The 109509-nt window shown below is 45.7% G+C and overlaps 1 protein-coding gene across 1 annotated transcript; it reads right to left on the reverse strand.

The window, feature by feature from the left end:
• Positions 1 to 2772: 2772 nt before the first annotated feature.
• On the reverse strand, positions 2773 to 73783 carry KPNA6 (karyopherin subunit alpha 6). The gene is made up of 14 exons (XM_082246241.1): positions 73686 to 73783; positions 62630 to 62763; positions 52951 to 53049; positions 52758 to 52857; positions 52521 to 52615; positions 52299 to 52430; positions 52098 to 52186; positions 39450 to 39549; positions 39201 to 39364; positions 18477 to 18555; positions 6577 to 6702; positions 6361 to 6488; positions 4749 to 4930; positions 2773 to 3525 (listed from the first exon to the last, which is right to left on the reverse strand). Exons 1-14 carry the CDS (start codon positions 73687 to 73689, stop codon positions 3338 to 3340), a joined length of 1620 nt encoding a protein of 539 aa, XP_082102367.1. The 5' UTR covers positions 73690 to 73783; the 3' UTR covers positions 2773 to 3337.
• Positions 73784 to 109509: the final 35726 nt, after the last annotated feature.

Here is a 109509-nt window from a genome sequence, read left to right on the forward strand (position 1 = left end):
TTTTATAAGCCCCCCTTACTCTATCCAAAAAAGAAAAAAAAAAAAAAAAGTTTTGCCTTTAGTTCTACTTTAAACTACACACAGCCAAGAGCATAAGATCACTCCACTAAGTGAACAGCCAGCTCTCCCAGGCTCCACCTAACATGTTTCAATCAATCATGTTGTGTCCCTATGTTAGAATCCATGATGGTAAGGTCTTCGTTTAGCTTATTGTACGGGTTTATGTAACCATCTTCTCCCTGTTTTGCCTCTTGCTCCCTAAGTCGCATGATATTTTCCAGACAATTTAGGTCAACTTGCACTATTTTAGAATCCATGACAGAAAGGTCTTCTCTTCAATTGCAGTCTTCAGTTAGCGCACAATATGGGTTTATGCCACAATCTCCTTACAGTTTTGCCTCTTGCGCCCCAAGTTGCAGGATACTTTCCAGGGCAACTTGCACTATTTTAGAATCCATGAGAGTAAGGAAGTCACAGAGTGACTTAATGCAGCCCAGCTTTACCAGGTACCTAGAAAAAAGGTAAACAGAATTCAGAATTTTTTAGTTTAATACATAGTATCTTATCTAATCTGTTCTGCAGTGCCTCCAGATGTGGCATTTGAGATAGCCCATATGGCTTAAGAGCTTATCTACTGTAAAATGTCAATCAATGCAGGAAATCTATTGACATTTGTAACACTGCAAGAAAAAAAAAAACCCCTGTACGACTTAAAAAATGTACATAAAAATGATCTGCTCATATAAAGTTTTAAATGTGCAATATGCACAAATTACCTGCATTTGGGTTCTGTTTCCATCTGTGATGTTAGAAGTTGTCCAGAAGTTTAAGAAAACCTTATGAGAACTAAAGTTCTCTGTATTAAAAAGGAAACTAGGGAGCCCAACATGTTTTGTCAATTGTGCCATGTCCCTGAAGACCTTACGATCGACAAAACATTTTCGGCAGAGCCTGGCAGTCAGAGAGAGCTGGCTGTTTACTGAGTGGAGATATCTTTCCTCTTGGATGTGAGTGGCTGACTTTCTGTACAGAGAGATTTTAAATGAAACACTAGTGAGTGCATTTTAGTTCCTATTGAATAAATAGCAAACAGGGAACACTATGGTAAGTTTTAACTTTATTTTGAGAGCATAATTGTGGGATCCAATTAATCATGCCTGTGTTAGAGAGAATTGTTTATGCTTCAGCAGTAGATAGTTTCATTGGGTTGAAGACCTCTGCTGCCAGAAGGAATCTAGTTGCCATCTGGTACATTTACACGGCCGTAAAAAGACAAACACATATACAAGTGTTTTTTAATTATGGATCTGAAGGCATGTTCATTGTTTTTACTGGAGTCATTCACACAGGTGCATAAACATGAGCTGCTTTCAGATCCGTAACAGAATCCAAAAATCTGCTAACATGCACTTACACATAAAAACGCACATATATACATTTGTGGGCACATTACGTCTAAGCAAAGGCGGAAAACAAATTATGTATGCATCCATACACAAGTAATTTATTGACCATTACGCAGAAAATTTTCTCCTAGAAAACACGTTCAGCATCAGTAAAATTGTTATGGCTGTGTGAACAAGGCCAAAAAGCGTTATTATGCACTGTTAACCTTTTTGAGAAGGATCAACTATTAGGATGAGCGGAGGTCCTTTTTGTTCGGGAGAATATACTTTTCCTTGCATGTACTGGAAGCATTACAATTGGATGGATGGATGATCACAGATCGACATAAGAAAAAAAAATAAAAAGTACAAAAAACCTGTGGCAGGGAAATTCCTATTTACACTATATGAGCTTCCATCAACCCAGGTGGAAAAAAAAAAAATATCCCTGAATGTCAATTTTGCACACTGAGGCAGAATTGTACAAGAGAGGAAGATATAATCCTGCAAAGTTTGAGTCTTAAAAACCAGTTTTCCGATTTAGTCGAAAAAGCTTACACTTGATCTTACTGAAGCCAGTTGAGGTAAAATAGCTAAAACTGGTGAAGGTCGCACAGTGAAATATGTTACTCAGCATAATAGCCAATATGGGAGGATGGAAAAAAGCTTTGCCAAGCACTGGCCCATTCTCCTACAAGACCCTCATCTGAGGCTACCATTACTGAGTATCAAGAACAAAAGTGAAAGAAAGTTACCAATTGTCTTTTATCCATTACAGATTTCCAATACTACACTTAGTCTGGTGCCCTCTGGTGTTCCCTTGGTTTGCAAAGATTTCTTCAGTCTTTTAGAGATGCTGCAGCCATGTGGGTCAGGATGGGACTGGAATTAACATTTTACGGACTATGATGGACATTAGGAGTTTTAATTCTGCATCCGGTTTTACTCATTTTATTTATGTTCCGTTTTTTTTCTTTGCACTAAATTTATTTTTGCACCATTTCCCAGTTTTCTACATTGATTTACAGGTTAACAGCCTTCCAAAATGGACTGGTTCATGCCATAAATTGTCCTTTTCAGTATGTAAATCAGAGGCACAGTTTAAAAGGAGTTTCAGGTAGAGCCTTGTTGAGAACACTACTAGTAGCCATAAAACGGTTGTGGCAAACAAACTGAAACACAAAAAATCTTTGCAATGGGAGGAAGATCATGAGAAACAAATACGAGAAAACTCTGCCACTGAAGGCAGATAATGATAAGGCACACAGGAGGTTGCGTTGCCAATAAGCACCCAGCCCAATATAAAGCCAAGTACAGCATGGGACCACTGGCAAATAAACTCCTGATGAAATGACTGCTGAAACAATACCTAAAGCCATGTTCAGTGACTATCAGTTACCACTTGTGAGGGTATCCAATTTACGGCTTCATTTTGATCAGAACAGCCCATCGCTGTTTAGACATTTTCCTTATTTATTCCTTTTTTTTTTTTTCTTTAAATACCGCTATCTTTCTCACAAAAAAAGAAAAAAATGTACAATTCCTTTTGCTCCATGTGCTTTAGCACAAAAGAATGCTCAACACATTTCATTCTAATGCGTTATAAATTCTGAAAGTTCTCTTTGAAACCAACCAAAAAGGGAAGGAAAAAAAAAATTACAGGACCTTTTGAAACAGAGAAAGTTCAGCGCTGGAGGAAAGTATGGATTTTACATACAAACCTCACAAAAAGCAGCATTAAGGTTGAGCTCATGGAGTTTAAACTGAGGCATTCACATAGCCATTAGAATCACAGCTTTCTCTGCACATACAAAGCGCAAGAATAAGAGGAAGGGGATAGAATCTCTTCTAATAAACCATGTTTAACTTTACTCCGATGTGAAGTGCTGCTTTCCAAGCTTCCCACTGAATGGAACCTGTGGTAATAGAGTGGCAGGACTGTCCTATTCGGATTATAGTTGGAATCCCTCCATAGGGGCCTCTGTTTGCTGAAAGATGAACTGTTGCTGAGCTTCATCCACAGATGGAACCAACTGAGGATCATCATCTTCTACACCAAAGTAATGTTCTATCAACTCAAAAGCTTTCTGGTAAATTTCCTGATTTTCATGGCTTTGCAGAAACTCTATTTTATCCAAACCTAAGGGAGAAAAAAATATATATAATAAATGTATATCTATCTATAGCTAGCATTTCCTATCTACATTTTATGAACCTCTAAAACACATCTAGGAGCAAAGAAGAACCAACCAGTTTTCCTCATGTCCTCTGAGAAAACTGTTAATAAATCCTATGTTGACAACTGTAGGCTGCCATTCTAGGTCATTGTATACCACTGCCATTTACTCCTGTCTTTACACTGAATTTATAAAGAAAAAAAAAAAAAAGAAGAAGAATCACACTAGTTTGACAAAGTTACTCTAGTAGTGAAATAAGTTTTCCAAACTTCCTAGCAGTAGTGCAATATGCCTTAATTAGTAACATTTCAAAAAGAGAAGACTTAAAAAGTACTGTAAAAGTCTGTTGGAATGTAAATTTGACACTGCCCTTGGGGCTCTGAAAGTGTTTGATGAACTAGGTGAATAGTTCTTCTAAACAAAGAAATTAGTTCTCAGGGTTCGGACACCGACAGACCACACCGCTCCTAGATGAGCTATGGGAATATGTTCCCCCCGAGACAAAGTAGTTCTCACCGATTACGGACACCGACATGAACAACAATTTTTCTCCTGAAAATGCTCTCACAAAATGGAGTCATTTTACGAATTATGTGCAAGAAAATTAAAAAACAAAGAATTTTTGCTTGCCCATGATTGGATGATGGAAATCTGCAGAGCTTCACCTAATTCATTAAGCTCTAGAGAAAAACTTTCCTTTCACAAGTGGAGTAGATGCCCTTACTGGTACAAACCAGACCCCCAGCCAGCGATCAAATACCCTGGGTCCCTTTCTAAGGTGGAACATAGTCCTAGAAAAGACATCCGGGTGGGCTCAAGCACTTATGTTTCACATGTACGTTTTTCACAAATTTCTTTTATATGCGTTTTTGAAAAATTTGTTTTTCAAGAAATTGTATTCATACTTAGGCAGATTTTTGCAAAAAACACTGCTTTGCAAAGACACTTAAATGGATGTGCATTGGCTGAAAATACATAAATGCAAATCATGCTATAGTGTAATGAAATATCGCATGTGCAACTGCTTGAGCTAGGCTTAGCTATAAGCCAATCTCCTGTTTAACCATAAAAATATTTAGACCTTCCTTGGTTGGTTCCTTGGTATTGCAAGACAGATTTTCAAAACACTGTTCTAATACAAATGAGACCCATGGACTTTATTCCTTGCCAAATCCTGCTTACTCACCATATGCTTCTTCAATTAGCCCACAATAGGGGTTTATGCCACTATCTCCTCCCTGTTTTGCCTCTTGCTCCCCAAGTCGTAGAATATTTTCCAAACCATTTAGGGCAACTTGCACGATTTTAGAATCCATGACAGTAAGGAGGTCACAGAGTGGCTTAATGCAGCCCAGGTTTACCAGGTACCTAAATTAAAAAAGTAAACATTAATACAGAATTACCAAAGGTAAATTACCCACTTGCTAACCAGGCCAGGTTTTCTGGAACTTTTTGTTTACAAGTTTAAATTAGCATTTTATTTAGTTGCAATATTTTATGTCACACTGTATTTGCGCAGCGGCCTTTCAAAAGCAATTTGTTTGGAAAAAATTTACTTTAATGAATAAAAACAAAAACACACTAAGTTTAGTCATTTTTATTTTTTTAGAATGTGAAAGATGATGTTATGCTGAGTGAATAGATACCCAATATGTCCTGCTTCAAAGTTGCGTCCGCTCATGCAGTGGCGACAAAATACGATACTGAAAAATCGCCATAGGTAACGCTTTCAAATTTTTAACCTGTTTAGAATTACAGAGAAGGTCTAGGGCTAGAATTATTGCTATCACTCTAAGGATCGCGGTGATACCGCACATGTGGTTTGCACACCATTTACATATGTGGGCACGACTTGCGTAAGCGTTCTCTTCTGCGCGCGAGCACAGAGCGCTTTATTTTCTAGAAATTATATCATTTTTTTTTTTTTTTTTTTTTAAGTTATTTTAATTTTTAACTGTCCCTTTATTTTTTTGGATCGCTTTTATTCCTATTACATGGAATGTAAACATCCCTTATAATAGAAATAAGCATGACAGGTCCTCTTTGTTGAGAGATCTGGGGTCAAAGAGACCCCAGATCTCTCATTTAACCTATAAAAAAAAAAAAAAAGACCCCTTTAGTCCTGAGAGGCAGAAGTGACTTCAGACATCTCTCCAGTCCTCCAAGGGCATAGAGTCGAGTGGGGCTATCCTGCCCTCACTCGACTTCCTGCCCAGGCGTCAGAGGGATCAGATCGGCTCTGGGCTTACGGAAGGCTCTGGTAAGCTCGGAGACGACCAAAAGGTGGCCGTTGGGGGAAGAGGTGCGCACCACTCCCACCGCCTCCAAAGGTGATTCTGTGGCAAATCTGCCGCTGAGACCAATTTTAACTTTTAGAGAATCGCCCACAGTACAAAATGATACCAGATTATGGCAGGTAGCTGCTGCCATAACAGTATTCAACGGCAAAGTATTGATGGAAATGTACTGTGGTCTGTCAGCAAGTGGTTAGGACAGTCTGTCTGCATTGAACTGCAGACTGGCAGCTCATACAGGCACAGCGATCTGCCTGTACGTGGCTCCCTACTTCTAGGTTCAGGGGGTGCACGAGTTGTGATTAAATACCACCAAAAGAAAGCTCTGTGTGTGAAAAAAAATAAACAAAGATATAAAATTTTGTTTGGGTACAGTATTGAATGATGGCACAATTACCAGTTAAAGTAGCGCAGTGCTAACAATTGCAACAAAAAAAAATGCCTGGTCATGAAGGGATAAAACCTTCCAGGAGCTCAAGTGGTTAATACACACTAGTATCTTACCTAATCTGTTCTGCAGTGCCTCCAGATGTGGCATTTGTGATAGCCCATGCAGCTTCTTTACGGGTTCGAAACTCTGCCTTTTGTAAAATTTCAATTAACACTGGAAATATATTGGCATCTGCAACAGCCTAAGAAAAAAAAAAAATAGAATGGGTACGGCATTAAACCTTGCATAAAAATGAGCTGCTCATAAAATTTTAAATATGTACACATTACCTGTATTTGGGCTCGGTTTCCAGCCGTGATATTAGAAATGGTCCAGCAGGCCTCTTTACGAATAGATTCCTTAGGACTACTTAGTAGATGCAGGAGACAAGGCAGGGCAGAGCAGTTTAAGATAACCTTATGAGAAATAAAGAAGTTCTCTGCATTAACTGGAAACTAGGGGACCTACGTGATAATAATCTACATAGAGCCATAACTGTGCTTTTCAATGGCTGATCAGTATAAACTGCTTTTGTTTACTAGATATGCTGCAAGGAAAGTGCACTGCATTCTGAACGGTGTTTAGTCTAAAATAAACAAGGTTCTGCACAAGCTCAGAGCCCTAATGCTATGTACAAAGTCTACTACAGACTTTGCCTACAGAAATAGCATGTCATTTTTAAAAGTTCAGTATTACACAGACGCATAAATATATAGGTGAATCACACTAAAAACAGCACTATGTAAAGAAATGTCTGAAATGGCAGCTGAACTGTACAGGAGGAAGAGGCACTGAAGATTGATCAAGGAAGGGCTGTAGACTGCAGCTGCAGACAACTGGAAAGCCAAAGGCTACAGAAAGAAAAGATCCAAATCAGCAGACAACAGTGGTTGGAGCCAAGCAGTCTAAGTGCTAAGGGTTTGGGGGAACAGGAATCTAGAATCCTGCACTATATAGAAGAGATCAGAGCTATGTATTGTAGCAACAGGGAGAAGCACTCTGTGTGTGCTGGTGGGCAGAACGTCCATTACAGACAATGATAGTAACTATGCCCATGGAGATCCTATGGTGTACCTGGGAAGCCACGATATATTTTTCTGTTCCTATGTATAAGTTTACTTACAAACTGGGGATGTCCATGTAAATCTGATTATAAAAAAAAAAGAAAAAAAGTGTGGCTTTCTAGGACGTCCAGTTAGTTGGATTAACGTTTGTGAATTACTCCCTTCTGTACTCTTGCCTTTACATCATTAGATTGCATTTTGGAGGGGCCCCTTCCTTTAACATGCAGTCTGCTTTTATAGAGTGTATACTTTTTACATTTATCGCGTCACCGCACCCAAAATAACTGTATCAAGCTATTCCTCACCTTTTGCCTTCTTCATAATCTCCTTTAATTCCCAATACTCCCCAGTTGTATGATAAGACCTATACATTTGGTATGCTCCAAGAGGATGCTGCACAGTCACAGGTAGATTGCATAGTAAGGTTCACAAAGTGAGTGGAAAAGATTTGCTTTATATACAGTAGCAAGAAAAACTATGAGAACCCTTTGGAATTAACTTTTTCTGCAGTAATTTGCTATAAAATGTGATCTGATCATTATCCAAGTCACACATTAGGCAAACACCATGTGGATGGATGGATGCAGTATTGATCAGATGCTGCATCTATCCCCTGCAGGCTCTAGGACTGAGAAGCAAGAGGTCAATGACCACAGATCACTTGGTTCTCAGACTTCAGTAAGCAGAGAGCTGTAGCTGTAAGTCACCATCTCTTAGCTCTGCTTGTTCAGTGCTCACTGGAGCGCTGGGCTCAGGCTCTCAGTGGTTCGCTGAGAGGCTGAGCAAGCTGCCGGTCAAGGCAACTAGGTGGATCGGCGTGACATCAGCTGACAGCAGAGTTTTGCCAGGTGTCGGACGAGACTGGGTCACAGGAGTGCAGAACAATCTGCAGTCCTGTGATCACCAGAAGTACAACCAAAATTGCTTTGGCTATACTTCTCCTTTAAGCGGATAAACAATTCTAATTTCTCGTGTCTTTATTGAACACACCAATAAAAACGTAAGGCCCCTTTCACACATATACGGTCCCTTTGTCCGTTTTCCATCCATCCGTTGACGGATGAAAAATGGACATCAATGCACCTCTATGTAAAAACGGATGATCATCCGTTAACGTCCGTTTTCATCCGCTTCCGTCAATGTCCTTTTTTTGAACAGACGAATGTCCTATTTTTCATCCGTCAAAAAAACGGACTGGACGAAAAACGGATGTAAACGGACAAACTGTCGGTTTTTTATCCGTTTTTGCATTGGTAGTAGATGTGAAAAAAAACAGACGACAGACGGATGAAAAACTGAAACATTTTGATGTGACTGAACTGAACGGACCGTATGTGTGAAAGGGGCCTTAAAAGTGCTGGATGAAAATGTGAGTGAACCCACAGACCAATTACTTTAAATGAAAGCTAATTGGGAGTAGTTTGCACATCTGGAGTCCAATTAATGAAATGAGTTATAGGTTTGGTTTAGAGCTGCTTTGAGAAGAGACACCTAAAATATTTTAGGATTGCTGTTCATAAGCAGCATCAGCTGTGAACCGTGCCTCCCAAAAAAGCTTTTTGAAGACATATGATCAAGAGTAGTACATCTGCATAAGGATGGAAAGGGATACAAAAGCAGTATCACAAAAGCAGTATCAACGTATTTAGGCATCCATCAGTTAGACAAACTGCCCATAAATGGAAACAGTTTAATACTGTGGCTACTCTTCCTAGAAGTGGGCGCAAAGCCAAGATGGCTGCCAAGGCACAATGCAGAATCCTCAATAAGATAAAGAACCTGCAAGTAACAGCCAAAGGCTTAAAGACAACACTGGAACTGGCAAACATCCCTGTTTAGGACTCTGCCATACATACATTTTTTTTTTTTTACAGGCATGGGGTCCATGGTAGACCGCCACAGAGGAAGCCACTGCTCTCCAAAAACATTGCTGTTTGCCTTGGAAACTGCAATGCCACTGGGAAAAGGTTTTGTGGACTGATGAAACAAGAGTTGAATTGTTTGGGAAGAATACTCAGTATGTATGCTGTAAGAAGGACATAGCTTACAAACATCAAATCATCATCTCAATAGTGAAGTATGGAGGAGGGAACATTATGATTTAGGCCTGCTTTGCTGCCTCAGGGCCTAGACCACTTGCCATCAAAGGGAAAATTCCCAAGTTTACCAAAATATCCTATAGGATAATGTCAGCTTGGCTGTCTGCCAGCTGAAGCCTAGTAGAAGTTAGGTGATGCAGCAGGACAATGACCCTAAGCATTAAAGTAAATACACTACAGACTGGCTTAGGAAAAAGAAAGTGTGCCTTATGTAGTGGCCCAGTCAGAGCCCAGACCTAAACCGCATAGAAATGCTGTGGAATGACCTCAAGAAAGCCGAAGACTAAGTGAATTAACTATGCACAAAAACACTAACTGGGGTGCAGAGAAATGGAGCAGGTGCGTCTGGGACTGACGATTGAAAATTTGACATATATTTGGCTGTAGCAGAAGGCAGTTTGTTTGCCAAAGGGCTGGAGAGCAGAGCAATATTGAGGTTCTGCAGGCAGTAATAAAGCATGGTGGTGGTTCCTTTCAAGTTTTGGCCTGCAATTCTGCAAATGGAATTAAGAGATTTGGCCAGAATCAATGCTATCCTCAGTGCTGAGGAATACAGGAAGATATTTCTACATCATGGCGTACCATCGTATTCTGCAGTAGGAAAAAAAAACAAACATATAGCCAGATTTACTATCTTCAGTGTAAATAAGAACAAGGAGTCCTGGAAGTGATGGTTTAGCCCACACAGACCCCCGAGCAGGCATTTCTAGCGAGGGGAAATTAAGCCCTAGCCGTCCTCTCCCTAGAATAATGCCGACTACTATAGCAGCGGCAGCGAACCTCCACTGTAGCTGCTATTGTAACATGTACACGAAGGCCTTGAAGCGTATGTGCATGAAGGGCTCGGCTGGACCCAGCCGTGCCTGCGCAATAGAGACAGAGCTTCCAGCCAACAAAGTTCACCGCAGCTACTAGAACAACTTCACACGGCACTGGGACAATTTATATTAGCCACCAAAACAAAATTATTATTCCCCAAAATACATACAATATCGTTGATAAAATACTAAATTAAACTAAAGTATATTATAAAAAAAACAGGGATATTTTAAATGCTGTCTCCCATTTCCGCCAAACATTCAGCCCTGCGGCAGTCCTCAGCCTTCTAGTCACTTAGTCACTCACCCCAGTCCTGCTCCACTCTCCCCACCCCTGCCAATAAACTCTCATGAGAGGGGAAAGAAAAAAAAAAAAAAAAAAGCACTGCTGGGAAATCACTCTCATCTCCTGGGAGTCAGTGCAAGAAACTACTTCACTAGCCTAGGTGATATACAAGCAGGAAAAGAGAACGTACAGAAAAAAAGTTTTTTACTTTAGCCGAATTACAATTGATTCTTAATGACTGAACAGCAAGGGCTGAAGTTTAATTGAATAAAAGCGTAAAAAAAAAAAAAAAAAAAAAAAAAAAAATGACTGAAGGTCCGCTTTAACCACTTCGTACCAGGGCTTATTCTGACACTTCACTCCTACATGTAAAAGATCTACTTTTTTTTTGCTAGAAAATTACTTTGAAACCCCCAAACATTTATAAAAATTGCGTTCGAGAAACTGCTGCGCAAATCTAGTGTTGCATTAAAAAAATTGCAAACTCCATCTTTTTATTCTATAGGGCCTCTGCTAAAAAAAAAAAATAAAAAAATAAAAATTATAATATATATATATATATATATATTTTAATAATATATATTTTTATTTTTTATTTTTAGCAGAGGCCCTATAGAATAAAATGATGGGTGTTGCAATTTTTTTTGACTTTCAAAACGCAGTTTATTGAAAAGTATTAAACAGCTTAACACAGTGAATCAAAATACAAAGCATGAGAAGTCATTGTATACAGGAAAATAAAATGAAAGGCAATTTGCTTCGGCTGTTTAGGCCAGGGACACAGTGCAAACACAATGGCTTCATTCTAATGAAAATCAGAGACAACCTTTGGAAGGAACGACAGACAGGGGTGAAGAACCACCTTATCCCTGTGAATCCAGATAAGGCTAACGACAGGATAACACCGCCATTTCTGACACCCTGCATGCAGAGGTGATAGCCACCAAAAAAGGCTACCTTCTGGGACAGCATAAGCAGGGGAATCTCCTGAACATTTTCAAAGGGAGGTTTCTGAAAGCACCAAATTGAGATCCCAAGGCAGCAACGGAGCCCGCACTGGAGGGACCAAATGTCGGACACCCTGAAGAAAGGTACACACCAGGGAGTCTGTGGCCAAAGGTCGTTGGAAGAAGACCGCCAAAGCTGACACCTGGCCATTGATGGTACTAAAGGCCAATTTCTGTTCAACCCCCCCATTGAAGGAAAGTCAAGATCCGAGTCATCGAGAAGGAGCAAACATGAACATCAAGAGACTTGCCCCACGCAATGTACGTCTTTCATGTACAAAGAGATCTTCCTAGAAGTAGGTTTCCTAGCTTTAATAGTGTAGGAATCACCAATTCAGATAAACCCCTATCCCCTTCAGCACCTGGCGTTCAGCAAAGCTGTCAAAGCCAGCGAATGTAAAGCAGGGTGGAAGATGGGTCCTTGGGAGGGCAGATGCTCCCTAAGAGGAAGCTTTCAAGGAACGTCGGAGATCAGCCACACCAGATCAGCTTACCAAGCCGGAAGAGGCCAGTAAGATGACCAGAATCCCTTCTGCCTCGATCCTGTGTAGAAGTATTGGCAGAAGCTTGAGAGGAGAGAAGGCTTAAAATAGCCGATACTGAACCCACGTGGCCACCAGCGCATCCGTGGCATCTGCCAGAGGATCCGGTGACGGAGCGAAAAACCTCTCCACCTTTCTGTTGAGCCGAGAGGCCAACAGATCCACCTTGGGGGTGCTCAACTGGAGACAGCTGATGAAACTCCTACTGATGAAGGGACCACTCTCCTTGGTCCAAAACCTGCCGACTGAGGTAATCGGCCTGCCAATTTTCCAGCCCAGGAATGTGCCCACCTTAGAAGAATGCCGGCTACCTCCAGAGCCACCAGGACACTTCTTGTTCCCCCTTGGTGATTGACGTAAGCCACAGCCGTGGCATTGTCCAATTGAATGCGCACTGGACAACCCTGAAGATGATCCGTCCAATGATCCAGACACAGTCTGATCGCTCAGGGTTCCAAGACATTTAACTGCAGTCTGGACTCTTCCAGCGTCCAGATCCCCTGAGCAGAACGCTTGCAGAGGATGCCTCCACAGCCTGATAGGCTGGCATCCTTGGTGACCACTGTCCAAGGGGAGCAAGGATTTTCCCAGCCGGAGAATGAAGCCACCATATTAGGGACTCCCTCGTTCCCAGACTTAACCGGATCGGATTGTCCAGAGACTGCGGAGTCTTGTCCTATTTGGACAGAATCTTCCTTTGTGGGGACCTCATATGGAACTGTGCAAAACGGAAACGTCTCGAAGGTAGACACCAGCAGGCTAGGCACCCGCATGCAAGTCCGGAGGGACGATCATCTGTTGGACAGCAGAAGGCAAATTGCAGCCTGCAATTTCTGGAGTTTGTTCATAGGAAGGAGCACTCTGGCTAAGGCCGAGTCTAGAGTCAGGCCCAGATAGTCCAACTTTGTGGGATGGAGCCAGAGCAGACTTCTGAAAATTCAGGATCCAGCCGAACTCCCACAGAGTTCGTATTGTGATCTCCAGGTTTTCCACCAGAGCAGAGGGAGAATCCGCTTGCAGAAGGAGATCCGCCAAGTAGCCCAGTACCGCAATCCCCCATTGGCGTAGCAAAGCTAGCACCAGGGCTAACACTTTTGTGAAGACCCGAGGAGCGGAGGCGAGACCAAAGTGTAATGCCACAAACTGATAATGCTCCTCTCCCACAACGAAGAGGAGAAAACGCTGGTGACTGGCACATACTGGAATGTGAAAGTAGGCATCCTTTACTAGCGATAGAGGCGAGGAAATCTCCCTGATGCAGGGATGTCACCACCATTCGAGTGGATTCCATTTTGAACTTCTGTACCCGCACAAAGCAGTTGAGCGCCTTGAGGTCCAGGATTGGATGCACTTTGCCTTCCTTCCTGGGGACTGAACAGGTTTGAGTAAAAATCCTGAAAACTTTCCGAAGTCGGAACCGGGACAATCAACCCTTGAAGGAACAGGTCTTGTACCACCCCAAACAGGCCCTGTAAGCTGTCTGGGGACAGGCGCAAGTTGGAAGGAAAAAACCTTGCCGGGTGACAAGAGTGAAACTCGATCTTGTGGCGGGACCGAATGACTTAGTGGACCCACTTGTCTTGCACGAGGGAAGTCCAGGGATCCAGAAACCAGCGAAGACATCCCCCCCACCTGCGATACAGGTGGGGGTGCACCTTCATGCTGAAGGAGCCTTGTCCACTGGTCTGGAGCAGCTGGATCTTGGCTTGCCAGACCAGGTTCATTTGAATCCTCCCGGAGAGGCCCTGAAAGGCTTCAAGCCTTTGTCAGTCGATCCTGAGGGAAGTAAAAAAGAAAAAAACAAAAAACAAAAAAACATATGAGCTGAGAAGGAGGGTTCACATCTACAACGAGGTTCCTTGCTCTTATTAGCCTGCGGAGGAAAGGTACTCTTTCTCCTGTGAGACCTTAAATGACGTCATCCAGGGTAGCTCCAAGCAGAAGATCTCCTTGGAAAGGAGGATCTGTCAAGGCCTTTTTTGAAGTCTGAGCCACAGACCAGCACTTGAGCCAAAAGACACGCAGCCAAAAAACAGAGAGGCGAGCCACCAGGGGGGACGCATCCAAAAGAGGCATCACAGAAACTGCAGCCCCTGGACCAGCTAGTCTGCCAGCTCAGCAAAGGCAGGGGGGCTGTTCCCCCTCCAGGTCATGGCGTAAGCGCTTAGCCTACTCAGAGTTTGCGACACTAGGACAATGGTGAATACTAGCCTCATTGCCAAAACAGACAGAGTGTACGTACTGCGGGCCACAGCTTCCACCTTCCTGTCAGCTGGATCCTTAAAGGCCGGGGACTCAAATGGAATCATGGTTGCCTTGTTTAATCTTGAAACCGGAGGGTCCACCACCGGTGGCACAGTCCACTTCTTAAGAATGGGACTCCTCATAGGGGTAACGCCTGGTAAAGCGATTAGGAACCCCACGGTGACGCTTTGGTCGTCCCCACTCTTTAGCGCCAATTCTGTCAATAGGCAGGGAAAGGTTAACACCTTTGCTGCTCTGGATGGCTTGTGAGTGCCAAAGGGTACCTGCGTCCTCTATCTTCAGGGTCTTACGCACAAATACAATCAGTGCATTCCTCAGCGCCTATTTGTGTGTGGCCGAAGATGTGGAGGAATCAGCCTCACTATCAGAGGATTCCAGGCACGTGGTTGCAGACCCAGCAGGGTGACCCACGTCCGCGGTGGCCAAATCAGATGAGGCAGGGGGAAGGCGGGGGGTGCTCGGATGAACCCACAGCCTCAGAGAGAGGATCGGGGGGGGGGGGGGGGATGTGCTCCAAAGACTCCACGAGTCACCAGGGGGACCCCACAAAAAGCGTAAAACACTGCTAAGGGACAACCCCCACCGCATTGGCAGCACCACCCGGTCACCAGGCACAAAGCACCAAGCGATCCTCAGAGAGGATGAGGACCCCACCAGACTCACCACCCACAGAAACAGGCACCTGCAGCCACCAGGAGAATCTGCACTACACGTGTGGCGAACAGGAAGTAAAATGATCCAGGAGTCAGCACCAGGGGATGAGGAGAGGCTCCCACCGCCAAAATCACCGCCCAAAGGGTTCCACTGTCATGGACCCCGCCATTTTTAATGGCAAACCACAGCAAAACGGCCAAACTACACAGACATGGCCACATGTATAGAAATACACAGGCTACAACAAATTGGCGGCAACACAAGTTATACAGGGACCCAGGATTCAAAGACCGATCTAGGCCGGATGGGGGGCCCTGGCAGGAGCCCCCACCAGGACCAACCCCCCCCCCCGCACAGTCGATCGTCCGGTCTCCGGTGGCGCACCCCCCCAGACACCATCACTAGTGAGCGCCCTGCCCCCACCCCAAGAGCAGTGGCCAGAACACCAAACAGTCCCAGCTTATGTGGAGGGAAGGGGGGGGGGGGCAGGTGAGGGAATCAGCAAGGGGGAAGAGGTGATGCCTGTGGGAGGGAGGTGAAACCTGGGGGTCCGACTGTCCCAAGGAGGGGCCCATGTACACCCCAAAAACCTCCAGGGGAGGAGGGGAGACAGCTACTCGCCATACCAGGAATCTGGCGGGCACTGATCCAGACAGAACCCCTCTCCATACAGATGGGGGGGGGGCTGTCTGTCAAGAGGAATGCTGCGACTTGGGCCAAGACCTGGTAGTATGCGACCTCACAAGGCGTTTACCTCGCGGGCCAGCCCCCGTCCAGAGGGGCTATGTCGCGGCCGACCTAGCATGGGCCAGACTGGGATGACCACTGGATCTAGATTATCCAGCGCCCAGCCTGGCAGTTGATTGTAAATCTCACAGGAAAAATCCAGGAAAAACAGAAAAAAAAGTTTGCCTGGACCAAAGATCTCAGCAAGGAACTAGGTCCTTACTTCAGACTAGGCAGAAAAAAAAATGAATGGCTATAGCAGAGAGTGGAAGCATACACCCTGGGACTGCCCATGGGTGTAGACAGAATTCTTTTGCTGCCTAGTGTCCTACTCCTGTAGGGGGCAGTATAACCCAATGGTTATGAATACCAGGAGCTGTGTCCGTCAATGAACAAAAGAGAAAACTGCGTTTTGAAGATGAATGTGCTTCCCCGCCTATTGTAACTCTTCTCATTGGTATTCCCCCAGACATTTTTTTACCAGGTTAGAAGGGAATTTGTACAATTTTCTTTGGGCTGAATGCCCCCCCCAAAGAATTTAGACAGACACATTCATTCTACCTAAACATTCAGGAGGACTTGGTTTTCCAGATCCTATCAGATATTACCAAGCCACATACCTGGCAAGAATATTTGGTTGGTGCAAACACATCACCTCAAAAAGCTGGGTGTTGTTGGAACAGACCATCCCCCAGAGAGCCATTCCTTGGCTGGGAACCACCTGCCCTTCATCAATACGTGATCACCTTGTTATGGGCACCACTTACGAAATTACTGGCAAGATCTCCCCGGCAGTTTCTTAACTCAGGCCCAAACTCCACGATGTCACTGGTCTTAGGGAACCCCAACTTCCCCACCAGGGCACTCCAATAACAAATTTCTCCAATTTGTCTCAATTAAGCATTTTAAACTATTAGACTTTTTGTCCAATGGGTGTTGGAAGTTGGTCTCTTCTATACAATTGATGCTTTCTCCCCACCTCCCATTCTAGCAGGCCTACCAACTTCGACACTACCTACTTTCCATGCCACGCCCAATGGCTGTAACCCCACCACTAACCTCTTTTGAGCTAGAGTGCATCTCTGCCACTCCTACTAGGTACAGGCTTTCCGTGATCTATGCAGAGTGGAAAAAGACTTGGACCTACGGCTGACACCAGAGCAAAGGGACTCACTTCTCTTCGTCACACATACAGCCCCCATTTTCTTCACAGCCACAGGAAGCCAGCTACAATCTCCTAGTTCATTGGTATAGAGTCCCAGCTAGACTCCACTGCATAGTCCTGAATGTCAGCCCTGGCTGCTGGAGATGTAGAGGAGAAAGAGGGACGTTATATCACATTTTGTAGACGTGCCTGCGGATTCAACCTTTGATGGGACATATGCACCCTGATCCACAACTTGATTGACGTCTATAGAGCAGAACCCAGCTGCCTGTCTTCTACATCTCAGCTACTGTTCCAAACAGAAGTTGCTCCTTAGTGTGGCACCTTATCAATGCAGCCTAGGCATGCATTCCAGAGCTATGGAAATCCCCATCCTTGCCCACTGTGCAACAGTGGATAAAGTCAGTAAACATAATGCATAAGGAGGACCTCGCTCCATCCTCGAGGAAACAAGAAGCCTGCTTATGCATGACATGGTGCTATTGGACCCAGTTCAACTTCTCTGAGAAATACAATAAAATCCTTGCATCCAGCTCTGAGCATCCTGCTACATGATAAGCTTGAGGTAGAACTGTCAGCTACTCATGTCCCCAAATCACCAATTCCATCCTCTACACCTGCCCCCCCCACCCTTATCTTCTCTTCCGCTTACATTTTCCTGCTCTTTCTTCCATCCCTAAAACTTGTATGAATTTTGTTTGACAGAAAGAGGGACTCCCCTTCCTGCTGGCGAACAAAGAACCATAGGCAATCTCTTAGACTGAAGCAATTTGGGTAGTCCTGCCTAAAGTGAATTCTCTGATAGGGTGTTTACACATTTTATTACTGCATCTATCCCTGCAGGTATAACACTTTGCTTATCATGCTACTAGTCTTCTTTAGGGAGATTTAATACACAATTACCAGGTTACTAAAAACTTTGCCTTCCTAACCGTTCACATCTTATGCCTCACGTATATTTCAGACCTCATTCAAAAATAACTGTCGTCATCGTGCCTCCAATGGCCTACTAATGTTCTCCTCACTCAACCTCATGCAAAAGGTATGTATGAAAAACTTCAAAATTTCTCTTGGACTGCCCTCATCTGAAGTTCAGATTCTCAACTCTATTAATTTATTGGTCAGCACACGTTGACAGCTAATAAATGAAGGATAATTATAATAAGTGTGCAGTGATTATGTTGTTGGGGGTGGTGTCTGGTGCTACATGATGCTGTACATGACATACTGATTTTCATAGCCATGGCTCTTTGCCTCCTTTGCAATGCTGAGAATGAGAAAGAAAAAATTATTTTTTTTTGCAAAACCGAGGCTTTCCATGAATATTATTGCAAGAATTCACTTGCTTTTTCAAAGAAAATCAATACTGGGAACAGGCCAAATTATTAGCTTTCAATATAGTAAACTATTTGCAATTTACCTGGTATTCCAGTATTCATGCAATTATCGTGTGTGCTTTTAACAGAATTCAGCAGGAAAAATACAATTTGCAACAGCTAATTATACATATCCCTAAAAAAAAAAAAAAAAAAAAGTCATAATTTAGTTACATACTGGCTCTCACCTGTGTCTGGATGTCATCTCCTGTAACAATATTTCCTACGGCTCTCAGTGCAGGTGATGCCACCTTGTAATCATTGTGCCTGAGAGGAGAAGCAAGATAGATTTATGTTACAGCTCAGGCCTCAGAGACAATTAAGCATTTATTCTGCACTGCCATCAATATTTAATGTATTGTATCCACATTACTGAATTGCTATAAAACATGCGTTATGCTCTAATCCCAGAGAAGGACCTTCAATCAAAGTTAATACAGAAAGCTAAAAGTTGAGCAAATTCCTATGTGGGGCACTGGCTGGAATAGGTCAGAGAGTTGAGGCACTCCCCTCCCTCTCCCTGCCCCGGCACGTCCTATTTCCTTAGTCTATCAGGCATACAATTGTAATACTTTCACATATTTATCCCGTCCCTAGTCTCCGCCCCCCCCCCACCGCCCCCCAAGGGAGCGGAGGGAGGAGGGGGGAGAGAAGAGGGGGCAGAGGGGCTAGATCTTCTTCCAAAAAAAAAAAAAAGGGGGAAAAAACCTGAATGGAAAAAGAGGTTTTGCCGAACCTATCCCCCGTATCTGCCCTTTCTCAGCAATATCTCCTAGCATTATTGCTCCAGAACATCTCTATTTTACTTATAAACATATTATCTAGAGGGTGGCATTGGTACATAGTATTCCCTCTCTGCTTCGTCTCAAGAAAAAAAAAAAAAAAAAAAAGGAAAAAATATTTCCCCTTTCTTTCTCTTTCCCTACCCCCTCCCTCTCTCCAGCACTCCGCTTACTGGCATCATTCACATGTGATAGTTAATGCCGGTAGTATTGTTAGTGTATTCCCCTAAAAAAAAAAAAAAAAAAAAAAGGGAGAGGGGGAGCCACGGAAACATATATGGTCTTCATCCAGAAGAAAAAAAAAAAAAAAAGGGGCCATGCTGTTCTTTGCCCCCTGAACCTATATTCTTGGCAAAAAAAAAAAAAAGGGGGGAGGGGAGTCCCTTCGTCTTCACCTTAACCTCACCCTCTTTAAGGACCAAAAATTATGGCCTTAGTGTGTGCAATCATAAAAAAAACAAAGTGATATCGACACTATTCCTAGGGTCGTGATTTTAAACTGTGAAATTACTTCCCTTTCACTACCTCACTACCTCATTTCTCCTCCCACTTTCTTCATGTGTATATTATCTAATCATTGTGTAAAAAGAAAAAAAATAAATATATAAAAAAAAAAAAAAAAAAACCACCCGAACAACAAAAAAAAAGGGGGAAAAAGCCCCACATATAATCAGAAAAAAGATGGTGTCACCAAAAAAAAAAAGAAAAAAAACCACTTCATTCGTGTTTGTGTCTGTGAGAAAAAATAAATAAATAAATAAATAAATAAATAAAATAAAAAGGTTTTTCCAGGAGGGATCAGTAAGGGAGATTGAGGGACCCCCATCGCCAACTCCATTCTATACCCACTACGGAGGTATATACCTCCTTCTAAAAAAAAAAAAAAGGGGAAAAAAAAAAAATAGGGGGGGGGGGGGGGGGTTACACAGAATATTCTTCCATAAACGTTTCCCATTTCATACATGTATACATATTTACCAAATTTCCCCTTCCTCCCTCCCCCTCAACTGTCCTATAGATATAGAGGAAATAAAGGAAAAGAGGGAAAAACGATTCATACCCCTTCCCCCTTAACAAAGAAGCGCCCTCCAAAGTCTTATCCCTCCCTCTCTCCCCCCCAGACTCTTATACATCAGTGCTTTTCACATTTAGGACTCTTTATCTTCTTCCATTGGGTTTATCCCGCGGTCTCCCATAGGACTGTCCCATTGTCCTAGGGGAAATTGTTAGCCAGTTCTCCACCTGTACTGTTTCCACTCTCAGAAACTCAAATAGATCAGGCAGGTCTGCTGGGGTTCGGAGCATAAATGATTCTTTTTCTTTGAAAAAAGTTACTGCTAGTGGGTATCCCCATCTGTATTTGAATCCTTGCTGCTTCGCTCTTTCTAACACCGGACGCAGTAATGCTCTTCTGTAAAGTGTAGTTCTAGACAGGTCTGGGAGAATTTTGATTTTAGCGCCCTCACATTCAATTGAGCCTAAATCCCAGGCTTTACGGAGAATCTCCTCTTTTTGCGCATAATAATGTACTTTACATATGATGTCCCGTGGTTTGCTAGGGTCCACAAATCTGGGCCCTGCCACTCTATGGACTCTGTCTATTTCTATGTGCGCCATTGTCTGTGCTTGTGAGACCGGGGCTAATACTTTGAGAAAAATATCCCTCACCTTCTCCTGTAGGTCCTCACCCTCTGTCTCTGGTAGCCCCCTCAGCTTCAGGTTTCCCCTGCGACTTCTGTCTTCTAGGTCTTCAATATGTAACTGCATATTGATCAGTGTATCTGAAAGTGTCTCTGTGGTTTTCCTGACCTCTGTCACTTGGTCTTTCACTGTTGTAACTTCCATTGCTTTTGCACTGACCTTACTGGAGAGCTGGGTCATATCAGCACGAAGTTCCTGCATGTCCCGTCGGTGTGTCTCTTCGATCCGCATGATCAGTGCTTCTATCTCCGATTTCGTAGGTAATGCTTTCAGTAGCTCCTTAATTTCTGGGCTTTCTAATCTCTGATGGTTTTCAGTCGATTCCCTGCTCTCTTCAGCAATTACCGCTGGCGCCTGTATGTCTCTGTCCGTCATTTTTCCGGTATTATCTGCAGCCTGTACAACCTGTACAACCTGTGTACTCTGAAGACTCTGTTTGGTCTGAGTTCCGCCACGTGCAGCCGCCATCTTAGGGTCGGAGGTCCCAGCTATCTGCTGTGGAAAGTATTGCTGGATGTCTCCCGATCTCCTCTGCACCTGGCGGCGTTCTACCGCAGAGCGTTCACTGGCTGAGCGGGTCACCGGGCGCGTCCTTGCCCAGTTGCTTGTTTGCATGCCGGTTTAATTCTTGTACCATGCCGGTCTAGGAGAGGGACATGCGGGAGCTCTTCAGACACACGTCCTCACATCTCCGCCTCTCCGAGCCACAGGGAATAGAATCCCCAAAGAAACAATACATGCACATATATCGGTAATCCCTAAGGAGGGGAAAGATCCCACCTCATGCAAAAGCTACAGACCGATTTCGCTATTGAACATAGACTTTAAGATCTTCACGAAGATCTTAGCCACAAGATTACAGAAATATTTGAAGAGGTTGATCCATCTGGACCAGGTTGGATTTGTGCCAACTCGAGAAGCGAGGGACAACACGACTAAACTGTTGAATCTACTACATATAATACATCAAAATAAAACACAGAGTATCCTACTTAATACCGACGCGGAAAAAGCGTTCGACAGGGTTAAATGGGAGTATATGTTTGTTGTGCTCCGACACATAGGGATAGGAGAGAAAATGCTCAAATGGATAACCCAGAGCTACTCAATGCCTACGGCAAAAGTAAGGGTAAATGGAATACTATCAACGGAATTCCCCATTACAAACGGAACGAGGCAGGGGTGTCCCTTATCCCCTCTTCTATTCGTATTATCCTTAGAACCCTTCCTGTGTAGAATTCGAGCGAACTCGGACATTTCAGGCATTAAAGTGGGCAAAGAACAACATAAATTATCAACATACGCAGACGATGTAATGTTCTCGATTACGAACCCAGTCATATCACTCCCCAATCTGTTACATGAATTAGAAATATACGGAACCCAATCTAATATGAGGATAAACCTCTCTAAATCCGAAACAATGGGCGTAGAGATTCCAGAGATACTTCAACAACAATTAAGTTCAAACTTTAAATTGAACTGGACAAAGACGGCTCTAAAATATTTGGGAACACTGATCACACCCAGAATCTCCCAATTATTCACACAGAACTTTATACCTTTAATTAAAACAGTAGATTTATTGCTACAGAAATGGAAAGGAGGAATGCATTCCTGGATTGGAAGGTGTAATATAGTTAAAATGAGTATATTGCCAAAGTTTCTGTATATTTTCCAGGCACTCCCTATATATATATTCCACCCCAGTACTTTAGGCAAATTGAAACCCTGATAATGAATTTTATATGGAAATCTAAACGCCCGAGAATAGGGAAAAAATATCTAACTAAATCTAGAGTAGAGGGTGGTTTAGCTGTTCCAAATATGAAGAGATACTACCAAGCTATACAATTGGGTAGAGTGATAGACTGGTGCAGACATGGAGAACAAAAGATATGGCCAAACTTAGAACAATTACAATGTGAAATCCCGCTTAAAAGAGCTCCATGGTGTTATAAAATAATACCAGCCTCGATCAAGAAACACCCGATTATAGGAAACACGGTTAAAGTATGTGCAAAAATATTTGAACAGGAGAAGCTGATACGGGAAAGGTCCCTGCTGTATCCAGTACTGGGGAACCCCCATTTTGTTACAGGATACCAAGATGGGAAGTTTAAAACCCTGCTGGAAAAGGGAATTTTTCAGATATCTGACTTTATTTTGGAGTTAAGATGGGTAACAGTAAGTGAGTTAATGGACCCCTTGGGCCCTTTCGGCCTAGATTTATGGAGGGCCTTTCAATTACGCCATTTTCTGAGATCTTTACAACTCCCCACTCAAGGAGACAAAGATTTAACAGCTTACGAAAAAATGTGTAATCAGCAGGGAATGTTAGACCATGCTATATCTAAACTGTACGCTTTATTAATGACATCAACAGAACGATGTAAACTACCGTTTTTGAGGGAATGGGAAAAAGAAATGGACATTACTTTCTCGGTAGAACGAGAAAAGCAAATAATCAAATCAGTATTTTCAACCTCAAGATGTTTCAGAATACAAGAATTAAATTACAAAATACTAGTCAGATGGTATTATACCCCAGTAAAAATGAACAAGATCTCTAGGACAAACACAGATCGGTGCTGGAGGTGTGGGACGGGAAGAGGGACAATGTTCCATATATTTTGGTCATGTCCCGGAGTAGAAATATTCTGGGAACAGATCTGGAAGACGATACAGGAAATTATGAACTGTCAAATCTCAAAAGAACCGGCTCTCTTTCTGTTCCATACACCCAGCACACCCATTCAGGGATATAAACAATCTATTATGCCACATTTTATAAACGCAGCTAAAATATGTATCCCTCTTAAATGGAGGGAGACTGACCCCCCTAATATAAAAATGTGGATAAAGAAGGTTGAGGAAATAAGTAAATTAGAGAATCTGGTAATGTCTGCCTGCCAACAATCAGATAAATATGAGAACAAATGGAAACAATGGAAAGAGTATGTTAAATCAGAGGAATGTCAATCATTAATGATAGAATAAGAACTGGCTGATTAGAAATAGATAAAAAATGGCGAGCGGAATACTGATAGTCTTGAGATCTCCATGAAAGGCCAATTGGGAAGAGAGGGGAGAGAAACTTATATTTTTCCTTTCTCCTTTTTTTTTTTTTTGGGGGGGAAGAAGAAGGGAAGGAGGGAAGGGACTGGGTAGAAAAGGTTTTTTTTTGAGAATGGCTATGATATAATATGTCAGTCACGATGTTTTTGGAAGTTAAAGATGTAAGGAATGACATGTATATGTTTATGAATTGGAATAAATAAAAGAAAAATAAAATTTGAAAAAGAAAAAAAAGAAAGCTAAAAGTTAGACTGCTAACACGGGCTGTCAGTCACACATCCCAAATGCTCCACACCCCTCAGGCTTTCACTAAAAATGCAGGAGATTACTAAAAAGACTGCTTTGCTAACTATTAAACCACTAAATACTTGGGCTCCTGTACACAATATGGCTAAAGAAGTGTTTGGACATCATTCCAAATAAATGAATTTAGGAGGTTTTAGTGAAGGGGAATGTTGGTGCTACAGCCTACCATACAAAAACATTTAGAAAACTGTGCAAATCCAACCTTGTGTCAAAATTTTGAGAAAGACCCTTTTCTATTCCACTAGGATGGCGCACATCAGCACAAAGCCAGGTCCCTTGAGGACATGAATAGCAAGCTCAGTGTGGACAAACTCAAGGGGCCTGCACAGAAAAACTGAATTTTTGTAAAATCTTACCGTAAAATTCCTTTCTCTGAGTCCTCCGACAGTCGCCGCCCCCTCCAAGTCCTCACCAATGGGTATTGACCTTTGCTCCGTAGGAGTAGCTAGGCAACAAGAATTGTTAATACAAAAGCTTTTAGCATAGACACACCCCTAGGGGCTGTCCCCTCAGTCAATACCTCCCTGCACCAGCATTCCCAACTCAGTTTGGTAGCATAGCAGTAAGAGTACATAAAAACCCCCAAAAGAAGGGCGGGGGGCGGCGACTGTCGGAGGACTCAGAGAAAGGAATTTTACGGTAAGATTTTACAAAAATTCCGTTTTCTCTTACGTCCTCCGACAGTCGCCGCCCCCTCCAAGTCCTCACCAATGGGACGTCCCAAAGCAGTGTAGACATGAGGGGTGGGAGACGCAACCGTAGAAAAAGGCAACGCAGTACCCACATCAGAGAAAGGAACCTTACCACAGTAAGAGAACCAACTGGGCAACAGGAAAAACGTGCTCAACAGGAGCAACAGCCCAGGAAAACAAGTAACCCAGGGGTAAAACACCCCAATAACCAAGGGCCCACAAAAAACAAGGGTCCCTAAGAAACTGCCGCACTGAGAACTTTACGGCCAAAGGAGGCATCAGCCGATGCCTGAACATCCACCTTATAGAATTTGGAGAAGGTGTGAACGGACGACCAAGTCGCCGCCTTACACACCTGGGCCACAGAAGCCTGATGACGGTAAGCCCAAGACGTACTCAAAGACCTGGTAGAGTGCGCCTTCACAGGGAAAGGAGGAACCTTCCCCTTCAAGGCATAGGCTTGCTCAATGATCTGTCTGATCCATTTGGCGATGGTCGCAGCCGACGCCGCCATGCCCTTCCGAGGTCCTTCAGGAAGGACAAAGAGGGAATCCGACTTGCGAAAGGATTTAGTGGACGACAGGTAAACCCTGATCGCCCGGACAACATCCAAGGAATGTAAGGCAACCTCCTTCGGATGCTTAGGCTTCGTGCAGAGCGAAGGCAAGACAATGTCTTCATTAAGGTGAAAATCCGAGATCCTTTTCGGAAGAAAGGATGGGTTAGGTCGCAGGACCACCTTATCCTTGTGAATCACCAGGTAGGGAGAGCTGCAGGACAAAGCCGCCAGCTCCGACACCCTGCGAGCCGAAGTGATCGCCACCAAAAAAGCAACCTTCTTGGACAACAGAGACAACGAGATCTCCCTGATCTTTTCAAAAGGAGCCTGTTGTAACACGGACAGAACCAAAGTTCAAGTCCCACGGAGGCAAAGGTTCCCTCCTAGGAGGGGCCAAATGTCGCACCCCCTGAACAAAGGGGCTAACCAATGAATTAGACGCCACAGGGCGTTGAAAGAACGGCCAGCGCAGAAATCTGACCCTTAATCGTGGCCAACGCCAAACGCTGGTCCACTCCAGTTTGGAGGAAAGCCAACACTCTTGACACCGAGTATGAGCGAGGGGAATACCCCCTGGACTCACACCAGGCAAAATACGCTTTCCAAGTACGGTAGTAAATTTTCCCCGAAGAGGCTTTTCTAGCCTTGATCAAAGTGGGAATGACCTCAGGGGAGAGACCCCTATCCTTCAGGACCTGGCTTTCAACAGCCAGGCCGTTAAAGCCAGCGACTGTAAAGCAGGATGGAATATCGGTCCTTGAGACAGAAGGTCTTCCCGAAGCGGCAGACGCCACGGAGCGTCGACTGCCAGATTTACGAGGTCTGCGTACCATGACCGGCGAGGCCAGTCCGGTGCCACCAGAATCACCGTGTGCGGTTCCGAGGCTAACCTGCGAAGGAGCCTGGACAGCAGCTGAATCGGTGGAAAGGCATACATCAGACGATACTGATGCCAGGGCGCCACTAACGCGTATGAGGCGTCTGCCCGAGGATCGCGCGTCCTTTCCACCTTGTTGTTCAGACGAGACGCGAACAGGTCCACATCTGGGGAACCCCACTTCTCGCACAACATCTGGAAGACATCCGGGTGAAGGGACCATTCTCCCTGGTCCAAGGTCTGGCGACTCAGATAGTCCGCCTGCCAGTTCTCCACCCACGGAATGTGGACTGCCGCTATCGCCGGGACGTGCGTCTCGGCCCAAGACAGAATGTCGGCTACTTCCCGAGCCGCTCGGGCACTCCTGGTGCCCCCTTGATGGTTGACGTAGGCCACCGCGGTGGCATTGTCCGTCTGAACCCGAACTGGACGGCCCCGAAGCCATCGTCCATCGTAGAAGGCAAAGCTTTATCGCCCTCAATTCCAGAACGTTGATCGGAAGGGAGGACTCCTCCTCCGACCAAGTTCCCTGGGCGGACAAAACGCCCAGAACACCACCCCAGCCCGACAGGCTGGCATCCGTGGTGAGCACCGTCCACAATAACGGACGAAAAGACTTGCCCCCCGACACTGCCGGGGACTGGAGCCACCACAGAAGATCCCTTCTGGTGCAGTGGCTCAACGAGATCCGCAGATCCAGGGATTGCGGCCGCCCGTCCCACTCGGCAAGAATCTCCGCTTGGAGACCTCGCGTGTGAAACTGGGCAAAGGGGATCGCCTCGAAGGCCGAGACCATCAACCCTAGACATCTCATGCATGTCCGGAGAGACGAGTGCCGGTTGTCCCCGAGTGACCTGACCTCGTCCTGAAGAGTCCGAAGCTAGGGAAGACGAACCGAAGGACGCAGAGTCGACTTCGGAATGTTTATAGTCCAACCGAACTCCTGCAGAGTCCGCATCGTGGTGGACAGGTCGGTCACCAGGCTATGACTGGCGTTTGACCGTATCAGGATATCGTCCAGATACCCCAAGACAGCAATGCCCTGTGCACGCAACAGGGCCAGAACCGGCGCCAGCACCTTGGTAAAAACCTGCGGAGCCGAAGCGAGACCGAAAGGCAACGCCACGAATTGGTAATGATCCTCCGCAATGGTGAATCGAAGGTACCTCTGGTGACCCTCAAAAATGGGGGTGTGCAGGTACGCATCCTTCAGATCGATGGAGGCCATGAAGTCCCCCGGACTCAGGGCAGCCACCACTGAGCGCAGAGATTCCATGAGGAACTTGCGAACCCGCACAAAGCGGTTCAGAGCTTTCAAGTCCAGAATCAGACGCACCTTGCCCTCCTTTCTGGGCACAGTGAACAGATTGGAGTAAAATCCCCGAAATCTGTCCCGATGAGGCACCGGAACCACCACCCCCTGGGCCCGCAGGTCCCGCACCGCCAGGTGCAGATCCTGCAAGCGTTTCGGAGACAGCTGAAGATTCGAGGGAAAAAATCTGCCCGCCGGCCGAGAGAGAAATTCGATCTTGTAACCAGATCGAACGATTTCCTGAACCCAACTGTCCCGAATGCGGGTCAGCCAAGGTTGTAGGAAACCGCGCAGACGTCCCCCCACCCCAGAAACGGGTGAGGGCGCCCCTTCAGGCGGAAGTGGTATGGGAAGTTGACCCAGACTGGCCGGACTTCTGCTTCCCTCCCCACGGCTTCTTCTGGGAGCCTTGGCCTTTGAAGGGCTTGCCCTTGGATTGTGACCGAAAGGCACGAAAGGACCCCTGAGAGGGCCTAGACGAGGAATTCCGTTTACCACGGAAAGACTTATGCTTGTGAGACTGGAGCAGGAGAGTACTCTTGCCCCCCGTAACCCCTTTTATCAGAGTATCCAAAGCCTCGCCAAAAAGGCGAGATCCCGCATAGGGAAAATCCGCCAGCGTCTTGCGAGAAGATTGGTCGACCGACCAATTCTTCAGCCAAATCAGACGACGGTTCAGTATCGCCACGCTGGACAGGCGCGCAGCCAAGGGAGCTAAATTCAAGTCCGCATCGCACAGGTACATGACACCCTGATGGATCTGGTCCACCATAGCCAACGTGGCAGGCGAAGCTGAATCAGCCACCAAGGTGCGCCTGAGCATCTTAGTCCAATCTGCAACAGCCTGCGCCGCCATAATGGAAGCAAAAATAGGCTTCAGCATAGAACCAGCAACCATAAAGGGATGACGGGCAAGAGACTCCTTTCTCCTGTCCGTAGGGTCCCGGAAAACCGGGGTATCCTCAGAAGGCACCGCATTAGCCTTGTTCAAAATGGCCACCGCGTGATCCACCTGAGGCGCCACACACCAACGCTCGTCGGTGGAGGGCGCAAACGGATAAAGCAGTTTAAACTTATTTGGCACAGTAAAGGGCTTCTTTAAATTGCGCCACTGTTCATTAACCGTATGGTGAAATTCAGCAGGACAGGGAAAAACCTGCGCTGATTTGCGAGTCCTCTGCGTTCCAAAAGAGGACACCCTAGCAGGAGGAGTAGGCTCCTCCTCCAGGTGCAAGGTATCTTTTATGGAAGCAATCAGCTCATTCATGAGTGCAAGCTCTTCAGGCGAGCCAGGGGGAGAAACATCAACCCCCTCTGCCTCCCCCTCGGACCCCAGAAGGTCCAAAGATGAGCGGGACCCCGAGAAGGGTACGCCAGCCACATCGCCCTCTGAATCAGAGGAAAACGGACACCCTGGCCCTTTTTGCGGATCGTTCAGCCATCAGCATCTGCACCTGATACACTAAGGAAGCCACTACAGCGGTCAGATCGGCCCCCTCGGGGGTGCAGCAGCCCCCTGGTCCCCCACCAGGGCAGGGGGAAACTTGCTATCCTGAGAATCCATGCCCCAGCACAGAAAAGTAATAAAGGTACTGGCCCTTTAATACCACGGCGAGCGCAGCCCACCGCACACTACTGTATGCACCGACCCCACAGGGATAGATAACACAGAGCAAGGAATGACAGGACAAGAAGGTAAAAACCTGGAGAAAGCACAACAGACTGCTGCCACCGATCGCTGTTCCCAGAGAAAGAGGAAGTGATGCAATGCTGGCTGACTGATATAGCCTATGAAGGCTCCGGCAAAATGGCCGCTCGGCAGGGGGAGAAGGCTACAGGAAAATGGTGCCGACATGTGCTCGGACGAGCACCGCGCGCCAAAATGGCGGCGAATGGCGCCAAAACACGGCGCTGCACAGGGACAGGGCCGGTCACAGCATTCAGGCAAAGCAAATGGCGGATCGCCGCAGCGACCGCCGCACAAACACGTCTGCACACAAAACTGCACCCAGAGCATAATTCACAGCAGAGCAGGATGGCCCCCCCTCGCAGCCCACAGGCAGTGCAGCCACACAGGGATCTGACAGGGAGCCCGCAGTTACACAGACATGGGGGGGTACTACACAGCCACAGACTGACACCCACACAGAAGGTGCTTACCGTACCAGATGGCGTGGGGAGCCGTCTCCAGCGGCAAACCGCTATCAAGGCAGACAGGGAGTGCCGCAGCCAAGACGCTGGTGAACTGCAGCCATAGACCGCAGTATGGCGTCCAGTGAGGTAGCCACCTCACAGGCAGCATCCCTGCAGCGAACAGGGATGGGTCGTTCAATGTGCCAGGGCAAACCTAAGCTGAACGCTCGATGGCAGGCTGGGGATCCATCTGGCTCTCAGCCCTGGGATCCAGGGCGGCCAGTCCGAGACCCAGCTCCGCATGACGATTCTTCATCCAAAGATCCCTAAAACTAAAGCGGACAAAATAACAGTTAGTAAAGAAAAGAAAAAATACTTGAAATAAAATCAAAAAAGGGTAGAAGGCTGAGACTGAGCCCCAGCAGAGGAAAGCCAGCTACTACTAAGCTAGGCAAGATCAAACTGAGTTGGGAATGCTGGTGCAGGGAGGTATTGACTGAGGGGACAGCCCCTAAGGGTGTGTCTATGCTAAAAGCTTTTGTATTAACAATTCTTGTTGCCTAGCTACTCCTACTGAGCAAAGGTCAATACCCATTGGTGAGGACTTGGAGGGGGCGGCGACTGTCGGAGGACGTAAGAGAAATTGGATTTTTTGACTTGCCGTAAAATTCTTTGCTCTTAGGTTCATTGACGGACGCAGTCTCTGATGTATATCATTAGGGTAATACCGCCCCCTACAGGAGGAGGACACTAGGCAGGAACTGGCCCCAGGGGGCCACCAGCACGTCTGCAGCATCTGCCAGAGGGCCCCAGGCCACAAACCTCTGTACCTTCCTGTTGATTCGAGACACCAACAGATCCACATGCGGAGTGCCCCAGCGAAGGCACAACTGCTGAAAAGCCTTCGGATGCAGGGACCACTCCAATTTTCCACCCCCGGAATGTGGACCGCGGAGAGAGCCAGAACATGGCGCTCCACCCAACGTAGAATGTCCGCCTCTTCCAGGGCCGCAAGGACACTCTTGGTGCCCCCTTGGTGATTGACGTAAGCCACGGCCGTGGCATTGTCCAAATGAACGCTCATAAGACAGGACAACCCGTCAGACGGTCGGTCCAGTGCATCAGGCAAAGCCGGATCGCTCTCAGCTCCAGGACATTGATCAGCAATTGAAATTCCTCCAGGGACCAGTGCCTGATTGAGGACTCCCCACCGCCCCCCCCCCCCCCCACATGGACAGACTCGCATCCGTGGTGACAACTGTCCAGTATATAGGGAGAAAGGATTTTCCCGACCGAAGCATCGGGGACCGAAGCCACCAGACCAGGGACTCTCTGGTCCTGTGGCTTAACCGAATCCGAGAATCCAGAGAATTCGGGTGTTTATTCCACTTAAGAATCTCCCTTTGAAGAACCCTCGTGTGGAACTGAGCAAAGGGGACCACCTCGAAGGAGGACACCATCAGTCCCAGGACTCTCATACAGGTCCGAAGGGATGGCGGGTCGTTGAACATAAACAAACGAACCGCTGACTGGATCTTCTGGAGTTTTTCCAGAGGAAGAAACACACTGGCAGAGAATGAGTCCAAGGTCAGACCCAGATAGACCAGTCCCATGGAAGGGGTCAGAGACGACTTTTGAAGGTTCACGATCCAACCGAACTCCTCCAGAGTAAGCATGGTGACCCCCAAGTTTTCCGAAAGCAACGCGGGGGACTCCACACAGAGAATCAGATCGTCCAGGTAGCCCAGGACCGATATCTCCTGCTGTCACAACAGTGCCATGAACGGGGCCCAACACCTCTGTGAAGACCCAAGGAGCGGAGGCGAGACCAAAGGGTAACGCCACAAATTAATAGTGATCTTCTCCCACGGCAAAACGGAGAAACCGTTGGTGAGCAGCACAGATCAGAATGTGAAGGTAGGCATCCTAGATGTCTATCGAGGCCAGGAAGTCCCCCTGATGTAGGGAAGCCACCACTGTGTGAATGGTTTCCATCTTGAACTTTTGAGCACACACGAACACATTCAGTGCCTTTAGGTCCAGGCTCGGCCGCACACCTTGCCCTCCTTCTTGGGAACCGTGAACAGGTTGGAATAAAACCCACGAAAGCGTTCCACGTGCGGAACAGACACTATCACTCCTTGCTGTAGCAAGTCCTGCACCGCCCCATAGAGCGCTCGCAAGCGATCCGGAGATAGGCGGACATTGGAAGGGAAAAACCTGACCGGAGGAATGGATCAAAACTCGATCTTGTATCTGGACCGCACAACCTCCCGGACCCATTTGTCTGGGATGCGGGTCAGCCACACGTCCGAGGCAAAGTCGTCCCCCCACCTCAGACACGGGTGAGGGCGCACCATCAGGCCGACGGGGCCTTGTCCGCAGATCTGGCGGAACTGGACTTCTGTTTCCCAGCCCAGAGACGCTTGGGAGCACCCGAGGGAGCCTTGAAGGGCTTTGCCTTATCGGCTGCCCCTGAAGGACGGGAATACTTCCTGTGAGCCAAAAAGAACGGACCCCCCCGATGGCGAGAGTCCCTACTCCTGGAAGCCTGCGGGAGAAAGGTACTCTTAACCCCCCGTAACACCTTTAATAAGGTCATCCAGGGTAGCCCCAAACAGACGGTCCCCCTGAAAGGGGAGTTCCGTCAAGGCCTTAGAAGCCTGAACCGCAGACCAACACTTCAGCCAGAGCATACGCCTCATGACCACCGCTGAAAACTACAGACGACCCAAAAGGGAAGCAATGTCCAGCGCAGCATCGCAAGCATACTGCAGCACCTGCACTAGGGCTGCAACTAACGATTATTTTGTCTGTCGACTAATCTAGCGATTATTTTTCCGATTATTCGACTAATCTAACGATTATTTATTTTTTTTTGCTTAAATCTTTTTTGATTAGCTAATTAATCCTTTGAATAACTTTACAAAAAATAATACGTACAACTTCTAATATAATATTTCAACTTTTGTTAATTTTTTTCCAAAAAATACTTAAATGTGGTTTAAGTTTTTACAGTATACAAAAATGAAGTGGCAAAAGTAAAAATGTAAAAAAGGGAACAATTTCTGGCCCCCCATTATACAGGATTTATTAATCATATCCCAGCAGACTAGTCTGCATTTTACAGTGTGGGAGAGGGGGTAACATTCCATTCCTCAGGGCGGTGTTAGATGTTGGTAACTGCTCGACTTTTTCTTTATGGGGGGGGGGGGGGGGGGGAGAGATGGTAGCTGCTGAACTTTTCCATTATTCCATTACGGGGGGGGGGGGGGGCATGATGGTAACCGCTCAGCTTGTCCCTCATGTATAGAAAGCTGCGGGAGCATGCAAAAACTTATGGTGCCGAAGGCAACCCGCGCCCCAGGAGTGACTACAGCCGCATCCTCCAACTTCAGGGTTTCGCGCACCGAAACAACCAGTGCGTCCACCCGCGCCTTATCCTGCGCAGCAGAAGAGGCAGAAAGCTCATCCTCACTATCAGAGGAGGCACCTCGTGGGGTACCCGTGTCTGCGGTGGCTGGGTCAGACTCAGAGTCCGAAACTTCAGAGGAGACGGGTGTGGGGGGGGTGGGGTCGTTTCTGCGCACCCCGCCCTCTAAAGGCCACCTCCCACCTGGGACACAAAAGCTTCCAGGACCGCAGAAATCGCATTAGTGGACAGTTGCAACCAGGCGGGCCCTGCGGCCTCCGTGAGGGGATCAGGGGGGGACACATGGTCTGAGAGGTCCATGTTGCAATAATAGGAACCGCCAGCAAAATTGGAAAAAAAATGACAGAAATTTTTTTTTTTTTTTTTTAAAAGGAACATCCCAACAGCACTCCCCCGAGGTCAGGCCCGCGCTACGGACCCCCGAAGAGAGAGAGAATAAGCCCCCAGCAACTCACTGTCCCTGGATCAGCAATCTTCTGGAGGTCTGCATGTGTCAGCAGTGGCTCAGAAAAGGAAACCTGAGCCAGAAGCTTCCCGGGCTGAAGAGAGGTGCTCCTCCACCGAAAAAACGCCTCCAGGCACACCCATGGGCCTTCCCAGCAAAAATCCACTGCAAAATGGCCAAACCCCCCCCCCCCCCCCAAGATGTCCGCCTCCATAACTGCAGACTGTAACGGAACAGGGCACCCCTGACCGGGTACCTCCGTTGACCGATGCTCCTAGTGCTTCCCGAGGGGCTCCAAGCACTCCACCAGACACCGTAACCACTTCAGACCCAACGAACCGCCGCAGCCTGGTTAGGGTCTCACAATCTCCTACCCACCCTGGACCTACGACAAGACTCCAGGTTCCTGTGGGTGAACCTCTCTTTCCCCAGAGAGTGCAGCAGAACAAGCTCTTACAAGAGCTTAGTGATTCTCTAAGGGAGTATGGAGGACCATAGCAATCCCTTGCAGCAGATTCCCCCAATAAGAGACACGACTCTAGATTGAGGGTGAAGAACTAACTCTAGAACTCCTTTATTGAACAGACTTCTATACAGTTTTCACCCACAAGGTTACCGCCTAGGTGGACCTTGTTGAAGACTGGACATAATATTCACAATCCAATAGGAACAGAGTTTTACACTCTCATACAGTGTACACAAAAATATACAATGTGGGACAATCCCCCCTCCACCTTGGCATCCAATCCACATTTCTATACGTTTCTCTTAAGGTAGACAGACAGAACAATGGGAGGTATTTAACAATGGAACAGACAGGTAAACTTTAACACAATACACATTCCCTTCCAATACACAAACAATAGGGAAGTCTGCGAATTACAGTCTTTATGTCTCTCACAGCCAAGCATGGAATACACTGTGTAAGGTGGTATCAAATCTTCATATTTCTATGATGATTTTGCTGACAAATATTTAAGCAATCCAAACCATTACTTATCTGTCTTTCACTCATAGTGACGGTTAGTACCGTCACAGACAGAAAGGCTACAACAAAATGGCAGCCCCGCACGGCAATCAGACCCCCCCCCCACGGAGACCCTCGGCCAGCCCTACCACGTCACCCCAGCCCTGGAGGGCCCAACCGAGGGCACCAGCGATCGATCGCCGCGATCGGTGCACCCCGGCCCCCCATGCGGCCTGCACACCAGGCACCAGCCTCAGGTAGGCCCAGAACTGTCCCCCACGCGGGAGGGAGGGGGGTCAAAGGACAGAGGGAAACCCAGGAGTGTGAGGGTCCGACCATCCCAGAGAGAGGGCCCGCGTCCGCCCCAAAACCTGCCTGGGGAGGGGGATGTGTACTCACCATGCCAGGAACACAGGCGGGCGCCATCTCATGACAGGACCCCACGCCACCAGAGTAGGGGAGCTGTCGGCCAAATAGAAACGCTGCGACATAAGCCCAGACCCTGTCGTGTGCGTCCTGGCGAGACGTTTAACTCACAGGGCCAGTCCCCGTCCAGTGGGACTATGTCGCGGTCGACCCAGCGGGGAGCTAAGGACTGCACATGCTCGATGGCCAGACTAGGGTGACCACTGGATATGGGGGTCCAGTCTGTCGCCCAGCCCGGCATAATTGTTTGAAGATCTCACAGGAAAAAAATTAGAGAAAAAAAAAATACATAAAAAAAAGTACTCCCCTGCCAGGACCAAAGATCCCAGCAAGGAACTAGGTCCTCACTCCTGACTAAGCAGATCAAAACTGACATCCTATGCAGGAAGAAAGAGGGTATACCCCCAGGGACTGCCCATAGGCGTAGCCAGAAATCTTTTTCTGCCTTGTGTCCTACTCCTGTAGGGAGCGGTATTACCCTACTGATATACATCAGAGGACTGCGTCCGTCAATGAACGATAGAGAAATCTATTGTAAACCCTACTGCTTTGGGATAAATTGGGATGAAGACTGCAAGCCAGGTCCTTGTGTCCAACATAAGTACCTGACCTCAAAAATGTCTACATACACTTTACAAAATGTTTTGGATATCCTTCCCAGGAGGGTGGAGACTGTTGTTACATAGTCAAAAAGGTGGCCAATTCCAAATCAATGGCCATGGCTTTGGAATTTGACAAGCTCATATTAGGTGTGATGGCCAGTTATTTTGCCATCGGATTGAAGAAGTGACACACCAGCACTTAAACCCCCCCCCCCCAACCCCCCTTCTTGTAGGAAAAAAAAAAAAAAAGGGAAGGACTAACTAGGCAACAAGTTTCTAACAAGCTGAAAAATCACCATTAGCAACAGGCACTTTCAATGTCGGAAGCACTCATTATGGCCTCCTCAATGTACCCTAATCCTTGCCCTTATAATACATTGGACCATTTGTGGCCTGCTGTAGGGATCAAGTACAGGGAGGTTTGTTTGCCTCAGAGTTGCTTTTCTTCCCCATACAGGTCAAGAAGAATAGAATATTCCAAAAAGAAAAAACAAAGCATCTATTATACCCAAACACCCAAAGACTACCTCCTTAACCACTTCCCGCAAACTGATGTACCTGTGTGTCGGTTTGCAGAAATGGTTGTACCAGGATGATGCCTGCAGCAGATTTCGGCATTTTGAATACTTTGAAGTGCAGTGGAGGGGTCTGGAGTCTTTAAGACCCTCAAACCCTCCATAAAGAGTACCTGTCACTGCCTATTACTGTCACAAGGGATGTTTACATTCCTTGTGACAGCAATAAAAAAGTGATTAGAATATCATTTTTTTTTTTTTTAAAACAGTGCTAAAAATCAAAACATTTTAAAGCCCCTACGTAAGCTTCCACACAAAAGAAAATGCATACGCAAGTCGCACCCGCAAATGAAAACCACACATGTAAAGGTATCGCCACGATAGCCAGAGCGAGAGCAATAATTGTAGAAAAAGACCTCCTCCAATTCTAAATCTGGTAACCGTTGAAAATTTTTAAAGCGTCGCCTATGGAGATTTTTTTTAAGTACGGTAGTTTGTCACCACGAGTGTGCGCCATTTTAAACAGTAACATGTTGTTAGGCATCTATTTACTCGGTATGACATCTTTCGCAATATACAAAAAAATTGGACTAACTTAACGGTTTATTTTTTTTTTTAAATGCAGTGAAATGTATTTTTCCCAAAAAACTGCGTTTGAAAGACCGCTGCGCAAATACCGAGTGACAGAAAATATTGCAACGACCACCATTTTATTCTCCAGAGTCTTTGCTAAAAAAAATATATATAAAATGTTTGGGGGTTCCAAGTAATTTTTACTATCAAAAAAATATTGATTTTAACTTGTAAACAACACGTGTCAGAAATAGGCTTGGTCAGGATTATTTTATTAAAACTATCGCCAGAGGAGAGGAGTTGCCATGGGAGCCGCTTGTGCCCCCTCTTAGGATTGTCTACATTTGGGATTGGCGGGAGAGGGAGGAGGTTCAGATTCATCCAGCCTTTGAGAAACATGTTGCCCTGTGGGTTCTTTATGTAGATGATGATTTAGCTTTGTGTTTGGGAGAGTCAGGATAGGTGGGGGATGCAATCTGCAATGCTGTATACAATTTAATTAAATTAAAATAAACTTAGGGAGGTAGCCTTTGGGTGTGTAGACTTTTTTTTTCCTTTTTGGAATATTTCTATTATTTTGACCACACCTTCCCTGTACGAGGGGCGCACCTCCTCTATTTTACTACTGCAGGTTCCTAGGGCCACCAACCTTTTTGAAATCTAAGAATATAACAATAAATTTGAATTAATCATCCTTCAGCAGCTTGGAGGCACATTTAAAAACTATAAAGAACTGGGCTTCTGTGTCTGATACCCAAATATGTTATCTTCTGGTTTGCATTTTCCCCTGCATTAGACATTTGTATTATAGTTACACACCGACATGGCTACTGTCTACTCTACACATGGTGTGTTTCTCCTAGCTGTGTTTGGGCTTATCTAAATCCAAACATACACATTTTTAATATCTTGCAGTTCGGGAGTCCCTAGATAAGGTAGACTGTATTAGTTATATTTTTGTGGCACTTATTTTCTCCTGATCCTGTAAAATAAATTCCCTGTCCATGGTGGCTACAATCACTCCTCCACAGTATCTACTGAGGGAGCCATGGTCCCCACTCATGATGCATAGTTAGCAGCACTGATCGATTAGGAAAAACCTGACCGGGTGGTTGTACAGAAGTTGATTGGTAGATCGAATTCTGTAAAACTAGCTTGCACATACATGGATCAAAATTCAGCTGGTCCCTGCTGAACCAGCCAAATTTCGATCCATGTATGGCAGCCAGTTTAAGGTGATTAGCAACAAACAGGTACAGTTTGGACTATCCTTAAAAAAACCTCACAGCACTCAAACCAGCTAAGGGTACCCAATAAAAAAACTAAATTCTAACAGCAAACCTTTCCGCACACACTCACACACAGTATATGGAATTTACATTGACTAAACACTGGGAAATCTAAGACATCCACACTCATAGGACAGATTACAACCTTGTGTGCATGTGTACACCAAACAAAGACAATTGGAGGGGAGAGAGAATTAAAATATGATCCTACAATGATTTTAACCTCAGACATTATAATGGCAGACATTACACATTTATTTTTGACAAATGGGATAGGTAGTCAGGAAATTAGATGCGTAATTTTTGCCACTAGTAAGCCTGAAGGTGCTCCTGTGTGGCTAGGCTGTGAAAAGGTCTCACACGTGGTATTCTCCATACTCGGTAGGAGTAACAGAATGCATCTTGGGGTGTACATCCAAGTATGCCTAAGATGTGTGAGAAAAATAAAGCGGAGTTCCAGTCGTTTTTGTGTTTATTAAAAAAGTCAGCAGCTACAAAAAGTGTAGTAGCGGGAGGGGGGTGGGCACCTCTCCTGCTGCCCATAAAAGCAATACCGTGAATCAGCAGCTGGGACCACTTTTATGTTAAAGCGGACCACCTGACGTGTAAAAAAATACAGGAGTTATGGCAGCTAACTTTAATGTCAAAGTAGCGACATAAATAAACGTTGGGCGGTCTGGAAGTGGTTAAAGCTATACCATCTACTTTATACTTTGATTATTAGAAAAACTTCCTTTCTGTGTAAAAAAAAATTAGATCTTTATTATTTTTTTGCACAGTTTTTTTTGTGTAAACATGGTAAATTTTCTGTGAGCCTTGAAACGCCTTGCACACTTTGACGAACATCCCCCCCCCCCCCCCATGCAAAACGTATTGTTATGGCACATAAACGGCTAAATGACTGTGCAAACAGATACTGGCACATTTTTCTCTGTGTACCAATCTCCCACCACTAATGAAAGTCACTCAGTTTACCAGTAGCAAAGAAAAATGCACATGGGTCAGACAGTAATCACAACAAAGGATCAAAAAAAAAAAAAAAAAAAAAAAAAAAAAAACCCACACACAACTAGGGCACAGAGGCAATAATTACCAAAAAAAAAAAAAAAAAACACACAGCAATATAAGCTTGTTCATGCAAACCAAGCTATTAATCAGCTTTTACACTCTTAGAAATGAAAGCATATACAAACTTTACTAAGTGTAGTTAAATCACACTCACATTAAAAGTTCTACAAGCCTGCGGCAGACTCCCGAGTCAATGACTGCCTGGATCTTCTCATTGGGACCATCAGAAAGATAGGAAAGTGCCCAGCAAGCATCTGCCAACAGGTCAGAGTCACTACTGAACAGGAGACGGGAGAGCACAGGAAGACACTGAGAAACCTAAAAGGATTACAAATATATTGTAAGATTTGGGGAAACAGCATTGTAAACCACCATTTTTATGGAAAATTTATTGAAAGACGACCTTATCAAAATCTGGAGGTGGGTTCTTCCCTCTGCATAGGTTAGACAATGCCCAGACAGCATTTCTTGTCATGGTAAGGCGAGTTGACTTAGTCAGCAAACTGCAAGAAAAAATAAATAAATAAATAAAATACAGTATATAAAATGTTTTTTTGTACTTTAAAGTAAAACCTCTCTTGTAGTTTATTGAAGTACATGGTAGTTTATTGAAGTACATGGTAATTCAATGACTGTTGGGTTATACTGTTCGCTACAGGAGTATCTGGACACTAACAAAAAAAAAATCATGCTGGTCTAAAATAACATCTTATTTCCAGCATGTCTCAGTTTTGTGGAAAGGCAGTACCAGGAGCATGATCAAGTCACAGAGATGTGGGACCTGTATACCTCAATGAACTCCAAGAAATAGATTTTACAGGAAGTACAAAACGACAAATTTTCTTGAGCAACTAGAGCAACCAATGCTTCTGCAAGGGGCTCTCTGCATCTGGGGACAAATCGGTCCAGTTAGTTGCTGAATCAGGAGGCCACATCTGGCAACCCCCACCTGTCACACAAACACCTCTCCCCCAGGTCCAGGTACTGCTGGTTTAAGAAGCATGCATGCCAACTGTCCATGTTTGGGATAAACTGAACAAGCCTGGGACATGAAGTTCCTACCCAGGACAGAATTTCTTCTAGTTTGCTTGCCATGCCAAGATCTTTGGTTCTTCCCTAATGATTGATGTATGCCATGGTTGTGGCGTGGTCTGACTGACTCTGGTTTGGATGACCCTCCAGATGAGTTGTTCAGCACTGCAGGGGCAACAAAATCAACTGAAACTCTAGAATGTTGATTTGGAAATTAAATTTCTCCAGCACCCAAGTCCCCTGCACTGAAAGTCTCTAGGACCTCCCCTGCCATATAAGGCTGGTGTCCATCATGAGGTTCAAACATTGACAAGATGTTGAGTTGTAAGGTTTGGACAGGAACCGGGCAGCTAGGACTGCCTCAAAGGTTACCATCAGTAAAACTCTTATGAAGCTAGCTCTGTGTGGTTCAAGCCACATAGGTCAAAACATTTGCTGACCACTTCCTTCATAGGAGATCAGCCAGGTATACTGCAATGGGGATATACTGTTAATTACTTACTGCAACTGCATCTGAGCACCACAAACCAAAAAGGCAGTTTAATTCATTTTTAACATTCAAAGCAAACTTACCCATCCATCCATGTTTTACTTTACCGAAACATCACTTTGAAAAACACCCCCCTAGCATTTCAAGCTGGAGCCATCTTGAGTAAGGGCAGATAATTCATGTAGCATTTACTTCCCGGAATCTCTCTGCCCTACTCTGGCATGCAGGCAGGAGGGTGTGATTAGCTGAGAAAACCCCTCCTCCCCTCCTGAGGACTCCTGGGACTTATGACATAATTTGCCTAGTCCTGGAAACCAAGAAGTAACTGAAGAAATGTATATTAAAAAAAAATACAACAAGTAAATATAATACACTTTCCTATTTACTAATGCTGGCAGCATAAGGGTTACAATAGTCAATGTTGATTGAGAGTGTGAAGTTCCACTTTAAGGCTCACAGCGAACCGAAGGAACTGCTGATGCGTAGGAGAATGGGGATATGTGGGTACACATCCTTGATGTCCAGAAAATCTCCCTTGGTAAAGCGAGGTTATAACGGATCAGATTTATTCCATGTGAAAATTTCAGGCCCAAAAAAAAAAAAAAAAAAAAACTTCAGGGCTTTAAAATCCAAACTGGGGCAGATGCCCGTTTTCGGTTTTGAGACAGTGAACAGGCTGGGGTACAGCCCCAAAATCTAGTCTGCTACCAGTACTGGGGTGATCTCTTGATCCAGAAGTCTTGTAAGGGCTGCATGAAGATCTGCCAAGTTGTGTGATGACATAGGAGTAGGTAGATAGTTGAATTTGATCTTGCAGCCCCAGAGACTACCTCCCGAAATCAGGTATCAGAGATGCCGACAGTCCAGATGATTACAAAGGCTAAAATACATGTCCCCCACTTTCAAGTGGAGTGTCCCTTCATGCCAGAGTTGTATAAAGTACTCGAAACCCATACCTGAGTAAAAGTACAAGTGCTCAATCAAAAAGTGACTTCAGTAGAAGTGCTCGATCAAAAAGGGACTTGAGTAGAAGTACTAAAGTATTCAACATTTTTTGTACTTAAGTATTGCAAGTAGTTTTTTTTTTTTATTTTGCTACTCAAGTACTGAAAGTAAAGTACAAGTACTGTGTTATGTAGTTATTAAAGAAAGAAGTCAAAAGTACACATGACATTATACACATTTTTTTGAGCTTCATGAAACCTGCCATATACTGTTCTGGCAGTGGTAATTTTTATAATTGTAACGAGTAACTATGCAGCACAAAAAAAAATATATCGGAGTAGAAGTATTGAAATCATCGAAAAAAAGGTAGTGAAGTAAAAGTGGAAGTAGGAGAAAAAAATTCTACTCTAGGAAAGTACAGATACCGCCTTTCGGTACTTAAAGCGGAGTTCCGGGCACAAAAACGAGATTTTTTTTTTGTGCCCCTCCGCTAGGTATGCCTCACCTGAAAAGGAATTGGGTAGTTTTTTTTTTTGTTTACTTACCTTGCAATTGAAGATCAAAGATACTCACCTCAGAGTACTTCCTCCCTCGGAGCCGCGGCTCACCCCGTCACTTCCTGCCTCGCTATGATTCCTGGGAGCTGAACGTCACAGCTCCCAGGAATCAATGCGACGGCACCGGCCCCGCTCGTCATTTCCGGGCGACGCGCCGGAAGCGGAGGAATGCGGCGTCGCGCCGGAAGTGACGAGAGGGGCCGGTGCGGCGCATTCTGGGACAAGAAGACGTGGAAGAAGACACAGAAGAGGACCACGCCGGCTTCAGCTGCCCACAACAGAGATGGAAACGCTGTGGAAGAAATTTTATAAGTAAGTATTTCTTCTAAAAGGTAAGTGCGAACCGGGACAGATCAGAGGCTAGCCATTGTGGAATGTGCTAGCCCTGACTGTCCCGGGGGTATGTTCATTAAAAAATGACTTCTGTGCCCGAAACTCCGCTTTAAGTACAGTAGTGAAGTAGTTTTACTTAGTTACTATTCATCTCTGCTTCATGCAGAAGAGGAGGGTTTATCTGCAAGTCTGGGAGACTTGCAAGCACAAGGTTTGCATTGAACTTGATGCCTGGCTTGAGTTTGGAAGTTAAAGCTGATCACCAGCTTTTAACCACTTGCCGACTGCCTAACGCCGATCTACGTCGGCAGTCAGCCCCTCACAGGCAAAGTGACGTAGGGCTACGTCACTAGCTTGTGAGGGTCTAGGGAGCGAGCGCGCGCTCCCGCGTGGTCACGAACCCCCCCGCGCGTGTGACCGGCGGACCCGATGTCCGCCGATCACTCGGCGATTGGCAGGGGAGAGGGAGAAAGTCAGGCGGCTTGTGTAAACAAGCCACCTGTCATTCTCCTCGGTGTAAAAACACGGATCTACTATGTAGATCCGTTGATCAGTGTCCTTACAGCTCAAGCCACAGCCAATCACAGTAGAAAGCACGCCCCTAGGGACACACACCGCCCCTCCCTCCCAAATAAAGTTAACCCCTTCACTACCAGTGTATTTTTACAGTAACAGTGCATATGTATAGCACGGATTACTGTAGAAATGTCACTGGTAACCCCAAAAGTGTCAAAAATGTCCGCCCCAATGTCGCAAAAAAAAAAAAAAAAAAAAAATCGCAGATCGCCGCCATTACGCGTTAAAAAAAAAAAAAAAAAAAAACAACAAAAATCTTTCCCTTTGTTAGTAAACGCGATAACTTTTGCGCAAACCAATCAAAATACGCTTTTTGCGATTTTTTTTACCAAACATAGGTAGCATAAAACAAATTGGCCGAAAATGTTAAAAAATTTTGATTTTTACATTTTTTTTTTGGGGGGGGGGGGGAATTTCATATAAAAAACAAATGTGAAAAATATTGCTATTTTTTGCAAAATTGACGCTCTTTGTTTATAGCGCGTGATTAAAAAAAAAAAAAAAAAAAAAAAAAAAAAAAATCGCACAGGTGATCAAATACCACCAAAAGAAAGCTCTGTTTGTGGGGAAAAAAAGGACCCCAAATTTGTTTAGGTACAGCGTCGCACGACCGCGCAATTGTCCGTTAAAGTCACGCAGTGCCGAATCGCAAAATACCCCCTGGTCGGAATGGGGGTAAAATCTTCCGGGGCTTAAGTGGTTAATGAAGTTTTTAGTTTGTTTGGACCAAGCTGGTCCAAACAAACTATTACCTTCACCAACAGATACAGGAACTGGGGATGTTGTATACGTTGTCGTTCTCTGGTAATGGGATGGGAATTTCCCGTCTCACTCCTGGGAGCAAAACAAAGTCAGGTTGAGTACTGCTCATCTATTCACAGGGAGCTTTGTATCCTATAAATGAATACAAAACCTCAGAGGCATAGAGAAGTGCGAACATCATGAGCTCCAACTCATTCATGGAATACAAAGCTCCCTGTGAATGGCTTAGCAACACTCACCCTGACTGGACTTAGTCCTGAGAGTGGGACATGAAGATAACTGTTTGTTTGGACCAGCTGTGCGAGGCATAGAGAAGAAATCTCTGGGACTTCACCGACTGTTCACACCAGGCAAAATAAGATTTCCAGGTATGACAAATCCTTCGGGAAGAGGCTTTTCTTGCTTTAAGCAAGGTAGGAATCAGACTCAGAAATTCCTCTATACTTTAAGACCAGGGTTTCAACAGCCATGCTGTCAAAGCCATAAACTGGAGAAGCAGGATGAAACACAGGACCTTGAGATAGCAGATATGGCTTTTTGGGAAGAGAACAGGGGTTTCTGCTCAAAGTCTTAGTATGTCCATGTGCCAGGTTCTTCAGGGCTTGTTTGGTGTATTTAGAATCATTGCCACTCTCTGTTTTGTGCAGCAGGCGAAGCAGAATGCATACTGAATGAAGGGAAGGCATAAAATTATGCCTGAACTGAGACCAGTGGAGTATTAGGGCATTTGAGGGCAGGGCTAGAGGATGCCTGACTGACCACAAAGGTAGATTGTTATGGACATCTTAGCCTCCAGATTCAATATCTGGAATTCCCCATCTTTGCCATATCAAATTAAACCCATCTGAGTGAGACCATTCCCCTTGGTCCAAGTGGTGACAGCCAAACGTCCACCCCTGGGATGTGGATTGCTGGACAGAGTTTCTGTGTTCCCTTCAAGGCAGCCAGGCTCCTTGTGCCTTTTTGATGGCCGATACACTGTATGCGTAGTGTTGGCATTGTCCGACTGTGCGCAGATTGGATGTCTCTTAAATGGGAACTTTACTCACCTAGAATCCGCTAACATCTTTATGGGGCCAGCTTCCAGGTCTTGATTGCTGGTTGCTGTCATTGGCTGGACTAAGGACGTTTCTGCCATGCATGTGCGCGAGATCCGTCAGGTTAAGTATTGCTGAATTTGTGCAGTGAGCTGCGCTTGCACAGCTTACTTTACAAGGGCCAACAGGCTGGTAAGAAGCTATAATGCAGAAGAGACAAAGCAGGTCTCTTCTGTATCTAAAATCTCACCTATCTGCCTGCCTATTTGCATTGAAGGAAGGTAGGTCCAGTACTACTGGAGGTCCAGGATGTTGACAGGGAGCTTGCTTTTCTCACTTGACCATGTTCCTTCAACTGTCAAGGTTTGGAACAATCTAACCCAGCCTTAAAGATTTGTTCCTGTTGTAAGGGCCTTCCAGTGGCAATGGAGGAAGGGCTTCCCCACTGTTCGGGTGGGATTTGTGAATGGAATTGGGTTTCTTGAATGGAGTTGGGTGAAAGACACTATTTGGCCTTAAAAACTCACTCAGGGAATCTCACTGAAGGACTTTTCTTGAATTTCAGTTTTCAAGCATGAGCTCTCTAAAGAAAAAAAAAAAAAAAAAATGTATTTTCTGGAGGAAACACTTTTGCTTCAGGATGTGCCCAGGACAACAGTCAAATATTCCAGACAAAGAAGGTTGAAGAGCAGTTTTTTTTTTTCCTTTAAATTGATCACCCAGCCAAAAGCAGCTGAATTGTCCTGTAGACATTTTCTGAAAACTGACCGGGAGATAAGTCCTTCAGAAGAAGATGGTTTAGCTAGCCCATGACTTGAATGCCCTTGGTTCTCAGCAGGGCCAGCAGAGGTGCTAAGACCTTTGTGACCACTGGGAGCAGATGACAGGCTGCTGGGAGCAGATGACAGGCTGAAGGACAGTGCAACAACTTGGAAATTATTTTCTTCTACTGCGAAGTACAGAAAGTGCTGATGAAGTGGCAAAAACGGGAATATGCAGATAGGAATCTTGGCAATCCACAGATGAATATCCAGTGATGTCTCAGAGAGCCTTAAAGATTTCTAGTGGAATTATGGGAAAAGGAAGAGGGATTTTAGGTCCAAAATAGAATATCCCCACTAGGCTTTGGTACCGTGAAGGGGTTTGAACAGAAACCTTTGAACCGGTCTTGTGGAGGCACTGGCAAAACTCCTCCTTGTGACAAGACGTGGTTCATGGTCTTTGCAAATCCAACGGTCTTTAGGGAGTCTTTGGTTGATTTGAAATAAGAAAGTGAATAGAGGACAAAGTTTTGAACTCTTTTGTACCCCCATGAAACCACAGACTGAACCCACCAGACTGTAACCCAGAAAGGCAAACTAACACACATCCCGCCTCTTAAGAGCGAAGGCACCCCTTGATTAAGAAGTGGGCTTTGAGGAATGTTTTGTGGCTTTTCTAAGCAGACCTGTGCCGAAAAGGTGGGCTAAAGGTTTTTGAAATTTTCCTTTGCAGAAGTAAAAGCTTTCCTCCAGTGACCTCTTTGATAAATTGGTCAAGTGCTTAACCAAACCAGTATCTTCCTTGGAAGGGTCCAGGTCCGACTCAGGCTGCCAAAAAAAAAAAAAAAAAAAAGGAGGAGGAGGAGGAGAAGAGGTTTTCTCGCTTGCAAATCTGTTCAAGGAATTGCAACATGGATGCAGAAATAAGTTACATTAATGGTTCATTTACTGGAAAGTCTCTTCTTACATCCAAGATTAAAGCTCTAAACCACTGGTGAACATCACAATCTATTTAGTTGCACTGAGAGCCCCAAGCTCTGTTCTGATTGTCCAAACTGTTTTTTTTACCACTTCTCTGTATGTGTGACAGCAGCCTGGGAAAACTCCTCAATTTTTTAAACCACATGTACCTTTGGGACTCTGGCTTTAGAGCTTGGAATACGAAATACGAGTGTGTTTCTGTTCACTGGTATAATGGAACACCTGGCCAGGCACCTAAGACTGAGCTCTGAGTGGTTTAAATGTTAGCACAAAGTTTGCACTAAGTGAATACATTCCTAACATAGCCGTATTTTGACAGTAACAGATACAGGATGACCCTGTCTTCCCTATCCGCGACACTGGACTGTCTACAACGTTCAGGCTTCACTGTCATGGTGGGCATACCCACCAAAAGGCGCCCTTCATGGACTGGGTTTAATAGTGATGGACCATGGCCCTGGACCTGTATAGCAGCCTGCGGCTGACTCAACACGCATTGCACCAAGGTAAGTGCCTATGCAGGGTCCAGCACCCAGAGCAAACAAGAGAGAGATCTAGAGAGGCACTCCTCCCACCACATCAATATAAGACTGAGGTAAACCCCAGACCCGTAGGCAGGTAAAAACAAATCCTCCATCATCTAAAAAAAAAAAAAATAGAGGCGGGAACTAGAGGCTTAGGAGAGAGGACAATCTAGAAATACCCATTTGGGGGGCAGAACCACTGCTTGAAGCACTGTCCTCCCAAACAGTGCTTGTTGATCGGCAGTCCAGTCTGCCGATCAACATCCTGGAAATTCGAGCGATCATGATTTCTTCCATGGAGGCTCCGAACAAGTAGTCCCCTACAAAGGGGAGATCTGTCAGCACCTTTTTGGAGGCCTGGTCCACAGACCAACATTTCAACCAGAACATTCGCCGTAAGGTCACAGTGTGGACCCTCTTTCAAATCCTGGTGCAAAATCTTCGCCCACTGCATCAAGGTCTGAGAGACCAAGGGTATGGCAAACACCGGCCTCAGGATTGAACCTGCCAAAGTAAAAAGATGGCGGACCAAGGATTCAGCCTATCCGCAGGATCCTTAAAGGACGGAGCATCCGCCACTGGTAGCAACGTGACTATTTAGCCTAGAAACCTGGGAGTCCACCACCGGTGGCACTGTCAGTTTCTTCAAAGGGGAATCTTTAAAAGGATATCTCCTAGTGAAACTAGGTATCCCAGCCATGCGTTTTGGGTACCCCCACTGACTAGCGACAATCTCATCGAAATAGTAAGGGAAGGGAAACACTTTAGTCACTCGATGGCCTACGGGTGCCAAATTGCACCGAAACAGCCGACGCAGCATCCGCTACTTCCTCCATTTTTAACGTTTCTCGCACTGACACAATTAGGGACTCTACAAGCGCTTTTTCTTGCGCAGAGGTGGTGGAAGAGGAATCATCCTTGTCACTTTCAGAGCACTAGAAGTGCGTGGACGTGGACCCCATGAGGTGGTTTGTGTCCGGGCGGCCAAATCAGCCTCAGAATCTGAGGAGGCAGAGGAAACCGATGAAGGAAGGCAGAGGGTGCTTTTTGCCAGCCCTTTTTTTGTAAAATCAGGCCCACTTTAGATACCAGAGACTGCAGGACCGCAATCATGGTCACCATAGCAGAGTGGGAACCCGAGGATTCCCCCCCCAGAAAGCGGGTCTGGTGGGGAGACATGTTCAGCAAGCTCCATGGTACCCTGGGTCTGAAGAAAAAAAAAAAAAACCCCCCCCAGTAAAAATTTGCAAAAGGCTGTGAAAATAACCCCAAGCGCCGATACCCGTGGGACCATAGGTCCCAGGAACACTGCAATAGAAGAACAGGCAGGGAGATACCGCCCCAGGTCTCACTACCAAATGTGTCTCAGCAAGGAGCAGGGAGAGAGAGGAAAGAGCTGGCACTACAGGCCGCCTGCCGGGTGCCGCGCCATGCGGATACAACAAAAGGGCTGCTGCATCTACTATAGGGAAGAAAAAAAAAACACCAAAACATGGCCGCTGACTCCGGGAAAATGGCCGTTGAATAATCGTACCTGCAGCCACAAGAAGAAAATGGCGGCGTGTGAATAGCATGAGGCATGTACACGGCCAGGGGGGCTTGCAGTGACCCCCCTCAGTAGGCAACACCCCAAAGGCAGGCTTCCAGCCACTCAGCAACTCGTAGCGAACCAGAGGAGACTCGATGTTCCCACTTAATGGGCACAACTCACATCTCACTGAGGTGACAGATTACCACTAAAAAACTGTTAAAGTCACTGGTACACCACACGGGAGTAGGGGAGGGAGAGCCCATGCGGGGGGAACCCAGTTAGTGAAGGGGGGGGGGACATGGGTGGGAAGGACACCTGGGAGACCTATCGACCCAGGGAGGGCCCCGCGTTCACCCCAAATTTCCCAAGGGAAAGACTGACACTTATAAAACTCTTTGCTCCAGCAAAAGACATCATAGCCTCAGCTTTGACTAAAAATCCTTGAAAGGGAAGTAGAAAAAAAAAAAAAAATTTTTTTCAGCTAATCTCTCCGGTAACCCTCCCGAAACAGGTAGACATTGAAAAGCAATGCTTGTACCCATCTTCCATTGGGTGAGGAAGGCCCCAGTCTCCTGCCCAATTCCCCCCCCCCCCTTCCCATGGGGAGTCCTTTTTGACTTTTCCTTGGGCTGGGAGGGCTTAAAACAGCAACTCCCCTTCCTCTTTCCCTTTACTATAGTGCCAGCTATTCTTTTGTTCCTGGCTCCCTGATTCTTTTTGTTGCTGTCTCTTGAAGGGAAGAAATTCTATCTTGACCTGCTGCCTCTTAGGAATTGGGAAGCCTTTCTATCCGCCAATCTCTCTAATCCAGACTTGAGTAATGCCCCTAAAAAAAGCTCTCCTAAAAAAAAAAAGAAAGGCACATAGCTTAGACTTTAAAGTGGAGTCCCTGAACCAAGCTTTTAACCAAATTGCTCTCCTAACTTCAATGATCAAAGCCATAGATATAGCAGTGAATCTAAGAAACTCTGTTGAAGCATCAGCTTTGCAAGCAACCACTTTGTTTGGAACTGGTAGCGACTCCAATAATTATTCTTTTGGGGTGTTCCCTTCTAAATGGGAGCATAATTAGAACGTAGTAACCAAGGCTGGTTTAAAAACAGACAACACACCCCTCTACTTTCCTGTTCAAGGTGTCCTTGAAAGTTCAGGTGTCTTCAAAAGACAAGTCTGATTTTTTTGGACGCCTTAGATAAAGAAACGCCAACTTCGTTCACTTATCCCAGAAGTTGGCATCCTCCACTTTAAAGGAAACCTTCTCAGATTCTTGGAGGGGGGGGGGGGGGATACTTTTTCACGTTCTTTCCATTCTTGGAGGATGGTCTCTTTCAAAGCAGGATGTACTGGAAAGGTTTTAGCTTTTCTGACTGCAAACCCGTGTACATGCGGTTATGAATTGACATACAATTATTTTCCTCTTCCTCCAGGCCCAATGTGTCGTGAATTCATTTTAGCAAGTCCTCCGTCATGTCCGAAAAGGGAATAAACCCTTTGTAATCTGCAATCCTTTTTACCCTTTAGCTCCCTCTCCTCTGAACTTGGGGGGGGGTATTTGGACTGTCTTCCAATTTTTCTATTGATGCTTATCACGCGTGTCCTGTTCTAGGTGGGAGGAGCACCTCTCTCACAAGTTGTCCTGGAAGAGGACTTAGGGAAATCTGCTTCACTAGTTTTATCTTCCTGAGGAGAAGAGCTCCATCAGCTTCAGGCTCTAGCACAAAACTGAGGATTTAGAGTGGGATAGGGTTATAGGGCAGGTGCCAAGGGGGGGGGGGGTTTACGCATGTTCTGTACTGTACGAATAGAATAGTATGCTTCTGGCCACAGCAATCAAGACTCTAAACCCAGCATGACAGATTAAATCCTCCTTGGAGAGAACCAAGGAGGGGACCATGTTCAAAGAAACACTCCAAGGACAGCAGGAATTCAAGCAGAGAACTAAATTCCAGGCTGCTAGTGTCAGGCCATTCAGCAGATCCATTGCAGACAGCGTTGGAATCAATAACTGACCATAAAGGCAGCAGGGGCCCCTTCAACCACTTCAGTGAAAAAAATCAGGCACAAAGTGAAAAAAACAAAATACCCCAAAATAAATCTTACCTAATTAGATTTAATTGGGCTATATTTTTCCTGGCCTACAGGTGCCTAAAAAAGGTAATAGACTGAAGTGGTGCCTTGAAATACTTTGTTAAGCTGGCCCCAGGCATTTAAGGATACAGTAAAACCTTGGATTGGGAGCATAATTTGTTCCGGAAACCTTCTTGTAATCCAAAGCACTTGTACATCAAAGCGAATTTCCCCATAAGTAAAAACTCAGATGATTCATTACACAACCATTTATTCATTCGGTCCTACAGTTTATAGTTCATATAAAAAGATTATAGCAATGTGATAGGTTGTGGAACCATAAAATGTCCATCCACAAATGGCAGCCTCCACAAGGGGATTAGAAGCAAAATCCAGCAGGAGTTACATAAAATAAAAGAGAAGAGAGGAGCCTTCAAGTGTAGCAATGTGGTTACATTTAATGAAGGTACAACAACTTTTAGCAACTCACATGGTTGATGATTAAAAGAGGCACATCTAAGTATGCAAGCATCCGGGCTAAAGCTGTCCACAGACTATCCTTCGCACCACCGTCAGTCTGCAATCGTGACTGAGAAGACTACCCTGCTGTAGAGCGATCTGAAAGCGAGGCTTGAAGTGCTCGTGGAGCACAGCGTGGAAGGGATAACGTTGATAGTGGTGCAGAGGATAGTCTGTGCACAAAGCTTTACCCCAGATGGCTGCATACTTGATGTGCCTGTTTTAAACATCAACCATGTGAGTTGCTAAATGTTGTACCCTTATTAAAAAGGTAACCATATTGCTACACTTAGAGGCGCCTCTCTTCTCTTTTACACTCAGTTGCGACATGACACTACTTGTATATCAAGACATTGCTTGTTTATCAAGTCAAAGTTTATTAAAAAAAAAAAAAAAAAAAAAAAATGTTGCTTGTCTTGCAAAACACTCTCAAACCAAGTTACTCTCAATCCAATGTTGTACTGTAATTGGCTTCCATGCATGATCTGCCAGTCTCACATATCACTTTTACAAGAGTGTTCTAGGTACAAAGGCACTTCCAATTACAATAAACTACATTAACCTTCAAAACTGATACTTGAGAAGTACCTCACCTCCACGAAGCCCTTACCAAGCAACTGTAAAAACCTCAGTGTATAGTAGAGGCTGTGGCATATGACTAACATCAACAGGGCTTAGTAACAGAAGGGGGAGCAGCTTACTCTAGAGAATCCAAGGCTCTGTGTATAGATTAGGCCTGGAATAAAAAGGGGCTCAACACAAATACTTGCAGGCAAACTTCAGCACCATTATCTAAAGTAATTTCTAGGCCAGGTTTAGTTAACCGTAACCTATAAACAAAGTTCTTGCCAAAGCTCAATTGCAACAGGTTGTATTTTTTTCTTCTCTCTTTAAATAGGGAGACCTATTTTGCTCTATTCATTAAGTTGTACTCACTTAAGTAGAGGAGGAAGGATGTCGCAGCTAAGCACATAGTCTCGACACACAGAACTGTCACCTGCAATGTTCCCTAGTGCCCACACAGCCTAAAGGAATCCACAGGAAAACAGGTAAGGAGAAGAAAAGACAATAGCATACAATGAATGAAAATTTTAAGGAATGCATGAATAGGCAATAAAACATTTATAGTGTTCCAACCTGTTCCTGCACATCTTCGTAATCAGAGTTTAGCAGCTGGATAAAGATTGGCACGGCTCCCGCTTCTATCACTATCTTGGTTTGTTGTGAAGTGCCAGATGCAATGTTTGTCAGGGCCCAGGCAGCTTCAAACTATAAATATAAGAAACTCAGTGTTATACTTCCTGTATATACCAAAACGTAAATCCTCTCCACAAGCTACCTCCAGAGCAAGACACTCACCTGTAGTGTGTAGTTGTCACTTCTTTTAAGGAAATCTACAAACCGCTCGACGACTCCAGGAGCATTGATCACTTCATCTATTGGGGGGTTTGGCTCTGAAATGAAAAGCAATCAAGTATTTGGGATAGTGCTAACGTGACTTACTTTAGAGGCATGACTTTAGTCTACCATTTAACATTCAACGTACAACGTATCAGATGCCTGCTCAATGGCATATATACTCACAAGATTTCATACCTTTAGATAGCAGCTTTCGGAATTTTTGTGTTGTGGCCAACTGCAGATCAGGGTCATCAGAAAGCAGCAACCCAACCATCTCACCAGTAATAACTCCATCCTGTAAAAGCACATACCATTTAAAACAAACATATTGTATCTATAGGTTATCATGCTTTTAGGAAGACTCATATGTCCTCTCTACTGAACTTACCCCGACATTGGTTGAACTAACATAGGGATCCATTAATGGACCATCAAACATGGATGTGTCGTCTTCAGAAAACATTTCCACATTGCGGCGCTTAAAGAGCTGAAAGAGGAAAAAAAATAAATAAAAAAGTGAGGAATAATTGATTTTAAACCTCTTCAAAAACCATTTGATCATATAAAGAATCACATTTAGCTGCAGATCTGGTAATTACTTAGCTCTCCTAAATTGCCTTGCTGGTCCTTTTGTTTTAACATTTGGAATTTAATGACCAAAAAGTACATGTATAAGGAATTCTAACTTTTCTCCAACTTTCCCACCCTACCTACAGACATGTTCTGGGTCAGTGTTTGAAAATATTAGCTAGTGGGTTAGCCTAACAGCTATTTTCTTACCAGTGTGTGTTTCACACCAGATGTTGTGGGGCTGCAATTTCCAGCCTGTCACAATGCATAAACAAAGCAAAATGGTCCGTTTCTAATGGTGTCAGTTCACACCACAGTTCTAACATGGTGTGTGCTGAAAAATAAAGTACTGGATGCAGTATATTTTTTAGTGCTGGGGGATGCAACGCAAACCATTGCATTGCAATGCCGATGTGAACAGAACTGTATTGGAATGCTACATCTACTGTGACAGCGCAGAACAGTGTCGGTGCTTTCAGTGCAGCTCGCTGGTGTAAACAGGCACTTAAGATATCTTCAAACGTTGCCCCCCATTTATCTCAAGACAGATTTACTTGGCAGAATTAATGGCACTGCCCCGTGCCTGCAAAGAGAATGCGTTTTTTTTGTGCATCGTTGAATGCATGCACAACCTAGTCTTAGTCCAACGACCAAGTATATGGGAAAGATCATTTGTGACATTTTGCAACAGCACTCAAGAGAAGATCACCACACCTTGCTAGATGTGAAGAACATGCAGCATCTAAGTGATGTTCAAAAGGAGTCCAACACAAGGAACCAACCCACTGTGAGATTCATTGATGGGAAGGAGACAGTTTGGGAAAAACTCTGGGAATAAGGAAACCCCATCAAGTGGGCACAGATTAACCCATTTTGATTGAACACACCAGGGACTTCCTGTCCATAAAGACCATTAAACGTTTTTCCTCAAGACTGGACCCCCCCCTCCCCCACAACAAAGAGAGGCCAAAAAGGTCCCACAACTAATGAGAGAAGGGGACACCATGTTACGTTTATGGCTAACATCCTATAGCACTCTGATGGGAAACAAGGGAGAAATTCCCCAACAAGGGATTCACAAGGTGGAGGCCAGATCGAGAGAGATATCTAGATTTCGAGAGAGAGAAGCTGTAAGTACCAACTGCCAAAGTAGATGAAGCAGAAGAATGGAATTCCACTGACCTGAACGACAGATTGCAAAAAAGATAGGACAAACCCCAAAACATTCTTCAAATATAATAATAGTAAAAAAGGTTAGGTCTAAGCATGTAGGCCCCTTACAAAAAAAACTGGAGTGGGTGACTGGGGACAAAGAAGGCTGAATACTTTCTTCTGCTCTGTGTATACAAAGGAGCATGGGGAGCTCAAGTCCATAATGGGGATAATATTGACACAGCCTCAAAATGATACACAACGGCTCAAAAGTGATACAGTCCAGAAATATTTATAAAAGAATAAAAAAGGTAGATAAAGCACCTGGTGGTATGCACTCACGAATCCAAAAGAATTGAGCTCTGTCATTTCAAAGACTCAATGATTGGAATGGTACCATTGGATTGGTGTAGGGCCAATGTGGTGCCCACATTTAAAAAGGGATCAAGGATTTTACCAAATAATTATAGACCTGTTTGTTTAAACTTCTAGAGTCGGGAAGCTACTGGACAGTTTAATAAAAGACCACAAAGATGAGTTTTCGCTGGAAAAAAATTTAAAGCAACAGACAGCATTGATTCATGAAAAACAGAAGTTGTCAAACAAACCTATTTTTTTTTTTTATTAAGAGGGAAGTAAAAAACTGTGGACATAGTATACTTTGGTTTTGCAAAACCTTTGACACAGTTCCCCACACTCAGCTAATGTGTAAGGTAAAGTCTACAGGCCTTGAAAGATCGGTTTGTAAATGGATAGAAAACTGGCTAAAAGATTGAATTCAGAGAGTAGTTAATGATTCTTACTCTGAATGGTTTAAAGGTGATTAGTGGTATACCACAAGGTTCGGTGTTGGGACCCTTATTTTTTAATAGCTTTATGAATGATATAGGGTCTGGATTAAAACCATTTTAGTGTTTGCAGATGACACCAAGCTATGCAGTGGAATACTGTCCTTACAGGATGTCCCCAATTTACAAGCCGATATCAATGCACTGTCCAACTGGCAAATGAAAAAGCAAAGTGGAGAGCCTAGGCACTGACCAAAAATCAGGTTTTTATAGATGGAGAGTAGATAAGTGTGATATGATATGGACTAGCAGCCAATTTTCTGCAGTGTCACCACAACATAGAAAAATCTGAATGGAATAAATAATTGGCGCTAATCTATCACATATGTGAATCTCCTATGATTGCAATTATAACTCTATTGGGAGATAGAGGAGTGCAAATGAATAAAGCAAAGGAGATATAATAATCAAATCCACAGTAGATAATAAATCACAAAATAACATTCACCCAAAAATGAGAAACTACAAACAGATGACTAGAAAGTGGGGATAGCAGTTAAAGGGTGAATGTGAATCTTAAAGTGCACTGTGCTGAGATGATCAAAATAAATATGTTCATCAAACAGAGAAATATATCATCACAAAATAAATATTTGTCACAAAAATTGCTGAAGCGTAGGTGTAGCAGTTAGAGGGTGAATGTGAAACTTTAAAGTGCACTGGCGCTATGATAAGAATAAATTTGCCAAAATTAATAATAAAACATGAATGGTAAACGGTGCTTCTTAATCCTAAGAGCCGGTTCACACTACCACGACCAGAAAGTCGCCCCGTGACTTGGAAGAGACTTGGAAGAGAGACTTGTGCACTACTTTGAAGAGACAGGCGACTTTGTCTGTGGGGAATGCCTGGCTAATCTCTTTCTTCTTCCTGGAAAGTCTGATAACAAGTCGTGTCAATTAAGATAAGGAGGCGACTCCCATTGAAGTATATGGGACAGTTGGATCACAGGTCGCCTCAAAGTAGTACAGGACCCTTTTCTGAAGTCGGAGCGACTTCAGTAGTGCCAATTAAGACGGCAATGATTGATTAACATTGCTTTTGTTATGTCAAGCGACCTGGGGCTACACAAGTCGCCTCACAAGTCATGCTAGTGTGAATGGGCTCTAAAAAGAAGAAGAGGGGGAGTAGAAATAAATAAATAAATAAATACAAAGTGTCCTTTGTGCATATAAATAAATGCATAAAAGTTCATGTGCTCCAAAAAGTGAAATCTATTAGAGGTAGGTGACGGTGTCTTCACAAGTTGCCAGTGGTGGGAAGAGGTATATCACCAGGGCATGATCATTTATCCACAAATAAGTTTAATGGCCGCTCACCTCCAAACACTCAAAAAGAGCAATTTTTTGTATAGATATCCCGGTAAACTATGCTGTAGGTACTTCCTCCACATCAGGGGTCTGGATAGTGGGGTCCCTATTCGTTTTCTCCTTATCTCCTAGGAAGGTAATGATCCTCCAGTGGATTGGTAGTACTTTAAGAGGGGGGTGGATCCTGGTGGGGTTTGAACTCAAACCGTGGATAAAAGAAGGGACTTCATAGTGTAGTACTTACCATAACATGTATTAACAAAAAAAAAAAAAAACTAACAAACATAGTAAAACTCACACTTAAGTAGACAGAAAACAGCATAGCAGGTTAGTAGCCGCACACAGCGGTGTACTCCAATTACTTCCGGTCTCGGACGTAGACTGGAAGTGACGTCAAACGGCTTCTCCCAACCCGTGGCAAATGAGGTTTAATGTTGATAAATGTAGAAGTTATGCACTTGGGGCTAAGAATATGCATACATCATACATACTGGGGGTGTAGTAAAACTGAGGAAATCCACAGTGGAGAAGGATATGGGGGGTTTGGGTAGATCATAAGCTTAATAGCATGCACTTGCCAAGCTGCAGTTTCCAAAGCGAGCAAAGTCCTTTCCTGCATTGAGAGGTATGAACTCCAGAAATACATAATTTTGCATATGCAGTTCATATTTGGGCACCAGTTCTCAAAAAGGATATCGAGGAACTGGAGAAACTGATGAGACACGGAGAAGCTCAGCTATTAGGAAAGAGTAGAGGAACTGAATGTATTCTCTTTTGGGAAGAGGAGATTAAGGGCTCTTTCACACGGGCGGTCCGATCAGATCCGCCTGTCAGTTTTTTAGGCGGATCTGATCGGATCCTCCATGCAGCTCTATGGGGCAGCGGGTGTCAGCGGAGGTCACCTCCGCTTACACCCGCTGCCATCCGCATCCGATCCTGTGCTGAAATCTGGACGGATGGAAACCCTATTTTTCCATCCGTTCAGTAATCGGAGCGGAGCGGATCTGATGAGAGCGGACAAGCGGTCCACTCTCCTCCGATCCCCCATAGAGGGCAGCGGGTGCTGAGACACCTCCCTCTCCGCTCTGCAAGCGGAGACAGAGCTGTCATCCGCCCGGCTCAGCGGGGGTCGCGGATCGATCCCCGCTGAGCAACACGGATCCCGCCTGCGGAGGCGGACCGTGTGAAAGAAGCCTAAGGGGGGATATGATCATCATGTACAAATACATAAGCCATCCATATAGTGAACTTGGTGTTGAGTTATTCACTTTAAGGTCATCACAGAGGATAAGAGGACAAGTGGGCACTATTTACGGCTACAGGAAAAAAAAATCATCACCAAATACAGAAAGCTCTCTTTACAGTATAGTAAGAGCTGTGAAAATGTTGAATAGACTTCCTCTAGGAAGTGGTTCTGTCCAGCTCAGTAGACTGCTTTAAATTTAGGAAAGAAGCAAGCTCTTTTTTTTTTTTTTAAATGATATAACTGGGTACTAACATTTATAGGTAAAGGGAAAATCTGATTGCCTCTCAGGGGATCAGAAAGGACATTTTTCCCCCGCTGTAGCAAATTGGATCATGCTTTGCTCTGGTTTTTTTGCCTTCCTCTGGATCAACTGTGGGTATAGGATTGTATGATTTTTTTTTTTTTTTTTATTGGTTGAACTAGATGGGAACATGTCTTTTTTCAACCTTACTATGCAACTATGACCTTTACATTGATTCTACTGTGTTGAGGCAGAAACACAAACACACTCTGGACAGCCATGGTGTCAAGAACAGGTCCGAAGAGAGGATGTCCCTCAAAAGTTAACTGCATCAGGTACTTCTTGGATACAACCTCTCAACTAGCCAGCCAGAGTGCTCAACACATCTGTAGAGTTTCCCTTGCGAGAAAAGTTTTGATGTTTTAACAAGTACAGCTAAAGCACACATTTGCTCTAACTGCTCCTTAAAACAAGGACCTACCCTAGCAGTGGGAGAGCCATCTTAACCACCTCCCATCCGCGCTGTAGCCGAAGCACTGATGGTGCTGCCCATCAGTGCTCATCAGTGCCGCCCATCAGTGCCGCCCGCGCCCATCAGTGTCGCCCAGCAGTGCCACCTCTGTGCCCAGCAGTGCCACCTCTGTGCCGCCTATCAGTGCTCATCAGTGCAGCATATTAGTACCTCCTCATCAGTGCCACCTCATCAGTGCCCATAAGTGCCACCTCATCAGTGCCCATTAGTGCAGCCTATCAGTGCCCATCAGTGCCGCCTCATCAGCGCACATCAGTGAAGGAGAAAAATCTATTTATTTTCGAAATTTACGCGCAGAAAATAAGAAAAACTTTTTTTTTTTCTAAATTTTCTGTCTTTTATTTTGTAAAAAATAAAAAACCCAGAGGTGATTAAATACCACCAAAAGAAAGCTCTATTTGTGTGAAAAAAATGATAAAAATGTCATATGGGTACAGTGTAGCATGACCGCGCAATTGTCATTCAAAGTGTGAGAGCACTGAAAGCTAAAAATTGGTCTGGATAGGAAGGGGGTTTAGGTGCACAGAAGGCAAGTGGTTAAGGAAATCTATTTTGACACCATTTGACATACAGGTCCCTCTCAAAAAATTAGCATATTGTGATAAAGTTCATTATTTTCTGTAATGTACTGATAAACATTAGACTTTCATATATTTTAGATTCATTACACACAACTGAAGTAGTGCAAGCCTTTTATTGTTTTAATATTGATGATTTTGGCATACAGCTCATGAAAAACCAAAATTCCTATCTAAAAAAATTAGCATATCATGAAAAGGTTCTCTAAACGAGCCATTAACCTAATCATCTGAATCAACTAATTAACTCTAAACACCTGCAAAAGATTCCTGAGGCTTCTAAAAACCGCAATCATGGGTAAGACTGCCGACCTGACTGCTGTTCAGAAGGCCATCATTGACACCCTCAAGCAAGAGGGTAAGACACAGAAAGAAATTTCTGAACGAATAGGCTGTTCCCAGAGTGCTGTATCAAGGCACCTCAGTGGGAAGTCTGTGGGAAGGAAAAAGTGTGGCAGAAAACGCTGCACAACGAGAAGAGGTGACCGGACCATAAGGAAGATTGTGGAGAAGGACCGATTCCAGACCTTGGGGGACCTGCGGAAGCAGTGGACTGAGTCTGGAGTAGAAACATCTAGAGCCACCGTGTACAGGCGTGTGCAGGAAATGGGCTACAGGTGCCGCATTCCCCAGGTCAAGCCACTTTTGAACCAGAAACAGCGGCAGAAGCACCTGACCTAGGCTACAGAGAAGCAGCACTGGACTGTTGCTCAGTGGTCCAAAGTACTTTTTTTGGATGAAAGCAAATTTTGCATGTCATTTGGAAATCAAGGTGCCAGAGTCTGGAGGAAGACTGGGGAGAGGGAAATGCCAAAATGCCTGAAGTCCAGTGTCAAGTACCCACAGTCAGTGATGGTCTGGGGTGCCATGTCAGCTGCTGGTGTTGGTCCACTGTGTTTTTATCAAGGGCAGGGTCAATGCAGCTAGCTATCAGGAGATTTTGGAGCACTTCATGCTTCTATCTGCTGAAAAGCTTTGTGGAGATGACGATTTCATTTTTCAGCACAACCTGGCACCTGCTCACAGTGCCAAAACCACTGGTAAATGGTTTACTGACCATGGTATTACTGTGCTCAATTGGCCTGCCAACTCTCCTGACCTGAACTCCATAGAGAATCTGTGGGATGTTGTGAAGAGAAATTTGAGAGACGGAAGACCCAACACTCTGGATGAGCTCAAGGCCGCTATCGAAGCATCCTGGGCCTCCATAACACCTCAGCAGTGCCACAGGCTGATTGCCTCCATGCCACGCCGCATTGAAGCAGTCATTTCTGAAAAAGGATTCCCGACCAAGTATTGAGTGCATGACTGAACATAATTATTTGAAGGTTGACTTTTTTTTGTATTAAAAACACTTTTTTTTTTATTGGTCGGATGAAATATGCTAATTTTTTGAGATAGGAATTTTGGGTTTTCATGAGCTGTATGCCAAAATCATCAATATTAAAAAATAAAAGGCTTGCACTACTTCAGTTGTGTGTAATGAATCTAAAATATATGAAAGTCTAAAGTTTATCAGTACATTACAGAAAATAATGAACTTTATCACAATATGCTAATTTTTTGAGAGGGACCTGTATTAAAAGTAGTTGTAAAACCGCACATATACCTTGTGATACACAGAGATGATACAAATACTTCTACATGCATAACTTGTATATCTGCAGTCTTCTCTACAGCCCTTCAGTCTAGCTGCAGTCTTCTCTACATCTGTTCAAAGTGCTGAATTTATAAGCTTGTCTGAGAATTTGGGAAAAAAGGGGACAGAGAGCTGAAGTTACACTGTGCAGAGGTTAGTGAGGAGAGCTCTAAAATCTGATTGGAGGGAAGGGACACACCCCCATTCACACAGGTCACAGGAACAGAGTAGGCTGTCAATATGCTGGAGGCCTCTCCCCTCTCACCTTTCTTTTGGGGTCAGGAAAATTTGCCAGAAACAATTCATGCTGATAGCAGAGGAACATAGCAGCAAACAGAAATTACATTTAGTGCTTTTAATTGAGATAAGTACACACTACAGAGGGATAAGCTTTGCTCTTATTTCATGGTCTGAGGTTTTCAACCACTTTAAGGTTACCACCAACAGGGGACAGAGGGCCAGAGCAGCCAATTTAAAATGACATTTAAGAAGGGTCTATAGCTGCATGTCAGTAGATTTCAGAAAGGTAAGCACACCCTCAACCAGTTTAGTGGTATTGCTAATAAAGTGGGTTACTGGTGTGTCTACAATGGGAACAGACCATTTAATTTACAAGATGCCTCTCAAAGGGGAAGGGGAGTTCAACAGATTTAAGGTGGGGCCCAGGACACTTTAATATCTTTTCAAATAGCATAGAGCAGTGGTCTCCCAAGTGCTACTCACGGGGTGGCCCTTTAGGCACTATTCCTTCTACTGATACAAGACAATATTCCATCGACGGACACCAACGACAGGGCAGGACACTATTACACCCAATGAAACCAATAACGGGGCACTCTTTCTTCCACAGACACTAAGAATGGGGCACCATTCCTCACACTAACAAAAATGTGGCACTATTTCTCTAACCAATACCAATGATGGGGCACGATTCCTCCTACTAACCACAGGTGTGTTTACATTTTTTTTAACCTCCGATTGCTGAGCCTGGGTCATTTACTCCATTTTTTTTTTTTTTTTTTAATTCCCACTGGCCAGATCTCGACCCCCCCTAACATCTGAAGTACAGTAAACTGGCCCTTTGTTTAGAAAGTTTGAAGACCCCTAGCACAGAGGAATAAATCAAATAGCAGGCCTAGTGGAAAGGTCTTTGCAGCTGTAGGGGCTCTAAAAGACCCAAGGCCTAGAGCATCAGCCTGATCCTCCAGATGCAGAGTATTATGAACTGCATCAATAAGGTTTGAAACAACCCCATATAAATCTGAGTCAATAGTCAATGGCATGAGACTGCAGTTGGAACTCAATCTGAATCAGACAGTAACTGGAGCGAAAGGTCCGGTTTAATTTAGGAGCCAAGAAAGGTCACAGAGACTCTGAAAGGCATTCCACAAGAGGGCAGAGTATAGTGTATCTGCAAGTGTAATACCCCAGTAGATGAAAACTAACAGCTAGGAAGTCATAGGTGGACATAGAGAAGGCCCCAGCCTCAACCAATTGGGTTGAGAGAGACATTCAGGTGGCGTTTCAGGAGCAGGAACAGCAGCAGGATGGCGCTTCAACCAGGATGAATGTCTGGTGAAAAGAGCATGGAATGCGTGCGGAACCCCACTCAACGCAAGGGTAGGTTCACACACATGCAAAAGAACATTTCTTTCTAATGTGACTGTTCACATATGTACGGAGCAGCCGGAGCGCCGATTCTGTTTGAATTGAAAAAGAGTCCTGTCAGTTTTCTGAGCAATATTATCTGGCTCGGGTTCAAATTTAGGCCAATTGACCTCTATGGGAACGCTTCTGAATCGCACGTCATTCAGTTCCAAACAGCAGAAAAACCTGATCTGATTTTTATTTTTTTTTTAAACAAATATTTGATTAAAAAACTATTGAAAGGAAAACCTTTACAATCAGGCTGTTTTGCGCTACATAACCTTTTAAATCCAGATTTACTGACCTGTTGTTCACGTTTCTGCTTGCGGAGTTGAATTCCCTCTTCCTCACGCCTTCTGCGCATCTCTTCTGGGTTTAGAGCTTTATTTTTGTAGCTCTTCATGCGACTGTTGTCCTTCCTGGGGCTCGCTATGGAATCTGGTGGGGAATGAACAGAATTTTACTTGTGAGGCATGACTACTGTAATACTAGGAACAATTCTTAACTGGATTCAGAACACCATAAGTTTGGGAACAAAAGAGTGTGTTAAATATGTTTCAAGTATTTTTAAAAGAATCTGGAATGCAGGGTTTAAATGAAGGCCTTATAAACCAAAGCTATTGCTGCTCTTAATAGGTTTGCTTTTATGTAATCGAACAAAAGAAAGCCAAGGCCAGAATGGACAAAGTTGTAAATATTACAAAAAAAAAAAAAAAAGGGAGGACAAAAGCCTGACTGATCTCAACCTCAAATTGTACACACTGTGTGCTATATCTATAAAAAGGTGTAGCAAAACCCAGTAATCTGATACATGTATAGAAAATCAGCTTTATTAAAACACAAAACATCTAAAATAGTACAAAACCCACTATCTCCTAAAACCATAATTGGCCAATTTAAAAATATACATAACCATGACAGCTGCAGGGAGGATGAATTAATATCCTCTCCCAAAAGGAGGAAAAAAAAAAAAAAAGAATAACAAAATTAGCACATATTCATGAATGTATGTGCTCCAGTATGGGGTACAATTTGTGTCAACTAAATCAAAAATTGTGTGATATTGCCTCCTCCATATTATAAAATTATGATACAGGGGGTACGGAAAGTATTCAGACCCCCCTTAAATTTTTCACTCTGTTATATTGCAGCCATTTGCTAAAATCATTTAGGTTAATTCTTCTTCCTCATGAATGTACACACAGCACCCCATACTGACAGAAAAACACAGAATTGTTGACATTGTTGCAGATTTATTAAAAAAGAAAAACTGAAATATCACATGGTCCTAAGTATTCAGACCCTTTGCTGTGACACTCATATTTAACTCAGGTGCTTTCCATTTCTTCTGATCATCCTTGAGATGGTTCTACACCTTCATTTGAGTCCAGCTGTGTTTGATTATACTGATTGGACTTGATTAGGAAAGCCACACACCTGTCTATATAAGACCTTCCAGATCACAATGCATGTCAGAGCAAATGAGAATCATGAGGTCAAAGGAACTGCCTGAAGAGCTCAGAGACAGAATTGTGGCAAGGCACAGATCTGGCCAAGGTTACAAAAAGATTTCTGCTGCACTTAAGGTTACTAAGAGCACAGTGGCCTCCATAATCCTCAAATGGAAGACGTTTGGGACGACCAGAACCCTTCCTAGAGCTGGCCGTCCGGCCAAACTGAGCTATCGGGGGAGAAGAGCCTTGGTGAGAGAGGTAAAGAAGAACCCAAAGATCACTGTGGCTGAGCTCCAGAGATGCAGTCAGGAGATGGGAGAAAGTTGTAGAAAGTCAACCATCACTGCAGCCCTCCACCAGTCGGGGCTTTATGGCAGAGTGGCCCGACGGAAGCCTCTCCTCAGTGTAAGACACATGAAAGCTCGCATGGAGTTTGCTAAAAAACACCTGAAGGACTCCAAGATGGTGAGAAATAAGATTCTCTGGTCTGATGAGACCAAAATAGAACTTTTTGGCCTTAATTCTAAGCGGTATGTGTGGAGAAAACCAGGCACTGCTCATCACCTGTCCAATACAGTCCCAACAGTGAAGCATGGTGGTGGCAGCATCATGCTGTGGGGGTGTTTTTCAGCTGCAGGGACAGGACGACTGGTTGCAATCGAGGGAAAGATGAATGCGGCCAAGTACAGGGATATCCTGGACAAAAACCTTCTCCAGAGTGCTCTGGACCTCAGACTGGGCCGAAGGTTTACCTTCCAACAAGACAATGACCCTAAGCACACAGCTGAAATAACGAAGGAGTGGCTTCACAACAACTCTGTGACTGTTCTTGAATGGCCCAGCCAGAGCCCTGACTTAAACCCAATTGAGCATCTCTGGAGAGACCTAAAAATGGCTGTCCACCAACGTTTACCATCCAACCTGACAGAACTGGAGAGGATCTGCAAGGAGGAATGGCAGAGGATCCCCAAATCCAGGTATGAAAGACTTGTTGCATCTTTCCCAAAAAGACTCCTGGCTGTATTAGATCAAAAGGGGGCTTCTACTAAATACTGAGCAAAGGGTCTGAATACTTAGGACCATGTGATATTTCAGTTTTTCTTTTTTAATAAATCAGCAACAATGTCAACAATTCTGTGTTTTTCTGTCAGTATGGGGAGCTATGTGTACATTCATGAGGAAGAAGAATGAACTTAAATGATTTTAGCAAATGGCTGCAATATAACAAAGAGTGAAAAATTTAAGGGGGTCTGAATACTTTCCGTACCCACTGTATATAGCTCAATGGCTGACTGTTGCTGAAGGTTCCTTGAAGAGGAATCCTATGGTGAAATATGTTCCAGAGCTAAATTTAAAGTTGAATGAAGGTGTATGAGCCAGTGCTGCCTCCAGTGCAAAAATTCTTCCAATATATAAATTATGTATGTATATTTGTGTGATTTATGTGAATACGAAAGTGCTGGGTGCAAAAAAGTGCTAAAGCGCACGTGAACAAATCAGTAAATCAATGAATGTCCTCCAATTATAAAATCCAACAAAGGTCCTTCAGTTAGTGCACACAATTTCTAAAGTGATTGCGCTGAAAAGGTGCTCCACTCTTGTAACACAGGGGTGGTGCTTCCCCTTAGGTATCCCTACTCACTGGAACTCTATGTGTCTAAAGCCTTGTACACAGATGCTGTAAACTGATGATCCAACGCTGTATCTGAATCTCACTGTAGGGGCTGCTAAACATATGCCGCTGGCTGCATAAAAATGGAATTAAAACAGGCTCTGTATCGGTGTGGTCCAGTGGATGCTGCTCCCGCAGCATGCGTTCCACCGACAGGAAGTACCAGTAGCCGGAAATTACGTCGTACGGTTTCTACCTTGCTAGACTGGACAGGTTCCCCCTCGTAGCTTCTCCTACCTTTTACTTCTCTCTTTACCCAATGTTATACAGAGTCCATTAACCACTTAAGCCCCGGAGGTTTTGGCTGCTGAAAGACCAGGGGGTATTTTGCGATTCGGCACTGCGTGACTTTGACAATTGCGTGGTTGTGCGACGCTGTACCTAAACGAATTTGACATCCTTTTTTTCCAACAAACAGAGCTTTCTTTTGGTGGTATTTGATCACCTGTGCGATTTTTTGATCATGCGCTATAAACAAAAAAAGAGCGTCAATTTTGCAAAAATAACAATATTTTTCACATTTTTCTATATGAAATTCCCCCCCAAAAAAATGTAAAAAACAAAATTTAACATTTTCGGCCAATTTGTTTTATGCTACATATGTTTGGTAAAAAAAAAAAAAAAATCGCAAAAAGCGTATTTTGATTGGTTTGCGCAAAAGTTATCGCGTTTACTAACAAAGGGAAAGATTTTTGTCATTTTTGTTGTTTTTTCTTTTTAACGCGTAATGGCGGCGATCTGCGATTTTTTTTTGCGGTACTGCGACATTGGGGCGGACAGATCGGTCCCTTGACTGACATTTTTGGGGTTACCAGTGACATTTCTACAGTAATCAGTGCTATATATATGCACTGTTACTGTAAAATTACACTGGCAGTGAAGGGGTTAACTTTATTTGAGAGGGAGGGGCTGTGTGTGTCCCTAGGGGCGGGATTCTAACTGTGATTGGCTGTGGCTTTAGCTGTAGGAACAATGATCAACAGTCCTACAAAGTAGAACCGTATGATCATTGTTTCTACACAGGGGAGAATGACAGGCGGCTTGTTTACATTAGCCGCCTGACTTTCTCCCTCTCCCCCGACGATCGCTGAGTGACCGGCGGACATCGGGGCCGCCGGTCACACGCGCGGGGGGGGGGGGGTTTCCGTGAGCTCCCCAGAGCCTCACAGGCTAGTGACGTACCGATACATCACTCTGCCTGTGAGGGGCTGACCGCCACAGTATATGTACTTGCGGCGGTCGGCAAGTGGTTAAGGGATCTCAATATCACCCATGTGACCAACTGAGTGATACAGTGGGCCACTGCATGTGGTTAAAGTGATTGTAAAGTCTCATTTCAACTCTATGCAGTTGGTTTTGCACAGAGTGGCCAGGATCCTCCTTTCAGGTCCCTGGTTGCTGCTCTTGGCCCCTCCCTCCCGTCGAGTGCCCCCGCAGCAAGCAGCTTACTATGGGGGAACCTGAGCCGAGCTGCAGCGTCCTGTGTCCATTCCAATATGGAGCTGCCATTCTGCAGCACCCCCTCTCTCTCCTGATTGGCTAACTGACTTTGATTGATAGCCACAGCAGTCAATGGTGCTGTGGCTGTCTCAGCCAAATCAGGAGGGAGAGTCCCGGACAGCTGAGGGACTTGTGGACATCGCTGGATAGAGATGGGGTTCAGGTATTAGGGGGTGCTAGGGAGGCCGCTACACACCTATCCTGCAGAGAGAAACCCAGGAGACTTGGGAACTGGGGGCAGCTCACCCTCCAGGTTTGAACGATAGCCTATCCTTTTGTTCCTTTCTACATCCAAGGTCCCTCCTGTGCAAATAATTTAGGGTGAGTGGTCCATGAAACAGCTCTTTGCTTTGGTTTTTGCTTTGAATTCATACCATTACATATTTTGCATTATTTTTGGCAGTTCTGGAATTGGGAGAAGTTTGTTTTGCCTCCTGGATGTTGTAGGTGCCGCCACACTTACTGCACATGCACGGCGACATCATGGTGGGTGCACCATGAGGTTTTTGCATCATGACGTATATTTACGTCCCGTGCGATGAAGTCACAGCGTATATTTACGTCATGGCATTTTTTGCCATTTTGGCACCAAAAGCGTCCATTTCAGATGTATTTAGACATCCCTCACATGAAAAGGTGGCAGCTGACTCTGAAGCAGCCGGCGTCTCTGGCGAAACTGGTCAGGCTTCCAGCTTGGTCCCATGCAGCCAGCCTTTGGAATACCTCTGTTCCTACCTCCTCCACTATTCTTTTTGGAACTGTCATTATTCTGGATATAGACTGATAGACCTCTATTGCCACAAACACAGCTTGGACTTTTCAAGATCCACATGGATGGCTAAGTACATTTGCTTTACTTGAGTGTTAAATGGCTTTTTGTTTCTCTTCAAAAATTACACTGATGGCTCCCATGCTTGGCTATGACAAACCATAGATTACTCTTAACAGGGTGATTGACACCATCTTAGCCAGCAGGAAACCGGTGACTAGAGCCATTTATGAAAAAGCCAGGGAAATGTTTGTCTTCTGGTACAAGAACAGGGGTGACCCGGACAATGGGAGCTATCCAGACAATCTTCGATTTTTTTTTTTTTTACAGGAAGGAGCGGACAAGGGCATTTCCCATAATACTTTGAAGGTTCAGATAACAGCCCTATCCTCCCACCTAGATGTTAGGCTGGCAGAAGACATGCTCATAAGAAGATTCCTTCTCTCATTAAAAAAGGCAACACCTATGAAGTTCAGCAAAACTCTGACATGGGACCTCTCCACTGTACTCAAAGGATTCCTCTCAGCACCCTTTAAACCACTGGAGGAATGTTCGGATAAATACTTTACACTAAAAACAGTACTCCTGGTGGGGCTGGTATTAGCAAGAAGAGTCAGTGAAATTCAGGCTCTATCCATGATAGAACCATACTGTTAAATTCTGACAGATAAGATTATCCTCACAGATGACCCAGCCCTCCTACCAAAAGTCTCCAACTTTTCACAGAACTCAAGAGGTGGTTATTCCCTCCCTCCCAAGCTCAATGGATAGCAGGAAGAGAGTCACTTACAACAAGCTGGATGTAAGAAAGATTCTGATAGCTTACCTCGAGAGAACTAAAGATTAGCGGAAAACAACCACTATTCATCCTCCATGCAGGAGTGAACAAAGGGAAGTCGGCTTAATAAAAGTACGATAGCCAGATGGAAAAAGCTTGCTATTCAGACAGCCTACCAAGCACTAAACCTTGCCCCGCCGATCGGAGTCACGGCCCACTCAACCAGAGCTTGGGCATCATCAAGTGCAGAAAGGGTCGGGGCAACACCACAGCAAATCTGCAAGGCAGCGACATGGTTGAGCTTCAATACATTTGCAAGGCATTACCGCATCAACCAGCTGTCCAGTCAGGACCAGATATTTGGTCACAAGGTGCTCCAGACTTTTTTCCCTCCCTAGTAAGTATTGCTTGGTACATCCTCTCAGGTGCTGCCCTGGAAGACAATTTTAGAGAAAACAGAGTTAGGTACCTGGTAACTCTTTTCCTAAGAAGGCTTCCAGGGCAGCATCTGTTCCCGCCCTAAACAACACTATAAAAGGGGTTTTACAGATTCAAAAGTTTACTGAGGGTTCCTTCAGTGCTTTGATACTACTGAGGCAGAAGGTACGAATGGCATTTTTTATAATGGTGGACTATTGTGTTTCCGGTTTCGGGCAGGAGGATCCTATCTCTTAGGTGCTGCCCTGGAAAACTTTAAAAAAAAAATAAAATTAAAAAAAATAAAAAGTTACCTTACCAGGTACCCAACTGTTTTTTTTTTTTTTTTTATATAAACGGACAAAGCTGTCAAAATATAACATATTTCTAACACATAACATGTATAGCAAAAAAAAAAAAAAAATAAAGGGCCCCCCAAATTACATTCTGCTACTCCTCCAGAGTATGGCGTTACCACATGCGTGAGACTTTTACACAGCCTGGCCACATACAAAGGCCCGACATGCAGGAAGCACCGTCAGGTGCTTTAGGGACATAAAATTACAAATTGAATTTCCCGACTACCCATTATACTTTTGTGAGGCACTAATAGGCACCGTAGTGGCACAGATGAGCACTCATGTGGCATGGATGTGACACTGATTGGCATGGATGGGGCATGGGTGAGGCATGATTGAGGCATGGATCAGGCAGGGGTGAGAGCAGTACTGCAGCCTCTCTCTCCTCATGCTGTACTGATGCGTACAAGAAGAGGGAACGGAATCGGACATGCACCGATTTGTTGACAATTGACAGAGCAATCACGTGGTAAAGGGTCACTGTCATTGGCCTTTTACCACGATCCGTGATGCATCGGGTCCACACGGAAACTTCTGGGTGCGCGCCCCAGGGGGGACACCCTCCCAGAACTTGTGGATCGGTGCATCCCTAATTTTTAGGCCTGTGTTTACCGAACATTAACTTTATCCAAAATTAAAAGCGTTTTTCTTTTAGTGAGACTTTCGTTTCTGAAGTCTCTCCTGATAGGTTTTTTATCAAACCTTTCGCCGTTTTTATTGTGGGGATCAGCGACTGGTTCTCTTAGCAATACCTTCAAATAAGTTGCCCAACCATATTTTGTCTAGAGAAATGTTCATCTGGTTTTCCTTAACCAGTTGCTGACTGGCCTACACTATCATAGCTCGGCCAGGCAGGATTTTATATAAAATAAATAAATATATATCGATATTGGAAAAAAAAAAGTACAATGCGATATTTGCTTTTCAACGATATATATCGCAATATTTCTCTGGGTGGAAAGCAGAAGACACTGACAGTGTGGATTATGCAGAGTCGGGACTCACAGTGGTGGTAGGAGGTAGAAGAACACAGCCCGACATGAGTGGAGCAGCCACAGCTCCTCACTGTTGTCCTGTCTGGAGCTCAGGATCAGATGGTGACCCGTCAGGCACAGGGTCCCACCCACTGGCGGGTGGAAGGGTTGGTACAGGACCACCTTGTCCACCCGGGGGGTTTTGATCAGCTCTGCAAACTCCATAGCGGACACCGGAGGATACCCGTCACAGTCCTCTCATCACCGGTGTTGAGTCGATATCGGTTTCCCCAAAGAAACGAGTTTGCCCTTGCTTTCGGCTGTGATCGGAACTCCGCCCCTCCAGCCCGATGCAATCCAGCCCTCCCAGCTCTGCCTCTAGTCTCCAGCCGACCATTACTCCGCCCTGCTCCGCCCATTGAATCTATTTACAACACATTACAGCCTGATCCCGCCCCCGATGCAGCCAGGAGAGACAATGGGCGGAGTAATGGTCGGCTGGAGACTAGAGGCAGAGCTGGGAGGGCTGGATTGCATCGGGCTGGAGGGGCGGAGTTCCGATCACAGCCGAAAGCAAGGGGAAACTCATTTGTGTCAGCTGCCAGCACTGCGAGTCCTCCTCCCCCCCCCCCCCCCCCCCCCCCCCCGAGTCCCGACTTCTCCCTGCCTAATGCTAAATATCGTGTCTTTGGCGATATGAATATCGCCCACACCCGCAGAACGATAGTCGATATCACATTGACTATCGTTCAGCCCTAACACATACACACACATGTGATGTGATCCTTCATTTTCAGGTAGCAGGCGTGAGTGTGGCCGCCAGCGACTCGGTCCTGCTGTGATTCTACACAGCGTGAGCCGATCAGTGGGTACCGCAGAGTCCATGTCTGCCAGGACCTGCGGATTGTTCAGTACACAGGCAGAGCAGCAGTCTGCCCATGTAAACAAGGCCGATTGCCATTCTGTCAGTAAGGAAGGCATAGATGGAGTGTTCCTGCAAAGCATGAACACGGATCTATGTCTTCTCCTAGTAAAAGCACCTCTCACACTGTAATAAAACACAGGCTAAGCAACAGTTAACCATTTGATCGCCCCTGAGGTTAACCCCTTCCCAGCCAGTGTCATCAGTACAGTGACAGTGTATTTTTTTACTTTTTTTTTGATAACTGTATTAGTGTCACTGGTTCCCAAAAAAGTGTCAGTAATGCCCCGTACACACGTGCAGATTATCTGCAGACTTACCTTTTCTATGTAGTGCAAGGGCCTGCCGGATTGCATACAAATTGAAAGTGTTTAGGTTTGACCTCATATTATATGGATTTGGTAAGTCTGCAGATAATCTGCACGTGTGTATGGGGCATTAGTGTCGCAACTGTCCGCCACAATATCAGAGTCCCACAATAAGTCGCTGATCACCGCCATTACTAGTAAAAATAAATTAAAAAAAAAAATTCCATTAGTATAGCCCATAGTTTGTAGACGCTATAACCTTTGCATAAACCAATCAATATATGCTTATTGGAAGTTTACCAGAAATATGTAGCAGAATACATATTTGGCTAAATTGATGAATTGGATTTACATTTTTTTATTTGATATGTTTCATAGCAAAAAGTAAAAAAAAAAAAAAAATTTTAAACGGTTGGTCTTTTTTTGTTTACAGTGCAAAAATAAAAACCGCAGAGGTGATTAAATACCACCAAAAGAAAGCTCTATTTGTAGGAAAAATAGGACACAAATGTTATTTGGTTTCAGTGTCACAGGACCGTGCAACTATCAGTTTAATGAATGCAGTGCCGTATCGATACAACTTCTGTAGGAGGATTTGTTTCATCTGTAGCCCTCTCTTCACTACATCCATTCAAAGTGCTGAATCTATAAAGCTTGTCTGAGCTGTCAAAAAAAAAAAAAAAAAAGGGGGGGGGGGGTGGAGAGCTGACATTACATTTTGCAGAGCTCAGTGAGGAGAGCTCTGAGAGCTGACTGGAGGGAAGGGGCATTCCCCCTTCACACAGGAACAGGGCTGAGGCTGTCACCAGAATAACTTGTCAAAAGTGATTTGTGAGGAAGGAAAAAGCAGACAGAAACTACACTTAGTGCTCTGGATTGAGACAAGTACACAATAGGGATATGCTTTGTTCAGATTTAATGTCTAAGGTTTACAACCACTTTAACCACAATTTCTCTAAATAGATTTTTTTAAAGCTTTTTTTTTAGCTTTAAAAAAAAAAAAAAAAAAAAAAACACAAACATACATAGATTTTAGATTATGTGGGACAGTTTATAAATTGCTCATCAGTGCAAGAGAAAAAGTTACTTACATACAAAATTTTCTAACAGAAACAAGGAAAAACTTTTTTTTCTAAAAACTTTTCAGCCTTTACTTTTTCTGGCAAAAAGTAAAAAAAGCAAGAGGTAATATAATACTAAGGGCTCTTTCACACGGGCGTTCCGATCAGATCCGCCTGTCAGTTTTTTAGGCGGATCTGATCAGATGCCCCATTCAGCCCTATGGAGCAACGGATGTCAGTGGTGACATGTCCGCTGACACCCGCATCCGATCCTGTCCGTGAAATCCGGACGGATGGAAACCCTATTTTCCATCCGTCCTGGGGATCGGATCCGATTCCCCATAGAGAGCAGCGGGGCTCTGACACCTCCCTCTCCGCACACAGTGTGGAGACGGAGCGGTCATCTGCCGGATCAGCGAATCGATCCCCGCTGAGCAGAGCACTGTCCGCAATGGAATGCGGACCGTGTGAAAGGGGCCTAACAAAAGAAATCCCTATCGGTCAAAAAAAAAAAAAAAAGAAGGATAAACATTCAAATTTGGGTATAGCGTTTAATGACCCGCAAGTGTCATTCAAAGTGCGACAGCGCTGACAGCTGGCCAGGGCAGGAAGGAGGTGAAAGATCCCAGCACTAAAGCAGTTAAAGAGGCTAGCATAGGGGTCCTGGCTACAACACAGTAGACTTCTAAGGGCTTGGGCTGATAAGGAATGAGCCTGTGACAGTGATGGACAGGTGACAGCAGATGAGCCAAGTCCTTTCTGCCCCTTCACCATGACAGTACCTGAGGACACGTGACATAGCCAAGAATGACACAGACAGGAGTGCCCCTTCCTTTACACACATTCCCCTGAAGGCTGACCTACTCCTCTTCTCATAGGAAGTCAAGGAGCAAACCACAAAGCTACTGAACAGGTTACTATTCAGAGCACACAGGTAATGAAAGTCTGCAGAGTGCCCACCACACACATACAAGGGCACTCCTGCTGGGGCAGCACTCTCTGTGTCTGACACACTTCCAGGGTGGGGTTGCTATGCCCAGCCAATGAGTCCCTAAGCCTGTCATACTGGCCGGTTACCGCTGTCCCCGAACTCCTTTCCCAGCCCAATGACACCCTTTTCCCATGTCACAAGCCACCGGTTCTCACCCATGTTGCCCCCGGTGTGTCAGGGCCTCTCCCGGCTCCTTCGGGACAATATGTCTGACTAACGGAAGCCTCTAGACGACAATCTAATGAAGGCGCGGAGCGATTGGGCGTGCGTAACGTCTAGGGACTCTGTGCGTGTGCGTGCCACAGGAACTCGACGTGCGTTCCACCGGCTTAAAGGGGAAGATCCGCGCTACAGGCCTGGCGGCACAACCGATGTCCTTTTGATGAAGCGAACGCGCTAGGTGCGGTGATGGAGCTACAAGGGTGCTGGTCTCCTGGCCGGCCAAGAATAGCGCTGTCCAGCATTTATAGATTTGTATCTAGCTGTGTATAATGTATATGCTGTGTGCTCAGTCAGTCTATTGACAGCTCCAGGCTGCCTGTAAGCTTATTGTGTCAGACACTTTAACACGGACGTTCCGATTGGGTCTGCCTGTCCGTTTTTGCAAGCGCACGCAATCGGAACCCTCCATTCTTCTCTATGGAGCAGCATGTGTAAACGGACTCACCCGCCTACATCCAGTCCGAACCACGAAAAAAGAGACGGATGGGGAATGTCAAGCGGATCGGAGCAGATGGCAATCATGTGTAAACGGACAGGCGGTCCGTTTACATCCAACTGCCCATAGAGAACAGTGGGCTGTGTCCATGTCCGCTCTGTATAAGTAGAGCAGACACTGACCTGTCATCCACGTGCTAAGCTGGATCAGCGGACAGGTCCTCTGCTGAGAAAGCGGATCACAGACACAGTCTTTCCCATGTCAAAGGGGCCTTCAAAGTGTTTATGGACTGTTCCACAAAAGTGATTGGAAATGTTCATTGTTAACCACTTGAGCTCTGGAAGATTTTACCCCCCTTCATGACCAGAGCATTTTTTTTTTTTTTTTACTGTTCAGGGCTGTGCTACTTTAACCACTTGCCAACCGTATACAGTACATATTATTATTATACAGGATTTATATAGCGCCAACAGTTTGCACAGCGCTTAACAAAATGAAAGCAGACATTACAGTTACAATACAATTTGGTACAAAAGGAATCAGAGGAACCTGCTCGTAGGAACTTACAATCTAAAAGGGAGGGTCAATTGATACAAAAGGTAATAGCTGTGGGGGATGAGCTGATGGAGAAAGTAAAAGGCCCCTTTCACACATGGGAGTCCGTCAGCGGACTCAGTTTTTCTCAGTGGGGGATCAATCCGCCGATCCCCCGCTGAGCAGGCGGATGGCAGCTTTGTCTCTGCGCTGTGTGCGGAGACAGAGCTGTCAGGTCTCCGCTGTTCTCTATGGGGGAATCGAATGAGAACGGACTGCCTGTCCGTTCTCATCCCATCCTATCCGCTGGACGGATGGAAAATAGGATTTCCATCCGTCCAGATTTGACGGATCGGATATCAGCGGACATGTCTCCGCTGACATCCGATGCCCCATAGAGATGCATGGGGCAACCTGTTCAGATCCGCCTGAAAAACTGACAGGCAGATCTGAATGGTCCGCTAGTGTGAAAGGGGCCTAACAGTGTATTATTTAGTAGCCGAATGGGCTTCTTTAAAGAGAAGGGTTTTCAGGGATCGTCTAAAGATGGATAGATTAGGGGACAGTTGGACAGATTAGGGTAGAGAGTTCCAAAGGATGGGAGAAGCTCTGGAGAAATCCTGGAGGCGAGCATGGGAGGAGGTTACAAGGAAGCTGAACTAGAGAGCAGGAGGTCTTGGGAGGACCGAAAAGAGCAGCTTGGTTGATATTTTGATATCAGGTTAGTGATACAGTTGGGGGCAGAGTTGTGGATGGCATTGTAAACTATTGTTAGTACTTTCAGTTTTATTTGTTGGGTTAATGGAAGCCAGTGAAGGGTTTGGCAGAGAGGGGTGGAGGACACTGAATGGTTGGTAAGGTGGATGAGGTTTGCAGCAGCATTCATTATGGAATGAAGGGAGGATAGGCTATGTAAAGGTAATACACTGAGAAGGGAGTTGCAGTAGTCCAGGTAAGAGATAACCAGGGGGTGAATTAGAAGCTTGGTGGTGTTGTTGGCTAAAAAGGGGCATATTTTAGAGATGTTGCGGAGGTTAAGGTGGCATGATTTGGACAGGAATTAGATGTGGTCCTAAAAGAACAGTGCAGAGTCCAGGTTTACCCCTAGCACCCTGGCATGTGTTGAAGGACTGATAGTTGTTCCATTGATTTTGACAGAAAACTCAGAGGAAGGGGGCACTTGGGGGAGGAAATAATATGAGCTTGGTTTTAGATAGATTCAGTTTGAGGAAGTGGTGTGACATCCAGGCTGATATGTCTGTTAGTAAATTAGTGATGCAGGAGGAGACTGATGGGATGAGCTGAGGGGTAGAGAGATAGAATTGGGCATCATCAACCAAAATTGTAGTGGAAGCCATGGGAGGCTATTAGCTGACCCAGAGAGGAGGTGTAGATCGAGAAAAGTAGAGGTCCAAGGACAGAACCTTAGGGGACCCCAACAGTAAGTCCCGGTTCACACTGGAGCAACTTGTCAGGCGACTTAGCCACCTGACAAGTCGTGCTCCATTCAGCGCAATGGAACCGTTCTAATCGGAGCAACTCAAGTCGCTCTGACTTAGAAAAAGGTTAATGCACTACTTGGGGGATTGACTTGCATTGACTTCTATCAGAGAAGTCATTAACAAGCCCCGCTGAAGTTGCGCTGCATGGGGCGGCTTCACAGTTGGGCGACTTTGAAGCCGCCCCAGTGTGAACCCAGCCTAAGAGGAATTGCAGAGGAGTAAGTAGAATTGTAAATGACACTAAAGGTGTGTTGAGATAGATAAGGATCGAATCAACGGAGAGTGCATTTACGGAGACCAAGCAAATTGAGTTTTTTGAGGAGGATGGGGGAAGGCAGCAGAGAGGTACAAGAGTAAGAGTGCGGAGTAGTGACCGTTGGTTTTAGCTGTTAGTAAGTCATTTGTGAGTTTGAGTAGAGAAATTTCTGTGGAGTGCTTCCGGCGAAATCCAGACTGAAGGGGATCAAGAAGGTTATTCTCAATGAGGTGCTTGCTCAGTCGGTTGTAGTCTAGACGTTTAAGGAGTTTGAAGGCAAAAGGGAGTAAGGAGATTGGGTCTTAGGATGTTTGGTGATTGTTGGTTGGAAGATTGGTGGGGTCTGGTGAGGCTTTCTTTGGTATGGTAGTGACTAGTGCATGTTTTAGATGGTTGGGTAAGATGCCAGTGGAGAGGGAGAGGTTGAAGATATGAGTTAAAAGAGTATAGGATAGAGCCAGAGGGTGACTAGTATTTGAGAAGGAACAGGGGGCAGGAAGTTAGGTGGGCGTTAGAAAAAAGTGTAGTGACTTCCTAAAAAAGGGAAGTATTGATTGTGCAGGAGGACAAGGAGTGTAAGGTGAGTAGAGATCGCGTCACAAATTGTATCAATCATATACGGTGGCAAGGTGGCTCATGCGCTGGATCACGTACGTAGTACATGATACTCGCCGGGCTAGAGAGCGCGCCCCCAGTCTGTGCTGCGATTGGCTGCAGCACAACCAATCAGCGGGTGTTGGCCGCTGATTGGTCACCGGCACCCAATGATCGGCTCTGGAGATTACCGAAGAGAGCCCTGTGTAGGTAAACAAACACAGGGCTCTCACCTAACAGCAGAAAAAAAACAGCACATTGCTTAGTAAGAACAGCTCACACAGTAAAACATGTTGGCCACACATTTATCCCTTGATCCCCCTAGATGTTAACCCTTTGCCAGCCAGGGTCATTGGTACATTGACAGTGCATATTTTTAGCACTGATCATTGTATTGCTGTAGGTATGGTGAGGTAAAGTGGCGCTGCCTGATGGTATAAAATTACAGTAAATGCAGTTGATTTGCGTGCAAAGGCGCTAGTTAATAAAATGTCTTAGAAGTATCAAATTAAATAAATATATTAGTGAGAGTGTCTCTGAAGTGGTAAAGTGCAATGTGCAAAAAATATATATATAATATTGATTGAAATCCAAATTATAAATATAAATAAAAACAGTGATTCTTATAGTATGAGCTGCAAATATATAAACATAGTGCATTCACAATATTAAATACAAACAATTTTAAAAAGTGCTCGTGCAGTGAACCAAATAAAAACAGTCCAACAATTGATAACTTGTTGAGTGAATCCGTGACTAAAATATATAAAGTTGATCACCAATAAATGTTCAAGTGAAAATAAAGTGTTTGTAGTGCTCTTTTAGGGAGTGGGGTGGGTGGTGGGCAAAGACACGCAGGTGCACCCCTCTTATTCCTCCCGCACTCACCGAGGGAAGTACCCCTACAGGGGTAATGGACCTTATTGCAGCGTAGTCTGTATGGCTCCTATGGAAGGACGGGGGGAGGGGATACCCCCACTTTTGACCGGGTAGTAGAAGACTCCTCTTGGATGTGTACGATAGTAATAAAAGAAAGAAGTGCCGATATAGTGATGTACCGTAATATAAAGTGCTTTATTAGATCAGAAATAAGTCAGGTACTCGCATAACTAGTAAAAACAATAGGCGTCCCGGAAGCGGCCGCTAACGAGGAACTCGCGGCCCCTACTGCTTGGATGCCTATTGTTTTTACTAGTTATGGGAGTACCTGACTTAATTCTGATCTAATAAAGCACTTTATATTACGGTACATCACTATATCGGCACTTCTTTCTTTTATTACCATCGTACACATCCAAGAGGAGTCTTCTACTACCCGGTCAAAAGTGGGGGTATCCCCTCCCCCCGTCCTTCCATAGGAGCCATACAGACTACGCTGCAATAAGGTCCATTACCCCTGTAGGGGTACTTCCCTCGGTGAGTGCGGGAGGAATAAGAGGGGTGCACCTGCGTGTCTTTGCCCACCACCCACCCCACTCCCTAAAAGAGCACTACAAACACTTTATTTTCACTTGAACATTTATTGGTGATCAACTTTATATATTTTAGTCACGGATTCACTCAACAAGTTATCAATTGTTGGACTGTTTTTATTTGGTTCACTGCACGAGCACTTTTTAAAATTGTTTGTATTTAATATTGTGAATGCACTATGTTTATATATTTGCAGCTCATACTATAAGAATCACTGTTTTTATTTATATTTATAATTTGGATTTCAATCAATATTATATATATATTTTTTTGCACATTGCACTTTACCACTTCAGAGACACTCTCACTAATATATTTATTTAATTTGATACTTCTAAGACATTTTATTAACTAGCACCTTTGCACGCAAATCAATCGCATTTACTGTAATTTTATACCATCAGGCAGCGCCACTTTACCTCACCATACCTACATATTCTGATATAGCCTTTGGGCCATATTTTGAGGTAGGCTGCAGCCTTTGCTAATTGTCCACAAGCGCGGATCCCTTTTTCTCTATCATTGTATTGCTGTCACTGGTTCCCAAAAAAGTGTTATAAGTCGCTGATCGCTGCCATTACTAGTAAAAATAAATATATCCTATAGTTTTTGGACGCTATGACTTTTGTGCAAACCAATCAATATACGCTTATTGTGATTTTTTTTTTTACCAAAAATATGTAACAGAATACATTTTGGCCTAAATTGATGAAGAAATTTACATTTTTTATTATAGCAGAAAGTGAAACACTTTGTTTTTTCAAATTTGTCATTTTTTTTTTTTGTTTATAGCGCAAAAAATTAAAACTGCAGAGGAGATCAAATACCACCAAAAGAAAGCTCTATTTGTGGGGAAAAAAATGACATTATTTTATTTGGGTACAGTGTCCCATGACCACGCAATTGTCAAAGTAACGCAGTGCTACGGCGCAAAAAATGGCCTAGCCATGAAAGGGGGAAAACCTTCCAGAGGTCAAGTGGTTAACTGGTAATTGCGCAGTCATGCAACACAGCACACAAATGAGATTTAAAAATAGCTTTCTTTTGGTGGTATTTGATCACCTCTGGGGTTTTTTTTTTATTTATTTATTATATACACAAAAAAAATACAAAAAATGTAAATATTTTGAGAAAAACAAACCAAAACATTATTTTCTACATTCTGTTATAAAACATATCTAATCAAAAAATCAAGTTTATTCATAAATTTAGGCCAAAATGTATTCTGCTATATGTCTTTGGTAAAAAAAAAGAAAATCCCAATAAGTTTATATTAATTGATGTGTGTGAAAGTTATAGCATCTACAAACTATGCTATATACAGCTGCAAGAAAAAGTATGTGAACCCTTTGGAATGATATGGATTTCTGCACAAATTGGTTATAAAATGTGATCTGATCATCATCTAAGTCACAACAATAGACAATCACAGTCTGCTTAAACTAACAACACACAAAGAATGAAATGTTGCCATGTTTTTATTGAACACACCATGTAAACATTCACAGTGCAGGTGGAAAAAGTATGTGAACCCTTGGATTTAATAACTGGTTGAACCTCCTTTGGCAGCAATAACTTCAACCAAACATTTCCTGTAGTTGCAGATCAGACGTGCACAACGGTCAGGAGTAATTCTTGACCATTCCTCTTTACAGAACTGTTTCAGTTCAGCAATATTCTTGGGATGTCTGGTGTGAATCGCTTTCTTGAGGTCATGCCACAGCATCTTAATTGGGTTGAGGTCAGGACTCTGACTGGGCCACTTCAGAAGGTGTATTTTCTTCTGTTTAAGCCATTCTGTTGTTGATTTACTTCTATGCTTTGGGTCATTGTCCTGTTGCAACACCCATCTTCTGTTGAACTTCAGCTGGTAGACAGATGGCCTTAAGTTCGCCTGCAAAATGTCTTGATAAACTTGGGAATTCATATTTCCTTCGATGATAGCAATCCATCCAGGCCCTGACGCAGCAAAGCAGCCCCAAACCATGATGCCCCCACCACCATACTTCACAGTTGGGATGAGGTTTTGATGTTGGTGTGCTGTGCCTCTTTTTCGCCACACATAGTGTTGTGTGTTTCTTTTAAACAACTCAACTTTGGTTTCATCTGTCCACAGAATATTTTGCCAGTACTGCTGTGGAACATCCAGGTGCTCTTGTGCAAACTGTAAATGTGCAGCAATGTTTTGTTTGGACAGCAGTGGCTTCCTCTGTGGTATCCTCCCATGAAATCCATTCTTGTTTAATGTTTTACGTATTGTAGATTCACTAACAGGGATGTTAGCATTTGCCAGTGACTTTTGTAAGTCTTTAGCTGACACTCTAGAATTCTTCTTCACCTCATTGAGCAGTCTGCGCTGTGCTCTTGCAGTCATCTTTACAGGACGGCCACTCCTAGGGAGAGTAGAAGCAGTGCTGAACTTTCTCCATCCATAGACACTTTGTCTTACCGTGGACTGATAAACAGCAAGGCTTTTGGATATACTTTTATAACCCTTTCCTTTTTTATGCAAGTCAACAATTCTTAATCATAGGTCTTCTGGGAGCATTTTTGTGCGAGGCATCATTCACATCAGGCAATGCTTCTTGTGAAAAGCAAACCCAGAACTGGCGTGTGTTTTTTATAGGGCAGGGCAGCTGTAACCAACACCTCCAATCTCATCTCATTGATTGGACTCCAGTTGGCTGACATCACACTTAGCTCTTGGAGATGTCATTATTCTAGGGGTTCACATACTTTTTCCACCTGCACTGTGAATGTTTACATGGTGTGTTCAATAAAAACATGGCAACATTTCATGCTCTGTGTGTTATTAGTTTAAACAGACTGTGATTGTCTATTGTTGTGACTTAGATGATGATCAGATCACATTTTATGACCAATTTGTGCAGAAATCCATATCATTCCAAAGGGTTCACATACGTTTTCTTGCAGCTGTATACTGGAATTTATGCAGCTTTAGATGCTATACTGTAATGCTGATCAGCGACTTATAGTGTGACTGTGGTATTGTGGCAAGCAATCTGGCACTAATAGACACTGGCTGGGAGGGACACTGACTGACACTGACATCACTAGTGACACTAATACAGTGATCAGATATAATACTATATATTGTACTAATTACACTTGCTGGGAGGGGGTTAACATCAAGGGGGCAATCAAGGGGTTACCTGTGTGCCTAACAAGTGTAATATGTGTTGCTTTTACTAACAGATCTGGATGTTTTTTCTACCTGCTTTTCTAGAAGAAACAGCTAGATTGCTGTTCTGTTTACACAGAATTCTGTGTGTTTGTAAGCACAGAACTCTGCGCTGTGATTGAACACAGGGGATCAGCAGCTGACAAACTCGCCAATCACAGCATGTATCAGCAGGGGGTGCACATATGCGCACCCCAAACCCGAAAGAAAGCTGGAAACGTACATGTATATTGTCGTATCTGCACCTGCTGCCTGCCCGCAGTATATTTACTGTGAGCGGGTCGGCAAGTGGTAAAATAACAAACATGTCATACTTGCCTCTTCTGTGTAATGGTTTTACAAGGCAGACGTATGGTCAATAAACCGACAAGGGTCAGTACAGGCAGAAGCAACACTGCACTGGTGTGGCAGTGATCAGGTACACAGGTACAGTTTCTGGCTGCACTGGCGACACTGAAACTGGTATGGCAGTGCTCAGGAATACTGTTGCTGACTTGCACTGGTCTGGTGGCATTAGGACTGGTGTGGCGGCAACCAGAAATACTGTTGTTGGCTTGCACTGGCCTGGGGACACTGGGACTGGTGTGGAGGTTATCAGGAACACTGTTGCTAGCTTAAACTGGTCTGCTGACACTGGGACTGGTGTGACACAATCAAGAAGACTGTTGCCAGCAGTATAGCGACACTGGGACAGGCATGGCAGTAATCAGATACACTGTTGCTTGCTGCACTGGTCTATTGGTGATCAGAAACACTGTTGCTGGCTACACTAATCTGGCAACATTGTGACTGGTGTGGTGGTTATCAGGGACATTGTGGCTGGCTGCACTGGTATGGTGAAACTGTACTTGTGTGGTTAATGATCACACACGCTGGCTGCTCTAATGACACTGTACTGCATGAAAAAAAAAAAACCCTCCCATTGCTATGGAAGTTAATGACATCCCAAATGCGCTTGCCTTACAGAAGTACTATGTGATCCAGTTGCATTGAGTTAATAAAGTGCTTCACCTCATGTGGTAAGATAAACCAGACCTACAGTATAGGACAATAAAGACCTGCTCAGCCTTTGGATTATATCAACAAGGAAGGTGAATTTAATTCATCATATTACGTGCACTCCTCTGCAGCTCCTCTCATACATTCAAATGAGAATCATGGATCCAAAAAAATGATAAATATATTAGTGCAATATGTTCATTAAAATGTAAAAAAAAAAAGCACGCCAATCATATGCACTCTCCAAAGAGAGAGCTTTTTATGTTTATGTTTTTAAATGATTCTTATGCATCAGTAAATAATTACACTATGTCTGGCCCGTTCTGGTTTTTGGCTCATTGTACAAGCGCTTCTTTTCCATCTAGTGTGGTGTTGTGGGCTTTTCTAACTCTACTCCAGTGGTGGGCTGTTGCTGCTACAGTCAGAGAGCCTCAGGTAGATGGAGCTGGATGTCCATAGAGCGGAAGCTGAGATTGTTATTTCCCAAAAAGTGACGAGCTACATTAAGAGCTAGTGAGCTGGTGAGGGCAGTCTTACCCTCAGTTGCATGTGTGTACCATTTTTTTTGGATGGTGGAAGTAATACAAGGACATTTTTAAAGTTAAAAAGGACTTTTTCATTTATTTATGGATTTTTGGTGTGTGATTTCAACTTTCGCAATTTTATTCACAGGATTTATACTGTAGTGGATATTTGAATTTATTATTTACTTGATTAGGTCATTTACTGTTTTTAATAAAAGGTGCAGCACCTTTATTACTGTTATATAATGGATGCTTCCTGCCATGCACCTAAGTGCAAAATCCTCACTCTTCAGTGTGGAGACCACCGATCAGAGTCAGATAGCATTGCCTTGTCTCTACGAAGGATAGTGCAGTCAGTAGTAGCACACTCAGCATCTTCCTGCATAAGAACCAGGCCACTTGAGCGGTAGCTCTCTCTGTGAGCAAACCTTCCCAAAGATGAAGGTCTGGAAAAACTTAAAGCAGAGTTCCGGCCACATTTTAAACTTCACATCATGCATACCTATATCCCTTTCTAAATTCGATTTGGCTATTTTTTTTTTTAGGTTCCATTACCTTATTTTTAATGGAAAATAACTTCACTTCCTCCTTATGCGGCCGCCGACATAATTTCCTGCTTTGCACTTACTCCTGGGAGATGAGTGTCATCAATACCAGGAGTCAATGCGCCTGCATCAGTGTTTCACTTCCGGTTCAGGCGCGTCATTCTCTGCCGATGGATGGAAAACAGCTTCTGGGCATGCACAATGTTGCGGAACCAGCTGTGGGATGACGCGCTTGCACCGGAAGTGATGCGGTATAGCATTCTGGGACTCGCGAAATCCAGGAAGAGGGACACTGCAGCTTCAGCTGCCCACACCGCAGATGGCCGCGCTGTGCAAGAACTTCACAAAGTAAGTAATTCATGCTGCACAAACAAAAAAGAGGGGACAGTTTACAGGATATCTTAATGTAAATGCACTAGCCTTGACTATTCTAGGGGTATTTTTAGCTAAAAAAAATAAATAAAATTTGGCTGGAACTCCGCATTAAGTAATGTCCAATGGAGACAAGGTGAAAATAATGATTCACAAAAAGATCCTCCAACAAAGCAGGAACTGTCTGTTCTAGGTAACCAGATGGAAGCCCCAGGTATGAGGAGACATCAGTAAGAGGAATCGACCCAGGGCAGGGGAAAGAGACCACCACAATCACATCAAGAGAGACTATTGGGTTTCAACAGAAACCTCTTGGTCAAAAGAGACCATCTTAACGTCCTGCTGAAAAAGACAGAACAAGAAAATGGAACACTACGTTTTTAGGGTAACCCATCAACCCCCTACATGCTCAGAAAGGGAAACGTGGAATAATTTTCCTGAAAAAGAAAATAATAATGACTCAAAAGGGGTGGACTTCTTTAACAGGGATTTTGGTTCAACAGCCGCCTGTTGGTGACCCACATTTACCAACACTGGACACCTGTGAAGCCTAAAACAGTCAAAGCTTGTAAGTGTTAGCCCTTCAGAATGTTTAGGACTACAAGAGTCTAAAAAGTTGACCTTCAGAGAAGGTGTCTGAGCACTCCACAATGGGAATGCCAGGAATAAGCACAAGGGTGGACATAAGGACCAGTTCTTTGAGAAATAACAGATGCCTCTGTAGAGGTCAAGTCCTTACCAGGGAAGGGAACAGTAAAAACTAGTCCCTGCCAACAGTGTAGGTCAGGGGTACCTCAGGAAAGGGGTACAGCTAAGGGATACCACACAACACAAGAGGCTCAACAGTATCTAGAGCAGGGATCTTCAAACTACGGCCCTCCAGCTGTTGCAGAACTACACATCCCATCAGGCATTGCAAAACTCTGACATTCACATATATGACAAGGCATGATGGGAACTGTAGTTCCTGAACAACTGGAGGGCCATAGCTTGGAGATCCCTGATCTAGAGGATAAAGATGAGAAATAAGGAGTTCCAGGGTGTGGGGAACCCAGACAGACCAGGGAAGAGACAGTACTGTGAATAGAAATCACAAGTTCAGCGAGTGAGCTAAAAGGGGTGAAACGAGCACACAACTCTAAGGCAAACTACCCAAGAACCCATCTAGATGTACAAACAGCCCCCACCACTTTTAGAAGTGGGCCTGCACCTTCTTGCAGAAAGCTTATTAAAGGGTTAGCTAACCTCTAGGTTTGAGGCCCACAGCCTGAGTGGGAGGTAGGCTCTAAATGCCTGTGTGTTTTTCCTGCTAAAGTAGATGGAGAAAAAGTGGAATTCCTCTGACCCCTCCACAGACCTTCTGTGTTGAGGCAGTTGCGCACTTGGGGCACCTGTAGCATTATGAAGTACAATGTCAAAACAAGTCCACAGATACAAAGTCCCTCGAGGGCTAACTAAATCAGATCATTCATGGATGCAATATCGGTGTGCCAAGCACATAGCTATAGTGCCCTACAAATCTGTACAGATGTCAGTCCCACAAGCTTGGATGCCCATAACAAGCCATCACCACTAAAGTACAAGGCTTTAGACATTTGCTCTAATCCCTCTATGAAATTGGCCTACCCCTGCTGTGGAAGGATCCTGTTTGAATCTACCCAGTCTGACAGAAATAGATTAAAAGTTACTGTCAAAACAAGGTCAGGGAGCTATACCAGTTTATTCAATTTGGGCATTATAGAGGGAATCTGTCTGTCAATGCAGTCAGGAAGGGTGAGCACTCCTTCAACCCACTCACCTGTTCAGGTGGATCACTGGTGCATTTACAGTGGGACTTGGTCACAGGTCGGTAAATTCACTCTCAAAAAGGGAATTTCCTTCTCAGGTGAGGCCCATGAATCTTCAGGGCATTTCCAGTCCTTGTAGAAAATTGCAACTGTAGGAGCTCCAAATGATCCAAGGCCTAGAACAACAGGCTGATCCTCAAGATGCAAGGTAGTACACATTGCATTGGTAAAGTTTGAAACTACCCTGCGTAAATCAGAGTCAACTGCAGAAGGCTGTGGAACCTCAAATAGTCTCCCCAGTGATAGACTGTTGGGATTCTGAATCAGAGATTGTAACAGGAGCCATAGGCTAGTTTGATTTAGAGGATCAGCACCACCAGAGAGACTCTGAAGATTAATACGTTGGTCATGTTATGCCCCATGCAGATTATCTGAAGACTTTTGTCTTCAGATTTACCTTTTCTATGTAGTGCAAGGGCCTGCCGGATTGCATACAAATTGAAAGTGTTTAGGTTTGACCTCATATTATATGGTTTTGGTAAGTCTGCAGACAAAAGTCTTCAGATAATCTGCACGTGTGTATGGGGCATTAAGAACCTCTGCAGGCAGAGTGCACCAGTGTTTTAGCCTAAGCAATCAGTAAGTTCCAGTAAACATGAGATCTAGCCCCACAGTGTCTAGTGCACCTGGGCACTTCAAAGTCATGCTAGGAAAGGCTGGTGGATAAATTGAGAGACCAACTCAAGAGGGGTGTGGTAAGGAATCTCGTTTAAAGTCAATGGAAAAAAAATCCATTATCAAAAAAGGCCATCAAAAAGTTACTTTTTTTCTCAGGAGCTGAAGAAAAGACTGCCCTCCTCTTAGGATACTAGCAAAATGCAAGCTGGCTGGGTAGAGGAGTTATTCTGTACTGGCCTAAAATTTTTCTGTTTGCCTGTGTCCAATCCATCTGTAAGTGGTAATATCTAAAATCTAAACAGTTTCTCATTTCCTGTGTCCCTCAAAAGGACAATTACGTTTCTCTATCATCCATTGACAGACGCAGTCACCATCTTCATTAGCTGAATGGGTTATGCTGCCCGCTGCAGGAGTAGTCTAGGCAGGAAAAATTTAAATGTACACGTCCACGGGGCTGTCCCCACAGGCATAACCCACTCACCCTCTGCTCAGAAAACCAGTTTGTTTATGCCTAGAGGAGTAGTAGGACGTAGGTTTCCTGCTAGGACATCGGTCTCAGTTTTTTTATTCTTTTCAGAATATTTTGCTTTTAATTTCTCTGTACTCACTTTGCTAGCTAGTGTTCAGGGGGATACTCCTGGTGATCTGCAAGCAATGCCGGCTGGGGTTTTGCACTGGATAATCTAGATCCTTATGGTCCCCCCAGCCTGGCCTACGAACGTGAGCAGGTTATAGTCCCGCACTAGGCCTCGCCACAAAGGTGCCCCTCTCCGGATGGGGGCGAGCCTGCGAGCGGGTGCCTCAATGGGACACAATGACCTGGAATGCCCTGAGTCACAGCGTACCCCTCATCTGGCAGCACCCCCACTTCTTGTAGGAGGAGGTCTACCCGGAGCGGGGCCCAGCCGGTCCATGGTATGGTGAGGAAATTTGACCCCCCCTTGCCCCTGGTGGCCTGGGGGGGATGTGGGCCTTCTCCTGCTGGCCTGTCAGGTACCCGGTGTCTGTGTCCTGTCTCCCTCTCCTGCCCCCATGGGGGGCTATGTAACTGGGGCGTCTGGCGTCCTGAGGGGGGTGGCAATAGTACCTTGTTGCTTTCTGCGTCTTGTTGTAGATCCTTGAGGCCTTCATTGTGGCGGTCCCTGGCCGCATGGCACACCGTGGGCGCCGCCATCTTAAGTGTGGGCAATGTGTATTTTTCCCATTGACTTGTATGGGGCAGCCATTTTCCCTGAGCTTTCTTTTAAAATGCATTGGCAACCATTTTTGTGTAGTCCTATTAAACTGCACTATCAGTGTGACCTTTTACATTTAGGCCGAGCTCACTTCCTGTGATTCTTCTTCCTGCTGCAGGCCATTCAGGAGGGTTCTCTCTGGAAGTGGTACAGTACTGGGGTCCTCTGTAGACCGATGCGATCGGCGGTGGGAACCGCGATCAGCGCTTCTTTAAGTGACAGTACTCCATTTTTCTGTAACTTTAAATATGGAGTCCCAGGCTGTAAATTCACCCTCAGACCCACTCTGTGGACAGTCCAGATCGCAGTCACTGGCTGCGATTTCAGCAGCTCTGGAAAGCCTGGCGACAAAAGTTGATTTTGACATGAAAAAGGTTAATAGCCGAAAACGGCCGCTGCCTTCTCCATCTGTGGTGGAGTCCTCTGATTCAGAGGCTGATGTGGTCGCCACAGACGCCCCCCTACCTGAAGGGTCGCTGTCCTCGCATTCAGATGGGGAAGAGGACCTGTCTTCTTCAACTGCAGCGTGGGAACGTACTTTGGTGGAAGCCCTGATCATTTCAGTGAGGAAAACTTTGAAATTGGATGATGAGCCCACGCCGCCAGGGACACGGGTGGCCTTTGGCTCCCGCAAGACCCGAAAGTCTGGCAAGATTTTTCCCTGTCCCGAGACTTTTCTTGATATCATGAATGACCAATGGTGGCGTGTTAAGCACGTGCTAGTTGTGCCAAAACACTTTAAACGCCGGTATCCTTTTGCCGATACGGTCTCCAACCGTTGGACGGTGCCACCTAAGGTGGAACACCCTGTTTCCAGGTTGAACAAATCTACCATTGTGCCTGTGGAAGATTCCCCGGTTTTTACAGATCCAGTGGAATCCCTTTCCCGCCATCTTCACGTGTTGGCGGGTTCCATTTTGAAACCGGTCTTTGTGTCTGTTTTGGTATCACAGACAGTTACGGAATGGATTAGGGTTCTGAAAGGGAACTTTGACCCTGACATAGATCCCCCAGAACTGATGGAACTTGTGGACCATATGGCCCAGGCCCTAGTGTTCCTGTGTGATGCGTCCCTGGATGTGGCTCCCCTGGTGGCTAGAGTTTCGGCTTTGGGGATTGCCCTACGGCGCATGGTTTGGCTGAAGAGCTGGTCGGCTGACCAAGTTTCCAAGAAAGCCCTTTTCTGGGAGAGCGTTTGTTTGGCGACTCACTGGATGAGTTGATCAAGGGTCTGACTGGTGGGAAGAGTACTTTTCTTCCTCAATCCCCTAAAGGTAAAACACCCTGTGCTAAGTGGGGTCCTTCCTTTACAGCTCACAGACTGTTTTTTTCGTGCCCCCGGGGCACAAGAAAAAGGGAAGCCGTGCAGAGCTTTTGGAGGGTCTAAGAAGCACTGGGGCAAGTCCGAGACCAGTCAGTCCGGTGCTGCGAACAAGTCCTCTTTAGCATGAAGGGACGCCCTCACCCATTTCTGTGGTGGAGGGACATCTGCGCTTCTTTCAGGAACCCTGGACTTCCTTCATTCAAGACAAATGGGTTCGCGAACTGATTTGTACCGGGTACAAAATCCAATTTTGGTCCCGGCCGGGGAACAAGTTTTTTCAGTCAAATATTCACCTGTCTCCAGAGCATTTGAAAGATCTTCAGGAAGCTGTGCAGGACCTCCTCACTCAAGAAGTGATCATGCCAGGTCGTCCACAGGAACGCTCTCAAGGTTTCTATTCAAACCTGTTCACAGTGCCCAGAAAGGAGGGCAAGGTGCGTCCAATCCTAGATCTAAAGGCTCTGAACCGCTTTGTGCGGGTGCAGAAGTTTCGAATGAAGTCCATTCGGTCGGTTGTGGCATCCTTGAATCAGGGGGATTTTCTGGCCTCCATCGATATCAAGGAAGCATATCTCCACGTCCCCCTATTCGAAGGACATCAGCAATTCCTCCGCTTTGCGGTGGCAGAGGAGCATTTTCAATTTGTGGCGTTACCCTTTGGTCACGCCTCCGCTCTCAAGAGTTTTTACCAAGGTCTTGGCCCCTGTGCGGGCCCTTGTTACATCAGAGAGGAATCTAAATTTTTGGATATCTGGACGATCTCCTGTTGCGAGCAGACTCTCATTCGGATCTGTTGGACAACATCTCTATTACAGTTCAGACCCTTCAAGAATTTGGGTGGATGATCAATTTCAAGAAATCTGCTCTATCGCCATCCGTATGGGTCACTTACCTGGGGCTGACTCTCGACTCCGCTCTTGCGAGGGTCTTTCTCCCCTTGGACAAGCTTCAGAAGTTGCAAAGAGTGAACAGGTTGCTGATGGAAGCCAATCAGTCCTCCCTGCGGGCCTGCATGAGGGCCCTGGGTCTGATGGTGTCGACCTTCAAAGCGGTCCCGTTTGCTCAGTCTCATTCCAGGCCTCTGCAGAAAGACATTCTGGCAAAATGGAACAGGGACCCTCGGTTATTGGACCTGGAAGATTAGTTTGAGTCATCTCAAAAAAATCGACCCTATCCTGGTGGATCCAGTCTCCTCTGATTTGTGTCAGGGCAAGTCCTTCCTTCCACTGTTCTGGACAGTGGTCAGGCTGGGGTGAAGTGCTGGGGAAGTTCTGTGCCCAGGGGACTTGGGCGTCAGAAGAGTCCTCCTTGCCGATCAACATTCTGGAGCTCAGAGCGATCAAGCTTTGCCTGTTCCACTGGATGAGCCAGCTAAGCAGTTCTCTGGCTTGGATACAGTCGGACAATGCCACGGCTGTGGCTTACATAAATCATCAAGGGGGCACCAAGAATGTCCTGGCTGCCAAGGAGGTGGCCGAGCTTCTGGTTTGGGCAGAAGCCAATGTTCCAGCTCTATCTGCAGTCCCCCGGGTGTGGAGAATTGGCAAGCGGATTACCTAAGTCATCAGGTGTCGGATCAAGGGGAATGGTCCCTTCAACCGGAGGGGTTTTCACCTCCTGTGTGCCCTTGCCTCAACAGGAAGGGCCAGAGGTTTGTGGCCAGGTCTCGGGATCTTCTGGCCGATGCCTTAGATGCTCTGGTGGCTCCTTGATTTATGCCTTCCCTCCGCTCGTACTCCTGCCGAGGTTTTCTTCGCCGGATGGCGATGGAAGGCATTCCAGTCGTTCTGGTGGCACCAGACTGGCCTCGGCGATCTTGTTATGCAGACCTGGTAAAAATGGTCGTAGATCCTCCATGGAGACTTTCTCTGCGGGAAGATCTGCTTTCTTAGGGACAGATCTTCCATCCTGCTTTACGGTCGCTGGCTTTAACGGCTTGGCTGTTGAAAGCAAGCTGTTGAAGGATAGAGGCCTTTCTGACTCAGTGATTCCTACCCTTTTGATGGCCAGGAAGTCAACGTCCAGGAAAATCTATCATCGTACGTGGAAAATCGTACATTTCATGGTGTGAATCGCTGCAGCTGCACCCCCGCTTGTTTTCTATAGCTACAATATGGGGTTGAGCAGCACCTGCCATTGGGCACCATCAAGGGTCAGGCATCGGCCTTGGCTATTTACTTTCAATGTCTGTTGGCTACTAATAGCTTGATTCGCACTTTTTATTCAGGGGGTGCGTCATCTGTCTCCTCAGAGGAAATTTTCGTTACCCCCGTGGGATCTCAATCTGGTTTTGTCTGTTCTTCAAAAGCCTCCTTTTGAGAATATTAAGGAAATTTCTCGGCTTTCCTTGTTGCAGAAAGTTGCCTTCCTAGTGGCGAATACTTCTACTCACAGAGTATCTGAATTAGCGGCGCTGTCCTGTCCTGTCGTTCACCTTATTTGGTGGCCCACAGGGATAAAGTGGTCCTCCAACCTAATCTGTCTTTTCTCCCTAAGGTGGTGTCGGATTTTCATCTTAATGAAGACATCATGTTGCCTTCCTTATGTCCTAAGCATCCCAAAGAATTTGCCTTGCACTCTTTGGATGTGGTTCGGGCGATAAGAGTTTATCTGACGGTTACTAAGTCCTTTAGAAAATCAGACTCTCTCTTTGTTCTTACGGGCGGTCCTCGCAAAGGCTTGGCTACGTCTGCTACGATCATTTCGAGGTGGATCAGGCAGACGGTTGTTCAGGCTAATTCACTCAAGGGTCAGGTTCCTCCTTTCCCTATGAACGCACATTCTACTAGAGCGCTGAGTGCCTCTTGGGGTTTTGGCCATCAGGCCTCTGTTGTACAAGTTTGTACGGCAGCAACTCGATCGTCTGTGCAGACCTTAACAAAATTCTACAAGGTGGATTTGTTGGCATCTTCAGATGCCTCTTTTAGCTGCAAGGTTTTGCAGGCTGCAGTTTCGTAAGAGAATGTTTTTTGTTTCTCTTAGGGTGTCTTTAACTTGGGTGAGCTCCTGTTTGGTTGAGCTCCATTTTACCCAGTGGGTTAGGTTTAGCCTTGGAGATTACGTTACTTTCTGGTTGCGTTCTTCCCACCTGTCATGCCTACACTGCTTTGGGATGTCCCATTCTGCTAATGAAGATGGAGGCTGCGTCTGTCAATGAAAGATAGAGAAAACAAGATTTTTGGAAGATCTTACCGTAAAATCTTTTTCTCTGAAGTCCATTGACAGACGCAGCATCCATCCCTCTGATATGGGGATGTTTTTTTCTTCACTGCTTACAACTAAACTGGTTTGCTGAGCAGAGGGTGTGTGGGTTATGCCTGTGGGGACGGCCCCGTGGGCGTGTACATTTAAATTTCTCTTATGTCCTCCGACAGACGCAGTTCTCAATGTTTCTTCACTAATGGGTAATGCGCCATCTACAGGAGTAGACTAGGCAGTGAAAAGCTTTTACTCGACACGCCTATAGGGGCTGTCCCTCACGACATTACCCCAGACACACCATGCTCTAAAATCAGTTTCTTGCTGCCTAGTTTAGGAGTAGGACCTAGGTTCCCTGCTGGGACTTCGGTCTTTTTTTTCTAAATGTTTATGTTTATTTCTCTTTACTCACTATCGCTAGCTAGTGTTAGGGGGATGCTCCTGGTGAACTACAAGCGACAGCCGGGCTGGGGTTTTGCACTGGATAATCTAGATCCTTATGCTCTCCCAGCCTGGCCAACGAGCGTGCGCAGGTTGCGGTCCGCCCAGGCCTCATCATGACAGAGCCCCGGTGGATGGTAACGAGCCTGTGAGCGGATGCTTCGCCGAGACGCATCGACCTGGAACGCCCTGAGTCGCAGCATACCCCTTCTGGCTGGCAGCACCCCCACTCAGGGTGGGAGGCGATCTGTTTCGGAGCGGAGCCCCCCCGGTCCATGGTATGGTGAGTGATGCAACGTCCCCAGTGTCCCCAAGACAAACCTCTAAGGGGGAGATGGGGCCCTCTCCTGGGGATAACAGGGCTGTGTCTCTCTGGAAGATCCCCCAGGCCTGTATGGGCAGCGGGCAAATTTTCCCTTAGCCTCCTGAATGCTTGGCAGAGTTTTTGGCCGCCATTTTAAGTGTGTACATAGGCCGTGCTGTATGGGCGGTGGCCATTTTCCCTTTGCTTCCTATGTTTTTCTATTGGCGCCATTATTTTGTAGCTTTTAGGCTACACAGGCGGGCTTGGCTTCTAGTGATGTTTGGTCACTTCCTCTCAGAAGTTTCACATGCTGGAAGACTGACTGCGGAGCGGCTGCTTCTCAGGGTGCTGGTACAGTAAGAGGATTTTTAGTCCTTTGAGCATTCCTCGGACACACTTAGCTCCTGTCAGGACACAATAAAACATTTAAGGGAGACTCCGGCTTTAGCACGGTGTAGCGGTGCGGACCGCGATCGCAATTTAAAGGGGCAGTGTACTCTTTTTTTTCTCTGCTACAAAAATGGAGTCCCAAGGTGAAAATTTCCCCTCTGATTTTATTTGTGCATCCGGACAATCCGGATCACTATCTCTGCTGTCTCTTTCTGCAGCCTTAGAAACTCTCTGGTCAAAGGTGGATCTTGTGATAAAACAAGTCTCTACCGACAAACGGCCGATGCCCTCTCAGTCCTCCGATTCAGAGCCTGATGTGGTTGCCACGGAAAACACCCTCCCTGGGGGATCCCTGTCCTCACAGTCAGACGATGAGGAGGATGAGTCCTCAGCTGCAGCGTGAGAACACGCTCTTGTGGAAGCACCGATTCTTTCTGTAAGGGAAACATTGCAATTGTATGATGAGCCCACACAGTCAGGGAAGCAGGTTGTCTTCGGCTCCGGCAAAGCCCAGAAGTCGGGTCAAGTTTTTCCTTGTCCCAAGGCTTTTCACGATATTGTGAATGAGCAATTATCACACATGCTGGTGGTTCCCAATCGCTTTCAGCGCCCGTTACCCCTTTGCAGACTCAGTTTCCAATCGTTGGACGGTGTCACAAAAGGTGGATCATACTGTTTCCCGATTGAATAAATCTACTGTCGTTCCTGTAGAAGACTCCCTGGTGTTTAAGGACCTGGTGGACAGGCGAATCGAATCCCTTTCCCATCACCTGCATTTGTTGGCGGGTTCAATTCTAAAACCGGTGTTCACCTCCGTCCTGGTTTCTCAGACGGTCACGGAATGGGTCAAGGTGCTTAGGAGCAACTTGAACGCTAAGTCAGTTCCTCCAACTCTAATTGAGCTCACAGATCAGATGGCCCAGGCCATGGTGTACCTGTGATGCAGCCCTGGACACGTCTCCTCTAGCTGCCAGAGTGTCTGCAGTGGGGATCGCCCTACGCCGCATGGTGTGGCTGAAGAACTGGTCGGTGGACCAGGCTTCTAAGAACGCCGTGACTGATCTTTCTTTTTGGGTAAACGTCTGTCTGGGGACTCCTTGGATGAGTTAATCAAGGGTCTCACGGGGGATAAGAGTACTCTTCTCCCTCAATCTGCAAAAGGTAAGGCACCTCACAGCAAGCGGGGGGCCTTCCTTCAAGGCTCACAGGGGGCTTTTTCATTCCTCCGGGGCGTAAGAAAAAGGCAAACCGCTCAGGGCCTCCGGAGGGAACAAGGAGGCTTGGTCGGGTAAGCCAAGGCCAGCCAGTCCGGTGCGGCGGACAAGTCCTCCTCTGCATGAAGAGACGCCCTCACCCGGTTGAGGGGTGGGGGGACGTCTGCGTTACTGTCGAGAACCCTGGACGTCTCTGATATCAGACAAAGTGGTAATGAACTGATTCAATCAGGGTACAAGATCGAATTTCGATCTCGCCCGGCAGACAGGTTCTTTCCATCAAATCTCTGTCTGTCTCCGGATCATTTGACAGATCTCAGGGAGGCAGTGCAGGATCTCCTTGCACAAGGCGTAATCGTCCTGGTTCCTCAGCAGGACAGGACTCCAACCTGTTCACGGTGCCCAGGAAGGGGGGCAAGGTGTGTCCAATTCTGGACCTCAAGTCGCTGAACTGCTTTGTGCGGGTGCAGAAGTTTCGGATGGAATCCATTCGGTCGGTGATAAATCAAGGGGATTTTCTGGCCTCCATTGATTTAAAAGATGCGTATCTGCACATCCCTATTTAGGGTCATCAGCGGTATCTCTGTTTTGCGGTGGCGGAGGAACACTTTCAATTTGTGGCATTACCCTTTGGTCTAGCTTCCGCTCCCAGAGTCTTTACCAAGGTTTTGCTCCGATGCTGGCTTTGCTACGCAAAAAGGGGATTGAGGTACTCGGTTATCTGGACAATCTCCTGTTAAGGGGAGCACTTGTGCCACCCTGTCGGGCGACCAGACCTTCATGGTTCAGAAGTTTGGGTGGACCATCAACTTCCAGAAGTCTGCGCTGACCCCATCAGTATTTCCGAGTTATCTGGGCATGGTTTTGGACTCCTCTCAAGCGAGGTTCTTTCTTCCAGAGGAAAAACTCCAGACCTTGCAAGGCTAGATCAGGATCCTGAGGGACAACGATCTCTCCTCCCTGCGGACGTGTAGGAGTTCCCTGGGGCTGATGGTGTTGGCCTTCGAGGTGATCCCATTTGCCCAATTTCACACAAGGCCTCTGCAAGCAGAGATTCTTGCCAAGTGCAACAAGGATCCGCAGTCCTTGGACAGGACGATATGTGTAAGCCGTCTCACGATGTTGGAGCTCTCATGGTGGCTTCAGTCGCCCGCTCTGAGCCAGGGCAGGTTGTTTCTGCCACTGTTGTGGACAGTGATCACCACGAATGCCAGCCTGTCGGGCTTGGGTGGAGTACTGGAAACCCTTTGTGCCCAAGGAACGTGGTCGCCAGAGGAATCGTCTTTACCGATAAATGTCTTGGAGCTCAGGGTGATCAAACTATGCCTGCTCCATTGGACGCCTCAGCTGCGTGGTCTTCCGGTTCGGGGGGCAGTCTGAAAATGCCACGGCAATGGCTTACATCAATCACCAAGGGGACACCAAGAGTGCCCGGGCGGCCAGGGAAGTGGCCGAGATTCTGACTTGAGCCGAGGCACATGTTCTGGCTCTCTCCGCAGTTCACATCCCAGGATCCGGAGGTTTTTCGCCTCCTGTATACCCGATGGGGAACTCTGGAGGTGGGTCCGTTTGCGTCTCATCTAAACAAAAAGGTGGAGGAGAGGTTTGTGGCCAGGGCTCGAGATCCTCTGGCCGACGCCACAGACACATTGGTGGTGCCTTGGTGCCGATATAAGCTGATTTATGCCTTCCCTCGAATACAGCTGTTGTCGAGGTTCTGCCTCAGGTTGGCGGTAGAGAAGGTGCAGGTGATCCTGGTGGCCCCAGACTGGCCTCGCCGGTCATGGTACGCAGACCTGGTAAAGATGGTCGTCAATCCTCCATGGCGGCTGCCTCTGCGAGAGGATCTGCTGTCTCAAGGGCAAATCTTCCATCCTGCTTTACAGTCGCTGGCTTTAACAGCTAGGCTGGTGAAGGCCAGGTGTTGAGGGACAGAGGTCTCTCAGATTCTGTGATTCCTACCTTGCTGAGAGCTAGGAAGCCGACTTCCAGGAAGATTTATCATCGTACTTGGAAGATGTATATTACCTGGTGTGTGTCGCAAAAATTGCATCCTCGCTCCTCGGTGGCGAGGGTTTTAGCCTTCTTGCAGAAAGGAGTGGAGCAACGTTTGGCTTTAGGCACGCTTAATGCCCCATACACACGTGCAGATTATCTGCAGACTTTTGTCTGCAGACTTACCAAAACCATATAATATGAGGTCAAACCTAAACACTTTCAATTTGTATGCAATCCGGCAGGCCCTTGCACTACATAGAAAAGGTAAGTCTGCAGACAAAAGTCTGCAGATAATCTGCACGTGTGTATGGGGCATTAAAGGTCAGGTGTCTGCCTTATGCCCCATACACACGTGCAGATTATCTGAAGACTTTTGTCTGCAGACTTACCAAAACCATATAATAATATGAGGTCAAACCTAAACACTTTCAATTTGTATGCAATCCGGCAGGCCCTTGCACTACATCGAAAAGGTAAATCTGAAGACAAAAGTCTTCAGATAATCTGCACGTGTGTATGGGGCATTAGCCTTTTACATCCAACGTCCCTTGGCAACTAATTCACTTGATTTGCACCTTTCTTCAAGGGGTGCGTCATTTGGCTCTGCCGAGGAGATCCCCTTTACCTCCGTGGGATCTGAATTTGGTTTTGTACTTTCTCCAATTACCTCCTTTTGAAAATATCAGGGAAATTTCTCTGTTTTTGTGGTCTCAGAAGGTTGCCTTTTTGGTGGCTATCGCCTCTGCTCGCAGGGTGTCTGTGTTGGGGGCTCTATCCTGCCGTTCGCCTTATCTGGTCGTTCATAGGGATAAGGTTGTTCTGCGTCCTAACCAATCTTTTCTCCTTAAGGTGGTTTTAGCTTTCCACCTCAATGAATATATTGTTTTACCTTCGCACTGTGCTAAGCCCAAGCATCCCAAGGAATTTGGCTTGCATTCGCTAAATGTGGTTAGGGTCTACCTGTCAGCCATGGAGTCCTTCCAGACATCTGATTCTCCATTTGTCCTTCCTGAGGGGCCTCGTAAGGGTTCAGCTGCATCTGCTGCAACCATATCAAAGTGGATCAGACAGACTATTGTTCAGGCCTATTCGTTGAAGGGTAAGGTGCCTCCTTTCCCTGTGAGGGCGCATTCTACTAGAGCACCGAGTGCCTCTTGGGCTTTTCACCATCAGGCTTCGGTGGCTCAGGTGTGTAAAGAAGCGAACTGGTCGTCTGTACACACTTTTACAAAATTCTACAAAATTGATTTGATGGCACCCCCGGATGCTTCCGTTGGCCGCAAAGTTTTACAGGCTGCTGTGTGCTAAAGAGACTTGTTTTTTTTCTCTATAGGGGTGAAATTTTGTTCTGGGATAAGCTCCTGTTTTGAGTTGAGCTTTGTTGTCAACCAGTTGGCTATGTTTAGCCTTGGATATACGTTAACGTTTGGTTGCATTCTTCCCACTCCTCATGCCTACACTGCTTTGGGACATCCCATTAGTGAAGAAACATTGAGAGCTGCGTCTGTCAGAGGACGTAAGAGAAAATTGGATTTTTGTAAGAACTTACCGTAAAATTCTTTTCTTTGAGTCCTCTGACAGACGCAGCTCCCGCCCCTCTGTTTTTAGGGTTGATTGTGTTTTCTTTCACTGCTTGCTACGAAACTGATTTTAGAGCATGGTGTGTCTGGGGTAATATCGTGAGAGACAGCCCCTATAGGCATGTCGAGTCAAAGCTTTTCACTGCCTAGTCTACTCCTGTAAATGGCGCATTACCCATAAGTGAAGAGAGCTGTGTGTCAGAAGACTTTGTAAGTTCTTACAAAAATCCAATTTTTTCCTGCCTAGACTACTCCTGCAGGAGGCAGCATAACCCATTTAGCTAAGGAAGATGGAGGCTGCGTTTGTCAATGGACTTCAGATAAAAAGATTTTACACTAAGATCTTACAAAAATCTTGTTGTTTTCTTAGTGTTGGATAGAAAAAGGAAGCGTTAAAACTCCTTATGACTTTTACTGTTTCTTGAGGCTCTGTTAGAGATTTTTCATCACTTCCCACCACACTCCCAAAGTGTAACTAGACCAGAAGGGATGATAGTTCTTCAAAAGCAACACAGACAAAAATGCTTTCCTTTGAGTAAGGGAAAAGACCCTTTCCCGACTCTATCCAAAACTAGAATAATATTTAATATCAGATACTTTAACCACTTCTGGACCGGAAGGATTTGCCCCCTAATGACCAGGGCATATTTTGCTATTCGGCACTGCGTTACTTTAATGGACAATAACGGGGTCATGCAACGCTGTACCCAAATAAAATGGATTTAATTTTTTTACCCACAAAAAGAGCTTTCTTTTGGTGGTATTTGATCACCTGTGCGATTTTTATATTTTGCACAATAAAGTAAACAATATTTTTCACATTCTGCTATATAACATTCCAAAAAAAAAAAAATTTGAAATCTAAATTTTTTTAACATTTTAGGCCAATTTGTTTTCTGCTACATATTTTTGGTATGGAAAAAAAAAAAAAAAAATCGCAATAATCATATTTTGATTGGTTTGCGCAAACGTTATTGCGTCTACTAACTACAGGAAAGATTTGTCATTGTTTTGTTTTTTTTTTACTAGTAATGGCGGCGATCTGCGATTTTTTGCAGGACTGCGCCATTGCTGGACAGATCGGACCCGACTGCCATTTTTGACACTTTTGGGGGGGACCAGTGACATTACTACAGTAATCCGTGCTAAACAAATGCACTGTTACTGTAATAATGACACTGGCAGGGAAGGGGTTAACACAGTAAGTGATCAAGGGGTTAAATGTCTACCTAGGGGCGTGGCTTGTGAAATGATCACAGAGACCTGTGTTCCTATATAGAAGGATCACAGGAGCTCTGTGATCATTCCAGAGAGAAGAACAGTTAGCTGTGTTAACAACAGCTGACCATTCTTTCATCAGGGAGCGATGCCTGCCCCATGCATCGGAGTCCCCGCTGACAAGTAGGGGCGGGAGCGTGCCGGCGGCTGAGTGCGCTCGCCCCCTAGCTGCAGATGTGCGACCGACGTATACCTATGTCGGTTCGCACAGGAGGGCCACCCTGCCGCAGTGTCAGGCAGCAATCGGAGCCACCTGCCCTGTGCATCGGAGTCCCCGCTGACGAGTAGGGGCGGGAGCGTGCCGGCGTGCTCTCGCCCCCAAGCTGCAGGCGTGTGACCAATGTATACCTACATCGGTTCGCACAGGAGGGCCGCCCTGCCGCAGTATAACTGCGGTGAGCGGTTCGGAAACGGTTAAGGCAATTCTGATACATCTGCCAGAGGAGGGTAAAATGGCCTGAGGCGTCTCGGTTGGCCCCAATGACTGGGGAATAGGTGGCCGCTGGGTGAACCCCCTCATTTTTTTTTTTCAAGTGGGAATTTTCATACAAAAGACAGCAGCAAGCTTCTATTTTGGCGTGTTTTTTTTTTTTTTTTTAAGCAGCTGTGTGCATATGAGGGTTCGTACTGAACAGAAATGATCTAATCTATTTGTTGAAATCCTATTTAACCACTTGCCTACTGGGCACTCAAACCTCCTTCCTGCCCAGGTCAATTCTCAGATTTCAGTACTGTCGCACTTTGAATGACAATTGCGCGGCCATGCAACGCTGTACCCAAAAGAAATTTTGTCTTTTTTTCAAACATATAGAGCTTTCTTTTGGTGGTATTTAATCACTACTTTTTTTTTTTGGTTAAGCAAAAAAAAAAAAAAAAAAGACAAAATTTTGAAAGAAAAAAAAATATATATTTTTATAGTTTGGGATAAAATTTTGTAAACAGGTAATTTTTTTCTTCATTAATGTGCGCAGATGAGGCGGCACTGATGGGCCCTGATAGGCTGCACCGATAGGCGACACTGATGGGCACTGGTAGGTGGCAGCGATGGGCACTGGTAGGTGGCACTGATAGGCAACACTTATGGGCAGAACTCATGATGGGGCACTGATAGAAGACGCTGGTGGGCACTGATGCCCCTCTCCTCTTCGGGACCAATGTCCCTCTGAGAGCAGCAGCGATCGGCTTTTTTTTCTCCTCACACTGACAGCGTGAGGAGAAAAAACGGAATTTTTGTAAAATCTTACCTGTAAAATTCCTTTCTCTGAGTCCTCCGACAGTCGCCGCCTCTTCATATTCGTCACATATGGGGTATTAGACTTTGCTCTGAAGGAGTAGCTAGGCAACAGAATATGTTAACAATAAAGCTTTAACATATCCCACCCTCAAGGGGTGGTCCCCTCAGTCAATACCCTCCTACTTCCTGCAACCATATCTCAGTTTTAGTGGAATAGCAGTAGAGCATACATTCAAACCCCAAAAGAGGGGCGGGGGCGGCGACTGTCGGAGGACTCAGAGAAAGGAATTTTACAGGTAAGATTTTACAAAAATTCCGTTTTCTCTTACGTCCTCCGACAGTCGCCGCCTCTTCATATTCGTCACATATGGGGACGTCCCAAAGCAGTGCAAACATGAGGGGTGGGAAACGCATCCGCGCCGAAAGGCAACGCAGTCTCCACATCAAAGAAAGGAACCTTACCAAAGGAAGGAAACCAGCTGGGCAACAGCAAAAATAAGTGCTCAACAGGAGCAACAACCCAGGAAAAGACAAAAAAACCAGGGGATACAAAAAACTATCCCAACAGCCAGGAGTCCCCAACAAGGGACCCTATGGAACAGCCGCACTAAGAACCTTGCGGCCAAAGGAAGCATCCGCCGATGCCTGAACATCTACTTTGTAGAATTTTGTGAAAGTGTGCACGGTCGACCAAGTCGCCGCCTTACACACCTGGGCTACAGAAGCCCCATGACGGCAGGCCCAAGACGTACTCAGAGATCTAGTAGAGTGCGCCTTCACAGGTACAGGGGGAACCTTCCCCTGCAAAGCATAGGCCTGTTCAATGGTCTGCCTGATCCATTTGGCGATGGTAGAGCCCGAAGCCGCCATGCCCTTCCGAGGACCCTCCGGAAGAACAAACAAGGAGTCCGTCCTACGAAAAGACTCAGTCGATTTAAGGTAAACCCTTATCGCCCGAACAACATCCAGAGAGTGCAATCTCACCTCCTTTGGATGTTTAGGCTTCGTGCACAACGAAGGCAAAACAATATCCTCGTTAAGATGGAATTCCGAAACTCGTTTCGGCAGAAAAGAAGGATTAGGTCGCAAGACCACCTTATCCAAATGAACAACCAGGTACGGAGACTTGCAGGACAAAGCCGCCAGTTCCGACACTCTGCGAGCCGAAGTGATCGCCACCAAAAAGGCGACCTTTTTGGACAACATAGACAACGAGATCTCCCTGATCTGTTCAAAAGGAGCACGTTGTAACACAGATAGAACGAGATTCAAGTCCCAAGGGGGCAAAGGATCCCTCCTAGGAGGAACCAGATGCCGCACACCCTGAACAAAAGTGCCAACCAAGGAGTTGGAAGCCACGGGACGTTGAAACAGAACGGCCAGCGCAGACACCTGACCCTTTATCGTAGCCAGCGCCAAACGCTGATCGACACCCGTCTGAAGGAAAGACAGCACACGGGAAACCGAGTACGTGCGGGGTGAAAACCCCCTGGACTCACACCAGGCAAAATAGGCCTTCCAAGTACGGTAATAAACCTTCCCCGAGGAAGACTTCCTCGCGTTGATCAAAGTATGAACGACCTCTGGAGAGAGACCCTTTTCCTTCAGGACCTCGGTCTCAACAGCCAGGCCGTCAAAGCCAGCGACTGTAAAGCAGGATGGTAAATCGGTCCTTGAGACAGTAGATCGTCTCGAAGAGGCAGACGCCAAGGGGCGTCGACCGCCAGATTCACGAGGTCTGCGTACCAGGACCAGCGAGGCCAGTCCGGTGCCACAAGAATCACCGTGCTGCGTTCCGAGTGTAACCTGCGAAGGAACCTGGACAGCAACTGAATCGGTGGAAACGCGTACATCAGCCTGTACTGATGCCACGGGGCCACTAACGCGTCCGACGCGTCTGCCCGAGGGTCGCGCGTCCTTGCCACGAACCTCTTCACCTTGTAGTTGAGGCGAGACGCGAACAGGTCCACATCTGGAAGACCCCACTTCGCGCACAACATCTGGAAGACAGCCGGGTGGAGAGACCATTCCCCCTGATCCAGGGTCTGGCGACTCAGATAGTCCGCCTGCCAGTTCTCCACTCCCGGAATGTGAACCGCCGTTATCGCCGGGACATGAGTCTCGGCCCAAGACAGAATGTCGGCCACTTCTCGAGCCGCTCGGGCACTCCTGGTGCCCCCTTGGTGGTTGATGTAGGCCACCGCCGTGGCATTGTCCGTCTGCACCCGAACCGGGCAGCCCTGCAGCCGGTCCGTCCAGCGATGAAGACAGAGCCTTATCGCACGCAATTCCAGAATGTTGATCGGGAGGGAAGACTCCCCCTCCGACCAGGTCCCCTGGGCGGACAGAACGCCCAGAACACCACCCCAGCCCGACAGGCTGGCATCCGTGGTGATTATCGTCCACGAGATCGGACGAAACGACTTGCCCCCGGACACCAACGGGGACTGGAGCCACCACAGAAGGTTTTCCCTGGTGCGATGACTCAACGAGATCTGAAGATCCAGAGATTGAGGTCGCCCGTCCCACTTGGACAGGATCTCCGCTTGGAGACCCCGCGTGTGAAACTGCGCGAAAGGAATCGCCTCGAAGGCCGAGACCATCAATCCCAGACATCTCATACACGTCCGCAGAGACGAGTGTGGAACGTCCCTGAGGGACCTGACTTCCTCCTGAAGAGTCCTGAGTTTGTCTTCCGGCAGGAAGACCTTCGCCTGCACCGAGTCCAGTATCATTCCCAGATAGGGGAGACGAACCGACGGACTCAGTGTCGACTTTGGAACATTTATCGTCCAACCAAACTCCTGCAGAGTTTGCATTGTGACAGACAGGTCCTTCTCCAGACCCTGTCTGGTCGCAGACCGAACCAGAATGTCGTCCAAATACCCCAGGACAGAAATGCCCTGGGCCCTCAACAATGCCAGAACCGGTGCAAGCACCTTGGTGAAGACCCGCGGAGCCGAGGCGAGACCAAAGGGCAACGCCACGAACTGGTAGTGATCCTCCGCAATGGCAAATCGAAGGTATCTCTGATGACCCTCGAATATGGGGATGTGAAGGTACGCATCCTTCAAATCGATGGAGGCCATGAATTCCCCCGGAACCAGGGCAGCCACCACCGAGCGCAGGGATTCCATGCGGAACTTGCGAACCCGCACAGAGCGGTTCAGAGCCTTCAAGTCCAGAATCGGACGAACCTTGCCCTCCTTCCTGGGCACGGTGAACAGATTGGAATAAAACCCCCGAAATCTGTCCCGATGAGGCACCGGAACCACCACTCCCTGAGCCCTCAGGTCCCGCACCGCCAGGTGCAGATCCCGCAGTCGCTCTGGAGACAGTTGAAGATTTGAGGAAAAAAATCTGCTCTCCGGCCGAGAGAGAAACTCGATCTTGTAACCAGATCGAACGATTTCCAGAACCCATCTGTCCCGCACACGGGCCAACCAGGGCTGAAGAAAACCGAGCAAGCGTCCCCCCACCCCAAAACTGGGTGAGGGCGCCCCTTCAGGCCGAACTGTTATGGGCAGCAGGTCCGGATTGGCCGGACTTCTGTTTCCCAGACCAGGGCTTCTTCTGAGAACCTTGGCCTTTGAACGGTTTGCCCTTGTAGTGCGGCCGAAAGGCACGAAAGGACCCCCGAGGGGGCCGAAAATTTGCATGCTTCTTCCCAGAAGCCCCCTTAGCCTTGGGGAAATGGGGCAAGGGAGTGCTCTTACCCCCGGTGATCCCCTTAATCAACACATCCAGGGACTCCCCAAAAAGGCGAGACCCATCATAGGGTAGATTGGCTAAGGTCTTACGTGAAGATTGGTCCACCGACCAACATTTCAACCAAACCAGGCGGCGAGACAACACCGCCACGCTGTGCACACGTGCAGCCAACGGAATCAGGTCCAGGTCCGCATCACACAGATACATGACACCCTGGTGGATCTGATCCACCATATCCAGGGTCGCCGCCGAGGCCGAATCGGCCACTAGGACGCGCCTAAGCATCTGCGTCCAACTTGCGATCGCCTGGGCCGCCATGAGAGAAGCAAACAGAGCCTTAAGCATAGAGCCCGTAACAGAATAAGTATGATGGGCAAGAGACTCCAGTCTCCTATCCGTGGCATCACGGAACACAGGGGAACCCTCTGCAGGAATCGCAGTGGCTTTGTTCAAAACCGCAATTGCATGATCCACTGGCGGAGGCACACACCACCGTTCATCAGTGGCAGGCGAGAAAGGATAACGCAGCTTGAATTTACTTGGTACCGCAAAAGGCTTGCGCAGATCGCGCCATTGATCCTTAACAGCGCGCTGAAAATCAGCATTGCAGGGAAAAACCTGCGGCGTCCTGCGTTTTCTCTGCGTCCCATAAGCCGCCAAAGCAGCGGGGGGACACACTTCGTCCTGCAAACGTAGCGTCTGCTTAATGGAAGCAATCAACTCATCCATGATTGCAAGCTCTTCAGGCGAGCCAGGGGGAGAATTATCAACCCCCTCAACTTCAGCCTCTACCTCAGACCCCACTAGATCAAGAGAGGAGCGGGACCCCGATAGGGGGGTCCCTGCCAGAACAGCCCCATCACCTTCACCCTCAGAATCAGAGGACAGAGCAACTCTGGGCCGTTTAGTAGATTGAGCAGCCACTAGCATTTGCACCTGGGCAGCAAGGCCAGCCACAATAGTGGCTAAATCCCCCCCTGGGGGGGAAACAGCGGCCCCCTGGCTTTCCACCAATACTGTGGGAAACTTGCCCTCCTGAGAATCCATTGCCCCTGTAATGCCAGACAACCAAGGGTTAACTGCCCCCTTTTTGCAAGCGCGGCAAGCGCAGCCCACCGCACCACACTCAGGCACAATGAGACCCCCACAGGGAATATACAAACTGAGTACAGGCAATGGATAACAAGAACAGAAGGATAAAACCTGAGGAGACCCCGCTGCTGCCTCGATCGGTGTTCCAGGAGAGAGGAAGTGATGCTGCCAGGGCGCTCTATGTAAGCCTATGGAGGCTACAAGAAAATGGCCGCCGTGCATGTAAACCATGCGGCCGGAGCGGGCGCCGGTAAAATGGCGTCGTTTGGCGCCGAAAACGCCGCTCCACAGTGCATAAAAAACACACACATTACATCCCAATACAAGGATACATGTTAGATCGCCGCAGCGATCGCTGTATATGCCCAAACATGCCAAGAAAAAACATGCCCCACAGCACACAGCACCTCACACTGCCCAGCCTGACACACACAGTGTCATACAGCTCCCCCCCCCCCCCCCCTTGCAGCCCACAGCATGCAGCCGAGAGATAGGGAGACAAGCAGTGTTATTAAAGGCAGGTTACACAGTCCCAGACTGAGACCCCCCCCAGACAGACAGGTCCCCACATAAATACACTTACCTCACATGGCGTGGGGAACCCGCACAGGCGAACAAGCCGCTGCACATGAGGCAGGGAGAGTCGCAATTCAAGACGCACATAATGGAGGTTAAGAAACCGCACAGCGTCCGGTGAGGTAGCCACCTCACCAATCATCCCTGCACCGAACAGGGATGGGTCGTTCACTGTGCCAGGAGCGTTACCTGGCTGAACGCTCGATGGCAGACTGGGAAGCCACTGACCCACGACCTGCGACCAGGGGGATCAGCCCGAGACCCAGTCCGCATGATCCTCTTCGTCCGAAGAACTAACTAATGCTGACAAAAATAACAGCTAAGTAAAGGTAGAGAGAAAACTCAAACAAAATATTAAAAAGAAGAAAGAGTCTGGGACAAAAAGTCCCAGCACAGAGAGAGCCAGCCACTCCTGACAAGCTAGACATTAAAACTGAGATATGGTTGCAGGAAGTAGGAGGGTATTGACTGAGGGGACCACCCCTTGAGGGTGGGATATGTTAAAGCTTTATTGTTAACATATTCTGTTGCCTAGCTACTCCTTCGGAGCAAAGTCTAATACCCCATATGTGACGAATATGAAGAGGCGGCGACTGTCGGAGGACGTAAGAGAAAAAAAGCTTTTCTGAGAGTCTTCCAGGACAGCCCATGAGACCTAGGGCTCCTCCTACGAGGACAGGAAACATGTTAACCCCACCAGATAAAAGGCGGTCCTCCAGTCCTCACCCTTCAGTATTTCTCAAGAACCGTCAGACATTCCTGTAAAACATATGCATAATATAAGACATCACCAGGAGGGAATCCGGCTTTCCTGGAAGACTCTCGGAAAAGGAGTTACCGGTAAGCCTAACTCAGCTTTTCTCAAGTCATCTTCCAGGACACCCCATGAGACAATGAGCAAGAACTTACCAGTATAGGGAGGGACTACTGCCTGGAGAACCTTTTGACTAAACTCCTGTACTTGGGAAGAGAGGTCCAGGCGATGTCTAACAAAAGGTCGAACATTTAGACCAGGTAGCTGCCTTACATATTTGTTCCGGCAAGGCACCAGCCCTTTCAGCCCAGGATGTGGACAAAGCTCTTGTTAAATGTGCGTTGACAAAAGGTGGAGCAACATTCTTAACTCTGTAGGCTTCAGAGATAGCCTGCTTAATCCACCTGGCTATGGTGGCCTTAGAGGCGCCATTACCCTTGTGTGTCCCTGAAAAAAGAACAAATAAGGTTTCAGACTTCCTGAAGGTCTTGGTTACCTCCAGGTAGACAAGAAGAACCCTTCTGACATCCAAAAAAATAAAATATTTTTCTTTGTCATGTTTTGGAAAATTACAAATGTTGGTAGTACAATATCCTGTGATCTATGAAAGGAAGTGGCTACCTTTGGCAAAAACCCTGGATCAGTTTTTAACACTATCATCAAAAATTATAAAGTAAAGGCCTAATTGAGAGGGCCTGAAGTTCACGCGGACTCTGTGTGCTGACGTAACTGCAATCAGGAACGCAGTTTTCAGTTTGAGAAATTTCACTGACAAATCTTTTAGAGGCTCAAAAGGAACAGTCACCAAGGCCTGAAGAAGGACTAGAGATAGGTCCCAGGTAAGACACAATCTGACCACTATTGTTTTTGACCTGGCGATAGCCCTAAAAAATCTTGCTATAATGGATTTCTCCAGAAGGGAGTACTGGAGAAAACCACTAATGGCTGCAACCTGTACCTTTAACCACTTTAGCCCCGGAAGATTTGGCTGCTCAAAGACCAGGCCCTATTTTGCGATTCGGCACTGCGTGACTTTAACGGACAATTGTACGGTCGTGCGACACTGTACCCAAACTAAATTGACGTCTTTTTCTCCCCCCACAGAGCTTTCTTTTGGTGGTATTTGATCACCTGTGCGATTTTTATTTTTTGCGCTAAAAAAAAAAAAAAAAAAAAATAGAGCGACAATTTTGAAAAAATAATTTTTCACATTTTTTAAAATTAAATGCTCAAAAAAAAAATAAATGTAAAAATCAACATTTTTAACATTTTAGGCCAATTTTTTTTCTGCTGCATATTTTTGGTAAAAAAAAAAATTGCAATGAGCATATTTTGATTGGTTTGCGCAAAAATTATTGCATTTACTAACTACGGGAAAGATTTATGTAATTTGTATTGTTTTTTTTTTTTACTAGTAATGGCAGCGATCTGCGATTTTTTGCAGGACTGCGACATTGCGACGGGCAGATCGGACCCCTGACTGACACTTTTGGGAGTACCGGTGACATTACTAAAGTAAAAGTGCTATAAATATGCAGGCAGGCCTTATATAATTTGAAAGATGACCCAACCATTCCAAACCGACAGAGCAGGGCATAGCGGACTTTCTGGCCTCTATCCACTTGCTGCTTTTAACGCCTACTCAATTACAAGACCTCAATACCCCAATTACCCACCATGAGGTCGAGAGGGCTATTCATTCATTACCCTCTGGAAAGTCTCCTGGACCGGACGGTTTGCCCAATCTCTACTACAAGAAATTCGACTAGGTCCTCAGCCCCCACCTCGCCTCAGTGTTCGCGGCCGCAATGGCCTCAGGCTTGTAGCATTTCAGATAGCAAAGAGGCAATGTTGTGGCTCTGCCTAAGCCTGGGAAGGAGCCTACGTCTCCTTCCAATTTTAGGCCAATCTCTCTGCTGAATACTGATGTTAAGCTGTACGCTAAGATTATTGCCATGAGATTGCATCCAATATTGCCGGAGTTGATCAAACCAGATCAAACGGGCTTTGTTCAGGGCCGTCAGACCTCTGATGCCACCAGGAGTGTCATAGGTGTTATTGATAGAGCTGGGTCCGGTCAGGTGCCTTCTCTGCTGCTTTCCTTGGATGCGGAGAAGGCATTAGACCGGATCCATTGGACTTATATGCATCGAGTGTTACAAAAATTTGGTTTTCAGGTTCCAATACGGTCTGCCATATTAGCTCTCTATTCTACCACTTCTGCCAGAGTGTATACATCAACATGCTATCCCAGGTGTTTTCCATAACCAACGGTACGAGGCAGGGTTGCCCACTGTCCCCTTTCATTTTTAATTTACTCATAGAGCACTTAGCAGAAGCAGTCCAGTCCTCTGCGGAGATTGCAGGCTTCCGCACTAAGACACAACACCATGCCATCAATCTGTTCGCAGATGACATTATTATTTTTCGACAGATCCTGAATCGTCTCTAGCTGCCACCCACGCACTCTTGCAACGTTTTAGTTTAATCTCTTATTATAAGGTCAACTTTACAAAATCATTGATA

Source organism: Pelophylax lessonae (genome assembly GCF_965119305.1).
Source record: "Pelophylax lessonae genome assembly, chromosome: 2".
NCBI classification, from domain to species: Eukaryota; Metazoa; Chordata; class Amphibia; order Anura; family Ranidae; genus Pelophylax; species Pelophylax lessonae.

Bases quoted from the DNA above. Each gene is read 5' to 3' on its own strand.
- KPNA6 (XM_082246241.1), bottom strand. The intron at 52,858-52,950 runs GTAAGTTCAGTA...GTGCTTTTACAG, and splicing joins TTAGTTCAACCAATGTCGGG to GATGGAGTTATTACTGGTGA. The intron at 6,703-18,476 runs GTGAGAGCCAGT...ATTTCTCATAAG, and splicing joins GAGATGACATCCAGACACAG to GTTATCTTAAACTGCTCTGC.